Source organism: Anomaloglossus baeobatrachus, chromosome 5 (genome assembly GCF_048569485.1).
Source record: "Anomaloglossus baeobatrachus isolate aAnoBae1 chromosome 5, aAnoBae1.hap1, whole genome shotgun sequence".
In the NCBI taxonomy this organism is placed as follows: domain Eukaryota; kingdom Metazoa; phylum Chordata; class Amphibia; order Anura; family Aromobatidae; genus Anomaloglossus; species Anomaloglossus baeobatrachus.
Window position 1 is genome coordinate 131,684,413 of NC_134357.1, and position 109,100 is coordinate 131,793,512.

A 109,100-nucleotide genomic window follows, 5' to 3' on the forward strand; every position below is an offset into this window, starting at 1 on the left:
TATTCATCGCATCATTACTGTTGAAGCCAGTGATTGGCTGCAGTTTTCCTGTGAGTAGGTGGCACAAAATAATTACATCAACAGAATGGCAGGGAACAATGGAGTAGTTCTGTTGGAGCATCAGGGGGATCTTCAGGTAAGGAACACACAACATATTAGAAATTTTTCTATGCAGTTTCTTAGTAAAAACTTGAAGGTATATTAATAAAAACTGATTTTGGTTTTCTAGAATTAGCAAATAAAGCATGTTCACTAAAGTGGTTTTCAGGTTTTCGAAAGCCCTCTTCCATGGTTGTAGTTTGTTTTAAAAACAAAGTGTTCTTTTCTCACCTCCCAGGGATCCAACGGTGAGTCTCTACTGGTGTGTATTTTTGTCTGCAGCACTAACTTCGCATTGACAGCCATGCAGCCAAAAACTGAGATCAGCAGCTTTGACGGAATAGACAGCACAAGACACTTACCACCACTGAGCTCAATTATTGGCTGCAGCGCTGTCAACATGATACTGGGAGCAATGGTGGAAACTCACCGGCAAAAACAGAGAAGGTGAGTAAAGTACAGTTTGTTTCTAAAAAACTACAGCCATGGGAGAGGGGTTAAATGTTTTTTTTACTTATTTTGTGTATCAATTAGTAATGGTTTTTAAGATTTAAACCACCGTAACTGTTGCGAGCCAAGCAGCTGTACGACCATGAACTGACCAAGACAGAATTTTCCCCAACTGTTGCGGCAGACTGTTTCTAAAGCATAATTAAAAAAACAAACAAAAAAAACATTTCATGTAGCATTTTTTTATCTGTCTATGAACACTAGACCACTGCACAACTGTGACATAAATTGTGTCAACCATAAAACATCTGGCTGGACACTACCGGTAAGTGGAAAGCATCCTAACATGACTTTCATGTAAAATGTATATTTTATCATGATTTAACAATTAAACTTTTCCAAAATGAGAATGTGTTCCTGTTTTATTTTGACAGAATCTGATCCTGCTTTTGGCACATGGTTCACGTATGGAATTCTATCATGGTCTTCTAAATGTGTCCATAACATGGCAGTTTTATGCCACTGTTTTTGTGGAAAGGTTGTAATAATCTGGTCTTATACTGCCAAATTCTGCTTTTGGTTGTGCTATACTTTTTATTGTATTGTATTTAGTGATGAACGAAGACTACCATGCTCGGGTGCTTGGTACTCGAAATGGCCAAATTGGACGCTCGGATGGGCTTGACTCAAGTACTAAGTATAATGGAAGTCAATGGGAAACTCGAACATTATTCCTGAAGATCATCTGGAAAAATGCTTGATTTCACTATTGACTTCCATTATACCCAGTACACAAGTCAAGCCTGTTTGAGCATATGACTGCTCCTTTAGAGTACCGAACACTTAAGCATTGTAGTCCTTGCTCATCACTAATTACAGTTGGTGCAGAAAGTATTCAGACCCCTTTAAAATGTTCCCTCTTTGATTCATTGCAGCCATTTGGTAAATTCAAAAAAGTTAATTTTTTTCATTAATGTACACTCTGCACTCCATCTTAACAGAAAAAAAACAGAAATGTAGAATTTTTTGAAAATTTATTAAGCAAGAAAAACTGAAATATCACATGGTCATAAGTATTCAGACCCTTTGTGCAAACACTCATATTTAAATCATGTGCTGTCCATTTCCTTGTGATCCTCCTTGAGATGGTTCTACTCCTTCATTGGAGTCCAGCTATGTTTAATTAAACTGATAGGATTTGATTTGGAAAGGCGCACACCTGTCTATATAAGATCTCACAGCTCACAGTGCATGTCAGACTAAATGAGAATCATGAGGTCAAAGGAACTGCCCAAGGAGCTCAGAAACAGAATTGTGGCAAGGCACAGATGTTGCCAAGGTTACAAAAGAATTCCTGCAGTACTCAAGGTTCCTAAGAGCACAGTGGCCTCCATAATCCTTAAATGGAAGAAGTTTGGGACCACCAGAATGCGTCCTAGATCTGGCCGTCGAGCCAAACTGAGAAATCGTGGGAGAAGAGCCTTGGTGAGATAGGTAAAAAAGAACTGCAAGATAACTGTGGCTGAGGTCTAGAGATGCAGTCGGGAGATGGGAGAAAGTTCTACAAAGTCAACTATCACTGCAGCCCTCCACCTGTCGGGCCTTTATGGCAAAGTGGTGCAACGGAGGCCTCTCCTCAGTGCAAGACATATAAAAGCCTGCATAGCGTTTGCAAAAAAACACATGAAGGACTCCCAAACTATGAGAAATAATATTCTCAGGTCTGATGAGACAATGATAGAGCTTTTTGGTGATAATTCTAAGCGGTATGTGTGGAGAAAACCAGACACTGCTCATCACCTGTATAATACAATCCTAACAGTCAAACATGGTGGTGGCAGCATCATGCTATGGGGGTGTTTTTTAGCTGCAAGGACAGGATGACTGGTTGTAATCAAAGGAAAGATGAATGCGGCCAAGTACAGAAATATCCTGGAAGAAAACCTCTTCCAGAGTGCACTGGACCTCAGACTTGGCCAAGGGTTCACCTTCCAACAAGACAATGACCCTAAGCACACAGCTAAGATAACTAAGATAACAAAGGAGTGGCTTCAGAACAACTCTGTGACCATTCTTGACTAGCCCAGCCAGAGCCCTGACTTAAACCCAATTGAGCATCTCTGGAGTGACCTGAAAATGGCTGTCCACCAATGTTCACCATCCAACCTGACAGAATTGGAGAAGATCTGCAAGAAAAAATGGCAGAGGATCCCCAAATCCAGGTGTGAAAAACTTGTTGAATCATTCCCAAGAAGACTCATGACTGTACTAGCTCAAAAGGGTGCTTCTGCTCAATACTGAGCAAAGGGTATGAATACTTATGACCGTGTGATATTTCAGTTTTTCTTCTTTAATAAATTTGCAAAATTTTCTACATTTCTGTTTTTTTCTGTCAAGATGTGGTGCAGAGTGTACATTATTGAGAAAAAAATGAACTTTTTTGAATTTACCAAATGGCTACAATGAAGCAAAGAGTTAAATATTTAAAGGGGTCTGAATACTTTCCCTACCCACTGAATATTCACTAAAGTGGCCCAATAACAAAACTTTTGATCAATTGCCCTTGCATTTTGCAATTGTGGCAGATTTTGGGTATAAATTGTGATAAAATATGAGTCTGATTAATTGATTTAAATGCACCAAAAGAATAGGCCCACAAGACGACATAGAAAAGAATTTATTTGTCATGTGCACGAAAAAAGTTAAACAACAGAAGCGATGATCAAAGCCAACTGGCTTTAGTCAAACACGTCCAATCAAATGTTGTAGCAGAGACGTATCTCGTGTACCCGAGTCGGAGAAGGCACACTGTTTTGCATGCTGCTTACTGCAGTTGCATCTTTGCATTAGTTCAATTTCAAAGTGTTGCTTGCCTAAACTGCAACGAATAGCACTTGGATTGTACTGTATTGGAAGATCAAATCTACTAGCCAAGAAGTATGAATAGATTCATACTAATATTCAGATTACCTATGAATATATAGTCTTTCTCCCAAATACATCTAATGACATTTTAAAGTTAGAATTGGGACTTTCTCTTGTTCCTTGGATAGGGTTGGGTGATAAAGCATGCAGATTTTGTGTTTCTACTGCTTTCAATACAATAAAAGATTTCACAAATTATCAAGATGATATGCACGTATGATTCTTGGCCTTATTCCTTATTACACAAGGGTCCAAAAAAGAAGACTGACCTGGAAATCGGGAACTAAGGTTGGGTGGGTTTACTGCTGACATTGTGGAACACTGATGACCGGCAGACGTCGAATATCAAGTTTTCTTTTACGTATATGGACATTTTTTTGATGTGTGATTAAAACCAGGATTGAAAGGAAGCGATGGGAGGAAGCAAGCAATGACAAGCACCAGCCAGGGCAACATGCAGAACAGTGTGTTTGCATAGTATTCTTTCAAATGCTTCTGTCGTGTAAAAATGAGGCAAAAATGAAGTCTTAGGCTTTTTTCAAAACCCGCATACTTTAGCGAGTCACTAATGTTCATGCTGTGCTTTATTTGAAACATATTTTTCCTTTTTTTTTCCAATGAGCACAAGAAGACTTGCAACATACAGACATTTTGTTGTTATCTACATGATGAAAGCTTCATTTAATAGCATGTGTAATGAAATGCGGATGAACTTATATACAAAGACAAAATATCCTTCACTTTACACACATCATCTTTCTACAAAGCAGCAACTGTTTTGTTTGGATGTAAAAGAAATTTAAATAATTTGCCATTTTTTTTGTGTTTCTGTAGAGTCCACTTGTTTTAAATTGGATTCTACCATACAATAGTACCACGAAGATTTAGTGTCAGCAACACACTCCATACATAATACTGTATATGCTTAATATAAATAAACAGGTAGGAGGACAGGAATGTTTTTAGAGTTTCAGGTTAAACAAAAAATAATAAGAATTAGGTTTTAGGATGCAGACCAGTAAACAAATGATAATTTGGAGCTATTACAATCCAATTATGATTAATGGTATCCCAAGCTTTGTTTTGTATCAGCAGAAATTGTTTTATTTTTAGGCGATGTTTTCTTTTTGATAATTAATACTGATGATTAAGTTATTGATAAAGTCTTCTGTCTTTCTTCAGCATTGTGATTCCTGTAGAAATTGTCAATAGAGAATATGCAGTCAACTAATATGGTTGTCAAGAGGCATGTCTAAGAGATAGAACACCACTAATGGAGCAGCCATAGCGAAAAATTGGTATGTAAAAAAAATGAACTTTTTTGTCAAAGAAACCAAAGGACAGTCTCTTAAAAATGCCTTTCCTTAATCAATTTTCTGTTTTACCCATAAAATTCTGCACAATCTTCACATGTAATCTTACAAGGAACTTGTGAATAAAGTAACATCTTGCTGTTAACAGTTAAGCGGGCTTTACACACAGCGACATCACTAGCGATGTCGCTGGTGAAAGCACTCGCCCCCGTCGGTTGTGCGTCACGGACAAATCGCTGACTGTGGTGAACAACATCGCTAGAACCCGTCACACATACTTACCTGCCTAGTGATGTCGCTGTGGCCGGCAAACAGCCTCCTTTCTAAGGGGGCGGTTCATGCGGCGTCACAGCGACATCACTAACCGGCCACCGAATAGGAGCGGAGGGGCGGAGATGAGCGGGCCGAATATCCCGCCCACCACCTTCCTTCCTCATTGCGGGCGGCCGCGGGTACGATGATGTTCCTTGTTCCTACGGTGTCACACATAGCGATGTGTGCTGCCGCAGGAACGACGAACAACCTGCGTCCTGCAACAGCAACGGCATTTGAGATTAGAACGACGTGTCAACGATCAACGATTAGGTGAGTAATTTTGATTGTTAATGGTCGTTCGTGCGTTTCACGCGCAATGACGTCGCTAATGAGGCCAGATGTGCGTCACGAATTCCGTGACCCCAACAACCTCTCGTTAGCGATATCGTTGCGTGTAAAGCCTGCTTTAGGGGGTGTGAACACACTGAGTTTTTGGTGCAGAAATGTTTGCATTTTTTTAGTGAAATCAATAGCTAGAAGCGCTACAAAATGCAGGAAAAAATGCACCAACACTTGACATGTTGCTTCTTTTTTCTGCACCCAAAACTGCAAGGAAAAAAGAAGCAATGTGCCTACAGCACTTTAGAATTGCCAATGACCAGTGACTTTGCTGGCATAAGGATAGACAAGACTTTTTGCCACAAAACTGCACCAAAAAATGCATCAAAAAGGCAGCATGTGCACACAACCTCAGGGATGTGTCTCTACACTGTCTTATAGTGTCCAATCAGTGCGGATAGTGTAGGGACACACCCATTTGACTAATAAATGAAAATGACCAGTTATCAATTTAATAATATATTCCAACAAGGAATGCTACAACTCCCCATGTTATTACAGGGGAATACAAGTATTTACTGATATAGTAGGTGCTTCAGTGGAGAAAGAAGGGTTAACAGCACGCTACCGTAGAAAGAAACTTCAATTAGGATCCTGGATAGTGATTTTATTCTACATGTTTCGGAGATAAACTACTTCCTCAGGTTCAATCACCAATGTTGATGATAAATGCTCCGAGAAAAAACTTTGTCTCCGAAACGCGTAGAATAAAATCACTATCCAGGATCCTAGTTGAAGTTTCTTTCCACGGCAGGTGGGGTTAACCCTTTTTTCTCCACTGAAGCGTCGTTTGTATCTCTGGGGCTGCTGCAGCCATTTTAGGCTACAATAGTGGTTGTGTCTAACACAACCCTTTCAGGTGAGCAAGTCTTCGCTCATTCCTTTTCAGCTATCCCTCAGATATAGCTCTATTGCACTTTTTGTGTCTCCTACATATCTGATTTAGGAGATGAAAGTTTGAAAATGTAGGACAGTAGGAAGGTAATTATGACTGAATTTTCTTTGTGGTGCCTTATGGTACGTTTATAGTGTCAACTAAATTTTGGTAGGTGATAGTTTGAAAGGCCTTTTTTAGCAATAATTTCCCATAAATGTTTTACATTTAAACCATGTATATTTGTCAGTTATTGGGCTCTGAGTTAAACTTTGATGGACATCAACTAGGTCTCCGATGCTATTAAGATACAATATGACTATATGGAAATGGGCAGTTATTGGTATACTTTGACTAAATTGTTTAAAAAAAATACAAATTTGAAGAACGGTTATTGCCTATATAAAACCCAGCAATCCCTGTATTTCCATGATTAAAAACTTTTATGATTATGTATAGATCTTGCATTTAAACTATAGCCAATCTATATATCGTTTTGTATGTGATGTTGGATTTCTATGTATTGTGGTAAACATATCAGTTTTAATTAGTGAGAGTCTGGATGTTGAGATGCCATCTGATCCACTAAACAAAGGGGCAGCATCACTCGGCTGAGCATAACTTTGTTGTTAACATTGTCTGGGCTATATATATTTTTGATAACCCATACATTGAGAGCTAAATAATGCAGATGGGAGACAAAGGGGCATAATCCACATCAAAGCAATTTCCTACACTTTGTTCTAGGAATGGGAGTCTGAACACCCAGACCACTTCACAAATCAAATTAAAGAACCTGTTACTGTACTACTTCTAAACACAGGAGCGGACATATCATTGCTGCAACCTGTGCAGCTGCACACAGACCTAAGAGGTTCGGGGACCCATTTCTTCTTCCAAAACAGGTGGAATTGTGAATTTTGATGAGTTTTTGGACTGAAAAGGGCCCATATACTGTTCTTGCACAGGGGCCCTTTTCTGTCTGTGTTCACCAGTGCCTAAACGCCAGCTCTTTTAGAAGATTTTTAGCTTTGTCATGTATTATGCACACTAGATTTCTTGTTTGAGAAGACCACCCCACCACAGGACACCCCTTTTCCATGTAATTTTGGATTGTTGTCTCAAGGAGATTCATTCTCTGTGATGATATCAATGTTTATCCAAAATGATTATTCAACTGTCCTTTGCTTTCTTTGATCTAAACAAAAAAGCTATCCTTCTGTTGATTTATATGGTCCATACATTACAGAACATGGGACTATAAAAAAAAGCAAAAAATGATTTTGTTATTTTTACTATTTTTTGAAGGCAAATGGATTTGTACACAAAATCTTTGACCAGTGAAAGTGTGTCACCCTGTTTTTTGAGTATGGACACCATCAAGTTTCAGAAGGTTCCATAAGGGGTTAGATGTTTTTTCTCATGAATTTGCCTTTTTAACGTCAAACATTAAGCTGACCATTGAGAAAACCCCTTCATTTAAGTTGTTCCCTTTCCTCGAGAGGACTTTTACCAAACCAATCATAGCTGTATTTTGTATGCCAATGCAGTTAAGGGACCAACCTAACAAGCCTAGATTCAAGATGAAACCACATGGGACACCGTCTTAATTAACATTAGAATATCAATGTTCATTCGAAATACTTGTATAACATATAGTTTATACACAAGGAATATGGGATGTGATGGCAGCCAGAGTTGTATTTTTCAGATGCATTGGATAAGCAGTCAAATAAAAAAGTGCCTAAAACATTGAAAACTTGAAATATGAGTAAAGCTGCTATATCATGAATTCATAAAAGGTATATTTTTAGGATTAAAATCAATGGCAATGCAAACTGTATGTAAACCACAAATCTGGATCGTAAGTGCCATTTAGTCTAAATAAAAAATGTTGAATTTACAAAGCCATATGTTGTATTTTGTTATTTTTTTTCACAATGATTTTATGGTAAAGGAACATAACAGGGTCCCTTGACATTGTACTCCGACACACTAGTGCAAACAAAACAAAAAAGAGGAAATATTATTTCAAGAACTGCCTTCTTTACATATTCCTATGACATTCTCTTCCATTTTCAGCATTTTTTGTTTTTGTGGGTTTTTTTATAGAAAAATGTCTATTGTAATTTGTACAGACCTTCATGATAAAGCATAAAAACAGTGTATTTTATATATATATTTATATATTCATATATTTTATTTTTTTTTCTTTAAGTCATTTGACTTTAAAATGTCCTCCAGTCTTCTCTGAGATGATTGTTTTTTTTTTATTATTTTTCATTTTTTTGTTCACTGGTATGGAGTCCATATGGAGTTTCATGACATGCCACGCACAATGAGTGGAGTGTGAGAGACAGGCATCCAATCCAAGGCAGAAAGGAAAAGAGAGTGTTAGTTCTAAAATTCCCAAGAGAAATCACTAATGAAACACTTTTTTTGATTCTTAGAGTCTTCCAATTGCTAATTGCTTCATGTTTCCGTCATCTCTTCTGTCCTCTGTAGACCTTTCCAATGGTACACATTGAGTTGGGAAATATTTGAGAATTTCTTTTTCATTTGATTCTTTTTGTGGCTTACAAATTCTTTTCATCTAGTTCTGTTTTTACCAAATAACATTGGTTTTCGGAGTCCTACAAAAAAATGTCTTCTTTGCATTGCTGATTTGAGCATAATAACACTAGCTAATATGTTAAAATATTGCTGCAATAAGGTCCCAAAGTCCACAGTATAAATTAATTTCTGGGCCTTTCTTCTGCAACAAAAGAGTTCCAGTGTCGGGTATGTGGATAAAGTAAGAACAGGGAGGCGGGTGGTAGAGAGAAGCCCCTTAATAGTCAGTAGTTGTGAGTGATTGTAGGAGGCATGGCATGAGACACTCCTCTTCCCAAGATGATGATGTTCACACAGGTACAATATGGAGGCCTAAGTTCTCGCCATGTAGTTTCATATGGTTTCCATGGTAACTAGTGGCGGTCATAGGCAGTGGCAGCAGTGGGAGGTGCGGAGCCCCTGGATGTGGCACTATAATAATAAGGGGAACCTGAAAGTTAACACAGGAGAAGAATGGACTGGTTGAAAGGACAACAAGCAAACAAAACAAAGACAAACACAACAAAAATACACTTTATCATTTCCAAATATACCCCATTTTAAGGGTCTGTTTACAACTGATCAGAGGTACTAAACCATGGTAAGGTAAATATTTACCTGTCAATGGTCATTTTAAAAGCCTATTTACACAGGTAGACCATGTAGAACGATGCGCACTGCCCCGTCTGCAATACATTGTTCAGTGCGCATAGGCAACTGGCAGTGCATGTTCTGTTCACACAGGATAATGTTCTGCCAAGATATAATGATTTTTAAAGGGAACCAACCAACAGGTTTTTCACATATAAGGTACAGGCAGTGCCATACTGGTGCTAGGATGCTGATTCACATCATACCTTTAGTTTAGAGATTTGATACTTGATTGTAGAAAAATCCATTATCAAATCTTCAGAAATTACATAATTGGTGCAGTGGCTTGCGAATCGGGGCGGAACTTTGTGGGCCAAGTTCTCAAGAATGCTTCCTCCTCCTGGCTCACCTCCTCTTCTTTATTTTAATTTCACACTGCCATTGCCAATGTTAGCGGTATGGGCGCATTGCTAGTGTGACGTTTTCTTCAATGAAATGGCACATACCCGTACTGTGATCTCCAGTGGAATTTTACTGTGGACACTGTGGAGATAACCATGAACGACGGTGGCACATGTGCTGATATTAAAAAAAAAATTCAATCTGCACATGCATCGGCACCACTCACATTTGTCTCCACGGTATCTTCAATAAAATGGTGCTGGAGATTGCGGTACGCGCATGCGCCAATTTCAGCCCCATTTTTTTTATTGAAGACACCATCACACTAGCAATGTGCACTGCCAACATTGACAATGGTGGTGGCAGCGTGAAACTTAGATAAATAAGAGGAGGCAAGCCAGGAGGAATAAGCATTGTAGACGACCCTGCCCACAAAGTCCCATCCTGAGGCTCAAGCCACTGCACCAATGATGTAATTTCTGATGGTTTGATAAAAGATTTTTCTTCAATCGAGCATCAAATCTCTAAACTGAAGGTATGATTTGAATCAGCATCCTAGCACCAGAATGGCAGTGCCTGTACTTAATATGGGGAAAAACCTGCTGGTTGGTTCCCTATAAGCAAGCATAGAAGTGATCTTCAGCCTTAAACTGGAAAATTATCATGAAACAAGTGTTCTTAGGAGCAATTATTTCTGATAATCTTTCAGTGTAAATATGCTTTTTGTGGGATCTCCAGATACCATGTAGCAGCATGCAACAATATATGATAGACACAAGGTTGACACACTCACTGTACAAACATATAGCCTATGGAAGATATAACCAAAAGTATTTTAAAGAAACATGATCTGCACTGAAATGTGGTTCTGCCCTGAGATAACAATTTTATCAGATATACTTTTACAAGGGGAATATACTGAAATGTAACTTCAATGGGTTTGGAATGACTTTCCATTTCTCTTTCTTCCTTTTTCACAAGGAAGTCAAAATACAATAATTGAACACCAGATTTTATCATTGCCCTTTGAAAAAGCTTTCTTATGAATCATTTTCATGCCCAAAACCTAGAAATGCTATTAAAGCAGATTTGTCACCAGATTTCACAACAGAATACCTTATTAAATACATCTCTTTGATCTGATGAGACTGCTGTACTTTCAAAATACATATTAGAATGGCTGCATAATCCTGGCATTAAGTTGAGGGCAGCTATAGAATGAAGTATGTCAAAGTGTATTCAGTCTCAGCCCACCAAACCTGATTCACAGCTGCAGCTTATACTGAGCAGTGAGAGATCTCAGCATCAGGAGGGACACTGAGGATCTGTTAATCAGATGTGATGAGCAGATATTGAGTTAAACTATCCCAAGAATTATACAGCCATTCTGACATGGATTTTCAAAGTAAATACAGAATCCTTATCAGATCTTATGGATATATTTAATAATATATGCAATTTGCATTGTGAAATCTGTTGGCAGATCCAATTGAATAACTTTTAAAGCTATATTGTTATTTTTTTGTATTCAGTGCATTAAAGATGATATTTAATAATAGGACAAACACTTTTAAAAGCATTGAACATTCAAATGCTATGTTCTTGTATTTAGATCATTACTCACTTAATAATGCTGGATTGCTAAACCTCCATGCTTCATTGTATGTTGTGTACTGAGGATGGCTGTAGGGATTTCCGGAAAATTCACTCCCTAGAAAGTCAAAATATTAAATAATTGATTTTAAGAACTTAATATACATCCATCATGTGTAAATGAAATATACATATTTGTGTCATGAACTTTATTCTCAAATACTGGTTTACCCTAACATTATATATCCAGAACATTTTTTTAAAGTACAGTCTTTAACATTAAAGGTAACACTTGAGACATACACTACATATAAACACAAAATTACTTTACAGTTAAGCATGTGATATACATCAATGAACAAAATCTTCCTTGGCTGTACCATGTGTTTATAGTTAAAGGGGTTGTCCACTACTTTTACATTGATGGCCTATTCTTAGGATAGGTCATCAATGTCTGATTGGCCAGGGTCCAACACCCTGCACTTTTGCCGATCAGCTGTTATCCATCCCAGTGGCAGTAGGCTGCTGGAAATGCTCAGTTCTGAGCTGCTCCATCTTCTAACAGTGGCTGCAGTCGAGTACTGCACATCCTCCTCAGATTCTAATCAATAGGAGGCGGATGTGCAGTACCCGGTCGTGGCCACTATCAAAAGACGAAGCAGCTCCAGAACTGCACATTTCCGCCTGTCTGCTGCCGCCGCTGTGCCTGAGAACAGCTGATTGGCGGGGGTGCGGAGTGTCGAACCCCCGCTGATCAGACATTGATGACCTATTCTAATTGATAGACTATCAATGTAAAAGTAGTGGGCAACCTCTAATATTATTTATCACTCCTAATGAAAAGGCTGTATAAATAAACTGAGCCTTGGCAAAGCTTTAGAAACATCACCAAAGAAGGAAGAAAATTTGATGATAATGTCTAAAATGGTTCAAAATGTCATTGTGATATTGTTCAATTCCTACAAGGAATAAACAAATTGCTATTTCTCCAAACATGGATCTGATGTCCCATTCATTTATTTTAGCACTTTTGAATATCAGACATACGAAGGATACGAAGGATGTGCATAGAACAGCAAAAGTTACATGTGTTTATAGGTGAGCGCGAGGGGTGGAAGCAGAATAGCGGTTAGTGGGAAGTGTTTATTGACGAGAAGTGAAAGCATGCATACAGGAGGATAATGAGTTTTTGAGCTCAACTGTGACCAAAAGGGACTGAGCTATCTCTTTCCTTGATCACTAATGAAACAAGTGTAATTTCCTCATCAGCATTGAATTTTATTTCCATACTCCCCTTTCTGTTCACCCGGCCACTAGCCCTTTCCCGCAGTTCACTGCACCAACCCGGACTCCTTTTTCTTTAACTCATACAATAATGTTTCAAACAAATACTCTTGTATATTAGGGAGTGGAGCGTTAGGGGTGAAATATATGTGTCTGTTCTACAGCTTTATGCAGTGTCATTTAATGGAGCATTCACTCTTACTTGTGTTATATAACTCAGAATAAATAAACATGGGCATTAATGCATTGTCAAACCTGTGCCTAGGAGAAATAGCCCTTTGTCCGTCAGATCAATACACTGTATCTATAAATATGCTCAGTAAGAAAGTACTGAACCATTAGATCTTGTTATACTCCTGTCTATAAATGTGAAATAAGATGCCTGCGATGGCAGATGACTCTTTTGCGAACACTTCAGCAATTCAAATGGGAACATATGGTCATGAGAAAAACTAAGTACACTCTCTTTGAATTCTATGGTTTTATGTATCAGGGCAATATAAAAAAAAAATCTGTTCCTTTGAAGGTCTTAAGATTAGGTAAATGCACAACAACACAAGACAATTGATATAGTGTCATTATTTCGTTGGAAAAACTTGTACAAACAGCAAAGAGTTAAGTACACCCCTACTGCTTTCTTAGTAATAGAGAGTATAAGACCATGTGCACATTTTGAGTTTTCTGTGATTTTTTTACCTCAGTATTTGTAAGCCAAAACCAGCAGTGGAACAATCGGAGGAAAAGTATAATAGAAACACGTAACCACTTCTGCATTTTTTACCCACTCCTGGTTTTGGCTTACACATAATGAGGTAAAAAAAACCTCACCAAATACTCACTGCAACAGCCAGGTTCTGCTAATCAAATGTCCTTAACTAATTGATTGTCCACCTCTATAAAGTTTGGATCATGCTAGTTTGGATCATTAAGGCATGTGTTCAGATTGCCAAGAAAGAAAGACATCAGGAGTGATCTTAGAAAAGCAATTGTTTCTGTTTATCAACCTTAGAAGGGTTATAAAGTCTCATGCATGTGGGAGTGGTCCTACTGCACCATAGAACAGGGCTACACTTGAGGGGGTGTGATTAAGTGCCTACCGAGTTTTCACCAGAGCCTCTGATGGTGAGGTTGGACTTGGCTGCCAGTATACACTAATAACCACTCCAGGACAGTCCCCAGTACTACAAAAGCTGACACTAAAGGTCAGGGATGAAGGTACGGGATATTAGGCTGGATGGTGATGGGACAGCAGTCAGGAGTCAGTATGGATGATAGACATGACAGGGTCAGAGCTGGAGCCAGATTCAGGTTCAGTTTCAGGATCAGGTACAGGTTCAGACAGGACAGCTTATTCAGAAATGATGGGTTCAGGTTCTGGTTCAGGTTCAGACAAGACTGCTAGTCCAAACAGAAAAGATTCAGGTTCACAAGGCGGGTTAGGAATTTCAGAGAGGTTCAGGGACACTGGAATGGGTTCATGTACACAGGCAGGTTCTGGTTCAGGAACTAAACACATTCAGATACACACGCAGGTTCTGGTTCAGGAACAAAGCCTGACAACATAGCTATTAGATTTAAGACACACTTTAAGAAATGTAGAGTTCATGTATGCGCCCTAAGCGTGTTGCCAGGAGACCTGCATGATGTGTACAGGACTTGGGAGATCAGAGTGGCAGGGACTGTAGCAGGGGCTAGAAGAACACATGGGTGGCCTCAGCGATGAGTATGTTGGTGTCCTCGCTGGGACAAGGTAGCAGGACAGTGCAAGGCCATTTCTAAACAAGTTTGAAATACTTGTTCAATACATGCAGGGCCAAATTCATAATTTGTGATTTATTGAAGTAACAGTTCTTTTTTCATCTTGTGGTATTGACTGACATTTTTTGCACTAAGTTTTTCAGAATGGTAAATGCATTTCATGAATATAAAATGGACTTAATATTTGTTTCTAACCACTGTTTGCAATGTTTTATAATCAAAAGTCCCACATTTGTCTTAAAATGTGCGAAATTGAAACCTCCACTAAAATTCTTCCTGCAGGCATGGACTGGGATGAGATACCCCTCCTGCCCCCCAAAAAGATACATTTGGCATAAGTCACAATTCATGAATCTGTACAAAACATCAGGTAAGCAAAAAATAAAAAAAGATAGCTTAAAGAATTGTTCAAAACGTACATAGAATAAAATGCAAATACTAAAGACGCTATTAAAGATTAAATTACTCTAGAAAACTTCATAAAAGCAATTAATTAGGACACAGTGCTATTTCTTGAGTGTGATTGCTAAATACCTCTTTGGATACCTTTTACACGAGCATTCTTGTATTGTTTGGCTCTTTTTTGTGTATATAAGATTTTTAATCAGCCATTTTTCCATGTCTCTTTGTACTTGGAGCAGCTGGTTCGAAATTTGTTGTATTTGTGAGACTTGAAATAGAAAAGTTTTGTTATCTTCGCCTTCTACTCATTATGGTGGATTGTCACCTTTGGATCTTTGGAGCTTCTGTGCCCCAAGATGTCCATCCATTTTGTTTGTTCTAGTTACTAACCACATCTATAGTGACACTTTGATCAGTCAAGACCAAAGAAGAGATATTTGGCCATAATGTCCTGTGCTGTGTTTGGTGAAAAACAAAAACAGCTTGTGAAACACACCTCATACCAACTATCAAAGCATGGTAGCAGAGGGGCAATGATGTGACCTTTTTCTGCAACCACAAAACCTGGATACCTTACGGTCATTGAGTCTTATACCAAATATGAGGCCATCTATCCAAAAGGTAAATTTGGTTGAGACTGGTCATGCAACAAGACAGTGATCATAAGAATACTATAGAAGTTATGTCAGAATGACTGAAGAAGGAAAGAATCAAGATGTTGCACTGGTCCAGTCAAAATCTAGATCTTAAACCAATTGAAATACTGCGACAGGACCTTGAGCAGGCAGTTCCTAAAGCAAAGTCTATAAAAGTCAATGAACTTATGCAAGTTTTAAAGAAGAGTTGGCCAAAACTCCTCTAGACATTGAGAGAGTGCTAAACTCATACAGTTATTGCTACAAGAAGTGGTTCTACAAGCTATTGATTCATCGTTGATACATTTTAGCCTATTTTATTTATTTTTTAATACATAATGACACAGTGCAATGTGTCATCTGAGGCTGTATTTACCTAATTTTAAAATATTAAAAAAATGATTTTTTTTATTATATCTTGAGATATATATCTCAAGATATAATCATTTTTTTAATATCTTAAATATTCTAAATATATATATAGCCATAAAATTTAAAGAGTGTGTAGTTAGGCTTTCTCATGAAGGTAGGTTTATATTATTATGGTACAATTATTATAATGTTAGATATTTTGCCTGTATATTGATTTATTCTGATATTTTCTATCATTTCTGATGTTCTTCAAAGTTGAAAGAAAAACTTAGTTCTTCCAAAAGCACTTAACTCAAACTTAAAAGTTAAATTTCAACAACAATTGAAAAAGGATAAAACCAGAATAAATGAATAGTCACAATTAGCTTTGATTAGTAGCAGAATCATAATTATACAATGTAAGAAGAATATAAGCAGAAAACATGATATAGTTATGCACAATGTGCTAGACTCACCACTCCCAGTCCTGCAGTGAAACAGACAAGGTTTAGAGCTGGACAGACATGAGCAGCACTCCACAGGTTGGACCGAATGGTGGACCGAAACGTTGGTGCCTGTCAATGCAGTGATAATGAGATGTTTCTTCCCTGTCAATGTCCTGTGGAGTGCTGCGTACTATGTGTGTCAAGCGCTAAGAGTGCCTAGTGATATACTGTGAGAGGGGAAGGAATTTAATCCACTATTAATTGTAAAATATAGCTCCTGCCCAGTGGAAGCATTCCATTTACAGTACTATGGCCCATTGCCTTTTCTGCTTAGTGGTTCTTCTGGTTGAGCGACTTAACAGCAACCAGAAATATTGGCTCTCAGAGACCTTTTAGAGCAATCATTAGATAATCAACAAATACCGTTCCCCTCAAAAAGTATGCATTCATGTGCTTAAGTGTCAGTGTTTCTAAGCCAATACTGTCTTCCCAAATAGGTATACATATTAAATATATCTTTCTGAAGGTGTAGTAGCTAATTATAAAATGTACAATTCTGAAATATTTAGCATTTATGGCTTAATACTGATCTATAAAAATAAATTACAATACATTATTAACTTACCAGGTACCATTCCAGCCAGTGTTGAGGTTGGGTAGCTGCCTTGTCCCGTTGGAGGAACATGAGGAGGGTAACCAGGCAAGGTTGTACTTGACATATCTCGACCTATGAACACATAAACATTTTTTTTTATCAGATGTTGAAAAAAAATCCAAGTATTTAACAAAAATTAAATTAATACAAAACTTGCAATTAACAAACACTGTGTTGGATTAAAGCATGGTAGAGCAATATCTCTTAGCTCGAAAGTATATTTTATGTATTTTAGTATAGGATTCTAATGAATATGGTAAATATGAATTCAACGTTCCATATTAAAAAGGTAAAAAGTAACTGATAAATCTTATGACTTAACTTTATATTGGAATCACTAGCCTGTAGTATATATTTTGAGAATTTAGATTTGGTTATATTTGATACTATTGAATCTAAAAGTAAATCCTGGATTTGTTGAGTGCTAAGTACAATTCTCCTAAATGATATAGGATTTTCTAGCATATAGTGTGGTGTAAGACTTAGGTAAGTGACGAGAAATGAGCACACATTCCATAACCAGGACCAGTCATCTGTAAATATCCGCAACCTAATCAGGCATAACAACTTGGAAGTGATGTCAATGTTGCTGAGTTTCTTTAATCCCAGATAAGACTGCTCTATTGCCAGCAACTTCTAATAAATACTAGCGATGATAATTAGTCTATAAACAGAAGTTAGCAGGACTGAATCTATATTACTCTTCTTATAGAACTTTATGGTTGACTTATACTTGGTTATCATTGGTATTTAAATCCTGCAGGAAAGCTCGGCTCAGGAAGTCATGGGTGTTTCAATGTTCTTGATCACTTCACTGGAGCTCAGTGAACCTAACATTCCTATAGACGTCTGGATTACTGGTTTACAAGATTACAAATTATCTCTCTTTCTAACCTAGTATGTTATAATCAAATTATTAAAGAGTATTGACTTTGACCAAATGATCTAAATCCCATGTTACATACTATAAGGTTACACATGAGACCTAAATATTTTCAACATTTCCAAATAATAATACAATACTTTGTTGGTTATTTTGTGGGTCATTGTGAAGCAATAGGCTAATTTATACACTGCTGCCATTTTCATATAACAGTAACTTTAACGGTATTAAAAAATGAAAAACTTGAAACATTTTTTATAAAGTTTTCTTTGGGAAAAAAAACAGTATTTCTATATTTTGTTAACTTCTCATAGACATGCATTGTCTTGGAAGTCATATTCTTGGATCATAAAATCAACTCATAGTACCCACTAGTCTTTATATTATGTAGTTTCCAGTGCAGACCAAAGGAAAGTGTTTCTAGAAAGAAAACCTTGTAATTTTAGTTTTTTCACTTATTTCTTACATTCATCTATGTCTTAACATGTTTTCATTTTGAAGATTTTGCTTCATTAAAGGAAAGCTGTGTCCTTTGCGGAGATATTATCGATCAAAGTATTTGGCACCTAAACAGTTAATAAGTCCAATTCAGTCTTACCAGTGAAATTGAACCTCTTACACGGTTAATACACTAAAAAAGATGAACATGGCTCCACAATAGTTTAGAACCACCTCAATGTGAGACATGTTTTGACAAACAGTCTGCTCTCCTCACTGCAGAGTGATGACACATGCTGGAGCACAGCAGACCTGAGTGTTATTTACTGACAGCTTTCAGGTATCATCTCTGGCAGCCAGTGTACGGGAAGGGCAGTACAGCAGAGTTGAGTCTCATTAAAAACAGTTCTAATAAGTCTCCTCTCATGTTGCTGCTAGTTCTGTCAATCTTAAGTAGGCATCAACAAACTGCAATGAAGAGAGTAGACCATGTCACACAAAACCTGATCTAAGTCAGTGTGTACTTTTTCCCCTTGTATGTGGATTTTTGACTGCTGAAGATAAGAGCTGAAAGCTGTCAGTTAATCACACTCAGATCTGTTGTGCTCCAGTATGTGTTATTGTTGTGTAGTTAGGAGAACTGAATGTTTGTCTTTACATGTCTCACACTGAGGCTGCTTTAAATTATTGTTTTAATGTGTTCTTCATTCCCCGGTGTGTTGTTGCCTGCTTATTATTATTATTATCAGTGCCAGAAAGAGGAAGACATACGCGCTCCAAGTGAAATCTTTCTGGTAATACAGACTTGGGCTTTAAAACGTGAACTGTTTAGGTGCCAAATTGCTTGCTAATATCACAGCAACAGAGAATCAAAAGAAAATAAAAAATGTTTTATTCTGCTCCTCAGCCAATATTACATCGTATGCCCAGTTCAACATGAAAAATTTAGTGAAAGAACCTCTTTAAATGGCCAGCTATTAATCAGAGCGAGTGCTTTTTGTTCATGGTTTTCCAATCGACACCACTTGCTCATAGAAAGAGGTTGTCTCCATGAGATAACTCCTTTAATTGTGTAGATACTTTTCTAATTATTTGCTATATTCCAGATAATAAATTGTTCTAGGACCTTTTCTTAGCCTAACAGTGAACTGATAATAAGATGACATCTTAAAGAAGCACTCCCATGTATACAGTCATATGAAAAAGTTTGGGCACCCCTATTAATGTTAACCTTTTTTCTTTATAACAATTTGGGTTTTTGCAACAGCTATTTCAGTTTCATATATCTAATAACTGATCTTGTTAAAGTTGAGGGTTGCATGGGTTCAACTCAGTATCAGCAGATTCTTGACAATAATGTGCAAGAATCAGTGACGAAGTTGAAGTTACGCAGGGGATGGATATTTCAGCAAGACAATGATCCAAAACACCGCTCCAAATCTACTCAGGCATTCATGCAGAGGAACAATTACAATGTTCTGGAATGGCCATCCCAGTCCCCAGACCTGAATATCATTGAAAATCTGTGGGATGATTTGAAGCGTGCTGTCCATGCTCGGCGACCATCAAACTTAACTGAACTGGAATTGTTTTGTAAACAGGAATGGTCAAATATACCTTCATCCAGGATCCAGGAACTCATTAAAAGATTAAAAGCTACAGGAAGCGACTAGAGGCTGTTATTTTTGCAAAAAGAGGATCTACAAAATATTAATGTCACTTTTATGTTGAGGTGCCCATACTTTTGCACCGGTCAAATTTTGTTTAAATGCGGATTGCACATTTTCTGTTAGTACAATAAACCTCATTTCAATCTGGAAATATTACTCAGTCTATCAGTTATTAGATATATGAAACTGAAATAGCTGTTGCAAAAACCCAAATTGTTATATGAAAAAAGGTTAACATTAATAGGGGTGCCCAAACGTTTTCATATGACTGTATATATTTTTATTATTTGTGCGTATATATGCATGTAATGTTATGTGAGTGCATTAATATACTCACCTATTTCTTCTCCGTGATGTCACCTCCATGGAGACTCTCCAGGTCATGCTGGCTCTGCATAACCCAAAAGGGGCTTTTACAATGTAAGCCTATGGACCATCAGAGCTAGGTTTCATAGGCTTTGATTGTAAAAGAAACTTCCGACTCAGGTATACAACATAGATTGAGCGCTCTAGCTGCAATTGCGGCATCATCACTTAGATGCAAAGCAGAACCGCGTTGGACACCGAAAAGAGCAGAGGTAGGTGAGTATCTTGATACACACACACTATGTTACATGCATATATACAGACAATTAATTAAAAAAAATATACATAGGAGTGCTTTTATAATCAGATTTCCTTCATTCTACTATAACATCTTAAGTTATAAATTATTATAGGATGCAGCATTAGGCTGATTACATTATGAAGTTTCAGTTTCCATACTTGAACTGCGATGCATGGATCTCCTAGGTATATATGAGGCTGCTGAGTTCAGATCAGGAGATCTGCGGCTAGTGCATGCATCGCGGTCCATGTGCGGACCGCGAACCTCAGAGATGTGAATCTGGTCTTAAGATTTGGACTGTGTAAAATAAACAGCAATTAAAGAGAGTACATATACAGCACTCATAGTAAGGACCACTTCTAAATACAGAGTCTTTCAAAAGCAAGTTAGAAGCCTCCACTCCACATATTTTTGCTTTATGAACTTTTGGTTCTCAAAATATTTTAGTAATCTTTCTTCTGATCTTGAAAGTCAGGTGAGGAACAGTGTCAGCCTAGGGGATGATAGTCCCCTGCCACTCAAGCCAACTATTCTCTAATAGTAAAAAATTGACAAATTGTAAAATAAAACATCTTTCTATACGTAGACAGAAGCCCTTGTAATCAAGATCAGGGCTATCTTTTCAGCTTATGCAGAATGGATCATAAAAAATATATTTAAATAGTCAGATAAACTTCCAATTTGATTAGGCAGATGACTTATGCATGAGGGAAGTTTGGTACCTGCTATGAGTGGCTGGCTGCCGAACTGCCCGTAGGAAGGGCCATGGTGGGTGAAGGAGCTGTACGTAGGTGTGGACGCATCAACGGTGAGGGCCATCTGATAAGGCTGAAGATCAGCCATCCCCGAGCTGGCCAGTGTAGAGGGAGTGAAGGGAGTTAGGGAGGCTTCATGAGGCTCTTGCTTTACATAGAGGTGAGAGGAGAAACTCTCTGTGAGGAAGAAGGAAATGGATGGACAGAAGACGAACAGACACAGGTTGGGTGGAACACAGAAAGAGAAAAAAATATATGTATAAATGTAAATGGAATGATAAAAAGCAACAAAATAAAATAAAGCGGGATTAAAATAAGTAAAAAATGGCTCTGTGTTTGATCTGGCACTATGATAATTCTCATGAACTCTAGAAAGTATATGGTCTGGACCCTTATATTAACTTTACAGTATGCAATGATGATATGCTGTACACAATTAAGCAATATAAAAGAGAGACAGGATTTCTTTTTAAAGAGAAAGTCTTTCATGAGAAATTTATGGCATATCCATATGTAGGGCAGCAAGGAAGCTCAGTGATTAGTACTGTAGACTTGCAACACTAGGATCCTGAGTTCAAATCCCACCAGAGACAACATCTACTAGGAGTTTGTATGTTCTTCACATGTTTGTGTGGGTTTCTTCGAGGTTCTGTGGCTTCCTCCCACACTAACAGGGAATTTAATTATAAGGTCCAATGGGTTATAGGGATGATGGCACCATACAAGCAAGTAATATTTTAAGAAAACAAAGGATAAGCCATAAATATCTGATAAATGCATGTGTCTCCTTTAGGACCTGGACCTATCTCCAGAACTGAGGTTTGTTCTATTAAACTCAATAAGGAGGACTTTTGAAGATTTCAATGAGTTAATGTTTCCGTTGTCAAGAATCATATATACAGTTTACATAGTCACCTTTCCATTTCTCTGTAGATTTCTGCTTTAAATACCTTAAATATTTCAACCTTTTTTGGAGGACTAAGTTAAATGAATTGGTAATCTTTGTAATGTTGGCTGCCTAAATCACCGCAGCATTAGAGCAAATGCTGATCGGCATGTGGATTTGCACTTAGCCAGAACCCAGAGGATACAATTTCAGAGTAAGAGCAGAAGTCTTGGGTAAAAAGAAGAGGAATTACCTTGAAGTTAATTCCTTACATTGTTTATTGTGTAATTAGTAATGTTAGCAGCCCGAGGCCTATTTCTTAAGGTATTTGACTACAATCCCTTTAGGTTTCCATATCACCAGCAACTTATATTTTTATGGTATTTTTAAAAATTATTTAAACAGTTGACCAAATTCTAAAGCTTATATTTATAGCAATGTAAATATGTTCCTTAGTTTGTGTGCAAGGCTAGTCTTAAGTGGGCTTTACATGCTGCGACATCGCTAGCCGATGCTAGAGATGTTGAGCATGATAGCACCCGCCCCCATCGTACGGCCGATATGTGGTGATCACTGCCGTAGCGAACATTATCGCTATGGCAGCATCACACGCACATACCTGCTTTGCGACGTCGCTGTGACCGAAGAACCGTCTCCTTTCTAAGGGGGTGGTTCGTTCAGTGTCACAGCGACGTCACTATGCGGCCGCCCAATCAAAGCGGAGGGGCGGAGATGAGCGGGACAAACATCCTGCCCACCTCCTTCGTTCCTCATTGCTGGCGGGACGCAGGTAAGGAGAGGTTCCTCGCTCCAGCGGCGTCACACGAGCGATGTGTGATGCCACAGGAACGAGGAACAACATCGCTACTGCAGCAGCAACGATAATTGGGAAAAGGGGGGCATGTCATCGATTAGCGATTTTGAACGTTTTTGCGATGATTCAAAATCGCTAATAGGTGTCACACGCGACGACACCGCTAATGCGGCCGGATGTGCGTCACAAATTCCGTGACCCCAAGGAGATCGCTTTAGCGATCTCGTAGCGTGTAAAGCCACTTTTACTGTATCTTGTCACTCTTTATGGGGCTGTTTTCTATACTAATCTTTAAATCTTTACAAAAAACTAGTAGTTCTGTGATCAACAGGTCATCTCAGGTTTTTGATTTTCTAATTTTCAATGATTAAAAGATACTTTTGGCCTGTTATTTCCTCCATAGCCTTGACCAAACAGCACATGAACCATATGCTCCAGAGTCAGGGACAGTCTTTGGCTGGGGCCACAAGAGCACTACTGCGAGTGCATCGCATGACACTCAGCTCCTGCTCTGCTAGAGTGTAAGCCGAGTGTCATGCCACTGTGATGTGATCCTGCAATTGCAGCACAGCCGCAGAGGACAGAGCGGGCGCTGAGGAGGAGAGGGATGGAATAATCTCCCTATCTCCTCCATTGTCAGCTGATGCATATGCAATGTTTCTCTCGCACCCATAGACTTGTATGGGTGCGAGAGAAAATGAAGCATGCTGCGATTGTTTTTTCGGTCAGGTTAGGGCAGAGAAAAAAATCACTCATGGGAGCAGCCCCATAGAGTAACATTGGTCTGAGTGGAATACGATTTTTTTATTGCATTCCACTCACACTGTTTTACTCATTGTGTGTCCTTAGCCTTTACGTGCTGCTCCCTGCACTCATATGAGAGTCCCCTTTAAGATGTCCATATCTTTTGATAAGGCAAATAGAATGAGGATGTTATTTCGAGATGCAACTAAATATCATGAACACTTATGTTTTCCATTTGTTGGTAAGGTTCAATGAGAGTATATGCTTTTTTCAAGAACAGACTGCAAAGTTAGGACGCCCATGGGTGTCCTGACCTGAATTCAACAGTCTCATATATACCAGGCTGTTGATTTTGGGTTAGAAGACCCATGGTTGGTTCGGCTATTGCAGTACATGCTTGGGTTGTGAATGTCGAACACATGAAACCAGAATTATCTATGTAGCCTCCAGTACTAGTATCTGCATACAGCCAATGACTCTGATGACATCACTAATGGTTTGTAAAATCGTTGGTTGTGTTTCTCATGAATATTTGAACAAGATCTGAATATTTGAATAATGGTTTAGCATCTTGATTAATCCATGAAAATGTTCTACATGTATAAACCGCAATGATAAGGAGTGACATAATGAAATCATGAGATTGACCAACATGTAATTGCTGGAGAGTAATATCAATGATCCCGGTTCCTTGTTCATCTGTACAGATTTAGTTGTTGCCACCTGTGATAAATGTCTGTCTCTAGAATGCTGAAGTAGTCATTCTTTAGGTTCCATCGCTAGAATTGATTCTCCCATGAAATATAACAAATGGATTTTGCAGGACAGAGAAGACACCCAGAGCTTTTTAACAAGGCAGTTTAATCCACCAAATTATATTATTATGTTATTTCCCGCTGGCAGCCCTTATTGAATCTGCACATTTTAAATTATTTTGTCAAATAAAACGATTGAACTTGGAAAAATGATTCAGGAGGGGGGAAAAAAATATCAGCAAGTGCGAGGAATAGCTCCAATGGTGTCTGCTTCAAAGTGAGACTCTGATCCAAATGTGTAGTGAGTCTAAGAGGAGGGTACTTAATGAGATTATCTTCTAATAGCGCAAAAAAAAACCTTAAAGCATCTCTCACCTTGACAAAACTACACCGAATGCATCTACTTCCCTTCCCCATAATAATCACCCCATGAATCATTCATCTTTAATAGATTATGCAAATGGAAGGACATAAAATCAACAATGATCAATAACGCCAGGCGTTTAATTGCTCGTAAAAAAAAAGAAAAACATTTTAAGATTAAGCATGATCTGCAACCTTTTTTGGCTAATGATACTATTATTCCAAAAACTGGAGCATGGCCTAAGTGCAGGAAAATAACCCCCCTCCTTCTTCTCTTCTAAAGCTTTTTTCCTTAATCTGTCCTTTAAAATGTTTACCTTCATTACTGTTGGTAAACAGCGCTGAGTCTTAATGAGAGTTTCTGCGCTCCTCTACCGTCTGATTGAAATCCTGCATACAGATGAACATGTTAGTACTAAGGTGCCACCTGGGAGTGTCATGCTGAGCCGGCAATGAACTTTCCTCGCACTTGGACCGAGATGGATCAGGCGGAGGCATCTCAATGACATTGAAAAGATGTAACAGAGAGGCTTGACATGTGTAGCCTGCTGAATATGCAATCAGATACGATAAACCTACCTACATTCTCTTTTGCCACCTTGTACACTAACCGGATCTGTGCATTGAAGGGAATCCATTAATATTTTGCATCTGCCTTTTGACGGGAAGCATCCCAGCATAGTCAGCCCAGCTTCCATAAATATACGGAGAGTGGTGACCTTGGGTAATTCACCTTACCCTCGGTAGCAGTGGTTCATGACCTACTCCTGAACTGTCACAGATAATAACAGCTGAGTGATTATTACTCATTTAATGCACCGTTCAACTACATGAAAGCCCACCTGCACCTTTGTCCTCACCTAGCTGAACAAATGTATCCAATACAGCTGCGCCAAGGCACAAAACCCCATTGCCATCTATGATATCTGAAACAACCTGAAAATTATACTGTCTACCTAGATTAGTTGAGGCATTTATGAATTATGGCTCTAACTTTAGTTTTTATTGATTGTACCTTTCTTATAACAATAATCAGTTTTGTCTGACATACTTTATCATCATTTCTTGCCCTTTCGGCTTTGACATGGATTGGGAGAGAACACCAGAATGTTCACAGCAGTAGGAGATGACTGTGCTGAACATTTAGGGAGCAGTGACCAGCTATCAATTCATGTGAATATAGTAATTAAGCCAATGCTTCATGTAAAAAAACAGTGTCATAAGTATGAGATGATCTAGAAAATCAACATTTAGAATCAATGGGTTTGAGCATGTGTGTTTGTCCAACCAATATTTGCAGCACTGTTGTGCTAAATAATGTGTCCTTTTAATACAATCCCTTTTTATATTACACAGTTCCTATTAAATTTGTACAGACTTGCAGTAATGACCTTTGGTACTCTCCACAGTGGTTAAAGGGAACCTATCAGGTACAATATGCAACCAGAACCACAAGCAGTTCTGGGTGTATATTTCTAATCCCTGCCTAATTGTCCCTGTATACACTAGCATAGATAAAGAGATCTTTAGAAAAAAAAATTCTAAACTTTCTTTATAATATGCTAATGAGGCCAGGGACTAGTCGTGAGGGCATTACTTCCCCGACTAGCCGCCCTCTTAGCATGTTAGTATGCCCACAGGGGCGTACTAATGGCGCCCCTGACCTGGTCAGGCACCACTGAGTACTGCACCGATGCTGGGGGCTGTGCAATACAGGTAATCCAGAAGCCTGACCGAGGAGTGACTACACAGGCACATAGTAATCAGATCTCACACATCTACCTTTGAGTGGACCCCTGGGGAATCCAGGAGGGGGCGTAGCCTCCATGTCCACTCAAGGGGTGTGGTAGAGAGCCTGGTTGCTAGGTTGCGTAGGCAAGCACAGTGGGAGGGGAGTAGTGAACCAGTCTGAAGTGGAGCTCAGGGAGAGCAGACGCAAAGAGGAGACCTGAGGCTGCCACTAGTCAGATAACGTACGCGCAGTGACTACCAACGGGGGTGATCGGTCACCTGGTAGTGCCACCCGAAATCCACCCTAGGCTAGAGAGAGCAAAGGGGTGGCAGAGTAAGGGGACTGCAAGGGAGGTACCAGGCCCACAAGGGTAACAGGTCCCAGTGCAGAGATTTATTCAATTTTCTCCTGCCAAACCTGCCAGTGGGGGGCACTTCAGACCCACACCATACCACCACAGTCCGCAGCCACGTAGCGAAGAGAGGGCCCATAGTTCACAGGGGGCAAGCAGCCGGAGTGACCTGGTCCAGGCTACAAACAAAGAGGCCAAAAGAAGGGGAGAGCGGCATCAGCAACTTCCCTGGGCGACCCCAGCAGGGCTTCAAGTAGGGGTCACCACAAAACACACAGGGCTAGGAAGGCGAGTTGGTAGTCACCCTCATCAGCCAGCCGGAAGGATACCTGGTTCCAGCCTGGTTCATCCCAGCTACACCCGGGTTACTCACCCTACCATCAACTGTGAGTAAAAACCCTGAAAGACTGCCTGGACTGTGTTTGAGTCATTCTGCGCCTTTTGGTTCCACCCACTCAAAATGGGCCCTGGGGCCAGCCCTACTCTCGGGGGGCCACACCATCTAACTGCACCTACCAACAACCCCAGGCGTCCCTTAACCTGCAGTGGCGGTCCCCTGACCGCAATACCGAGAGTGGCGTCACAAAAATCCTAAAGAGAAGGATGCACCAACACAACACCTGTGGGGCTTCACACTAACATGCTATTCAATGCAACATCTCCAGCGGTGATGCGCGTACCTGGGTCAACGCAGAGCTGAATGTCCCGCACTTCTGGTCATGCATACTAAACCTGTCTGAAGCCAGGATGCGTACATCTGGCTTGATACTGTGCATGACCGGATGTGCAGGGCATTCAGCTCAGTGTTCACCGCTGACACAGGTATGCGTATAACCGCTGGTGGCGCTGCATTGAGTAGCATATTAGCACGTCCCTGTGGGCATACTAACATGCTAACAGGGGGGAGTAAAGCCCTCACAACTAGTCCCTGGCCTCATTAGCATATTATAAAGAATCTTTAGAAATACTTTTTCTAAAGATCTCTTTATCTATGCTACTAGATACAGGGACATTTAGGCAGGGATTAGCAATATGTACCCAGAACAGCTCGTGGTTCTGGGTGCATATTGCACCTGACAGGTTCCCTTTAATAGATGAAAGTCCTGAAAAGTGGAAATTCCCTTTGCTAACTCTACTAGAATATTTGAAAATATCCGCAAGTCAGGCATAACCCAGGGCTATAGAAACACAAAGTGCAAAAGACTTTTCTTTTCTTGACTCTAGCTCTCTGGTTTTTCTACATTAGTTTTATGGTTGAAAAAGATGAATGTTATTACCTGCTTTCTTCCATAAACATACTCTTAGAAACATTCTCTGTTTCCAATTTTAATAGAAAGCATAAGATTCAGTATAACATTTTATTGTCCTGTGCACACTAGTGCTGAAGTCCAGTGTTATAGCTTGCGGCTCCTGGGACTAATAATATAGGCTTACCACGATGTGTATATAACTCCTACACTATATAGACTACAACAATTTAGTATGGGAAGACAGCATTCTCTGCCATCACATAACATATCATAGTTTCCTTACTGCCAACGTATGGGATAATGTTTTGATGTCTATGAGAACTCATAGACCCTTAACTTCAGACATAGAAGCCTACGTGTGACTTATAGACCCTTGTCTTCAGGTAAAGAAGTCTAGGTGTGAATTATAAACCATTACCTTCAGGCAAAGAAGCCTAAGCCTGACTTTTAGAGCCCCTTAAAGAGGCATGCCTTTAGACCTAGAAGCTTAGATTTGACTTATGGATCTTCAGGCATAGAAGTCTAAGTTTGACTTAAAGACCCCTTTTTTTGGCATAGGTACATCGGTCTGCAAGCTCAGAAACACTTACGGCTCACTCACCCATCAGTGATTTTTCTCGTGTGCAATAATTGGTCTGAAGATCATCACCGATTTTCATCAGTTTGGTCAGTGTCACTTTTTACCATCATAATTTTATCAGTTTTTTTTGTATTATTTAATGATAAAAACCAGTGGCTTCTCAATTGTCTCCTATCAAAAAATCCATGAAAAACACACAGCCTAAAGGTGGCATCTGAGTGCTGTCCAATTTTTTCACAGACCCGGGGTCAGGGCGAGGGGTGAGTAGGGTAGGTGATCGTCTAAAGTACCACCCTGGAGGGGGTTCCTTTTTTCTTAATAAACTAGAACAGTATAATAAACTGCATTGAATGTGGTGCTGTGCTGAGTGAAGGACTTGAAAAAGGGGGCGTGTTATGCAGGAAGAGAGGAACACTGGCCAACCATCGCTTGCTGCATCAGACTGATGAGATGACTGGCTGTGTCTCTATCATCCTGTACTGTGTGCCCCAATGGTGCGTGTTCAGCTATAAAGTTAGCGATCCCGATCAACCAACACACAAGGGACAATAGTGGAGGATGCGCAGTATGACTTACAATGTGTCTCCTGTTTCCTCCACTGTCCCCTTCTTATGCCGGGAACCTCAGCAGCATCAGGTAAAAGAGTAGAGGGCAGAGGAAGAGGGCTAACAGCTGGTGGATGTTAGGGTCTTTTGGTTGCTTCATCTTCCATTTGAAGATGTCCCACAGATGCTCATTAGGGTTTAGGTCTGGAGACATGCTTGGCCAGTCCAACACCTTTACCCTTAACTTCTTTAGTAAGGCGTTGGTCATCTTGGGGGTGTATTTGGGGTTATTATGATGTTGGAATACTGACTTGTGGCCCAGTTTTCGAACGGAAGGGATCATGCTGTGCTTCAGTTTGTCGCAGCACATGTTGGTATTCAGGGTTCCCTCAGTGAACTGTAGCTTCCCACAATTATGCCACCCCAAACTATGATGCTCCCATCCCCATGCTTGACTGTAGGCAAGACACATTTGTCATTGCACTCCTTACCTGGTTGCCACCACACACGCTTGAGACCATCTGAACTAAACAACTTTATCTTGTCATAAGACCACAGGACAAGGTTCCAGTAATCCATGTCCTTAGTCTGCTTGTCTTCAGCAAACTGTGTGCTTTCTTGTGCATCATCTTTAGAAGAGGCTTCCTTCTGGGATGACAGCCATTTTTGTTGCCAGTTGTTTTGATATTAAAGGCTATGTGTTGAGTTATTTAGAGGGCAGCACAAATTTACACTGCTATACAAGCTGTACACTGACTACTTTACATTGAATTATATGTTCACGTTGTAGTTAAATTCTTCTCTAAAATTGGAAAGCTGAAGCAGTCCAGCGAACACCCAGATGAGTAGTAAAATTTCTTTCTTTATTTTCAACAAGTTAAAATAACATACAGAGCTGTAGCCTGACACTCTATGTAGCTGTCCATCTATTCAATTGACCTGTTCACTCTACTGTTTCAGCTTTCTGTTTGTTTGATAGGGTGGTGGACTCACACTCTTGTCAGTAGCAAAGACATAGGCCAGTGTTTACTGAGAATGTGGAGGAGAGATTACTCTCGGTAAGCTTACTACATCTGTCTTTTTTTATTGGGCTTCACTAAAATGGGGCCAGAGACAATGAGTGCGCATACCACCAACCCTGGCACAATTTCACTATATCTGCAAATAATATTTGAAACAAATTGGTGTTTGGTGATATTTACAGAGACAGTGTCTTCAATATAATGGTGCCAGAGTTGGTGGTATGCGCATGTGCTGACTCCGGACCCATTTTATTGAAGTATTGAATTCAACTACAACATAAACATAGTAATCCCCGTTGAAGCAAGTTCACTTGCGAAACGGCTGCCGTCGTCCGACGTGGCACACCCTCATCCTCCCTCACTACCTGTACCCCTGATGTGATCGTGGAATAAAAAGAAATTCTTTATTCGACCTTTGGAGTGCGACCTTTCATCTCTACATTGTGGATCTTGTATCGCCTTTGCTTTGGGACACGCACCCAGGTCTCCACCTGCCTGAAAGCACAGCTTTGTCAGCCATACAGGGATCGGCGGTGCCCGGTATCCTCCACTCAGCTTTATAAACATAGTAATGCGCATGCACCAGCCACACGGTTGGGTGTGGGGTGTTATGCGCAGGTGATGTCAGTGAATTGGCCGTATGTCTGTGTGTGAGTATTGGCAGATAATGGAGAGCAGCAGCGCACATTCTTGAGGTTGGCGCAGTGATGTCACTGACCTCTGCTGGCCCCGCACTGCTGTATCTGCTTCAGCAGCTCTTCCACCTCCTGCTGCACAGGCGTCCTGCTCTGAGACATTACTGCCAGCCTCTTTAAACACACAGCACCATGAAGGCACCACGGAGACCCGACGATCCCTTGTGCAGAAGCCAAACCCCTGCTTCCCGCAACCCTAGCCCACACAGACTGTTCCCTGCACCGCAGCATGTCAGTCAGCAGCCTCTGTACAGGCGCAGCCATCTTCAGGTCACGTGATGTCCACACACTGCTGACCTCCCTCACCATGATGTGTGTGGTGTGGACAGGCACCTCTACCCTCCCTCACCATGACACTAGTGGGGGCAAGCAGAGGTGACAGTCGGCGCATGCACAGTGTTATGTTAACATGAACATAGCACTGTGCACTCAGTGGCTCGGCTTCAGACAGAAAAACGTGTTCAGCATTATATCGTGAATGAATGGATAGCAGATTATTGGTTATGCTTAATAAGGGTCTAGTTGTCCAAAGCAACAATCAGATTTCAGCTTTCACTTTACCTCAGCAGCTTCAATGCTGATAGCTGCACTCTGGTTGCTATAGGCAACCAGAACGATCTTACTGTAATGCAATACTCATAAATGAGGCCCCAGTTACTTCTGCAATGGCTAACCTTTTTTTAAAAAAAAAAAAAAAAAATAGGCCCTTTGGCCAGTCAAACAGTTTGATCCCAACTTTGGCCAATCAAATGGTTTAGTCTTGTCTTCGGACAGAAAGACCCGATAAGCATTTTATTACAGCTACATTAAAGTGATTGGGTGATGATGGTGCGAGAGCTTTGCATACTTGCTGTGACAGGACAACTAAAATGTCAGCCACATCTTGCAATGTTCTATTAATTGTCATAGCTAACATTCTAGTTATCACTTGACCGCAGGTATGACTGCTGAATCCTAACATTGTTTTCTTTACACACTGTACACACTGTTAGGATTCAGCAAGCTGCAGTGTTTGACAAAGATTTCACTAGATGTGCACATCCCCCTTAAACAAATATAGTGGTTTGAAAAACTCATACCTGGTAAAGTATTCAACAATTTTTTTACGTTACACCCATCAAACTTTTAATGGTTAAATGGTTTTCTAAATATTTAAAAAATATAAATCTGAAAATTGTAACATTTCTGATACCCTTAACTAAAATCTGGAGTGGCAAGTTGCCTCCAGAAGTTACCTAATTAGTAAATTAAGCCCACCTGTGTGTAATTTATGTGCAGCATAACTACAGCTGTTCTGTGAAGGCCTCAGAGATTTGTTTGAGAACACTACACATCAAAAGACATCATGAAAACCAAGGAACACACCAGACAAGTCAGGGATAAGGTTATGAACAATAGTAAAGCAGGATTAGGTTATAAAAATATAGTCCAAGCTCAGAAAATCTCACATAGCACTGTTCCAGTCATCATCCACAAATGAAAGGAGTATGGCACAGCTGCAAACCTACAAAGACCTGGCCGTCCATCTAAACTGACATCCCAAGCAAGGAAAACACTACTTTGAGAAGCAACCAAAAGGTCCATGGTCAGTCTGGAGGAAGCTGAATAAAACAATACTTTGATATCAGCAATCTGATGTATTATTCCAGAGAAATCAATGTTTTTCTTATATGTAAATGAGATCTTCCAAGCTATGGGCAGGACACTCATGAATATCTGCCTCCATGGCTTATTTTTAATAAAAGGGGTAGTTACCAGTGTGAGACATGTAACTAACATAGTATAGGAGAACTGAACTTTGTTTTCTTACATACACATTTGCTGTAGCTCTCACAGCTCTGCTGAATTGCGACAATATTGCAACACTGGCTGACTGTGAGATAAAGGCTGAAGCTGAGAGGAACCTGCAGATGTGTTAGTTATAATCACACACAGCTCTGCAGTGAGATCAGGGGAGCAGAGAGCAGACATTATATGTCTCACACTGTTAATGCCCTCTTCTATTTATAAGCTCTAGAGGCAGATTTTCAGGGAGATCAGTGTTCGGCCCATGGCCTGGAACAGCTTATTTACTTATTAACAAAAACAGGGAATTCTCTGGAATAAGACATCGGACCGCAGATATCAAGGTATCATTTTATTCAGCTTCCTATGATGTCCATATAGATGACTTAGGAGGATTGGCCCTATTGACTGATTTCCTTTAAGATTTTGAGACCACTTAAGTGAATTTATGTACAGAAATAACAAAAATAATACTTCAGTGCTGTATTCATTTTAATACAATAGAAAATTATAATTTTTAATTGTGTATATATAATTGAAAGATAAGTCAAAGTCAACACAATTGTAGAACGTAGAAGTAAACTTACATGCCCTCCATGATAGATAAGTCACTTTTTGACATTTATATAATCAGAAAAGATTATGTACTAATATGGAGTAAACTAGAAGCACTTGACACATTTTGTGGCACCAAGACCGCACATTAATTCAGGAGGTATTGTGTATATAGTTATAGACAGCAGTATTTCACCCCTAATTGCACTAGTACAAATTATGAACAATAAAAGTCTACAATAGAGAGAAAAGTTGACTTTTACAATCACAGTTTCTTAGAAGGGTTTTCTGTCTATAAACAGATTACACATCTGTCTGGGACCCAGACATAAAATGCAGAAATATCCGGGAAATCTAAGGATCCTATATATGGAGATATTGAGAACAACTGTGAACACATGTAATACATGTGATACATGTAATACATGTGAATACAGTGAAATTTGTTACATGGGATCCTTTTGGACAGTACTGGTAAGGACAAGTAATCTCAGGTAGCAAACAAAGATGGGAGAGTTTGACTTACCAGTTACTACAGGGTAGCTCTGAGGTCCTGACACGTTGCTGCCTAGGTCTCCGTTGCCAGAGGCTGCTAAACTAGATTTTACTTCATCCAGACCAGGGGTTAGTTGAGGAAGAGAGTATTCATTTGCCTGATGATCAAAAAAACAAATTACAATTATCGGTTTTAAGTAAATGTATTCTTGACACTATACCACTTTGATGTATCAGGCTTTATGTGGTTTGCCTTCCATTGGCTGCTTGGAAACTGGATGCTTTAATCATCTCATGAAAAGAACAGACAATCACAAAATTCATAAAGTCTATCCTGTGTTATTCAGAGTCGTAGGGTGCGACAACACAAATATATAGAGAAAAACTGCAGATAAAAAGACCAATAGGGTCTTATCCAAGAACACCAGAAGTATAAAAGAGAGGCAAACCGCTCACCTGGTTGGGTTGTGTGACCCACAACCAGTATAAATCGCATGTACAGCTGCTGTATGGACCACGCACCACAAGGGCTAAGATGTAAAATCCAGAGGGAAAACAGGAATAAAAACATGGCTAAACCTGCACTGTTGTCTGTGAAGGAATCCAATATAAAAACAGAAATCTTGGTGGCCTTTCCTGAAGAAGAAGTGAAGTTCACTTCGAAACGAGTTAAGCCACCTTTTCTTTTCAACTTTGCTTTTATATTGGATACCTTCCCCAATAGAAGAGCAGGATTAACCACGTTTTTTTTTCCTTTTTCCAATGGATTTCTCAAAAATATAGGAAATCATTGATGGCTTCATTGTAATCGTGGAAGTGTTTTAGATACTTTCTTGCGAATTGATAGATAGGTAACACCAAGTTGTATAAAGTCAAGATCACACAACCGTATTTTCAGTCCGAGCACTTCCCGAGAGCCTATTTTTTCATGGCTTAATATATGTATGAAAAATTAAATCGCATCATGCACTAGTTTATTCAACATGTCGGATAAGACTCTGCCATTCAAGTCTTGGGGTACGCAAAAACAAAATCAGATCCCTTATGGCTCAACTGTATAGCATCCGATTTTTACTGATACATTGTTTAACATAGGAAGCTGTGTTTGGTCTTGTAAATTTTAGTAACTCCTGTATCAAAAAAAATGCTTTCCAGATTGCATACGGATGACAATTGAGGTGAAAATCTACCATTTTTTTCTGGATGAAAATTACACAATTTTTTTATACCTTTTGTAAACTTAACCTAATAGAGTCAAAAATGGGGCTAGAAAGCTGTGTAATTGTGAGTCAGTCATAAATGAAGTGAATAAAATTGTACAAAGCTAAATGTTTATGAATGGCAATGTCTTATAGGGTCTGAAGCCCAGTTGATGCTTGAGGAACAGCTGGGTTTTAGTTTCTCATCTCCAGATTCTACATTCACATCTCATAGATTTTTCTGGTGATATATTATAAATAAAACCAAACCAAAAATCACCTGTCTTCCTAAATCATCAGCGTTTGATTTTGTGAATGATGTGCTTCATTAAATACAATGGAAGGACACTCCCCCATCACCCTGTTCTTATTCTCCCTCTTCCTGTGCACTGGGGTATGAAATTGGGGAGTGGGCCAGAGCACATGGCCAACAGAAGGGTGGGAGGGGGAGTCATTGAATTTGAAAGGGTGTCCTGTCCAAAACAATCTAGTAATTGCCTTCTTATTATGGTTTTCTCGGGAGCAGACCTTGCTCTCTACAGCTGCCTTTTCAAAGGGATAATAAACAGGGGGAACCAAAAAAAGAGAGAAAAAAACTCTCTCTGATTAATATTACATTAAATTAAAACTGATTTTCTGCTCTTTCTTGCCCCGTTTTCTTCCATCCACGCCCCCACCTCTATGCCTGGACGCCACAGCCTAGTCATTTCCAATTCCTTTTCGTATTGATCTTCCTGTTGAAATCAGTTTCGTAATTAGCTGCAAATTAGGCCTTCTACTGGGGGTGAAGCTGCCCCCTGATTTATCACCGGAGTAATTCGCTGTGATCGGAGAGAAATTAAAATGAACTCAATTAGGCTTTAGATTTGCTTTATGGGCCCTGCTTTAAGTTTCAGGGGGAAAAAAATGACTGTGCTGGCGTTTAATAGTCTAATGAAAGTAAATAAAGGTTATCCATTGTAATAAAGTCTGGGACTCTGGGAAAAGAAAAAATCACACTCAAATATGCCTTTTCTTCATTTCAAGTTTTATAGTTTGGGGCATATCAGAAGATTTTTTTATTAATTTCATTTTCCATTAGGACAAACAACCTTTATGATATAAATAGAAAGAGGAGTTAACGTGCAAAGAACTGAGCCAAAGGTCTACAATTCCTTTGTTTTATATGCAGCTTTAAAGCAAAGAAAAGTGGTTTAAAGGGCAAACTCGACTATCTTTTATTTTTTTTACCTGGCGCTATAATCTGTTAAATAGTAAAATGTTGGATTCATTTCTAAGTGCAAAGTTTGAACTTTGCAAAAAAAGTTATAAAGCAGAGGGTTAAAAAAAACACTGGAGCTCAAAAATCAGTTTTAGATTTCCTAAGGGGGCGTGGTTTAGATTAAAAGGGGAGTGGTCAACCAGATAAAGGCACGGCTTGAAACGTGCATCCAAGAGCCAAAATTTGGTAACATGTTGTTGGCACAAAGTAAACCAGCTAAGCTAATAGGGGGTGTAAACTTAGACAGCAGTGTCTAAAGATGCCCCAACGTATATGATCAATTTAGTGCATTTTCTGTAATTATACACCGTCTAAAAATGAGAAAGTATTAATTAGAGAGATTGAGGGAAAGTACAATATGTTGGAGCAGCATTCCTGTAAAGAAAACAAATTTTTGGCTGTGATATTTAGTGTTCTGATTTAATAGTGCAAAAATGTAACTAGAGGCAACCGGTGCAGATACTGGGTGTTAGGCCGGTACCAATAAGTTACTTTGTATTTGACATGATATTTACATACAGGGCTAAAACACTGAACTAAACTGTGCTTCAGGTGGGGTAAAACCTAGCTACTAAAGATAATCAAATCTTTTTGCATCAAATAGATTCACAGGTACTCCAATTCCCCTCAAAAGATGTGTATAACACTCTGAGGTCTCCTTGGGCTATATAAAACCCCTGTCAAGCTCTGAACACAAAAAAAGACTAAGTAATGATAAAGTAACTTAAGCACATATGGCTATGGGTTAACTGACCATTCATCACTGCTGTTTGTTTCACAGGCACTGTACAGTGCATGCAGAGGTTTTTGGGCTTTATTGCCCTATTTCCATAGATAGTCTTTGAGTTGTCACATCTTCTCACTAAACAGATTTACCCAAAAATGATTGCTGTGATGTGTTCCCTACCTCAGCTTTTATACAGGCTGTCATAGCCTGTGTTATACTATGTGATGGCTAAGCTGTACTATGTGATGTTATGACTGCAAGCAAGCCATTATTGGCAAGTCCCCATGGTTGTGCTCGAGATTTTGTGAGCCTTCTCCTCCTGATGCAATTTTTTGTGTTCTGTTAAATATCAACAGGCATTGATGACATTTCATGTAAATCAGATTGCAATTTATTGGAAAACACTGGGTCCTGTGAACTTCCTAAAATTTTACACAAAAAAATCTGCATAGAATCGATATGTTCATCTTTAGTAACTATAGTACTTCTTTAGTGAGCAGGAGAATGGTGATTATGGACTCATTTGAAAAAATCCAACTGGTGGTTCTGAACTTCCATTTACTTTCCACCTTTAAGGCCCCAATACACATTAGAGGAAAGTGAGTGAAACACACCGATTTCATTGGGACCAGTTGACCAACTGATGTGTATTGAGGCCTATCGACTAGAGATAAGCAGATTGCTTCACACAACACTATCCACAGTCCAGACCAGTGCCCTCTGGTGGTGAACAAGAGCTGTACTAATTTCAGTACTCTCCTGGATCCCAGGCTTGACTTATGGTTAGCTGAGCTGGATGTCACCTGTGCACCTCATGCTGGACAGATGATGTCATGCCAGGCATGTGAATAAAACATTGTGGCAGGGAACCAAGAAGCTCAGGAAACTCCCACAGAACCTCTCCCCCTCTCCTGGACTGTGGATCAGGGTTGAGCAAAGCCTTTTGCTCATCTCTACTTTCGAATCTCCCTGACAGATGATGTATGGGAAAAAAATGATTAAGCCACTGTAATTCCAACAACCAATAAACTGCTGCCAGAGGTTGAGCATGAGTTGAATACTCATATGGTTAACGAAACCATGAGAGAGACCCTTCTGCCATATGACTCTTTAGCCAAGAGTTATCTCATGTGTATGGCCAACTGTTCTCAGGATACAACCATAAATTTCTGTTAAATGTGACCTCTGAGGCCTGTCTTGAGGTACTAAGAATATTCCAAAACCATGTTTGCTTCCAAAATATATAAGCCTATAGTACTCTGAAATGCCTAAGTTTTTAAGTTTATCTTTTATTTCCTAGGAAAAAGAACTCACAAAATGAAATTTGTAGCAGCCAGTTGTTCCCTACACTGCCAATATTCGGAAGATAGAATATTTCCATAATCTCCATTACCTGCTCTGATTTGATGTGTTCTGAAGCTTGAAAGACATCGGAATATGATGGACGTTCGAATACTCGATCTAAGGCTTCCAACTGTTGCTGGGTGAAGTTGTCGGCACGTAGATGTTTCCGTAAGCTCTCCACACTGCTCTGAGAATCTCCATTTGGACCGGTACCATCAGACCCATCTAGTAACAAAAGAGGACATAGTGATGATAACTGCTTGTAGCAGAGCCAGAGGAGCTACTTCATAAGACACATGACATGAGCATATAGTTATTTTTTGGTTATCTGTCTTGGGTCAACACAACCTACATTGTTCACAGTGTTGAACATAGTGAATCAGAACTAGGTTGGTCATTAATAATGCATTATTAAAACAAATAGGTAGGTATTAGTGTTTCAGGTGTTACTTCCCGACTTTTACATCTAGAGCAGAATGTCTAGTGAAGATGGGTAGATGTATTTCAGCAATAAATATTACATTTCATAGTATAAATTCCATCTAGAGCAAAGTATTCCCCCATGCTGTTCCAGTGGGAATAATGCCGGGAGATTACATTAAGGCCGATAAATCTTATTCTTTGCAGGTGAATGTTGTATATGATATAATCAATATTACATTATATAGCATGGAGCAGTATCCTTCATAAGCTAATGTAAAATATCAGATATTGATTAAAGGAAGTACAAAGCATTTTGTCGGACCTTTTAACAAAGCATCATTTCGTTCACACTAGAGGAAATGGCCCATGTTGATTTCTCTTTATGTTCCTTTTAAAAATGGTTGTGGATAGCTTTGTATGTAATAATTAAAATAATATCCCTATATAGGTTTATCCACAGCCCACATATTTTAAAGTTTATTTTTCTTTATTACTTGGCAATCTTTAATGTGTTTGAGTCAGTTTTGAAGCACACGGATTGGGCTTTCCAGAGTTAGCGGACTTACAGCTCAGGTTAAGACATTTGTTTAGGAATACTTTGACTGCTTGTTCTCGTTATTTGGGCTGCCCTATGACAGACCATCATTAAAGTCACCCTCTGTGATTGAGTGCCACTGGGCAGGAGTCTTCTCTCTGTTGGCACTACAATGTTAAAACTAGATAAGGTGGAATTGTCCCCAAACCTCAACCTCTTACAGGGACTGAGATTGCTGAGTTCACTACATGTACAGGTCAGCCCTATCAGTATAGGGGCTAAGAACTAACTGAACTGTTGCTAAATATTTGCCTGTTCTGCACAGGACGATCTCTACCAGCTCATTCGGTGATTCTGCTGATTCACTTCACCTCTTGTCAACAGAGCAACGCTCTCTCTTCTGGTCTGCTCTGGCAATGGGGCATTACTGGAAACGTCATCCTGATTGGCAGCCAGCTCTGCACAGATGGACAGCAGGGAGCTGGCGGTCATCCAGCATGACCGACAGAGAGATCAGAAGAGAAGACGCTGCTCTGTCAACATTATGTCAACAAAAGCAGAATAATGGCCAACAAGAGCGGTCCATGAATATCTTCCTGTTAGCTCTTAGCCACATCTACAATGAGTAGTCTGGACTGGGGATTTATATGTAATAATGGATAATGTTGTAATACAAAATCAAAAAACTATGCACGCGTGTTTGGGCCAGCTCAAGAACCAGTATGGTACAACAACCGATGAGCCCAACACCCGGTAAGGATCAGTGATCAGGATCTATGGGATCAGTTCTGGCATCTGTTTGTTACTACTACTAATGGGGGGAAAAAGATCACTCCATGGCTGGGTAAATGCAAATGAAGTCTAAGGCATTGATCATCAGATTAATTGCGTATATATCACATAAAGCAATGCTATGTATTAAATATAAGAAATGCAATCAAGCTGAGCCCTATTTAAGGACTTCAACTGTCCTCTGTATCGAAAGATGTTGTGACTCCAGGGTTAAATACTACGGCCCTGTGAAAATTCAGAATCATCCGTTAACACACATCAGTTATATCACACATTTAAAATCAAAAGATCAGCTTTTAAAAGAGCCATGACCCAATAGATAGATGTCTGATCTTGTATATGTGTGTGTGAGCCCAGATTATTCTCGCAGAGCTGTCCTCCCTCCTCTGCTTTATTTATGCAGGGGGCCTTTTCAGATCTCGACAAATCTGTCAGTCTAAATTTGCGAGAGATTATGGCGCTCCTTCTCTTGCACAGGGAGCGATGATATATGATATGTGCTAGCCCTATTGATTGCCTGATCTGGTGGCAGAGGGCCGGCGAAATGAACTTGAAATGAACATCATGCCTCAACTCATTGTGCGTATAATACACTACTTAATCCCACATTTTTCAGCCGCTATGGAATTCAATTGATCAATCATGTTCCACTGATAGTGCTCTTTTAGGGGTTATTGCTGCTCCGCACGCCAACCAGTTATTTATTTATTTTACCCAATGTGGGCTTGGTGATTGGAAGCTGGGTTAAAGAGAACATGAAAGGCAATGCCAGGCTGGGAACAGGAATAGAGAAACAAGGTAATTAACCTTGTGAAGCCAGGACATTTACAGTGCAAGCAGTTTTATATATGAGGTGCAATGAGTATTAGGGTTTTATGTGTCTACACAGAATCGGCAGAAAAATTACATATTTCAATTTGCTTTACGCTATGGTTCCTTATGACGTTCAAAAATTACAATGGCTTAATATAATTTCTAAAATGTCTGCAATAGCTGTACTGCATTTATTTATTTATTTTACTCACTTATATAGCGCTATTAATTCCATAGCACTTTACAGACATGTGCATCACTTTCCCCATTGGGGCTCACAATCTACGTTCCCTATCAGTTTGTCTTTGGCGTGTAGGAGGAAACTGTAGTAACCCACGCAAACAGGGGGAGAACATACAAACCCCTTAACATAATTATTGGTACATACATACCACAATAATATAGAAGTCCGATCACCAGGTCAAACATAACTACTTTTCATTTGTAAATTCGCCATATGGTTCCAGAAATGTGGACCTCTTTATTTAGTACTAATATTTATAGTTCTTAAACAGAAGATGTGGCTCTGAGGATCCTCGGGGGGGTGTCTTTTGGCTGCTCTGCCTAAGTACCCTGTGAGCCACTCCCCTTTGTAAAGACCATAAAAATAAATTTAAAAAAACAGAAACTCAGAGGACCAATGGGAATAATGCAAGCAAAATCTGGGCACTTTTGATCTGGTGACAGCTCCTCTTTAAGTGCAAAGATCTTAAAGGGGTTGTCCACTTTGGGGAAGATATGTATTTTTTTACCTAAATGCAATTATTTGAAACTAAAAATAACTTTTGTCGTTTAGATTCATTAACAATGTTGCTCTGTTTTGGTTTTACGGTCTCTTTGATTCCGTGCACATTGAACATTAAGTCTACAGTATGTGTGCACGTTGCAGATTTGGTGCAGAAATTTTCTGCATGAAATCTGCACTTTCTGGCAGAAAAACGCATGTGTCTCGGAGCGTTTTTTTTGTTAAATATGTTTTTTTTAAGGAAGTCAATGGGTGGAAGGTCTAAAAAACGCTGGAAAAACGCACCAACAATTGACATGCTGCAGATTATTTTCTGCACCAAATCTGCAGGTAAAAAACAAGCAACGTACGCACAACACTTCAGAACGCTCATTGACTTTGCTGGCATGAAAAGAGACATACAGATTTGGGCCACAATCTGCAACAAATCTGCATCAAAATTCGCATTGTGCGCACAAATCCTTAATGTGCTCTGTGGTCATAAATGAGCTGAGAGGAGCTCAGAAAAAGGACAGATAAAGGAGTTACAAAGATCCTGTCACACAGTCATAATGAGCTGACTGACGGATTCTCAGTGAACTCATTCTGTAACTGGCAATAGACGGAACAACAGAGAGTCTATACAATGCAAACAATGCAAACGTTTTAATGAAATCGGATTGTAAGGCTGCGTGCCCACGATCTGGGTTCACAGCCTGCAAAATGCTGTGATGTACAGTACATGCACATTGGATGCGGTTTCTAGAAATCCTATGCCCACTGTGCGTGTACTGCCTGCAGCGTTAAGTTTTGCTATGGAGATGCGAGTGTTCTCTGCAAGGAGAGCACAGCGAGAGACCGCAACTGACCGAGCCCGGATCATGGGCACAGGCAGCTGCTGTCTCCTGCGAAGGAGACTCATGGCCCCACAGAGTAGGACCCGTCGCGTCCAGGACATAGCGGGTGCTGATTGTGTGCTCATACCCTAAAAATGACTTGAAGCCCAAAATATGTGCATTTAAGAAACCAAAAACAAAAAAAATTACACCGAAAGGTGATCTTTAATGGTTCACTTTAGGCATGTATCAGTGATCATGTTCCGTGTTACTTGCAAAGTGATGCTTACAGCAGTTAGATTGCTCTTTTACACTAATAACCTGCGCAACCTTCTCTATTCTAAACTCCATCATCGCAATGACAGGGTTAAACTCCTGGACTTCCCCAGATGAATATCTTACTTTTAATTAATAATCTAATTGCAACATTGTGTCTTGTTCTATTACGGCACGTACTCGCTGGCACCTCCACCCCCACCACCGCCGCACACTTCCTAATTCCCTGTGAAACCTGCCGGTGTCAGGCATCTTTCCTGGACACCCCCTTGGGGGCCTTTCATAGCGTTGGCAGTTGTTGCAGTTTCAAACTCAATTGTTCTCGTCGGTACTGAGGCAAATGGAGTCATTAATTACCTTCTATCAGCTGGGCTGAGTTCAGAAGGCGATCAATAACCCAGCGTTTGTCATTCACAGCAGCAAGCGAGCGAGCAGGAGAACAGCTAAACCAATACCCGCACAGAGCACAACAACATCATATAATCATAATACTAGTCATCAATACTGTAGCAGTGTTTTTCTTCACACAGATAATTCATTCCTTCAAAAACAGAAAATGACTTTCCGTTTCTCGGTCGGAGCGGAGGGAAAAGATGTAGGAAGCTTTGGTTGTGAAATCTGACATCAGTCATCACTCTTCATCCTCTGGAAGCCGGCATTGGCTGAGCATTATGCAGGGGGATGCTGCAAAGCAGTTACAGCTTTCATAAATGCTTTACCTTTATTAAGCTCATTAATCATAGATTTAAGGGCTAGGGTTGCAAGCTGCATAGAAGATCTAGTCCAAGGGCATGCAACCTGAGGGGCTGACATATCATTGGTGCAACCTGTACAGCCGCTCAGGGGTCCAAGAACTAAGGGGGCCACATACACCTTCAAAACTGGTGGAATTGTGCATGATGAGCTATTGGACTTTCCCAGGTGCCCTCCCTACTGTTCTTGCACAAGGGGCCCAAGGACTAAGGGGGCCACATACACCTCCAAAAACAGTGGAATTGCATGATGAGCTATTGGACTTTCCCAGGAGCCCTCCATACTGTTCTTGGGCAAGGGCCTTCATCCATCTCCCAGTGTGCAACCTATAATATGCCATCTGCTACTGAACTACAACAACTAGCAAATGCCAACTGCTGGAGCATCATGATGGCTACTGTTGGCTAATGATACCTTAATATGCTGCCATGGCCCCTAACGTCGTCAATTATATTGTTTGGCAACTGAAGTCAACCAGTTTGAAAGGTGTGGGTGAATCTAATTGTTTGCTATCAATCTTCATAACCTGAATGACACTGTATGGAATTAGTGGCTTCACAATGTCATCTCCTTCCAAATCAAAATTGTTCTTTTACATAATTGGGTATTTTTAGTTAAAAACCTCCTCCTGAAACAGCACCACTACTGTACTTTGGCAGTGTCTACTATTGCAACTCAGTGCTCTGAGTAGGAATATTGTTGCTCCTAGTGGAGGTCACCAAGTTGGGGGCAATAAAACTTGAAGACCTGGCAATGATCCCTGGGAAAAAGATATTAGCTCTCCTCCAAGAAGTTGAAAGCCTGGCTGAACCTGGTGCCACCTATTGGGGGTTTATCAGCTGAGCAATGCACCCTGGGAAATAAATATGCTTATTAGCTCTCCTCCAAGAGGAAGAAAGCTGAAACTCTAAAGGCCACGTCTCACTAAGCGACATCGCTAGCGGCATCGCTGCTGAGTCACGGTTTTCGTGATGCAACAGCGATCTTGCTAGCGATATCGCTGTGTGTGACATCGAGCAACGACCTGGCCCCTGCTGTGAGATCTCTAGTCGAGATGTGCTGAATGTCCTGGACCATTTTCTTCAAAGGCAATGTCCTGCTGGGCTGGACACATCGCTGTGTTTGACACTGTGTGACACGGTCACCGTGACTGCTGAGATCGTTATACAGGTCGCTACTGCGACCTGTATCGTTACTGAGTCGTTGGTAAGGTCTGACTGTGTGCCATCCCACCAGCGACCTCCCAGCGACTTACCAGTGATCCTTATCAGGTCGCATCATTTTTCAGGATCGCTGGTAAGTCGCTAAATGTGACGGGGGATTTAAACAATCTACTGGGAGTTTCACAGGCTGGGCTATTCTCTCTAGATTATCTCTCCTCCAAGAGAAAGAAAGATAGCTTTCTGGTGCTGCCTATAGGAGACTTATAGGCTAGGAATAACTCTCTGGCAAAAATGAATGCAAATTAGCACACCTCCAAGAAGAACAAAGCATTCTTTTTAGGGCCCCCTCTTGAACAATAGGTCAGCCAATGACTATGGGAAATAAAGTCATGCTAATGGTCTAGACATTGACTGGTAGGATAGCTATCTCTAGTACTTGGCACTAGACAGTTTTATTTCTCTTACGGAATTAATTTGCTGAAATTATTATTATTATTATTATTTATTATTATAGCGCCATTTATTCCATGGCGCTTTACAAGTGAAAGAGGGTATACGTACAACAATCATTAACAGTACAAGACAGACTGGTATAGGAGGAGAGAGGACCCTGCCCGCGAGGGCTCACAGTCTACAGGGAATGGGTGATGGTACAATAGGTGAGGAAATAGAGCTAAGCTGTAAAACTGTAGTACTACCAATGGCCAAGGCTGGCACTCTTCTGAAATCTGAGCTTAGGGACTATATCGGCATATTAGAAAGATGAACTTTCCTAATGTTATGTTTCTATGTATTATGAAAAAATAGAGATCCCCCAAAGGGGTTGTCTCACAAAAAATGCATTTAATAAAGACATCTTGGAATAATAATAAGTTCCACAATTGTATGTGTAAAAAAATGTTCCTGTGCTGAGATAATCTTATATATGTGTCCCTGCTATGTACTGTGTAATGGCCGTGTCTGACAGTACAGGAACATGGTCTGATAATACCACATCTCCTGGACCTGGGAGGAAACAAAAGAGTATACTTTTATATTTCTGTGAGGTAAAACCTGTTTAAAAACTAGCAGTAAAGTGTTTTACCTCACAGAAAGAGTCATTTGCAATCCCATACTGTAATATGTATGTACTTTTTGCTTCCTCCCCGGCCCAAGAGATGTGGTATGATCAAACCATGTCCCTGTACGGCAGACACTGCCATTACACAGTACATAGCAGGGATATACTGCATATAAGATTCTCAAAGCACAGGAACATTTTTTTACAAAATCCAGTGATGGAACTTATTATTATTCCAAGATCTATTTATTAAAATGTACTTTTTTATGGGAAAACCCCTTTAAATTATTTATAGTTGGAGTATATTTTATTGTCACAATTAGGTTACTTGGTTATCAAGGATGGATCTAAACACTTCTCAAACTTGCTGTAGCAATCCATTGCGCATTGAACTAAAGTCTACTCCATCTGTAGCCATCTTGCTCACAGTAATTTCCACACTGTAATCTTGCCTCGAAATGTGTTTCTAATTATCACATGAAGTATAACTCTAGTTCTGCCTGCCGCACCAATTCAGCCTAATACATGATGAGGAAAGAGCGCAGAATAAAAGACACCAAGTTCTACAGTCAGTGAGCAGAGAAACCTAATAAGTTATGCATGAAGACAAATTGTATGCTATCACCTAGGTAGCTCCTCAAACAAGGTGAAGATTCACCGACCACGTAGCGAAAATTCAGGCACAAACATTCTAGTAAGATATCATTTATTTCTGAAAATAAAAAAAAAAGAAAAGAATGGCAAAAAATTCTGTGTAAACCGATATTGGAGACATGACAGGCCATAAATAAATGTGTTTTCCAGGTTGGTGTTTGCCGTCTTCACAAACAAGGTTCAGATCCACTGATCCAGAACATCACTGTAGTCTTAAAGCTCTACTACTTGAACTTTTCCTTTCTTCTTTATCAGTCTGGTTAGTTATAAACTCATTCCATTAGTGTCAACAACTGGATCCAGATTTTCCCACTACAGCATTTAACATTGACATGAGTGGATCGCTAAAAAAATCACTTCTTCAGTCTGATTTGTTACAGTTTTCAAAGCCAGTAAAGCAATTCAATCATTTCTGCTGAAACCATCAAATTAATATCTCATTCTCTAATCTTATTACTTATTTCCTCCAATCAGAAAAAAAAATCAAAGGTTTTGAAACTAAGATGGTGGACAAATAAGGAGAATCACCCGGCTCCATCGTTCAATACTCCTATGGTATAATGTGAATTTGTTTCTGGAAAAGCTGCATCACTTACATGACACTTTTCAGGAAATGTATCAATCGATATTGACTATTTTTATGTGTGTGTGTGTGCTTGTGTGTGTGTGTGTGTGTGTGTGTGTGCGTGTGTGTGTGTGCGTGTGTGTGTGTGTGTTTGTGTGTGTGTGTGTGTGTATATGTGTGTGTGTGTGTGCGTGTGCGTGTGTGCGTGTGCGTGTGTGTGTACTTACAAATGATGGAGCTAAAATTTTAAGGTTTTTAAAATTTTAACAAAGAAGGAAGCCTCCCATATATGATATATAGCTTTTATCCTTTTTGGCTTTTTCGGGCCGACAGCTATTACTCCCACTTTGCTTTGTCGAGTGCTCTTGTGGTCTCTACCATACTTTTCTGGTGGCAACTCATCTGGAGGAGAACAAATGGATCGGCTGTCAGAATTCCATCAAGCCCAATCCATCTGTCCCCCAAAATTATGTTTGGAGGAGAGCCGGATGGCCTCCATACTCATTAAACTGCTGGCCGATCCCGTCGATATTATCCGGTTTCGCTAACATTAGTCTGAAATGTATGGGGCCTTTAATGTGGATTTATTAAATGGGGAAAGGATTCTACTAGTGATGTGTGAGAACTGCCATGCTCGGGGGCTCAGTACTTGTAATAAGCAGTCGGACACTAGGATGGCTCGACTCCTGTACCAGGTACAATGGAAAGCAATGGGGAACTTGAGCATTTTTCTGGAAGATCTTTCGGAAAAATGCTTGAGTTTCCCTTTGACTTCAAATATACTTGGTACTCGAGTTGAGCTCATCCGAGCGTCCGACTATTTGTTATGAGTACGGAGCACTCATGCATGGTAATGTTCACTCATCACTAGATTTCACATTACTGATATATAGTATTGATCAAGTATTTTTCAAGTTTAAAGCCAAAAAATTATTTCATAATGGCGCAGATATGTCTGACAATAGCTGGCATAGATTTAATGCTCAGAATTTAAAGGGTTTGTCTACTACTCGAACAACCCCTTCTCAATCCATATGTTTCCCTTATTTAAAATAATAAAACTTAGTGCGGCGTCACACGCTACGATATATCAGGCGATATGTCGTCAGGGTCATGGATTCCTTGACGCACATCCGGCATCATTAGAGATATCGTAGCGTGTGACAGCTACGAACGACTGTGAACAAGCAAAAATACTCACCTTATCGTTGCTCGTTGTCGTTCATTTTCATAAAGTTGTTCCTCCTTCTGCGCGCCAGTTGTTCCTCGTTCCCGAGGCAGCACACATTGCTCCGTGTGTCACCCCAGGAACGACGAACACAACTTACCTGCGTCCCGCCGGCAATGCGGAAGGAAGGAGGTGGGCGGGATGTTACGTCCTGCTCATCTCCGCCCCTCCAATTCTATTGGGCGGCCGCTGTGTGACTTCGCTGTGATGCCGAACGTCCCTCCCCCTTCAGGAAGAGGATGTTCGCCGCCCACAGCGAGGTCGTTCGGGAGGTAAGTACGTGTGACGGGGTAAACGACTTTGTGCGCCACGGGCAACAAATTGCCCATGACGCACAAACGACGGGGGCGGGTGCGATCGCTCATGCGATCGCACGATATATCGTCCCGTGTAACGCCGCCCCTATTCTCATCTCTGGTGCCAGCCCCGTTCCAGGGATGCTGGCACTGTCTCTCCTGGGATCACATAACTGTGTGATTTCACGTGATCCCGGCAACTTCACTCTCCGTGGCTTCAGACCAATTTCTTACATCCAGAGGAAGTGACCACTGCATCTCTTTGGGGACAGTGAAGCAGCCACTGATTAGCCACCGGGATTGCATGACGTCTACCAAGATAGTGCTGGTACCACTGGAATGGCACCGGCACCACAGATGAATATAAGTTTTATATTTGAAATAAGTGAAACATACGGATTGAGAGGGGTCATCCATAAGATACGGATTGAGAGGGGTCATCCATATAGTGGACAGCCCCTTTAAGGTTGCCCTCAGACAACTGTAAATTGGACCAAGATCAAACTGCAATGCTCTGACTTGCCGTGGCTCTCCCAACCCGAGCATGACAACTTCATATATTTCTATGCAGCTGAGTCAGGAGACACGCGTCTCCCCGTCTCAGCATTGCAATCCAATATATACGGTCATCTGAAGGCACCCTAAATTAGAGCAATTTGTGCAAAACTCCATAAGAGGTGCATACCGGTTAATACATTTGACCCAATATACTTCCACAAACTTCAATATTCGACCGGCGTACGAAACGTCAGTCTAATTAATGTGAACCATAGATTTCCTACACTTTTCTTATTAGAGACAAGACAACCTATTAAAGTTGAGCACTTACGTATTTTGCAAGAGTTAGCAAATATTTCCCTTTTAGTCTATGAAGTCTTATTTTGCAAACCTAATGTAAAAGTAAAATATAAAGGCTTTTGTAATTTACAGAGACAGGTCTGCGGGATTTTGTCTTACAAGCACAATAGAAATGCAGCCTTTGTTTCGAATATTTACTTACAAATATGGAAACTAATTTATTTACAGCTCAACTGAATAATCATCAGACTGCGATCAGGTACGTGAAGTGCTCCATGGCCATAGCAGGGAACTGTGGGAACTGCCAGAGTCTGGTAAATATCCATGCTGACTTCTGTCAGTTAATAAACTGCTTGTAGAAGCACAAACAAAAAGCGAACACAGAGGTTTGTGACCCATGAGGTTGAATGACTATGCACCTTTAGGCCGGAACAGCGTAGAACACGAGTAAGCCTGGGAGAACCTTACAAGCCAATCTCAAATGCCAGCTTTGTTAGCTGGAAGGACAGAAGGAAGGCGAAAAATTACATAGCATGCAGCTCTAACTATGCTTGTTTAGAGAAACTGCTTGCATTTATGAAGCCTTTGGTGCGGAAAGCAGGGTTGCAAATGACTGCATCAGGAGCGACAGTAGGGGCCATTAATTTCCTGTTATGTTTTCCTGTGTTGGGGGCTTTATTAATTTAATTTTACACTGTCGAACAACGGCGAGAGCTGACACTGCCACACTTTCATTTTTTTTTCATCACTTCATTCTGCTTGTCTGACATACAGCGGCAAATCGTGAGGCCCAGCGAACACAACAGGACTTCACTCTGTGATATCCATCTAATTCAAACTCACTTCTCCGTTTAACCCCTTCCTGCCGGCTCGCTGCTACAATCTGCAAATCGAAACCTGCGATTACATATCGCATGAGGTTTTAGTAGCAAATCTCATTATGCTGCAAGGTGAATATTATTATTTTGGTTATATTGCATCTTTACAATTATATAATTGTTCTCCATGAATCTTGTAAAAATGAAGGCATTTTTAGTTTACAGAACCTAGTTTAGTGTTTATATATTTTTTTGAAATGCAAACCTTTTACTGAGCTTTTTATATATATATATATATATATATATATATATTAGTTAGAATTACAGTCCCATTGTTGATAGCTAAACACTAAAGGGTGCTTTACACGCTGCGACATTGCTAACGATATATCGTCGGGGTCACGACGTTAGTGACGCACTTCCATTAGCGACATCGCAGCGTGTGACACTGTGAGGGCCAGGGAGGACTGGTAGGCCCAGGAGGTGGATCCACTGGACCGAGCACCCCACCTGGAGGGCAGGGTACACGGTAGCTGGAACACTAGCGTGGCAGGAACGGGAACAACCAGGCCACCAGGGTCATGGAGTCCCATGGGACAATACAGGAACAGGTGCAGGTATCAGGAAGCAAAGACAGGACCAGGTCACTAGGGTCACAGTGTACTTTAAGGCAGTAATACAGGAAACAGGAACAAAAGGACCTGAGCACCTAGCTCACAAGACAAAGCAAAGAAACACAAGCGATGATCAGGCCCTACCCACATGGAAAGGCCAGTCTTATATACCCAGCACAGCCTCAGGTCATTTCCTGTTGCAGCAGTGCTGGGCCTGCAAGACCAGGTGAGTGGGCGCGGCCCGGTCCTATACAGACGCATCAGTCAGAGTCAGACTCCTGAGACCTGGAACAGGACTCAGGGGAGCAAGAGCGGAAGCGTCAGGCGTGACCGGTGGACACATGGACTGGACTAGTGAGCAAGGAGCGGTGGTGCGATGACGAGACTGGATCAGTGAGCACGGAGCAGTGCAATGCAGGTGCGACCGGATCAGTGGGTACGGAGCAGTGCCTGGATGGTGAAACCGGCTCAGTAGGTAAGGAGCGCTGCTGAGACACCGGGAGCGTGACAGACACCAAGGAGCGACGATCAACGATCGCAAAAGCGCCAAAAATCGTTGATCGTTGACATGTCGCTCCTTTTCATAATATCGTTGCTGCTGCAGGTACGATGTTGTTCGTACACCGCACCTGTGACACCGCATGAACGACTAACAAGTCCTTACCTGCGTCCACTGGCAATGAGGAAGGAAGGAGGTGGGTGGTATGTTCCGGTCGCTCATCTCCGCCCCTCCTCTGCTATTGGGCAGACGCTTAGTGATGCCGCAGTGATGTCGCTATGACACCGAACGCACCTCCATCTTGAAGAAGGGATTGTTCGGCGGTCACAGCGACGTCACTGAAAAGGTATGTACGTGTGACGCTGCCGTAGCGAAGTATTTAGAAGAAAAAAAAAACATTACTGAATTAGTGGACCATTATAGCTAATTATTGGAAATGAGCGAACACGAGGTTCAGTGTTCGGTGTTTGTACGAAGCACAGACTTCGCTGTGCTCCGGTACGCTCAGGCCTCAGCCCAGTGAGAGCTGCTAGTAGTGTTTGAATGGCTTGCACTGAGGGAACAGTATGATCGGATGCATTGTGCACCAAACAAAAAAAAATGGAAAAATCTCACCCACCTTCCCCCCCCCCCGGAAGTGATCTGTTCATGGCTGGCTGCATTTGGGTGGAGATATGAACTGCCCAATTAGTGACTTCATTGGGTTTCACATCAAGGGTCAAGTCTGGGTCCCAAACCGAGCTTTGGGAGGAGGGGTGATCCAGCTCAACTGTGGAGAGATTCGGCATGCACGGATTGAACTCTCTGAATGTGCAGAAGGTCCGAAGACAAAGGAGGATCCAGCATCCGGAGTATAATAAAATCTTCAAGCTTTATTTCAAAAGTCAATATCAGGTTTGATAAAGAACGCAGGTAGCTTTCGAAACGTGTTGCCATACCTGGGCTCCCTGACCCTATCCATTTTTGATGTTAATATTTTATATTGACTTTTGAAATAAAGCTTGAAGATTTTATTATACTCCGTAAACTGGATCCTACTCCTTTGTCCCCAAACCGAGCTTTACCTAAAGTCCGGCTGAACCCACCGAACCAAACTTCCACTGATCCACTCATCTTTACTAATTATACAAAACTTTCTTGGAACACAACCCAAATAAAATCCTGATATACAACAACCTCTTTTTAATTACAGAAATAAACTATCTGGTTACTTTTGTAATCATCCGATTTATGAATGTCAAGATAACGCCTCATTCAGACATGGATTTTTTGCATACATCTTAAGCTCGATCTACATACGATATATCTGGCGCTGTTTTGTTGTTTTGTTCAGTGTTTAACAAAATGCCGGATGGGAACTGATGGAGGAAGTTATCCAATTGTTTGCAAAGAGTTCGGTCTGAACCTAGCTGGGTCATCATTTCTTGCCCCATATAGGCAGAGAGGCACAAGTCAGGGGGCTGGATTATAAGATTTTGCGTAACGTTGTGATCCAATCCCAAATCAGTACCTGGGAGTAAATGGCAGAAAAACCTGATATCAACTTATGCACATATCCCTTGTGCTGCAGCTAAGTTGCATCGGGCCACAAATACTGAGCATTATGATTGGATATACATAAACCCAACCTTATGTCTGTGTTTTTCACAGATGCAATATGAACCCATTGAAATCTATTGAGCTATCCACAAGTTAAAAATGGATGACTTTAAACCCTCGCGGGCAGGGTTCTCTCTCCTCCTGTACCAATCTGTGCCTTGTATTGTTCATGATTATTTTACTTATTTTTAATATGTATAACCCTTTTCACATGTAAAATCCCATGGAATAAATAATAATGATGCCTAAAGTGTGGAAAAAGGTAACACAGGTCAAGTACTTCTTGATTATCAGATGTTGCATGGCTTTAAAAGTTTTATTTTGGAAAATCACCACCTTAATTTTTGATGCTGTTTGTTTTAGTCAAATCAGGAGTTTATCCATCAACTACGAGAAGTTATCAGTTCTTCCTTTATATTTCCCATTCTTTTGAATACACTTCTTTATTAAAAAGAAGGCTATAGTGGCATTTTCACCCAAAATGTTGAGCAAGCACAATGATTTTAGTTCTTTGCTCATGTTCTTTTTTAACTTGGTCATATACATAGTAAATTTTGGTCTGCAAGGGTAAAATTGTTGAAAAGTAAAAAGGGATTTTTATATACTTTTGATCACTAAACTCAGTAAAATATCAAAACATTTCCATAGTATAAAGTTTTTTCACAATCACTAACTCCATAGGCCCAACGAACCACAGTTTTTTCGCGGCTTGAATTAAATGATTTAGTCAAGGACTTGTATCTTCCTAAATATTCTGCAAAATGTATAGGCTCTTGACTAAAGGAAAATACCTGTTAGCTCCTGGTACCTATTTTCCATGGTATAGAAGCAAAGAAAATGAATTCCTGCCATACATTTCTCAAGATGGTTCTCTAATGTATCGCGTATTGCAATAATGTTCCTAGGCTGATGGAAAAATGTAACATAAAATACAATGTGGAGACTATTGATTCATCCAAAAAAAAGTCTGAAAGCTGTGCTACTTCACGTTGGTAGCAAGTATGCTTCAGTGCTGTAGGGCATTCTGTGCATTTCAAGGAAAACTATGAGAATTTAGAATTTATTCTCAAGAAACTTAACTATGAGGGTCAAGGATGGTCAATATCTGGTGATCTGAAAGTTCACTCTTTGCTCTCGGGCAGCAAGGAGGATACACGAAGTATCCATGCTTTTTTGTGAATGGGGCAGCTGGGATAGGACACATCACTGGAGCCGAAAAAGCTGGCCAACAAGAACATCTTTGCAACCTGGACTCAAGAACATTTTTGCAGAAAGTTTAGTTGATCCCAGTAACATTCTCCTGTCACCACTCCACATTAAGCTTGGACTGATGAATCAGTTTGTGAAAGCTCTACTAAAAGAAGGAGAGACTTCTAAGTACGTGAGTACCAAGTATCAAAGATTGTGCGAAGCAAAACTGAAAGAAGGCATTTTTGTAGGAAACTCATGAAGGACAACACGTTTGAAACAAAAATGAAAGCTGTTTAGAAAAGTGCTGACGTCATGAAAAAATTTCTAGGTAACAATAAAGATCCCAAATTGAAGTCCATCATGAAGAACAAGCTAAAACGTTTCAAAGCCTTGGGTTGTCCGACGAATATGAAGTTACATTTTCTATATTAACATTTCGTCTACTTTTAGGAAAACCTTGGTGCTGTTAGTGAAGAGCATGGAGAAGGATATCATCAGGAGATGAAAGAGATGGAACGACAATACCAAGGTAGATGGAACGTGAATATCATGGGGAACTACTGCTGGACGCTTCACAGACAAGATCCGCAGGCCTTGTATAAGGGAAAAGGTATCAAGAGAAACTTTGCAGAGAACAAGAAAAGGCGCAAGAATTAATTTCCAATAAAGTAAATTTTTATATATAATATTGTGTATATTTTTAGCTATAATAAGGTTTTTCTTGTTCCTCTCGCTTGTACGTAATTTCACGCTCATTTTGTGCAAAATCCATATGTGATGGTTATAAATAGAAGTGTTTTGTTTTTTGTTTTTTTTTAAATCAGTTCATAAGGAAACACAAAAGTCAGTCATTAGGTTTGCAAAAAAAAATTCTAAACCGAAATTTTGCATACCTGTGTAATCTAAACAGTATAATGAATCTCTCTGGGAATCAGCATATTTACCTCTAGGTGCGTTTACTGATTGACAAGTAACACTTTTCGGGTATCTGTTGATCAGTCCTCCAACCAAATATGTACATTGCTCATTTACTGTAGGTAGTAAAGTATGTGTCAATAAGGATATGGACATCACAATTTGACCAAAACCTGATATACAATGGCTGATGTAGATGCAATACAGTGGAGAGAATACATTACCATATAAGCAGCATTAGTAAAACAACATGTGATATGGATGTGCTATATATAGTTCTAGGTAGGAAATAGAGGTAAAATCTGGTAAGATTTAAATAGAAAACATTTTATTACATATAAAAATTTTATTTAATAAACTATTGTTTTTTTAAATCCTACAAGGTGATCCAATCTGACCTCTTTTTAGTAGGAAATTTTTTTCAGTGACTATACTACGGAGTCGGCTGTCATCTCTGAACACACACGGAGATGAAACCCTTATCTTAAAAACTCAAACTTCATAATCAGCCCACAGTAAATCTCTTTCCTGTACTGACTGTCAGAATGGAATGTTTCCAGCATGCCCGGCTATACCACACAGATTTCTATTCACCCTGAACAGCGAACACTGGGAAGCCGGAGATAATCTGACACATCCGCCATCATTCTGTAGATGCCACCAAAAATTGCCATTGAGTTTCTTTATTTACATTAAAGGCCGGGAAAACTGTGTTGTGGAATGCTAAAGATTGTCGGAAATGGTAAAGATGTGACATAACAACATCACCTCCAAGGACAAAACCAAAATTGTGCTCATAATATTTTCTGGATAAGCAGGGATAAACACTATTATCGCCAACAAACGTTCCTAGGGCCGCAAAGGGCATTTGTGTAGTAATATATTCCGAATGTTCTCAGGGCTTTAGAAAAGCTGGGTGACTGTTTTCTAACTTTACCAAACCAAAAGAAAGCCTTTTTGGTTAAGACCATAAAAATTTACCTTAAAGAGTTGGTTCACTACTTAGTTTTCCAAGCCACTTCGATATAATGTTGAGAAACAAGCTTTCTCTCCAATACCTTGTGTTGGCAATAGTGTCTGTGAGCGGCACTATATCAGTCCGTTCATTCCCATCATGTGACCCCCGGGCTCTGTGACCTCTGATATCCAATTGACCCAACACCACCAAGGCCGGGCCAAGTCTCCGTGAGTGACTGGGCTGTGGGCGGCGTTTCACCGGTCATCACAGCCCGGCATCGCTCCTGCTTGTGGCGCCCTGCAGTGAAGGAGAGAGCAGGGAGATGCTGGGCTGGGATGAGCGGCATTGAAGACTGGTGCCCACCTCGGTGGTGTTGGATCAACTGAAAGTTGATGTGACATCACCAGATTTCAGAGATCACGGAGCCCGGGGGTGACCATAATAGCGCCACTCACAGGCACTATTGCATACACAAGGTATTTGAGAGAAGCCTTGTTTCTCAATGTTATACGATGTGGCCAGTAATACTAACTAGTGAAGCACCCCTTTAAATTAAAGGGTTTTCTGGAGACATGTGGTTAATTAAAAACATATACAGGAATATTCAGGGAAGCAGTAGGAGTAAAATAAGAGTCAATGGGCCACTGTTCTCCTGGTGACAGGTACTTTTTAGAGAAAATGGGTTTAGCAGTTTGTTATATGGGTCTGAACTGACAACTGTATTGGAGGTTAACTCCGGCACACTACCACTTTCCCATATGCCCAAAAAAAAGAGAGGAAGAACTGACAACTGTTTCTGGAAGAAAGCAACCAAGCTCTTCTAATATCTTATTGCAGCCATTTTATTAAATTTCCAATAATACATACTTTTACGTTTTGCCATAGTATGTTATATAGAGAACACTTGAATAAAAGCAACAGGTCTCCTTCTCTGTCACTATTTTGTCTGAAATGATCATGAATATCACAAATCGACCACTACAAAATAAGAGCATGACCATTTTATATTACAGAAGTCCCATAACTCTATAGGAGCAAGATTGTAGTGTAAGTGTATGGTTTATTTTCCTTGTCTTCTTTCATATTTTAATTTAAAATAGATTATTTATCCAGGTTACGTCGTTATCTGATTATCTATAAGAAAGTGAATCCAGAATCATTGATATGGGGTGCAGTTTGTATACAAGAATGGAAAACTACAGGCAGGTTCTATGTCTCGTGTGGTGCTCTCTTGAAGAGGGAACACGAGCCACAGTCAGTCTACATCTCTGAAAAGGTTGGGATTTCTGAGGCCGCCTTCCCGTGCTGTCAAGGTCACCAGGATTAGGTTCACCGAACGGTCAGAGCGGTTTGAGTTACTGGCACCGCCTGCTGATTCCTTTGGTGATTTTTATCCATCTCTTACAGTGTGTGGGATGGGAAGATAACTCACCTAAGTCAGGGGATCTCTAAACTTCTACAACATATTCAGGAATGTGGGAAGGACTCATTGCCCCCTCCTGCCTTCATCTGAATAGCAGGTGAGTTTTTATTACCGGTTGTAATGGAACAATACAAGCCTTTTTGTCTCATAGTGTAAACAACAAACTATATTGCAGGTTGCAAAAATAAGAATGAGATATACCATGCTTTCTATCCTATTAACTCAAACTACAAAAGTTCTTCGAAGCACAATGAGCCCAAATAGGTACGACTTGCTGGGAGGGATAATAATTTTAGGCTTTGATGAGTGATACGTCTGTGATGCCGGTGATCCTGGGAACAGGACAGATTTCCTTTTGGTAAGTGAGACTCCTGTCTAATGACTAGGCCTTGACAAGGCCAAAGAAAACTCACTGATCCCAAGGGTTCTGTTTACAAAGCTTCTGAAAAGTTGCATCCAGACCATTAACGTTTTATCAAATGTTAATCAAGTATCTAATCTCATTTTGATACAGAGCACAGCATCTAAGAAGGTTTCAAAAGGTACAATCTGGTATCTACTCTGTGATTTGTATATCCCCAGCCACTGTAAAAACCTGGTTTAACTGGCTTTGAAGCTTGCGATTTTTCAGGATTAACTGGAACATGGATTGCAATGATCATTACAGGATATAAATCAATTGGGGTCTGATGACAACTGCATTTTATGGTGGTACTTTAGGAATAAATGCTCAGTAATGGAAAAGCAATGTTAATAAAGAGATAGTTGTAGGACATAGTGCTGCTTATTCTCATCACTATAGAAAGCCTCAAAAGCTGCTTTTGTTTTCATATAATTTTCTACATATTGAACTATTCACTATACTGTAAGTGACATAGAAGAGAGGGCATCATTGCAAAGTTCAAAATAGGCAACCATTAGATGAGCGAAATCGGTAAACGGGCATTCATAGAAACGATATTTGGCGTGATTAAAGAGGTAGGCAATCATTCGATGAATCAGTAAAACACTTGATCATCAGGTGCCAATACTTTTTTGGTGGAAAAAACAATCAATGTTATCAGAAGCACATTGCCCATGGTAGACAGCTGAGGTGCTGCAGATTACATGAACATCATAATAATGATTGTCCAATATACATAGATCATTTGTTGGCTTGTGTAAACAGGCCTGTGATCGACTAACAATCGGCTTGTACATAGCCAATCATTAGTCACTTTATGGATTGAACCGGCACGAGTACAGGGCCACGGTAGTGCCAGGTTTTCTACTAGGATTCAGGAGCCTGTTGCTTTTCCCCTTCCAGGCCATCCTGTGACCCTTGGGTCAATTTTACACCATCATACTTTTTAACGATAAAAAGAGGAATCTTACACAGCTTTTTGCTATCTTATAGTAGAGGGATAGGAACAATCAGGGCCCAAGTTCTTTTCTCCAAAGATCCCATAGCAACCATAAAGTTTACATAAACCTCATATGTATTCCCTTTTATACCAGACTACAATCCATGGGCCGGATTCATCAAGACCGCCATTGTTTACAAGAGATGTACTGGGATCAGATGCGCCTGATTTATAGAGAGGCTCATGCCATTTATGAATCAGGAGAGCGGAACGAGTGGTGTGAACCTCTATGTGCCCTAGAGCACAAATCCTACTCCAGTCCCTGCTGGAATTAGATTTGTGGCGTGAGAGCTGCGCTTTATCAAGAATTTCATAAGTGACAATCATCACCCCACTGCCTTGCCACTGCTCCACCCACTTTGTCAGATCTGGGTGAAAAGGGCAAGACAATGCCAAAAATCACGTCATTTTAGTGCAGCCTCAAGTTGAGCCAAAATTATTTGACTTTTAAAAGCTTTTTACGCCAGAATACTGACATAAAAGCTTTGATAAATTGGGCCCTGTAGATATAAATATGCCGTTATGCAACTTATTATTTAGCTTTACATAGTTATTGGTTGGTAAAACATCTTTATGGATATGCAAACCAATCGCATCCCCTTTATTCAGTGTACAAGGGAAAGGACTTAAAGGAATATTCCCATCTCCAAGATCCTATCCCAATATGTCGAAGGTGTGATAATAATAATATTAGCAAATACTTCCAATTAGAAATGTAATATCATTATCTTGATTAGCTATGTCACTTACCTCATGTGCAGGGCATTGCAGTACCTTAGGTATCCATGCATATGACCACAAGTCATTACCTAACTAACCAACTATCACTATATGAGTGATCATAATCATGGATACCTATGCTCGAATGCCCTGCAAATGAGGTAAGCAACATTGCTAATCAGGAGAACTATACTACATTTTTAATTGGAGGTGTTTGCTAATATTATTATTATTATTACGCCTATTACATATTGGCATAGGATCTTAGATATGTTACGAGTTAAGCGGGCTTTACACGCTGCGACATCGCTAATGCGGAGTCGTTGGGGTCACGGAATTCGTGACGCACATCCGGCCGCATTAGCGATGCCGTTGCGTGTGACACCGATAAGCGATTTTGCATCATTGCAAAAATGTGCAAAATCGCTAATCGGCGACACGGGGGTCCATTCTCAAATCTCGTTACTGCAGCAGTAACGAGGTTGTTCCTCGTTCCTGCGGCAGCACACATCGCTGCGTGTGACGCCGCAGGAACGAGGAAGCTCCCCTTACCTGCCTCCCGGCCGCTATGAGGAAGGAAGGAGGTGGGCGGGATGTTACGTCCCGCTCAGCTCCGCCCCTCCGCTGTTATTGGGCGGCGGTTCAGTGATGTCGCTGTGACACCGCACGGACCGCCCCCTTAGAAAGGAGGCGGTTCGCCCGTCACAGCGACGTCGCTGGACAGGTATGTATGTGTGACGGGTGTGACGGCTGTTGTGCGACACGGGCAGCGAGTTGCCCGTGTCGCGCAACAGATGGGGGCGGGTCCCCACACTAGCGATATCGGGACCGATATCACAGTGTGTAAAGTAGCCTTTAGACTCTTTAAAGGGAATCTGTCACCAGGTTTTTGCAACCTCACCTGAGAGCAGCATATTGTAGAGACAGAGACCCTGATTCCAGCGATGTGTCACTTATTGAGCTGTTTGCTGTCATTTTGATAAAATCAGTATTTTCTCTACTGCAGATTTAGCAGATATACAGAGCTCATTAATATGCTGGACTACCTGGCAGCAGGCCAAGTAGTCCTCTAATGATAATCTACTGCTGATTAAACAGTGATTTTATCAAAACTACACTAAGCAGCTCAGTAAGTGACACACCGCTAGAATCAGGGTCTCTGCCCCTACGTTATGCTGCTCTCAGATTAGGTGGCAAAAACTTGGTGATAGATTCCATTTAAGTTAAGATTCCTACATGTCGAGAATCAAAGTAAGGAAACTGAAAAGGGGAAACAAAAACTAGCTTTGTTTGCCAGAGCAACCAATCACAGCACAGCTTTCATTTTACCAGAGCAGTTTAACAAATGAAAGCTGAGCATTGATTGGTCACCATGGGCAGCAAGGATAGTTTTTATTTTAGAAATGCGATTATTGAGGCCCATTGTGTTCAGAAGTAAAATTCCGTGAACATGCAAAGATGTATCCTAACCACTAAATTATATTTAAGGTCGCACTATACTGAAAGCAGCCTAAACTGAGTGCACCATATTGTTATTATAGGGACATTCAGGATACAGAGCCAACAGGTTAATTGTGCATGGCCCATAAGAATATATGATAATGAACTGTGATTGTGGACGGGGAGATAGGGTGATGCTGGTTCATATTAACTAGATACAGGGTATTATTATCTGCCAGTGGTTCCTCAGCCTACACAGGGAGGTAATAGCAGACTGCCATGCACAGAGCTGTTCAGGTAATTGGTTTATATATCTAGAAGCAGTGGTAGCAATCTCTGCACAGACAGACTAGCAGTAAAGCCAGTTCCTTAAGGCGATTTCCTTTGTCTTTTCAATTGCTTGCACATCCATGAGAGATACAGGGGGAGAGTGAGAGAGGGTGAGACAGAGAGAGAGGAAAAATGTTAATTTGTGAATTAATAGCTTTTCTCAGCGGAATTGTAAATTCAAATGTCACCTAACACAACGACTGTGGCTGGCCCGCTGAAGAAGCGGTGACAAGATACCACACTTACGCTCACTCCCCCCTTCTTCAGCCTCCAAGATGCTCAATTTGACTCCTCGCCGTCCGCACTTGCATTAACTATAAGTGCTGACTTTTCTAACTTTCACTCGAGTGCCAAATAGTCGCCTATGGATCAAGACTCCATTTTTGAAAAAGTAATTTATATGAAACCTACAATTTATTAATTTGGCCAGCCTAACAGCTTACAGGACTTCAACTGATGATTGTCAAGAAGTCAGAAAATAAGCTGCCCGTTTGTGTATCCCACCGAAGGGTTAAGGGAAGCATTTAAGTGAGGAGGCACTATTCAGACAAAAGGGTAGCGTAGGGAGAAAAGGATTGTGCCAGTGCCAGGGAGACAGACGGACAGTGAGAATGCCAGAGGGACAGACAGCTGCTGCAAGTGTCACAGGCATAAATACTGAGGAATAAACATTTAGACATATGAGAGTAAGTATGTGCTAAATTATGCATAAATAATTGTTCTTTTCGGAGCACTAAGGGTTCACAACTTGTATTTATGACAGCACATCTCACAGGTTTTTCAGAAGGATTTCACCTTCTGTAAGGGGTTTTCTGCTCGAAAGCATTAAAACGAAAATATATCATCAATCCAGAGGCACGCCACCATTGTAGTCAGAAAAATGGCTGACAGCGCATATTTGCCTTTAAAATATGTTTAATAGTTCAACCAGGCTGTTATAATTAACCAGATATGTGCTGGTGGGAGGTTGACGGAATTTATGCCTGAGTGTCGAAGCTTATATTTTTTTAGATTTTAATCTTTTAAAAAAATAGAGCTGCCTAGATCTTACAAGGTCATTCCGGCCAGTGTAGTCTATTCATAAAGTGTGTAAATTATGTGAACATTATGGCTGCATGCCTTTAATGAAATATAGTAATTACATTTGTGGCATTACTGTGTTTTTTTCACTAGGTGTGTTAGGCTAGCTTGACACAGAGGTTTTTTTTTTTAAAGAGGATTTTAAAGCAGATCCACTCTTAAATCCTCCTTAAGGCCTCTTTCACACGTCCGCATAAAACACACACGTGTTTCAGAGTCCATGGTGAAGGTGCGTAAGTGTGTGCGTGTTCTGTGTGCTGTCCCTGTGCTATCCATGTGACATCCGGATAGCACACGGACAGCATGAGCTGGTGTACTTACCTGTCTCCGGCGCTGCTGTCTCCCACTCTGCTGTTACTTCTGGGTTTGCAGTGCAGTGAATATGCAATGAGCATAATAAGCGGGACCCGGAAGTAATAGCAGAGGCAGAGACAGGTAGACAGGTAAGTATAAAGGTCTCTATTTTTATGTGACACATGTTTACTCCAGTACGTGTGACACCAGTGCTCTTGCCGGAAAACGGACATTTCACTGTGTGAAGCACACGACCACACATGTGCTCTACATGGACAAAAGGTCCATGTGAAAACACGGATGTGTGCACAAACCCAATGAATTTAATAGGTCTACGTGTATATGTGTGGCTGGTACATGTGAAAACAAATGTTGGATGTCTGAAGGAGGCCTAAGGGGTACTTTGCACGTTGCCACATCGCTACTGCGATATCGTCGGGGTCAAATCGAAAGTGACGTACATCCGGCGCCGGTAACGACGTTGCAACGTGTAAAGCCCAGGAGAGAAGATGAACGAGCGTGAAACAGTCAAAAATCGGTGATCTGTGTCACATCGGTCATTTTCATAATGTCGGCGCGTCCGCAGGTACGATGTTGTTTGTCGTTCCTGCATCTCAACACATCGCTGTGTGTGAAGTCGCAGGAGCGACAAACATCTCCTTACCTGCTCCCGCTGTCCACCGGCAATGCGGAAGGGAGAAGGTGGGCAGGATGTTTACATCCCCCTCATCTCCGCCCCTCTGCTTCTATTGGCCAGCCGATTAGTGACGTCACGGTGACGCCGAACGCACCGCCTCCTTGAAGGAGGGATTCTTCGGTGGTCACAGCGACGTCGCCGACCAGGTAAGTGCTTGTGAAGCTGAAGTAGCGATAATGTTCGCTACGGCAGCTATCACAAGATATCACATGTGCGACGGGGGAGGGTACTATCGCGCTTGGCATCGCTATCATCGGCTAGCGATGTCGCAGCGTGCAAAGTACCCCTAAGGCTTTATTCTTGCAGAGTCTTTAGGCTATGTGCGCACTAGAAAGTGACTATTTGTTAAGAAAAAAACGGACCGGCTTAAAGAATCCTGCACCCGCGGTAAAAAAAAGCACCAAAACCGCAACGAAATCCACGTGCGGTTTTACTGCAGTTTGCCATGGTTTGCCGCTGATTTACCGCGGATGTTTCGCAAGTTGGTCGCCGCGGATTTTTACCATTATCTATGGCAAAAACCGCAGATACCTGTGGAAAAGAAGTGACATGCTCATTAATTTCGCAGTGGAAAATCCGCGGGTAAATCCGTGGGTACAAAAAACGCAGTGTGCTCACAGCATTTTTTAAAACCCATAGGATTTGCTGGGGAATGACTGCAGCAATGTTAGACACATTTTCTGCAGCAAAATCCACGGTAAATGCGCAGCATGCGCCCATAGCCTTAGAGTGAAACTGAACAGCAAGTTTCTGCTCCAAAAGTCTGTGCAAAAAAAACAATTAAAAAATATCTTGAGTACTCTTTTCCTGTTCATTTCAATGTCAAGTCCTCTTTGCTGGTCAAATTTGCATTGTATTTAAAGTTTTTTCCTTACGAGGACCTAGAGGAAGACTTTCTTATGGACAACTGCTCCAACTGCACCATCAAATAAAAAGACTGTAAAAAAATACTCCAAGAAACAAATGCTTCAAAAATTCTTCAAAATGACAGTTCAGAAAAAAATATAGACTTTCCTAAACCAAATTCCACTAGAGAAACCGCATCAAATGTTTAGTTCTCCTAAAAACTCTATGTGAACGTAGACTTAGGGAATGAGGCATTTCTATAACATGAAGTAGCCCATTGTCCTATAAGGTGCGCATAGCCAGCAAGTCTAAAATGAGAACTGTAATCTGATTGGTTTGTATGAGTGACATATTTTATTTGCCTAGTTTTCATACACAAAGCCATCATGTTCTCATTGTCCATTACTTTGTATGTACATTCAGTAATATATAATGAAATATGTGCATGATTGTGTTATATAAAGCTGAACTAAACTGAAAATATATATATATATATATATATATATGTATATATATATATACAGTATATACACACATGTCTTGTATGTCTCACATATAACTAGCGATGAGGGAGCACTACTATGCTCTGATGCTAAGTTCTCGAAAAGAGTTGTTGGATGGTCAGATGGGCATGACTCAAGTGCCTGAGTATAATAGAAGTCAATATGGGGGACTAGAGTATTTTTCCCTGGAAATCTTCCTGAAAAATTCTCGGGTTTCCCATTCACTTCCATTATATTTGGATACTTGAGTTGCGCCCATCTGAGCATCCAACTGCTCTTAACAAGTACCGAGGACTTGAGCATGGAAGCGTTCGCTCATCACTACATATAACTAATGATTTTTTAGATTTTTATACTGTAACCATTTCCAAGTCAACATTATCGAAATAATATTCCCAAGTATACAACACATCCCAGTGAAACTGCTCTTGAAAACGTATCCAAGTTCTAAAGTTTCCAAACATATAATGAGAGAAATTGAAACAGACAGACAAGAGAGGTGCCAAAGAAGAAAAGCGATGATGCCAGAACCAGAAAATACTTTGGAGGACCATAAGTGACAAAAGTGCAGACTTTTAAGCTTCAGTGGTAGAAGGAATGTTTATGCCAGCTAACTAGAAGACTTGCCAAGAAGAGATAAACCGACACTGCCAGAAGTAGAGGTTGATAGAGCCAGACACTTTCAAGTACAGCCATATTTTAAGAACGTAATGGCAATGACAAAATATTTTTGAAAAGTATTTTACTCATCTAAAAAGGAGAAGTAGCAGGGGGCAGTGTCAATATGTCAAACTTGGAAACTATTTGTCATTGGGTAATCAGCAATTAGCCCTAAAAAAACAACCTGTAAATTGACAAGCCCTGAGTTGTTTGTAAACAATCAATTGAAGCATTCTGTAACATGGAAATCATTTTGGGACATTAGAAGTTGATGCCTTGTCTTGCTATCCAGTAGAAATGGTATGTATCCAGGTGCGGACATACCACTGGTTCAACCTGTGTGACCAAACAGGGGCCCAAGACGTTGTATGGCCCATTTTTACCTCCAAAGCAGGTGCAATTTTGCATTTTTATGAATCTTGGTTGGCAAAGGGCCCATATATTCTTCTCACACAGGTGCCCTTTTTTGCATGTGCCCACCAGTGGCATGTACAAAGCTAAAACTAGGAGGACGTTTCATTCAAGAGTCTGGGAAAGCGTGCCGTGAGCTCCTTCTATGGTCACCAAAATTCTAAGAAACAGCAGAACACAACATAGTAGGCGCTCACACAGTACAACAGGACAATTCAAGGACTTATATTATAACGAAATGTCTTCTTAAGGGATATGCTGGTAGATCCGAGAAGCAAGGCCTGTTGCATCTGTCTCAGTTACTTTTGGCACCAGCAATTCCACAGCTATGCTGTTTAAAGGGCCGGCTGTGCAATTCCAGGTAATTTGGGCCATCTTGGAGTTGCAAATAACTGATTATGTCTCTCATGTGCAGCATATAATATAAAGGACACAATAAAAACTGAAAGTCACAATTTAAAAATAAAAAACAAAACCTCTTAGCCCAGCAATGTGTAACCTGTCAACACAGCAAAAATCTAACAAATCTATAAAGAGAAGAAAAATAGCCTGAAAATGATGCTGCTTCAGTCACTTCTAATACCCACAACAATATACCAGGCTGGTTATAAATCCAAGAATAAGGCATAAAACCTGAAACATCATGAAAATAATAATAAATTTGTTCCACGACCCAGACGGAGTATGCCACCAAATTCTCATTTTAACCCGGTCGCTGTCGAATAATCATTTGCTGCTAGGATGTGATTAAATGCCGTTTGTTTAAGATATCTCCCTGTGCTTGTTTCTGTTTAACGGTGGAATCTGGGAAAATGTACAAAGGAGAATTACTTGGCTGATTTCCCTTAACTCTTTCAATAAACAAGGGAGAATAGAAGTGTTCAGCTCTCCCTCTCTCTCTCTAACACAGAGCCGGTGCTGTGAATCACTCTGCTGCCTTCACCCAACCAGAGAGTTTGGCTACATCATCCTGACACATAATTATCTCTACTCTTCTTAATCATCCGTGCCGCTGCTACTGTGTAATGAAAGCAGCAACAAAGATGACAGAGTAGAGGAGGACTTTCACCTTATAGAGGATGGCCAAGAAGCAAGTGTATCTCCAATGTATCTATATTCCCGTAGATTTATACTATCTTACAAGTCTAGTCGCAAAATCAGAATGAAGAAATCAACCCCAATTTGTTAGGCTCTAGATGGGTTAATGGGACAGTTATGAGGTCCAATGCTGAGTTTAATTGATGGAAGCCTAATAGGAGAGAATATGTGATAATGTTCTACTCAAAATCAAGGGCAAGGTAATGTCTATCCAAAGGGGGTGTCTATAGGATCCATGGAGAATTGGAGTCAACCCCAATCCTCATGGAAAATTCAAACCTGCTTGGAGGTTCTCCTGTACATAGTAATGTAAGAATAGAAGGGCAGGAACTAACCCAAGAGATAAAAAAAAATGAGGGGGGCATCAAGCTTACTCTCATCCAACTAAGACCGTCTGATCTCATACACTAAGGGGTACTTTGCACACTACGACATCGCAAGCCGATGATAGCGATCCCGAGCGCGATAGTCCCCGCCCCCGTCGCAGCTGCGATATCTTGTGATAGCTGCCATAGCGAACATTATCGCTACAGCAGCTTCACATGCACATACCTGCCCTGCGACGTCGCTCTGGCTGGCAAACCGCCTCCTTCCTAAGGGGGTGGGTCATGCGGCGTCACAGCGACGTCACACAGCAGGTGGCCAATAGAAGCAGGGGGGCGGAGATGAGCGGGACGTAAACATCCCGCCCACCTCCTTCCTTCCTCATTGCAGCCGGGACGCAGGTAAGGCAATGTTCCTCGCTCCTGCGGCTTCACACACAGCGATGTGTGCTGCCGCAGGAATGAGGAACAACATCGTAACATCGGTCCTTCCGAAATTATGGAAATGACCGACGCTACACCGATCATACGATTTCGCCGCTTTTGCGCTCGTTAATCGTAGTAAAAAGGATTCACATACTCCGATGTCGACAGCGACACCGGATGTGCGTCACTTTCGATTTGAGCCCACCGACATCGCACGTGCGATATCGTAGTGTGCAAAGTACCCCTAAAACTTCTAATCAATGTCATGTCTACTTTATGAAGTGCTACATGTCTCAACTTTCTGTTGATAGAATGGAAGAAATTATGGATTATTAAAGGGGTGGTTCACTACTCTGCAATAGTTGCCACATCCCTGTAAAACAGATAGAGAAGGCTTTTTCTAAATACCTTGTTCAACCAATTCTGCCTCTGAGTGGTGCTATTGCAAACCACTCATCCCCATAAAGTGACCCCCGGGCTCCGTTACCTTTGAGATCCGGTGATGTCCCATCACTTCCGGTTGAGCCGACATCACCAAGCCTGGCCCCAGTCTCCGTGAGTGACTGAGCTGTGGGTGACATTTCACTACTTATCACAGCCCAGCATCTTGCGCGCTCTCTTCTTTGCTGCAGAGCACCGCAAGTAGGAGAGATGCTGGAGTGTGATGAGCGGTGAAACACTACCCACAGATCAGTCACACAGTGAGACTGGGCCCAGCCTTGGTGATGTCGGGTCAACGGGAAATTAACGTTACATTACCGGATCTCAGAGATCACGGAGCTCGGGGGTCACTTCATGGGAATAAGCGGACCACAATAGCGCCACTCAGAGGCAGAATTGGCTGAACAAGGTATTTTGAAAAAGCCTTCCCTATCAGTTTTACAGAGATGTGGCCACTATTACTGAGTATTGAACCACCTCTTTAATAGTCTTGTGCTTGCATATCAAGATGGACTGGACACGTAAGTTTTGCATACTAATGTACTTGTAACAGTGATGGTGTACTGTAAAACTAAATCCAAGTAGGCATTGTACTGGCCTGCCCTGCATACCTCCAAAGCTCCCCTAACCTCAAGTAGCAAAACAACAACAACAATCGTCATAAACAAATGATGGAAGTAGACAAAACAGGCTCTAAGCTACAAATATACAAAATAAAAAATGTATTGTAGCCATCTATATGCTCTCTTAGGGCTGTATCAAATGGGCACATTTAAAGGCATTAGTGATTTATGCTAATGATGAAGAAAAGTAAAATCTCTCAAACAGGACATTATTTGAATGGAAGGGGGAAAACTTGCCTCATTCTACCAAAGCATCATTTAAAGCAGAAATATCTCAATTGCTCCAAGATTGTAGTCTTGTAACTATGTGTTATGTTGCTGGATAATAGAGTGTGATGAACAGCCTAGTGCATTATATTAGTGCAGGTAAGAAACCTATACAGTGGACATGTCACCAGTCCACCTCCATGATATAAGAGACTTTAGGAGCAGAAGGGTGGTGCGTAGAAGCTACAACTGATCTGGTATAGGAGCAGCTGGTATGCATGGGTTTGAAATTAGACCCTATTTACAAGAGATACAGAATAAAGCTCTCTCTTTTTCCCTACCTTCATCGCGTTTCCTTTTTTCACCATTTGAACGAGGTATACCCAGGATCCCATTTATGGAATAAGAGCCTACGGGATCATTGGAGGCGCTGGAGACAGGAGGAGATGCTGTACTGGGAACTAAACAAAATGAGAAAGGACATATAAGCCTGTGAGGAGACAGCTACGGTGGATCCTTCAATAGTTTACTAATTGTAAGGAAGCTTCTCTGGTTTATTCCCAAGAAGAGCACATACATAAGGGAATTACTATAGCTATTCCCTACCAAAAATAAAAGTCATCCATTTTCAAAACAATGCAAGCAGCCATTTTGTAGATAGGCCTAATATTTAGGTATCCACTACTTGGTATCCAGCCACTAATAAACAGCACATTACTGGTTCGGGAGAATTCTTTAAAAGTTTAATTCTTCACAGAATGGCTGTCTCCACTGTTACTAGTCCAAATCAATACTACTATACTGAATACTATATATGAAGATGATGGGAGTGATGCATATTAACCTAATACGTCAACTATTTTCCAGGCATTCACACACTGTGATTTCATACATCTTCTAAAAATTACTCTTACTTATGCCAACTCTTGGTCAAAAACTGGAACACAGCAATGGTAAAATTGGCTTGTTTTAGACCTACCAAATCCATCTTTCATTAAAAGTAATTTTGAAAAGTGTCTACTGAAGCACACACATCTTTTCTTTTTCGCTCAAATCATTAATAATTGTATAATAAAGTCTGGCTCAACACAAAAGGTAAATGTGAGGCACTGTTTTACTATCACTCATATATAGTATTAGGTACTTATTTAGAAGTTAGTAGTAAAATTAATTGAAGGAACTTTTTTACCCATAATGAATGAATTTATGAAGTGTGTCAACTTCTATTAACAAATATATGAATATGGGTAATAGTCATGAATAGTCCAACGTCTAATATCAGCAGGTTTCCATCCAGGCTTGAAAAATCAGCCCGAGTCACTACCCCATAGGGAAAGGAGACACAATGGCCATCATGTTTTTGGTCCTGAGGAGCAGTCCACAAAGGATTTTTATGAAACTGGATTTAGGCTTACTGTAATTCCCCACATTATGAAAAAGTAGCTTAAAGTTGTTGTCCGGTCTAAAACGATAAGCCTGCAGTTATTCTATGTGACTGCAAACTCATGAATCCTCCCAGCGCATGCACTGTGCGCTGCTAGGATTCACCGGTTTCTGAGTCAGAAACGGTGGTCACGTGACCGCAATTGTGTGATATTCCTGTAACCAACCAGAACCCAACTAGTGGGCTTAGCTTCGCTCAGTACAAATGTATGGAATGGGCACATCCGACTAGACTAGTAGATGCAGCTGTCTGGTGGGCTCAGCCTCGCTCAATACAAGTGTATGTAATGGGCACATCCAACTAGTAGGTGCAGCTGTCTGGTAGGCTCAGCCTCGCTCAATACAAGTGTATGGAATGGGCACGTCTGACTAGTAGATGCAGCTGTCTGGTGGGCTCAGCCTCGCTCAGTACAAGTGTATGGAATGAGGACGTTCGACTAGTAGGTGCAGCCGTCTGGTGGGCTCAGCCTCGCTCAGTACAAGTGTATGGAATGGGCACGTCCGACTAGTAGGTGCAGCTGTCTGGTGGGCTCAGCCTCGCTCAGTACAAGTGTATGGAATGAGCACGTCCGACTAGTAGGTGCAGCTGTCTGGTGGGCTCAGCCTCACTCAGTAAAAGTGTATGGAATGGGCACATCCGACTAGTAGGTGCAGCCGTCTGGTGGGCTCAGCCTTGCTCAATACAAGTGTATGGAATGAGCACGTCCTACTAGTAAGCGCAGCTGTCTGGTGGGCTCAGCCTCGCTCAATACAAGTGTATGGAATGAGCACGTCCGACTAGTAGGCGCAGCTGTCTGGTGGGCTCAGCCTCGCTCAGTACAAGTGTATGGAATGAGGACGTTCGACTAGTAGGTGCAGCCGTCTGGTGGGCTCAGCCTCGCTCAGTACAAGTGTATGGAATGGGCACGTCCGACTAGTAGGTGCAGCTGTCTGGTGGGCTCAGCCTCGCTCAGTACAAGTGTATGGAATGAGCACGTCCGACTAGTAGGTGCAGCTGTCTGGTGGGCTCAGCCTCACTCAGTAAAAGTGTATGGAATGGGCACATCCGACTAGTAGGTGCAGCCGTCTGGTGGGCTCAGCCTTGCTCAATACAAGTGTATGGAATGAGCACGTCCTACTAGTAAGCGCAGCTGTCTGGTGGGCTCAGCCTCGCTCAATACAAGTGTATGGAATGAGCACGTCCGACTAGTAGGCGCAGCTGTCTGGTGGGCTCAGCCTCGCTCAGTAAAAGTGTATGGAATGGGCACATCCGACTAGTAGGTGCAGCCGTCTGGTGGGCTCAGCCTTGCTCAATACAAGTGTATGGAATGAGCACGTCCTACTAGTAAGCGCAGCTGTCTGGTGGGCTCAGCCTCGCTCAATACAAGTGTATGGAATGAGCACGTCTGACTAGTAGGTGCAGCTGTCTGGTGGGCTCAACCTTGCTCAATACAAGTGTATGGAATGAGCATGTCCTACTAGTAGGTGCAGCTGTCTGATGGGCTCAGCCTCGCTCAATACAAGTGTATGGAATGAGCACGTCCTACTAGTAGGCACAGCTGTCTAGTGAGCATGGCCTTGCTCAATATATTTATATATAGCAAGACCACGCCCAAATAGTTGGTTTCTGGCCACAACATAAATATCGCACAATTGTGGTTACATGAGTGCCGTTCCTGACTCAGAATCCAGTGAATCCTCGCAGCACTCAGTACAAGTCCTGGGTGGATTCATAAGTCTGCAGTCACATAGAGTATTGTAGACATCATTTTAGACTGGACAACCCCTTTAATGGTTCAGTTAAAGCACCTTACAAGAATCTTTCTAGGTAATGCAATCAGCCTTCAAGGACTCCAGTAATGGCTCATGGTTTGTTTGTTTTTTCTTTGTTTGTGTTCTCAGTTTATAAATCACCCGAAAAAAAAATTCACCACAATTTGCAAAAACTACAATAGCTTTTTTCATGTCCAGTTCATAACATTTTGTTCCCTTGACTTTCCAATATGATGACACATTCTTCCATCCTGTAGCATAGTGGTTAAAAGTCGAAACCTGTGGTTACTTATTGGTACGTTAACCATCACCTTTTGCCCTTTCTAAATCATGAGTCAGTAATCACATGAATCACAGCGGAGGTTTTCATTGGGCTACTCACTAATTTAGATTTGATGACCTCATCATGACTTTCTATAGGAAGTGAATACAAATGACTGCCTATGTACAAAACACAAAACGCGCTAGCTATGTCAACATGTAATCACATAGTAGTAGCACAAGAGAAGCTCTATGGTGACCTTATCCCAAATATTACCACAAATCATATTCCAAGTCAGTGTAGATACCATTTGTATTATATTTTTCAATGAATGCTTTAAAACATTACCAAGTTTTGTAAATTTATGTCAGCTCTACTGTGTCTTCTCTGCTTCCAAACCAAAATGTCTAAGGCAACATTATAGTAGATATAGATAAAGGAAATCACATATTGTGAATGGATTACCGATGGTGTGCCCTGGTGCGCTTACTGGCGTTACTGATCCATCTGGTGTTGGGTGGAATGGTTGCTGTACTTTTGTCCTGATGATTCTAGAGAAGAGAAAACAGACAAGGATTTATCAATCTCAGATATATAAGATGGATTTGATTAGTTGGGCATAATAATGTGTTTCTAAAGGGTGCTTTACACGAGACGATGGATCGTGCGATGCATCGTCGGGGGTCACGGTTTTCGTGACACACATCCGGCATCATACACGACGTCGTCTCGTGTGAAACCTCTGAGCAATGCAGTATCGCTCACAAATCGTGAGTTGTGTACTCATCGCTCAGTTTCATAATGTTTATTTTTACTTGTGCCGGTTGTTCATCGTTCCCGTGGCAGCACACGTCGCTCCGTGTGACACCACGGGAGCGATGAACTCTGCTTACCTGTGTCCCATGGCTCCCGCCGGCTATGCGGAAGGAAGGAGGTGGGTGGGATGTTTACATCCTGCTCATCTCCGACCCTCTGCTTCTATTGGCCGGTGGCTGTGTGACGTCGCTCTGACGCCGAACGTCCCTCCCCATTCAGGAAGTGGACGTTCGCCGCCCACAGCAAGGTCGCTCAGCAGGTAAGTACATGTGACGGGGGTTTCACGACTTTGTGCGACACGGGCAGCGATTTGCCCGTGACGCACAAACGACGGGGGCGGGTATGATTGATTGTGAAATCGCACAATCGGTCATCCCGTGTAAAGCATGCTTTAGGCTAGTGTCTCACAATGGTATTTTCTCTCATCCAAGAACTTCGGTCCAATTATGCTAATTACACTCCGATCCGACTGATCAGAGTTTGATCATAGTGTGTTCTGAGTGTGATTCGATTTTATTGGATTTGGAGAAGATAGGAAAAATATATTTCTACATCCTCTCCATTCTGTCAGCAGATTTGCCCACTTGACTTTTAATTTTTTTTCTGGACAGATTATCAAAAAATCACAGACACGCAATATTTTTGATGGAAAAATTAGAAAACCATAATAAGTCAGGATGATTATCAGTAATCCATGTCTCCAGCCCATAATTCTGATATGAACACATCAGCTGTGTTCACTGTAAACCATAAAATGATGATCATTATTAGGGATGATCGAATACCTCAAATATTCGGCTTCGCAAATATTTTCCGAATACCTCGCCGCTATTCGACTATTCGATGCGCAATGTAAGTCAATGGAAGCCCGAATAGTTCCGAATAGTTATTATTCGGGTTTACCATAGACTTACATTGCATATCGAATATTCGCGAATAGTCGAATAGCAATAAGGTATTCGGAAAATATTCGCGAAGCCGAATAATCGAAGTATTCGATCATCCCTAATAATTAACATCAAAATAATCTATATACGTTTATTCAGCTTAAAAAAATCACAGTAGCCTTAAATATTTTTTACAGATATGTCAAATAGTGCTCAATTTTTACAGACTGGACTTGAATTTTTGATGGTTGGCGACCCGGTCTGTCAGTCTGTGAAAATTGGACTGCACTTGGATGTCATCCGATTGCAGACTAATTTTATTCCCATGGACTCATTGACTTGCATAGCCAAGTGCCATCCAATTTACGAATGCAAATCATGCATGCTGTGTTTTTTTCTACTCACAGACGTGGTCCGAAGGAAAAATCAGACATGTGCATGACCCCATAGAATAACATTGGTCCGAGTGTGTTCTGGTGTTTTGTTGGATCACACTCAACCGAAAATATAGTTATCTTCACAAGCCCCAACAATGATGTTATACTGTGAAACTAAATCCAAAATGGCAACATGTATCCTTATCAGATTATTTCTATCTTTCATTCTGTGTAATAAAAAACACAACATGCATGACTATGTGCTCAGTACTAAAATATCCCAAATCCCAGACAGACATTTCTGAATAAATTGCATTTTTATTTTGTAAATGAATGCAATTTTTGCCTTAATACTAAAGACAAGATGTGCTCTTTAAAACATTACTAATGACTTGGGACATGATTACAGCTCAAGCAGATTAATGCTGGCAATTCTTTTTAAGCCATAACAAGCTTTTCGTAGACAATGAAGCTATAAAACAAACCGCGAAAATCAAGTCAAGCTGTTTTTCGATAACTATATGTATGGTAAGAAAAAAGTTTAAGGCTATGTGCGCACTAGAGCTTTTTACCTGCGGATTTACCCGCGGATTTGCCCCGGAAATTTCTTGAGAAATGTCTGCAATCTTTGTGCAGACATTTCCCATGAAATTCAATGAGAAAAAAAAATAGCTGTGCGCACTGTGCGGATTTTTCTCAAGAAAATTTCTTGAGAAAATTTTCTCGAGAAACTTTCTTGAGAAAATGTGCATGTCCATTAATTTCCGCAGGTACCTGCGGTATTCCGGGGGTATTCCGCAGGTAGCAATGATGTGCGGTATACCCCCGGAATAGCCGCGAATTACCTGCGGGAATGATCATCGCTGCCTGCGGTTTTGCAGGAAGCGATGTCAGTATGCCAGGAAGAGGAAGCGGAGCAGACGTCACACTCCCTGGACGCCGCACAGAAGCACTTCCGTGCGACCTCCAGGTCTGTCCCGTGCAGTCTGTGTCCTGCTCCGGCCCCGCCGCTGCCTGCACTGCAGGGTGTCAGTGTCTGCCCGTAGTGTCAGCAGCCTGTCACGCGGCAGCGCAGGCAGACACTGACACCCTGCAGTGCTGGGAGCCGCGGGGATGACGATCGCTGCTGTCAGGAGGTGAGATCATTACCTGCTGTGACGATCTCCTGCCTCCTGACGTCAGCGCTGTCACTGCTGTATATGCCCGTCTCGCGAGCGGCCCGAGACTGTCACTAGCGGTGACGTCACGGGCTCTCGCGATACTTCTGACAACGCAGTCAGTGACAGCGCTGACGTCAGCAGTACAGGAGATGATCACAGAAGGTAATGATCTCATCTATGCTCCTGATGGCAGCGCTCGTCATCCCCTGCAGTGACCTGGGCTGACCTATTGATGTTAGCTCAGGTCACTGCATTGCTCTCCCAGCCAATGGGGAACATTCTGTTCTTCATTGACTGGGACAGCGACTATGGTATGGATCGCCGTGCCCCCCCCCCCTATTGGATTACGCCGGACGTGGATTGATTGTTCTTTCAATAAATTGGTTAAAGAGGCTATGTGGGGAGTGTTTTTTCAAATAAAACTTTTTTTGTTGTCTATTTTTTAATTATTACTGACTGGGTTGGTGATGTCGGGTATCTGATAGACGCCTGACCTCACCAACCCCAGGGCTTGATGCCAGGTGACATTACACATCTGGCATCAACCCCATATATTACCCCGTTTGCCAACGCACCAGGGCGCGGGATGAGCTGGGGCAAAGCGCCAGGTTTGGCACGTCTAATGGATGCGCCACTTCTGGGGCGGCTGCGGCCTGCTATTTTTAGGCTGGGGAGTGTCCAATAACAGTGGACCTCCCTAGTCTGAGAATATCAGACCCCAGCTGTCCGCTTTACCTTGGCTGGTGATCCAATATGGGGGGGACCGCACGTTTTTTGTTTTAAATTATTTATATAATTTAAAATAACAGCGTGGGGTGCCCACTGTTTTGGATTATCAGCCAAGGTGAAGCTGCCAGCTGTGGTCTGCAGGCTGCAGCCGTCTGCTTTACCCTAGCTGGCTACAAAAAATGGGGGGACCTCACGTCGTTTTTTTTTAATTATTTATTTATTTTATGGCTAAATACAAGGCTAAGCACCCTTTAGTGCCACATGAAAGTCACTAAAGGGTGCCAGCTTAGAAAATGCAGGGAGGTGGAACATTATATAGGTTTTTCTCATCTATCTATCTATCTATCTATCTATCCCTCTATCTATCTATCCCTCTATCTATCTATCCATCTATCCCTCTATCTATCTATCCATCTATCCCTCTATCTATCTATCTATTCATCTATTCATCTATCTATCTATCCCTCTATCTATCTATTCATCTATTCATCTATCTATCCCTCTATCTATCTATCTATTCATCTATTCATCTATCTATCTATCCCTCTATCTATCTATCTATCTATCTATCCCTCTATCTATCTATCTATTCATCTATCCATCTTTCCCTCTATCCATTATCTGTCTATCGATTATCTTTATTATTTATTGCAGGGACAAACCTGCGGTAAATCCGCGGTAAATCCGCGGCAAATCCGCGGCAAATCCGCGGCAAAACCGCATGCGGATTTGGTGCGGATTTTTTCCGCAGGTCCGGAAATCTTTCACTGGCAGAAGTTTCTCAAGAAATTTTCTTGAGAAACTTCACATCTCTAGTGCGCACATAGCCTAAAGGTGTAATAAGGAGGAGAAGCGAAGGTGGAGGCAACATGGCAGCTTCATAACCAAGATTGTCCTCTCTCGTACAGCGTCTAGAATGCATTCTGCTTTCTAAACCAAGACAAAGACGGTAATATCTTCTTATCTCTTCTATAATACATGCTTTTACAAGTTATATCAATGATATCAAACTGACAAATCTTCCAAGCTGAGTGAATAAAATACAGGAACTCCTGCTGCCGCCAGGTGTATGCTCACTGAGCCAAGCCAAGGAAGATTTAGGAATATGAGGTTCTATTACTAAAACACATATATACTTAGCTGTGTTTAATATTTGTGCGTATCGGTAAAATTGCCTCCCAGTCATTTTATATTTTTAAGCGAGTTCTAGGTACAAGTCACAGTCATATGTATAGCATCAACTTTATTCTCTTCCCTGTGGATATTGTTCAATGGAACTCCATGTTGTGTGCCAAGACCTTAACACAAAAGTTAAAAAAGCAAAAAAGTATCATTCAACCCCTACTTGTCCTCTTGTTTATATGGATTTTATACAATCGATATTGGTCTTAAAAATAATTTTGTTCCTATAGATTTCATCATATCAAATAAAAATAAAACTTTACTATCCAGTTCCAATAATAACTATAAGGCTGGACTCACACAAGCTTATAACTCGCATGAGTATCGGAACACATCACCCGGCACGGCTGGCTTCTCTGCTAACAGGAGCGGGTCAGCTGCATGTATTTCTATGAGGCTTACATGCTCTTGTCCGGAGAGAGTGCGGCCATAACGGGTGATGCGTTCTGATACTCATGCGAGTTATACACTCATGTGAGGGTACCCATATAAAGGTACTGAAATCATGTGGCTACCGGTAATAGTTTCCACTACTCTATTTAGACTCAGGCCTAGCTTATAACCGTTCTCTATGGCCTCTGACATACAAGAGGAAACAATAACTTCATTTTATTAAAAAGGTCATTTATGTATCACATTCTATCTTGATTTACCTATTTGGCAAAAAGTACTAAAGAAAAAAGAAAAATGACATTCCATTCTGGGTTATTTTAATACTCGTACAGCAAATTTATGCTGGCATTGTACATGAAAACATTTGCCCTAAGCAGTTCCCAGACAATATATTCCTTATCTGCGAGGTTAGGTTGTACTTTACTGAGCCAGTGATTAATTCATAAAGTTTAATAAGTGATTTTTGGAGAAAGCCTGCAGGTGTACTCACTGTCCTTTACTATTGATGATATCTTCATGTGATCGGCTTTGGACATTAGTAGAGTCATCATACACAGAAAATGACTTATCCTATTAAGTATCATTGATATTAATTGTACAGTCTGATATTGATACATTCTTCATATTCTGATGCAGTATAGTATAAATACAGTATATATATATATATATATATATATATATATATATATACCAGGTTTACATATCCGTCTGTTAAGTCATTATCCCTTGGCTTTGGTCTTTAACGCTTAAAACTTCCAAATGCCAAAGTCTGACTTCATTGATTTTACCTGAGCTGTGAGGCCAGGGGATGGGGATGGGGTGCAGGCAAAGAGATTTAAATAGAAAACTATAAATTATTTCTGACAGTAAAGCAATAGTGTCAGTGTGCTGAGCAGAAGTCCTGTGTCACTATTAGATGCTTCTTAACCTGGTAACACTATAGAAAAGGTCAAATGTCTGATGGAACCATATACCTATGGGGCTTAATGGATCCCAGAAGCAAAGCAAGGAATACTGGCCAAATATATCAGTGCTTTAGGCTGATAATATTTATCTTATTATTGACTGGGATGCTTAGGCCATACGTCTGAAACCACCTTGGTTGACATGTGGCTTTGAAGATGACAAAAACCTCTACAAATGTTGAATTATTTTATAGTACAGAGATGCCTAACTATATATATATATATATATATATATATATATATATATATATATACTCAGACTGTATGACTATACACCTATTATATATACGTATACATGTATATGTGTCACATATATATATGTATATGTATATAAATATATATATATATGTTTATATATACACATTATATATAGTATATATATATATATCTATATATATATATAAAATGTGTGTGTGTGTATATATAATATATACACAATATAATATATTAGATATATAATAATAATAATAATAATAATAATAAATATATTATATAGTACTGTATAATATAATAATATACGGAATATATTATAAAAAGTAAATATGAAATCTAATTACTAACCAAGTATATAGATGTTATTTTTGGTGTACTGTAGTGTCGGAAACATTACGAGTACATTTTAATAAACTATGGGTTTACATGTTGGATGTACCGAAAAGTTTTCTGTTTATTTCATCTCACTGTAGACACTTTTTTGGTTTATTCATTTGTCAATGGAAATACCCTATTATACATTCCATGTAAACAAGAAATTCACTGAGTCAAGCACCTGAACTAATGAAGTCTGTTTTCTTATGGATTTGTGTGCTATGGTTGATTGACCCGTAAACTAAAATATACAAAGATTTCCTCATACATCACAGTGCATTCTTAGTAAGTGATTAGGAAGTCATGGAGGAATGGGTAATGACTGGCAGGTTTTTCCTTGTGATGTCATCAAAAAACCATGTCATTTAAATGTAACGTGAGTTTATTAGTTATCGAATGACAGGAAGGGTGAAAAAACCTTTACAACAGGCGTTGCCGATGCTCCTTCGATGGTCAGTAAGCTACGGGATTAGCATTATTAAATATGTAGTTGTTCTACTCGACTGCAACCCAACACTCTGTTGTTAGCTGTTACTATTTTACTATAACATATATATTACACCTTCTGCGTGGCATTAGCTTGACAGAATATTGGCCAATGTTCAGCTTGTTAAAGGTCCGGCCATTATAATAACACAATGTCCTATTTGTATGCATTATAAACTAAAAAAAAATGTTGAAGACATTATCTCAGAGAGCGAAAAACATAACAAAGGCCTATAATATTGTCCAACTTTCCTTGTGCCCCTAGGAGAGAGGGGGCCATTGCTGAAGACGTTCGCCCAAGATGTTCTCATCGATGGAACCTAACAATGGCTCTAGTAACCCTCCGGTGTTGATGTGACTTTCCCAATTCAGGTTTAGTTCTGGAGAAGCATAGATAAGACCTATTATGTGCTCACTTCGAAGCAAAAACATGACTTTTAGGTGCAGAAATACTACCTTCTGAGCTGATATACAGTATATATTATATATACTATATATATTGTTATCACCTTCTATAAGTATGGATAAGAAAACAAGAGTCAATACTTTATTTATATTTTTAACTTAGCTCCATAAGAATTGATTGACCGCCTGCCCTGTGCCATTCACATAAATTCAGGGACTTTATTCAGGAGTCATGTTCGTTCTATTGAATAAGCAATTTGGGAGGGTGAATTAACTGCCGTTGCTAGAAAGTCCCTGAAGAAATATTAAAATTGCTGGCAGACCAAATCAATACTCACTGAACACCCAGTATGAGTGGCCTTGGATCGTGTCTATAATGGATATGTGCAGAATCCTATGCCAAATAAAGGGGGAATCCTCTGCACTCACATAGCTGTGCTTCGCTGTCCGTCAATTTTAATAACAACTGATCTTCTATGAAAAAAAAAGTGATTGTATTTCTTTTTCTACAAGTCCTCCTCTCTTTCCTTTGATTATTCTGAAACCAAGCGTATAGAACAGTTTAGATCAAACACATCAACAGATGTTTATAGAGTCCCTGCCCTATTACTAGCGGTTCAATGTCTGTCACATAATGACTACCTCTAAATAATAATGGAAAGTGAAGGCAGAGCTTACTAAAATCGCTAGTTTTGTCAATATGAATTGTTCGGTGAGAATCACTAAGTGCTGATGTCAGTTGTCACAACATAAGGTAATGGCATGCTCAAGTCAATAGCTTGTATGGTCCAGGTCAGGCTGTGCTGTTCAGTCAATCATAATCCAGTTGAACTGTACATCCGGAGATGTCAGCACTTTATAAATGATAACTACTAGCAATAACACTATTTCTATAGATATCATACTGCCATGAGTCCACAAATGTAATAATACAGGTAATATCAGGTGCTACAGATCCAAACTCCCCAGTTAGCGGAGAAATAAGCTTATGCGTAGATACAAGGATAACTAATATCATTACAGCTGGGTCTCTGTTTCTCCCTGCTATCAGGATCAGTTTTCTTGTGCCTCAACTGATCACAACTAATGTCAAAGTTGTCATCACTGTTCTCTCCAAATTTGGAGAACAGGATCTTAAAATGCTAATTTTTTCTGATCTTCCAGTTTGAAGGATCTAACACAACAATCCATCAGCCAAGGATTGTGAACAATCCTATAAGTTCTTGCCTCAGTTTTCCTTCTCTGCTACTCTGGTGGGAAGAAACTTAGTAGGCCAGAAAAGTGAGAAGAAGGCCTCTCAAACCACTTATAGATAACTGGTCCCATTCAATAAATACATCAGCAAACATGGCAGACAGATCATTCTCCATATTTATGGTTATATTGGTGGATTTCCTGATGAAGAAGTGGGGTGATTGTTCAAAACTCGTTGAATAAAATCAACTTCACACAATTTTCCTGGATTTATATCATATCTTCAGCAGCGCACTAACAGCTCCACATCTACTTTGTTCCTGATCTGCGTCATCCATATTTACTGACATATTAAGCTAGCTTTGCCTTAGCTAAGTGTCCTATACATATTAATAAATGTGAGGACATTGCAATGATGTGAATGCGCAATGTGCAGAATTTTGTCCACATCCTCAGATCACTCAGCTAACAGAGGACACTGGGTGCAAGCTCTACAGACATGGCACTCCTAGTACTGGTTAACCCTTGGACATGAGTTGGAGATTAATGGACAGAGTGTAATTTGTCAGTGCGAAATCGCCTGGTCCATTGAGCCATGATACGAGAAGGCGCCTTGAATATTTGGTCTATGATTGTTCATTGTACCCCAAATATCTGCTTCAAATAGGGGTAAATTACTTTCTTGACACCTTGGAATTGAACTAGCTGTGCCCAGAAAATAATATAGAGCAAAAGGTGGCACTGGCACATTACATGAACATTGCATTAAAATTTTTAAATACTTGAAATACCGGTCACAATGGTTTAACCACACCATATAAACACCTTGATAATTGGACTTCTATAGCAAAATATTGTGAAAATAACACTGATTCAGCTTTTACTATTCCGCGTACGCACTATGTTTATCTCAGTAGCTTTAGTCTGTTTGCTGCTATATGCTTGATCATTACTGTTAACATTTCATGGGCTAGGTTACTATATAATTAATTTGTGCACTGAATGTTCCATTTTTCATTATGCCTGTGTGACATTTAACATTTTCTGTCTTTGACATAAATAATGACACAGGTGTGGCAATGCAGCCTGTTTGCTCGAATAAAGGAAAGCCATATCTCGTTTCTTAAAATCTCTGCTTCACTTTTTGTATGAGGACAATGTAAGGTGCATTTAATATGGCTGAAGCTTTGTTTTTTGAATCTATACAAAGGCCAGGTTTGCATATATCCGTGGCATCCTTAACAGTTCTTCTGGGCCTCATCTGATCGCAACGGATGTCAAAATGGCATCAGTTGTCATGTGGCTAATTCACCAGTTTCTACTGCAAACTGATCAGCCAGATTAAAAAATGCAAGTACCGTTTTTTGATACAGCACTTTGAAGGCCCCGACTGGGAAAGAACTTAAGCGCCAGATGAATGGAACTGAAGCGCCAGATGAGGGTGAACGATCCCAGAGAAAATAATGGGATCCATTCTTGCATCAGTTTCCCATCGGCATCTCACTGAAATGCAGAAGGGAAAAGAATCCGGATCATCAAATACCTGTAAAGTCATTCTGACTACCCTATAGCAATAATACAGAATAACACTTAAAGAGCACAGAGTGGTTATTGGACAGCTGTAAAGTGTATTTTTAACATATATTTTGCACCCAATAGTGACCCACCTTGCTGACTATTGATTTAACCACTGTAACCAAAGGATTGGATTTAGGCCTGGGTCACACTGGTACATAGCATCTGATGATTCTTTCATGTGAGAGAATCGGATGCGATATGCTGATAACACTCAACTCAAACTCTACTGTGAGTGTGAGCCGACTGTCAATCAATGTGCTCCGATTCCCTTGTATGCGAGAATCAGATCACAGGTGCGGAGAAGAAGGAAAGATTAATCTCTTCATCTTTTCCATTGTCTGTCTCACCATATATCAGATAAAAAAAATTGTTTAAAAGAACTGAGAGTCCTCAGTGGTTGATACCTTTTAATGGCTAACTGAAAAGATGGTAATAATATGGAACTAAAGACACCACCGCATCTTTATGGAACTAAAGACACATGCAATTATTACCATCTTTTCAGTTAGCCATTAAAAGGTATCAACCACTGAGGACTCTCAGTTCTTTTAAACAATTTTTTTTATCTCTACTGGCTAACACGGTACAAAGATATATTTTACTTGCATATATCAGATGTCATCTGAATATAGTCCAAGGTTTCACACGGACCCATAGAATTGTATGGGTGTGCTTGATCCGATTTGCAGAGACACTCACATCATGCTGTTATTGTTGTATTATGCCAAATCGGCATGAGAAAAAAAATCTCAGATTTGCTCTGCCCATAGTATAATACTGGTCAAAGTCCAATCCGATAAAACATTGCATTGCATTTGGGCATATTATATGCTCCTGTGAGCGAGCCCTTAGTTCCTTAGGAGGCCGATGAAGGAGCCAAGGTTTAGACAGCTTCTAAACCCTAGCTTCTTAATTGGCCTCGTGAGGAACCACAAAAAGGGGAAACGCGTTGAGCCTTGAGAACCTTGAGAAAGACTTGCAGTCTGTAAACACTGCGACACTGTCTACCTTCTAAGGAGAGTGATAAGTAACCTCTATATACCCTACTATATCAGTACCTGTACCTGCGTATATTATCATTTATGGATCTTATAGCACTCTACATCTTATGACACTACTGTTGACCTCTTTAGGCACTGCACTTTATTCTGGCAGGGTCATACAGGGCAAAGTGAGGAAAGTCGATGGTGAGTGGGGGCACCATATCATAATATAGGGTGCCGACCTCTGCTGCCAGGTACTCCATAGGAGGGAGTGACTCATATAGGGTCAGGTTATTTCTCCCTTTTCTGTGCACCTACAATTATTGGTTTTGGCACTGATGGGACATTTTTAGAAAGTATTAAATAAAATATTAATTTTTTTAATAGAAGACATGCTCACAGCACAATGGGCCCACTTTGTGCCAAACATTTGGCTGTTATATGTTAGTATACCTATTTGTTAAATACTTTAATAGATATAGTCATATTTTTTAATGTATAGATTCATTTCCAGTGCAAGTCAATTAATATATAGCAGGTAGTTGCCAAAAGTTTGATACATCACACATGGGAGGTGATCCTGAAAGATAGGGTCGTATTAATGGCTAAAACTCTTTTTCTAGATAGACATGATTAGTCTACAATGTAATAATACAACCATCTATGAAAGATCATCTCCAAATGATACACAAGATGTGGGTTAAGTGCCCAAGTTCTTTCCTTCTAGATTATGAAATATGTTATCTACCTAAAATATGTAACAATAGACTTATAAATGGCCAATCATGACATTAGCAACATGGCGAGACGCTCAGCTCTTTATTTTTGCCGCCAGGGTTGATCTACGCTCGCCATGTATTTAAGCAAATCTTAAATTATAAAGCAATAGTAAAAACAATGTGTTATATGAACAAGTGCTTTCATTTTATGGCAGCCATAACATTCCCCGTGCGGTGGGACTGCACACATAAAATAAAGACCGCCACACTGCCCGTTACTTTTTTTTTACCTAACACATTTGCTTCGGTAATGGCCTTTATCAATACTCCTGGGAGAGAGCTGAATGTTCAGATGCATAAAATAGAAGGTTTTGGAGAATGGATTTGTTTTGACTAATTTGCCGCTGTGGCCAGATCGACGGGCACTGCCAATGCCATATTATTATTATTACCGGCGTTATTATATTCATTTGTTTATTCATAATCTAGTGGCATGGGTGTATCTGGAATGCGTTAGCACTCATTTAGCCCATTCTCTTCATAATTGGAAGTGGTGCCTAGTATTATTGGTCAGAAATCCATAAACACATTGCTGACCCTATGTTTCCTTACTTTCTGCTGAAAAGGCACTACACAGTTGTATTATATGCAAACAGCATTTGCCACAGTGAAATTAACCTGGCGCCCATTTCCATATTTTAGTGGCGTAACGCATGGGTGGGTGCTTTAGAAAGATAAAAAGCTGAGAGTCTGGCGGAATATCTCTCTCTGCTCTGCATATAGGTCCAGAGTCTATTTTATAATATACATACACCTCTGTGCCTCTTTACGGTTCATTGCACTATGTCAATTTAATATCATATTGGCAAGAAAATCCTTTTTGAGGTCATTATGCGGACAGCGGCAGCCTCTCGAATCTGTTTAAGACAAATAGAGGATATGTTCATTCGGCGGTGCTAGTTTTCAGTTTAAGCCTAGCCCCATAAAAAATGTAAGTATGGTCATTATTATAATTATCCAATTTCATATTGTTATTATTATCACTGATACACAGCGTTAGCGGGAAAATAAGGTTTGTAATTTGCCGTAATGTCTATTTCATCGAGGTTTTTGTTCGATGGTCTGTTTGAAGCCTAACCTTATTCACTTAACAACAATCAGCGTGGCCATACTCGGAGGATATTGCTTTGGAATGTAGCCGCACGGTTTATACACTTTATTTATTTATTTTCCCGCAAAAGATTTGGATATGACCTTGCAGAAAAAGAACAATGCCCTAGGAAAGCCAAGGGATAAAAAAAAAAATAAAAATAAAAATCACTCTGCTTTTAAATAATTGCAGGCTGTTAAATAGAGAATCCTGGCATATCATATCCGTAATGGAAATAAATCCCATTGTATTTGCATTTTAATTTTCCACATAAACAATAGGCCTATAGTGTGCTGCTGGGTTTCTAGAAGCAAAAAAAAAAAATCAGCAGGCTGAATTTAATTAGAAATGAAAAGTTTATAGGTGCCTCTTTAATACGATTAATGCACAGTTAACATTTATCACATACATATGCCGGATCCTGCTCAAATTGCCCTTTCTTAAGCAGCCACAGTGCATGAAATGAATTTTTCTTCACTTTTTGTGTGTGAATGTGCGTGTGCGTGTGTGTGTGTGTGCTTGTCTCTTGTGAGGCAGCCCGCTCTCTAAACATCTCATTAAAATGTTATGCTGATGCCAGTGTAACGGAAGAATGACCCCTAGTTACAGTGCAAAGTTCATTAATGCTCGGCATAGATGGGTGGGATTTGCACATGACTCCTTGCTCTCCACCCTCTATGGTGCTGGTAGAGGGAGAAAAACAAGGTGGGGATTTTTATTATATAGACTTTTACCTGTCTTCTCTACACCATGTGGACAATTTATACTTCTGGAAATCTGCATAGGATGCAGTTGATAGGATTTCCCTATCCATTCTGTATTGTGCCACCATGCAACACTAGGAGTAGGAGTTTAATCCATTCGAATAAATACATATCTGTCACATCACTTCATATTATGCACTTAACATATTTGTCTCTTTACCTATAATTATGTATTTCATTATAATACTCATGCATTTTCAGCAGAGCATTTACATCTTTTTGAAAAAGAGAATCTGGCGCTCAAGTTGTGTTGCACACAGAGATTGTTTAATAGTGGTTCAAAAAGTATACAAACGCGAAGTGATGCAGATCGCCATTCCACAAGCGCCATTCTCTGCATATAATGCACTTAACATATTTGTCTCTTTACCTATAATTATTAGGGATGATCGAATACCTCAAATATTCGGCTTCGCGAATATCTGACGAATAGGTCGCCGCTATGCGAATATTCGATGCGCAATGTAAGTCTATGGGAAGCCCGAATAGTTCCGAATAGTTGTTATTCGGGTTGCCCATAGACTTACATTACGCATCGAATATTCGCGAATATTGGCATAGCGGCGACCTATTCGGCAAATATTCACGAAGCCGAATATGTGACGTATTCGATCATCCCTAATAATTATGTATTTCATTATAATACTCAAGCATTTTCAGCAGAGCATTTACATCTTTTTGTAGAAGAGAATCCGGCGCTCAAATTGTGTTGCTCACAGAAATTATTTAATAGTGGTTCGAAAAGTTTACAAACGCAAAGCGACACAGATCTCTAGTCCGCAAGCACCATTCTTTGCATATAATGCACTTAACATATTTGTCTCTTTACCTGTAACTATATATTTCATTATAATACTCATGCATTTTCAGCTGAGCATTTACATCTTTTTGTAGAAGAGAATCTGGCGCCCAAATTGTGTTTCCCACAGAGATTCTTTATTAGTGGTTCGAAAAGTGTTCAAACGCAAAGCAACGCAGATTGCTATTCCGCAAGAGCCATTCTCTGCAGTTCCACTCATCAGCGGTTCACCTTTATGTGTATGTCTGATAAAGATCTTTGACCGAAACGTTTGTACACTTTTCGAACCACTATTAAAGAATCTCTGTTTGTAACTCAAATTTGAGTGGCAGTTTCTTTTCTACATTTTGATATGGGCACCTATGACCTGCGGGAGTGGCGTATTTCCTAATTTCCATTCACGTCTTTTTGTTACTACTCATTGATTAGGTTAACATACTACTTATGTAGTAATAGCAAATCAGAGAACAAGCCCTCAAGGGCCTACATTTACTAAAAATGGGTAGTGATATTCTTTAAGATGGACGTTTCTGATATTTTGAAAACATTGGTCTGATACTCATTAAACTGCAAAGGAATCACGTATGGCCGGGGACTTTCACACCCAAGAGCGACATAGCTAATCACATGTCTTCAAAATGTTCATGAAATTCTTTAATTCTACATAATCACTAAAAATGTTGTATAGACTTAAGATGAAGACCAAATCAATGGAGGATTATTTCTAGATGGAGCATTATGGATAATTCTATTATATTAAGTGTTACTTGTACTTGTATCCAAATATGAATAATGAAAACAGCTCATTTTCTGTATTTTAGCAAAATAACGCATATTCTACCAGAAGCCTATACTCTACCCATGCCATATTGTATGTTGGGTATGTAAGCAGTGAAATTTAGATTTCCTATTGAGGTATTTCCATATTGAACTATTTTGCTTTGTGTTTCCCAGTGACAGTGGATATGGTTACCGTGTTATTGATTGGTTTTTACACAGACAGGAGGTTTTGTGCTGGTCCCTGATCTAAATCTAGTTCTCTATGGGCCAATTGTTGCAAATATGGGATAGGATTGCATTCTAGACCACCCTTGATGAACTGTGCTGCATTGAATGGACATTAATAAATGGACTTGGGTTGTGTGGTGGGAAGGGAATTGAGAGGTTTCCTGGCACATTTATGGATTTATAGCACTTCATATCAGAAGTGATTATCTCATTGAGTTTTTAGCCTTTTGTGTTATTCAGTCACCAATTATCTAAATACATGGCTATATCCTTGATTTCTTGTACATTTTGGTATTTCTTTCACCTCTACAGGCATCTAAGGATCTTGTAAATTCGAAATATCCAAAACCAAGTTCTTTCCGTAGAGCGGTTGCAAACACAAATGGCGTATAATCAATTTACAGGAAAATTAACACATGACACAATTATTCTCTGCTGTGGGGCATCATCCATTATATGAAATACATTGGAGGACTGATATATTCGGGTATGAAGATAGCACATTGTTGAGAAAGTTAATATTCACATATTTTTTTGCCATTGATGTCAGATCAGTATATGTCTTTTGAAACGTCCGAATATTCTATACACTTATCTGGCATTGGAAGTATGCCTTGTTGCACTAATATATGGATTATCCACTTGGAGGGCAAAATGAAAACTAGGCTATCCATTTGAGGCACTTTGTACATGGAGTTTGGAGTCATGGTGGTTTACTATACATCAGTATAAGTAATCATAAGGCAACGGATCATAGATAGCTTCAATAGCAAAATAATAATCATCGCCTCCTGGAGGTAATAGCCCACAGTTCATTACAAGTCTCTACAAGTCTATACACAACAACCTTATCTTAGAGATATGATATAACCAACATATTAAGCATTAAAACTGCCTGATTTGATATAAGCCAAGGTCAAAGTTTCTCACGTAAACTAGTATAAGCTAATCCAAATAAGCTAATCCAACATTGTATAATCAAAACTGGACGGCAAGCAGTCAACTTATCTGCAAAGAGTGGAACACTGATTCATTTTTCAAAAACATTTTAAAAATCTGTGTAAAAAGCCAAAATGTATACTTTATTGTTAAACGAAAGTGGCCAAATATAAATTATATTCTTTGAAACTACCCTGATAAAAGTATCTTTTCTTTTTTTTTTTCCGCCATTGTTTCGCTAGGTCTAAGTTATAGGAAAATTGGCGCTAAAAATTGAACTTTTAACAAAATTGCCTTAACAGCTCAAAAAAAGTCAAAACTTTAAAAAAGATATATTCAAACTATAATGAAATTAAAAAAAATCTCATAAGTATTTTAAATAAGTAGATTAGCCAGATATAATAGCCAGATTTACTACTAATAGACAATATAAAATAAGAGAAATAGAAAATAATAAAACTAAAAAAAAGTACAAGAAAGGTTATAGAACAGCCTGAATTGTATCGTTATCATGCTATGAAACATAAGAAATACAAATACATTCAGAATTTGAAGAAATCGCGTTTTTCCAACGAACAGAATGCAATGATTATTCTTTGTGACTGCGATATGTTTACCGTAATATATTTCTCTCAGCCACAACTGATTAAAAATTACTTTTTTGATCATCAAATAACTACATAACGACAACTGCACAAAAACTTGTAGATTCAGAAAAGTTTCAACAATTCAAAAGTTGAACTCAACTCGAGCTTTTTTTGAATGAATCACCTTGGTGCATGAAGTCTGAGTCTCAAAATTAAAATTAAATCATTTCAATTTTCAAAATGTCATGAAAGTAACAAAATATGAGAAAATGAGGTGAAATATTCCATATGTATTGGCTTTATTAAACTTTACTTCTATAACAATATTAAACTCTCCTCTAAAATACGGATCTGAAAATTTTGCAATGGATTTATATACGTTTGTACATCTATGGCAATACCCCGGTTAGCTATAGTGATTAACTTGTCACCATTATATTATTATTTGTGATCTGTATAGCAATTATTACTCCTTAGTCTGCTATTTATTTTGCTTTTTATCCACTAGGACACAAATTCTACCAATGAAAAGTCTTACAATCTGGACCAAGAGGCTATCTGACGATGTCTTGTAATTCCATTTAAACTTTTCCAGAACTGATTACGTTAGTTGGCGCAGATCATATCCCAATTACAGTCTTTGGTTTTGCATAGGACTGCCTGTACCTCATCATCTCAACTCAAAGGGTTGCATTAACAACGCCATGCCAAGGAGACAAATGACAAACTCAGCACTCCTACATATGTAAATAACAGGATGTCGGTGAACTATCAGAAAGATCCAGAATGGGAACTTGCCTCGATTTCATTATTGCGCTTGTAGCCATATTTCATTGGAGCACCCTTTAACACACATTGCCCCAAACTAACTATCAAGTTACCAACTACATGTTTAACATTTGAAAAGGCGGTGATTCCAATCCACCCCATAGACAACCTGCTCTGGGGCAATTCGCATACTACACAAGACATAAAACACAGTCTACTAATGCCAAGTTATTAGAGAAAAGTCTGAGTGGCCTACATCATGCATTCATTGTACCGTCTTGTATAGCCATATATCAGGGAACTCTAAAATGAGACTGGAGTAGGCCAAAGGCAGATCAACAAAAGATTAAAATGCTTAGTTAAATGATATCCAAAACTACAGAAAGTTGTGTATTAATCATTACACCTGCTATACTACAATGCAAAAAAACGCCACACATAACAGTGGCCAACATAAATATGTGAACCCATTTTCAGTATAACAGTTCATCCAATCAATGACAATACACTGTGGTTTACAGCAATGGGATATATATTTTATATCCATCAACCACACAATTGAGTGCATCTCCGTTTGTATCACATTAACACGCTATTTTTTATTTTTATTTTATTTTTTTATTTTTTTTAAAATAGCAAACTGGGATAAGCTCGAAAAAAAAAATGACTAGAGGAAGTTTATGGTAAGGTGTATAATTAGTCTATCAGTATTATGTTACCCTGTTCATATCTTAATAACCATTTTAATACAGATGACACACACAGGAATAATTTCGTCAAGTAGCCCAGCAGTATATTACAATGCATGTGTGTCTCAGGGATTCTTTTTGAGCCAAGGTACATTCCAGCAGTTAATTTTACCTGCTGCTTGCGAGATGACTTGGGATAATTCCATGTCATTTGTGAAATATTAAAAACATTTACGTAGGATGCCAGAGCAATTGGAACAGATAATATCTAAATTGTATTTTCTGCTGTTTCTGCATGGCATTTGCTATTATAGCTGTACCCTTTCCTTAGTTAGGCTTTTGAATATATAATAGCGTCACCGCAGATCTTATGAAAGGATAGCTAAACAATGCATTTATGTGCTGGACTTATGATTCTAGGCACGAAGTATACATTAGCGGCCACTGTGACTATATATATATATAAAGCAGAGTTACAGGGTTAAGTAGCTGCAATATATATATATATATATATATATATATATATATATACACATATATGTGTGTGTTTGCATAGATAGATAGATAGATAGATAGATAGATAGGTAGATAGACAAACAGACATATAGTAACATTTGCGGCTACACTACTATATATATGTATATATATATTTATATACATATATATATACTTCATCTACTGAACGTGTATATACATATATATATATATATTTTATATATATCCCAAAATTGCAGGATTAAGCAGGTGCAATATATATATATATATATATATATATATATATATATATTCATAGATAGACAGACAGATAGACAGACGGATAGATAGACAGATGGTAGACATATAGGCACAGTAGGGGCTACTCTGACTATATATATATATATATATATATATATATATATATATATATAAAGAGAGAGAGAGATAAATATATTGTACACTCCGCCTACTTAACCCTGTAGCTCTGATATATATATATATATATATATATATATATATATATATATATATATATATATATATATGAGTTACGGGGTTATGTAGGTGCAAGATATACATATATATATATAGTCACAATAGCCTCTACTGATCAGAAATCCAGCTCGTAAGTATATATGAGTATATATACAAACAGACACAGCAAACTATATATATATATATATATATATATATATATGTAAATAGGGATTTATATCTAACTAACCCACTATTCCAAGCTACAGATCTTATCTTGCTTTCTTCCTTCTAGAATTAGATCCATACGTATTTATAAATAGATGAAAGCTACATTTAGATACATTTATCTTGTATACATTGTTTTGCTTCTCCATTGGACATACACACATAGATGACACAATAATGCTTCCTACTTAACACAATGCCTATGGTCTATGGACAGGTGTAATCCTATAATAGCAGTAATAGCAGCCAGCCCTGTATGCTTTCCTAATAGAGGGAAGTTTTGGTTACAAGCTGAAGCCCCTGTAATCCTGCTCCTATTTTACACGTTTGCATTTGCCACTTTTTAAAGTCTGTTTGGTTAAGATAAATAAACATTGGTATTTTAATGGTTCAGTAGCTGAGACTCTGGTGATTGTCTGTAAATTTGGGAGCTGTTAAATTCTTAATTACTGAGAACACTAAACATTAGATGGGATATACTCATAAACAAAGGGAAGGCAGCAAAAGTGACATTTTACACTAGATGCAAGGGGAACATTTCAATCATGAACCCAACAGAAGAAACTAATTTCTTTCTAGATTCCTCCAATATACAAAATAGATATCAAGTTTTCTAATTCGTATAAAGCAATGCATAGAGAAGAAAGGTGAAGAGGAGAACTGTGCAGCTGCACCAGGTCAGGTGAGAGGTGGTGGAATAATGGACAGTGTTACAGGAGGGTGAGGATGGGCATGTACCTGTTAATGGAGGAGACGCTGGGCACAGTGTCATTGTCACAGATGCCTTCTGCCAGCAGCCGGTCCCGGATCTCCCAGGCAAACATGGTCGGGTTTTGCCTCTTGTATTCTGCAATTTTATCTACTACTTTCGGGGTTGCTACTTTAGGCTTCGATCCTCCAATCACTCCTGGTTTGATGCTGCCGGTCTCGTAATACCTACACAGAGCACTCCGATTTAGTAAGAAATCATTATAAGAATGCATGTAATAAAGGTGCATATATACATCATTATTCATATATATATATATATATATATATATATATATATATATATATATATATATATATATATATATATATATTTATATATATATATATATATATATATATATATATATATATATATATATATATATATATATATTTATATATATATAGTTATAGATGACATTTCATGGTCTTTTCGATTAAATTGAACGACTTTTGTGCAGGATCTAATCGTCCTGATACACATACAGCTGTGATGATGATTCTATGATACTAATGGGAAAACAGCGTTTATCATTAGAGGATTTCAGCTCATTTAAAAATCAATGCATAATTGCTATTAAAGCCTTGTAATGTCATTGAAATAAGCAGTGTGGCAAATAAGTCGACAGGGTTGGAAAATGAAATAAAATCAGCAATAATTGGAGTATTAGACTATTAATGAAGGCTGCACACTTTTTCCCCATGCTGCATATATTCTAATGGGTATTAGCATTATTCCACAGGACAGGGATGCATTAATTAATAATGGCTAAATGGTGGAAATAAGAATATATATATATATATATATATATATATATATATATATATATATATATATATATATATATATATATATATATATTGCTGGCTTTAAGAATATATATATATATATATATATATATATATATATATATATAGCTTAAAGAATATATATATGTGGCTTTAAGAATATATATATATATATATATATATATATTATATATATATATGTATATATATTCTTCCATAGTTCTAGGTATTGCTCATTATAACAATTCTTATCCATTTACAAGTGATGATACATCCTGCCTCTAAATGAGGGGGGGCATTGGCCTTACCTGCCCAGGATCTTGCTGACACAGCCATGACTGACCCTCAGCTGCCTGGAGATGTCGCAGGGTCTCACTCCTTGGTGGGCCAGCTCCACTATCCTCTGCCTGACCACATCAGGTAAGGGTCTGCCGTTCACAAATACCCCCCCGAGCTGGTTCACACCCCCATGCCCTGCTGGGGAATATGGAAGACGAAAAAAAAAATAGAAGAGGAGACACAAAGAGAGAAGAAATGGGAAAATCATTAGATAGACACTAATAATATGGGACCTTCTCTATATACGTGTCTCTGTAAATCGATTTTTATTTTTCTGTTAAAATGACATCAGCAGCCTGGCTGTAATTGTGTATAGTTTATAAAGCAAAGCGAGACTCATGGCGCAGCAGGTACATTGCATATTGTGTGATATCAGGGATTTGTGATATATAACATTTCACAGATCAGCTGCAATATACAGTGTAACGAGACCCAAGGCAAACACGTGGGGCCGGGGGAGCCCACGCCAGGACACTCAGCGTGCCTAATGCCCGCCACCATCACCCACATATATGGGGGAGCTCACAGCAACACGTGACCCCTCACTAATAACAGACATGCGCCCTGCTCCATACATTCAATTACACCATCGCTTTATAAGTATTGGCATCTGCTCATTGTGGTACATAGGGCACGGCACGCTGGTATATATCCATCCACAGTAATACATACACAGAAGACTACACATATAAATTACACACACACACACACACACACACACACACACACACACACAGATGTATAGACACAAAGAGCGGTACACTTGTGTGAGGATGATTATGTCTGTGGCTATATATGTAGACGGTGAGAGAGAGAATAGGCTATATATATATATATATATATATATATATATATATCATTATGTATTATTTAAAAAAAAAATATATATATATATATAAATTGCATTTATATATGTGTGCGTGTGTGTATTATAGTATTATAGAGAGAGTAAATAGACTATAACTGTAGATATATATAGATATATAAATGTATGTGTGTGTGTGTGTGTGTGTGTGTGTGTGTGTGTGTATATATATATATAACAACATAGAAAAGTATGTATGTATGTACATCTATATATGTGTGTGTGTGTGTATATATATATATACAGAGAGAATAAACTATATATTTATAAATATAATATATACATATATATACTATGTATATATATATAATATATATAATATGTGTATATAGAGGAAATAGACTATATATATATATATATATATATATACATATGTACAAATATATTATATTGTTATTATTATTTATTATAGCGCCATTTATTCAATGTATATAAGTAATGTATAAAAGATAGATAGATAGATAGATAGATAGATAGATAGATAGATAGATAGATAGATAGATAGATAGATAGATAGATGTAGACTCTATTCTTGATTAACAAAACAAGTAAAGATGTTAGTAGAAAACTATGAATGTATGTACCGATTGTGGAGTTGGGTCTGGGGGAAACTTTGCATCTCTCTATATATGTAATATGGATCATCTACCTATCTGCCCATCATGCTATCTCTGGCAGAGTTTCTCTCCCGTGCAGCTGACAGTGACTTATTGACTGTGAACTTGAGGAAACTCTCATTGCCCTTCCATCGATCCAGTGCACAAATCCTGTTCTCCCCAAAGATGTGCCACTCCTGCTGCCATTATAGCGGATGTGTGAGATTGTGCTGTGCTCTTTACATTCTCATCATCTCCATGTATCCTCTACACATAAGCTATACAGTTACCAGCAGTAATTTTCTCAGCACCTCTGTGATAAATAATTCACTGCACCTCTGATAACTCCTATTACATATTATTAAAAGGCAACAGATGCAAAAAGATTGCACATTAATTATTTACTTATTGGGTACAATAACTGCTTTCCGTTGCATATGGATTGTCGGGTAATATATACGAGTACAAATGTGTGTGTGTTTATATATATATATATATATATATATATATATATATATATATATATATATATATATATATATATATATATATATATATATATATATATTTATGTAGTCTCTGCTCTTTGTTACATTTTATTCTACACTCTGATTATTTTTGTTATTTCGGCCCTTTCAGACTCCTAAGAACATGTGCCCAGTCCAGACACCGCACACAAGTGCTTTTTTTATTTATTAAAAATAATGAAATATCACAATTATTTTTAAAGCCTGAGAAATGTTTGCAATTATGTTTACCTTCAATTGTATTTTCTCAGTCTATAAATTAAATCGAGCCTAGTTTCCTTTGTATAACTCTATACACCATAAATCCTTTATTTAGCATACCCCTTTAGTCCTCATTATTTCTATAAATTTATATATATTCTAAATTATTTTTAATTTTATTTCTTAAAACTTATATAATTAGCATTACATATAACAACAGGAAATGCTCTATTTATCCAGCACACGTTTATCATATACTGTATGTGATTGTACTAATCTAATGGCTTATGTGTGTTGTTGTTGTTTTAAGACAATTTCTGTATTAATGCTATGTAGTAAAATAGCATTATTGCTGTCTTTTTTGTTTGTTTTTCTATAAATAATATAACATTAATTTGATTTTGTTTTAATACAAAATAAATGTTATATTCTTCTATATTGCAGCTCATTTTATTGAGTTTCTATATTGCAATGGTGATTGCAGTTGTTAGAGGCGTTTATAGTGGGAGCAATGTGAGTGACTGTGGGTGCAGGAGTGGACGTAGAAGCTGAAAAGGGAATTTTGGAGGAGCAGAGGGAATAGGTGAAAATAAATAAATGGTCAATGGCCTGAGTTATACAGAAATGGAGCCGTGGACATGGATGAAATCCGGCTGTATATGGAGCAGTGGGCATGGCTGGTGCTTGAAGTGTATAGCAATGGAAGAGTGGGCATAGCTGGTCATGGTTGCTGAGTATGTAATAAATCTGGGAGGAATGTATACAGGGTGCATTGACATTAATGGGAGCCGGGCTCCAGTACTCACGGTGCATGGCCGAGAAGGGGTCTGCCTTGCAATGCATATCCATGGGGAGGCAAATGAAAGGCAGGTATTCGGCTGTAGTCGCCGTTTCGCCTCTGGACTGAACTTCAAGACTTGAAAAAAAATATTCTGCACTCGTTTAATGCTCAGACTGCCTCCCCTGTCCCCCCTGTGTTGAGAGCTGGGAGCAGTAACCAAGACGAGTGTCAGCTCTTGGGACAAGCCGGGTTGCAGATGCTCTGGAGGTGGACACTAAAGTCCTTCAGATTTCCTGGGAAGAAGAGCCAATCTGTGGCCAGCAAATGCTTCTTCTCATGGCTGCTGCTGAAGCCTGTGTGAGCCTTGGACCAGTGTTGCAGAGGAGATCAGGACACTTGTGAGCAGAGGATGATGAAGGAGCCTCGGGAAGAGTTGTGCTGTCCTCTAGGTCTTTGGTTGGAGTTGTCTGACTTCAAAGCAAAGTTAACAGAGAAGAAAACAATCCAGGGGTGTGCAGAAAATCAGGGGGCAGAGCAAGGTCTTTACTAAGATGAAGCTGAAGTTGTCACTTTAAGGTGGGATGTGTGTGCTAGGAGGTTTGGCTGGAGAATGGAGCCTCCTCTCCCTGTGTGTGTCTCTCTAAAAGCTGCCCCCCTCCCCACACATGCACTCACACACTCACTGCCCTCCCCCTGGAGCTGGGAGATGGATGACTTGTCAGACAAAGGGAATAGATTCCACCACTCGGTGATTCGCCAGTGCAAAAAGCTGGAGCCCTAGTAAGGAGGTCCCTGGCATTACCCTGCCACTTCAAGCAGAGCACAGAGGAGGAAGGAGGGGGCAGGAGGATGGCACTGGCAGTGCACTGTGTATTACACCAAGACTAGAAGAAGTAGACCAGCAGATAAGATAAGATCAGCCTTCACCGAGCACCTCTCAGCACCACACACTTTCTAGGGCTAAGATTAACACTTTCGGTCGCATTCTCATGAGAAGGACTTTCTATATAGTAATGAATGGAGGATTATTAAAAGAGCAACTTAAAGAAAAACTTGATATTTTCCTTAGTTTATTAAAACAAAAAAGGTGAATTATTTATTCCCTGTGGGTAAAATGACTTCGATTTATCATTAGTGTGATGGAATCAATAATAAATATATAAAGATGCAGAGCAGCTCAGTATTATGTAGGAGAAACAGTAAAAACAGAGTTTATATAAAGCTGTAATACAAAATTATATATCTGTATACAAGGATTTCTATCTATTATCCATCATCCATCTATGTATATATCTATTATCTATCTATCAGCTATCCATCTATCTATCTAATTAACTAACATCAATCCATCCATTTATTATCTATCTTTATCTATGTATCTATCCATCCATCTACTATCTATCTATCCATCTATCTATCCATCCATCTATCCATCCATTTTCTGTCTATCCATCCATCCAGCCATCCAACTATTATGTATCTATCTATCTATCTATCTATCTATCTATCCATTGTCTATCTAACTATTTATCTATCCATCCAACTATCTATCTATCTAATTAACTATCATCAATCCATCCATTTGTTTATTTATCTATCGTTTATTTATCTATGTAACTATCCATCCATCTATCCATTATCTATGTATCTATCCATGTATCCACCCATCCATCCATCCATCCAACTATCTATTATCTATCTATCTATCTATCTATCCATCCATCCATTATCTATCTATCCATCTATCCATCCATCCAACTAACTATTATCTAGCTATCTATCTAACATCTATCCATTGTCTATTTATCCAACTATTCATCTATCCATCCATCCATCCATCCATCCATCCAACTACCTATCTATCAATATCTAGTTTGTATGACCTATACTATAAATATATAAACATTGTCACAATATTTACACAAAATCAAACACAGAAAAAAATATTATGGAATTTGTAAAATTACAACTTATAAAATAATTTGTATCTTTTTTTTAAATGTGAAATAGTTAAAAGTTAGACGACACATATAACTCATGCAATATACATAATGCAGCTGGTGCTTGTACATAATAAGTATAAAGTATAATATAAAAATTAAGGATATATATGTATACACACACTTCATTTATCCTATGCAAATAACCAGTATAAGTTGTGCAATGTATCTTTTATATATATCATGCCTCTTGAGTGTATACTAATATCGCTCATGAACATTTCCAGAATCTAACAAGGTTTGAGTATTCTAGACATACCTACATACGAGCACAAACACAACAGTGTGTCACAATGCACATTGTTCATTTTCACTGAATTTCCAGAGAAGTCACTTGCATGAGAAGTCTGTTTTTTCACCCTATAGTGGTTTTCTAATGAAACATTATTACATGTCCAGTCCCTTTAGACAGAGCACTTATTAGTCATTTGAAGGCTCATACAGAGCCACTGGTGCATGCTGCTTGTCCACACTAAACTCTCCTGTGAGCAGTCACCCTGAACCTGCAGACTGCCTGCTCCCCAGGCTGAGCCCACACTGCTGATACAGCCCCATCTGATCTGCTCCTCATGTTTTCCTCCTCCTGATATAACTGTATATCTATCATTCTTGTTCAGTCTGCAGTAAATAGATGTAAAAGCGGCCTGCAAGTGGTGGAAGTGCCAGCTCCATTTAAAAATGCTGTGACCAACCTGCACTGGTAATAGCTGATATTTTAGCACTGTCACCTGTAGATGGCGCTCTGTGGTCTGATTTTAAATCTAGAGATTATTTATAAGGAAAGGAAAAAAGTTTTCAGTGCACTTTTTAACCCAGTCCAGAGGCAGAAAACTACACTTGAGCTAGGAATTTCCAAGATTTCTCATCATACGTTCACATCAAAGTAAAGGTTTGTTCTTTTATTTCAGCTCTAACATTCACTTGTTATGTGTTGTGTGAACTCTTTACATCAATAAACGTTTCCTGATTATTTCCTTTGGATACTGGAATTTTGTAGCCTTCGCACCTGTTGCATTTGTGATTATATTATAGAGATAATAATAATAATAATATTGCAGTTGGTTGAATCTTAGCTCTTCGTGCCTTAATCACTAATTATTCAGATAAAACCCAAAACCAGCAAACACAAGGTGTAGAGTTAATGTATATATATATATATATATATATATATATATATATATATATATATATATATATATATATATATATATATATATATATCTATATATATATATATCAAGGGTTAGTGTTTTAGTCTCTCGTTAATATGTGCATATGTGTAATCTAGGGTATTAGGACCTGGTGGGCATGTGTTCAGTGTTACAACTACTGAAGAGATGTGAAAAGAAAACACATTAGACATAAACAAAAGCAAATGTGCGATTTTTCACACTATGCAGACAATTGACGGAGGGATCTATAAAAGAAGCCCCTTAGAACTCATGGATCTCCCACCATTTCTCTACTAATAATAAAGTGTAGACATTAGAGTTAGTCAAATAGTGTTTATTTATTATGTTTACATTAAATATATGCTTGGGTAGAAAAAAAACAACAAATGTATCTATCTATCATCACATTCTGTCTATCTATCTATAAATCTATCCTATTCTATCAAAATCTATCACATTCTATCATCTATCCATATATTATCTAATTAACTCTTTACTTTATCTATCTATCTATCTATTATCTATCTATCTATCTATCTATCTATCTATCTATTATCTATCTATCTATCTATCTATCCTATAGCACTACATAGTGGGTACTGGTGAATATTGGTGCTCTAGGTCCTAGAAATGATTTATGCTGGTGCTTTTATTTCTGGTTAGGGTTGATTGATTTGCTCAGTTCCTAGCATCAGACTTTAAATTACTTTTTTTCCCTTCTCTCTCTTCTACAGAGAACTTTTCAATCCAAAAATTTACACTTCAAAAAGATCCCCGCCTCAGTGCGGAAATTTAGAGGAAAATAAACTTTCCTCTTTCCCAGAGAGAAACTAGTGATAGTGATCTGAGGACTTGCTTCATTTGTTTTTACCCTCCAGCATCAATATCACTAATGTACGTTATATCTGCGGATCTCAATAATCATACTAATCATCATCATCATCATCACTGTGGCTTGTAGATTTTTTTCCTATGACTCTATTCTTTTAAATTTAGTCAAATTTTTTACAACTGTTTGAAAAATGACTATTTAATGTACAAGCTCTCTTTACTTTTTATCTTATCTGTCAAATCTGCCACTCTGCTTTTATTCAAAGCATTTTTTCTCATTTTCTTTTGTCAAATAGTCAGACGTATATCTACTATGCAGGAGCTATAGCCCTTCAAAGTTATGTATTCCATTCATCTTTAATATATTATCATTCAGGGCAATGTTACTAAACAAACCTCACTTCTCATTTAAATAAACAAGCTTCAGGGAGATTTAACATGAAGATCCATATGGAGGTTTCCACCTGCCTGTGTTATAAAATAGTGTGGACTAATGAAACAGATAGTCATCCATGGCATAGTACACTGAGAGGGCCACAGCTACAGACATTCCTTATATTATGCCACATGATTATTCTAGAAGGGGCATAACTGTGTTTTCTATCTATCTATCAATCTATCTATCAATCTATCTATCTATCTATCTATCTATCTATCCATTATCTATCGAGTAAAATATAACATTGGGCATGTATCTCAATAAATCTCTTTTAATATATAATATTTATTAATATTGTAAAATTTGTTAAATTTACTTATTACTAAATAAAGCTACATCTAAATAATAGATTGTAAATTAATTTATCACAATTGGATATTGTACACACACACACACACACACACACACACATATCTATCTATCTATCTATATATATATATATATATATATATATATATATATATATATATATATATATATATACTTTTTTATATATATATAAATATATATATATATATATATAAATATATATGTGTGTGTGTGTGTGTGTGTGTGTGTGTGTGTGTGTGTGTACACATACACATAGTTTATTCTTTATTTTTTTAGGGGTTTTTTGCCCCATTTACTTCTGTTCAGGGCCCAAAAAAATGCAGGAGACTGGTGTAAGACCCTGCGGAAGACAGAATTTTTGTTCAGCTTCTGGTACAATACGGAGCACCACAGGCTGCAATTTCACACTCCACAGCACAATTACCCTAAGGCTATCCCTTCCTTCTCTCATCCCAGACCCCCTATTTCCTTTGCTCTTAATACCACTGCATATGTGATCCCAGTGTATTCAGCATTGGGGACTTAGGCTAAGGTACTGCTGGAAAATAATCACACGGAAGAAAACTGGGCCAGGCAGCTGTGGAGGGCACGATGGAGTTCCTGATATTCTTCTCGTGTAATTCTGTGTTGCCCTAAAAAAGGGACACATGGGCCACGCGTGTTCTCTTTATATAGAACCCGACATTTAACCTCTTCTCTAAACAAGGGGCATCTCCACAAACACACAAAACAAGAGGGGAAAGACCCTCACAACTGGAAAACCATTGTATACACACAATCACTAGAGTGAAATATTGTCCCTCTGTTATATATATAACAATGACATGGACATCGCTGGCCATGTACTGGGACCAGTAATATACTTGGGTTTCTACTGGCGGCCTCACACAACAAGGGCAATTTGTGTTCTCTGACTTTCCATTGCTAAAAGGAAGCAGTGTGGTTATATGTGCTCTCCCCATAAAAGTGCAAATGAGTGAATTATCCGCCTTATTAAAAGCCCCTTTTAATCAGCAGTAATGAAGGATCCTCCTCCTGTCTCCCATTCTGCCCTTCCAAGGTTACAGCGCCCCAGGCCCTAACACTAATGTTCCCATATCCACAGAAAAATAACATTTATATAACCTCATAGGGAAATGTGGGACAAAGTGGTGGAAACCGCAAAATACCAATACACTATCTATCTATCTATCTATCTATCTATCTATCTATCTATCTATCTATCTATCTATCTATCTATCTATCTATCTATCTATTGATCTATCTATCTATCTATCTATCTATCTATTGATCTATTTATCTATCTATCTATCTATCTATCTATCTATCTATCTATCTATTGATCTATTTATCTATCCCTCCATTCGTCTATCCATCTAGTCTATCTATCTAAGCATCTATCTGTGTGTGTGTGTGTGTGTGTGTGTGTGTGTGTGTGTGTGTGTGTGTGTATATATATATATATATATATATATATGTATATATCTCATCCATTTCTCTACTCTCACATATTCATACATATAGTACTGTATATATATATATAAAATATAGAAATACATATATGAATATATATATATATATATATATATATATATATATATATAAAATATCCACTTCCTTACTTTCACATATTCATACATACAGCACTGTATGTATATATATATATATATATATATATATATTTTTTTTTTTTAATTTATATTTATATATATATTTATATATATATATATATATATACACATATATGTATATATATATATATATATATATATATATATATAAATATATATAGTATCCATTTGTGTTATTCATATATAGTATATAGATATAGATACTTATATAGTTCTAGAGGATATTCTATGGTGTGAGAAGAATTGACTAATACATTGTTTTAAACGATGTTTGGTACTGTTAATTTGTAGTAAAATTAAAAAAAATAACAAACAAACAACAGATTTCTAACAATGAAAAAATATAGTTTCTTTAAGGTTTAGAGTACACACACACACACACACACACACACACACACACACACACCACACACACACACACTTTAGAATATACTTTTACATTTGCTTTCTCTTACTTTTTGTAAAGGCAAAAGCTCTTTAGATTTTTTTTTCTTTAATAATGATTAACCCCCTTTGAAAGTGAAAAAGACCAAGTTTGACGTCTAATTAAAAGGGGTTTGTTAGAATGGCAGGGAGTCATTCATCTCCAGCATGAGCTGTTAATGGCCTCTGGGTTTAGTGAAAGAGAGAAGAGAAGGATGGAGGGTGAGAGGGATGATGGGGAGAAGGGTGATGAGGAGCACTGGGGCAGGAGATTTGGAGTGAGTGCAGGTAGATAGAAGAAAGCGCTGTGAAATATTCTGTATCAGGCAGAGAGGTGCCAGGACGTGAGTGAGAGGAGGGGAGGGAGTGTGTACAGTGATCAGCCATCATATCCTCCCAGCAAGCTGAGCCTGGGGAAGGATGATCAGAGGTCTGAGGAAGGAGAGGCAGAACAGGCAGGTGGACACAGCCTCCACACTGCGGGACCAGGCGCACATCTGGACACTGCTCTGATAAGGTTTGCCTAAACTATTTATTTCCTCTATGCTGTCTACTAGCTCATATCATCATTAATATTCACTCCATGCTGCTCTATGTCCCTCACAGGTCTGACCATGACACCTCTCAATAAAAGCACCCCCTGCTGCTGCAGAACACTATCCTGTCTGTCTGTGATCCACTACTTATGTAAGTTCTTCCTCTGTACCATCTAACATAATATGTACAATATCTATTACTGACGATTCATAGATGATTAGCCGCATGTTGGGCTTGTAATCTTATCCAATTGAACGTTAAACAAACTATCTATCTATCTATCTATCTATCTATCTATCTATCTATCTATCTATCTATCTATCTATCTATCTATCCATCCTTCTATCTATCTATCTATCTATCTATCTATCTATCTATCCATCCTTCCATCTATCTATCTATCTATCTATCCATCTATGTATCTATCTGTCTATCCATCTATCTATCTATCCTTCTATCTATCTATATATCTATTATCTATCTATCTATTATCTATCTATTAATCGATCATCAATTTATCTAGCTATCTATAACTATTATCTCTCTATCTAGCGATCTATCTATCTATCTATCAACTTTCTACCTATCTTTTTATCTATCTAAATAAGTTTCTTATTCTTTCAAAAATACAAATAAAATTTGTTACAAACTAAAATTAAACGAAAGCATAACAAAAGTAGCTAAACTATACTTATAATAAACAAACAACAGTAATGTCAACAATAGCCTTAACAATAAAAACAATGCCAGTTATTATGTATTGTAAAGACGAAATAAACATTAATATATGATTGCACTTGTGATTCTTACTCTTTTCTATGTAAATACGTTTAATAATGTTAAAAAAAATCACAATTGTTTTTATTTTCATTTTCCTTGTAATTTGATTTCACTGTATGTGATTGTATTTGGCCCTGGCGTGAGCAGAATAGGCCCCTCTCAGGACCCTTTAGCTGATCTATTATAGAAGTAGGAGGGGAAGGAGTAGCAACTTCTGTTTTAATACATCAATTAATATAGGCAATTGGTGTTGAGGTTTGTGCCCCTAGGCTCCCTGTATGTGGGTGGGAGGAGAGGGTCAGGCAGACCATTTGCTAATTCTTTATCCTTAAAATCCTGACAACAAGCCACTTAAAGAATAAAAGGGAGATTGAATGTCGGATTTCAACGGGAATCATATTAGATGGTGTTTAGAAGGAGTTACGTTACTAATCAGATAAGGGGACATACGCATAGACTGCAGGTTAATCTGTACAAAAGTAAATCAAAACGAATCAATGAAGAAATGATTCACCGTTAAACACAGTGATGTATTAGAACAACCCTTTAAATGTATGGAAAATTCTACTGCATACAATAAAACATCAAAGCCAGGTATTAAAAAGGATGCGAATCACACATCATCCCTGGAGTTGTCAGGACACTGAGGTCTGATCTTGTCAGTCTAGTCAAATCAGCACATAATAGGTTAATCTTATTTCCTAAGTTTCATAGTGACGATGAAAAGTTTGGCTGGACTGTATCTGTGAAGCTCTTCCACTGCATGTCACTAGAGCCAAGAGAAAGAAGGAAAGCTGCACACAGCTCACATGTTCCAGCAAATATAGCCAGGCAGCAGGATAATAACCCCCTTCCCAGATAGCCAGGCACCAGGATAATCCCCCCCCCAGCCAGGAACCAGAATAATACCCCCCCCCCCATAGCCAGGCACCAGGATAATAGACCCTCTAGATAGCCAGGCACCAGGATAATACCCCCCCCCCCCCCCCATAGCCAGGCACCAGGATAATAGCCCCTCTAAATAGCCAAGCACCAGGATATTCCCCCCCCCCCAGCCAGGCACCAGGATAATATTCCTCCCCCCAGATAGCCAAGCACCAGCATAATAGCCCTCCTAGATAGCCAAGCACCAGCATAATAGCCCTCCTAGATAGCCAAGCACCAGGATAATACCCCCCCCCAGATAGCCAGGCACCAGGATAATAGCCCGCCTAGATAGCCAAGCACCAGGATAATACCCCCCCAGATAGCCAGGCACCAGGATAATAGCCCTTCCCCCAGATAGCCAAGCACCAGCATAATAGCCCCCCTAGATATCCAGGCACCAGGATAATACCCCCCTCATAGCCAGGCACCAGGATAATAAACCCCCTCAGATAGCAATGCACCGGGTTAATACCTTCCCTCCCTCTCCCTAGATAGAAAGGCTCTGGACAATGTACATTATACAATATAGATAAACGTATAAAATACACAATAATATTAATATAGGATAGTGTATAATATAGCTGGGCACAAGGATGATAGCCCCCACCCCAGATAGGCACAGGATAATAACAACTTCCCCCAGATAGCCAGACTCTGAGTAAATCACATTATACACTTTAGAAAAAGGAGCAGAAAAGTATATTGAAGTGACCGATAATATAAATAGAATACAAAACGATAAACTATACAATAATATCAATAGAGAATAGTGTATAATAATATATCAGAAGAGCAACTTTGTCTACCAGCGTGGTATAAAATGTATTGGAATAGCACAATATATTAGAGTGTGCTAACAATACAATACAATACTAGTAAATATTAGTTTAGGATATTATTTGATGAGTCAATAATTATGGATAAAAATAAAATATCAGTAAAGCAAACTGAAGAATGATATAATGTTATCATTGCAATGATGCAGTGAATAGTAATATATGATTGAAGAATAATATAATGGTATATCAGGAAAGCAGAGTGTAGAATCGTATAATGAAATATCACTGTAGCAGAATGTACTATCAATTATTAGTGCAATATAATATAAATGTATAATATCAAAACAACAGTTTATAAAATATAGGAAAATTACAAGTAGCACAGTGTAATATAAAATATCAGTGTAACATTATATAGTATAAAATAAAATAAAACAGTGTAGCATGGTTTAAAGTAAATGCAACTGCAGCTTTGCGTGGTACAATATATTACACTACTATATTATATATTAGTGTAACATAGTGTAGTGTTAATAATAATTTATTAAATATAATAATAGCATAATGTAGTACAATATAAGATATTGCTGTGACAAAGTGTAGTGTATTAAATTACCATATTAGTGTAACATTGTGCAGGATAGCATGATTTATATTATTAACATTACTGCAAATATCAGTGGTATAATATTACAGTATAATACTGCATGGTGTAATGAAAAAATCTCGTGATGGAAGAAAAGAGAAAAAAACATATTTTATATATATATATATATATATATATATATATATATATATATATATATATATATATATATATATGTATATATATATCAATGTTATAGGGTGAAAGGTAATATATATATATATATATATATATATATATATATATATATATATATATTATAGTTTTTTGGCTGACGATCGAGTCACCCCTCATTATTGTAGGGCGTAAAGTAGAATAATGTGGTTTTGCAGCTGGTCCCCATAGATGGGACGGTAGGAGAGGGAGCACTGAGGAGTCCCAGGCAGTCTGATCCCATTAGCTCTGTCCTTGGGTTGAATATTTATACGGTCTGCGGGGTGAACAGATGGACTATCAATTTAATTTCATCTAAAACACCATCAGAGATTGATTTTCTACTCGCTTTTAATTTTGCCATAATTAATTGTATCATTACAACTGTTTTCTATTGATCTCCCTATTTAAAGCTGAAATGCAAAGGGGATTTCACCAGATCCTAACAACACACTCAAAAGGAAGAAGAGGAAGAGGAGGGAGAGAGCTGCTAAGAAAGTTTACGTGGACACAACAATTAGGATTTCTCCTAGTGTTTTCTTAGCACCACTTGGGAGTACAGACAGAGAATATTTATTAAGATCCAATGATTCACAAAGTAAAATTGCACCATGTATTCACAAGCCAGCCACCATCTATGTACTGATTCCAACACGATCTGCTACAATGTGTCAACACTTTTACTAAGTATTGTCACTTTATAATTGTTAATGATACATTAAAAATAAAATATAATCTAAAATCATTGAATTACATATTTATTATTTATGAAATAATCTTAGCATTTTTATCATTTGCAAAGGCAAGTGTGCGACATTACAAAAACTGCAGTGTAAGATAAAGAAGTGTGAAAACCTGAATTATAAAAATAGGTGTCCTAAAATAA

At 39.3% G+C, this 109,100-nt stretch overlaps 1 protein-coding gene and 1 long non-coding RNA gene across 18 annotated transcripts in view; one reads left to right on the plus strand and one right to left on the minus strand.

Moving 5' to 3' along the window:
* Nucleotides 1–6,168: 6,168 nt before the first annotated feature.
* On the minus strand, nucleotides 6,169–98,181 carry PAX2 (paired box 2). 15 transcript variants are annotated; one of them, XM_075348901.1, is made up of 12 exons: nucleotides 97,592–98,181; nucleotides 94,566–94,731; nucleotides 93,457–93,654; nucleotides 72,839–72,924; nucleotides 69,258–69,377; nucleotides 38,531–38,706; nucleotides 33,982–34,108; nucleotides 21,345–21,554; nucleotides 16,995–17,096; nucleotides 16,400–16,498; nucleotides 11,525–11,611; nucleotides 6,169–9,339 (listed from the first exon to the last, which is right to left on the minus strand). In XM_075348901.1, the coding sequence occupies exons 1-12, from the start codon at nucleotides 97,632–97,634 to the stop codon at nucleotides 9,218–9,220; spliced, it is 1,536 nt and encodes a 511-aa protein (XP_075205016.1). In that variant the 5' UTR covers nucleotides 97,635–98,181; the 3' UTR covers nucleotides 6,169–9,217. The 15 variants fall into 15 exon arrangements, with proteins under 15 accessions (XP_075205016.1, XP_075205018.1, XP_075205015.1 ...); XM_075348903.1 differs by having other exon boundaries at nucleotides 6,169–9,358; XM_075348900.1 differs by having other exon boundaries at nucleotides 94,566–94,734.
* Nucleotides 98,182–104,599: 6,418 nt separating this feature from the next.
* The window catches only part of LOC142310976 (uncharacterized), a 5,567-nt gene continuing 1,066 nt past the window's right edge, over nucleotides 104,600–109,100 (plus strand). For all 3 annotated transcript variants that reach the window (XR_012754226.1, XR_012754227.1, XR_012754228.1), the window contains exons 1-2: nucleotides 104,600–104,909; nucleotides 104,999–105,079. This is a non-coding gene — a long non-coding RNA (uncharacterized LOC142310976). The remainder of the gene's footprint in view (nucleotides 104,910–104,998; nucleotides 105,080–109,100) is intronic.

Coding starts and splice junctions, on each gene's coding strand:
- PAX2 (XM_075348900.1), bottom strand. CDS start 97,634: ATGGATATGCATTGCAAGGCAGACCCCTTCTCGGCCATGCACC. Junction 94,735..97,591: donor CCCCTTCTCGGCCATGCACC/GTGAGTACTGGA, acceptor CATATTCCCCAG/CAGGGCATGGGGGTGTGAAC. Junction 34,109..38,530: donor AACACATCAAATCAGAGCAG/GTAATGGAGATT, acceptor TTTGATCATCAG/GCAAATGAATACTCTCTTCC.